At 39.5% G+C, this 144,179-nt stretch overlaps 1 protein-coding gene across 4 annotated transcripts; it reads left to right on the top strand.

Moving 5' to 3' along the window:
- Window positions 1–33,575: 33,575 nt before the first annotated feature.
- On the top strand, window positions 33,576–117,589 carry LOC126470582 (DNA damage-regulated autophagy modulator protein 2). 4 transcript variants are annotated; one of them, XM_050098537.1, is made up of 7 exons: window positions 33,576–33,714; window positions 34,134–34,218; window positions 34,305–34,426; window positions 55,208–55,434; window positions 77,311–77,449; window positions 100,241–100,389; window positions 116,018–117,589. In XM_050098537.1, the coding sequence occupies exons 2-7, from the start codon at window positions 34,148–34,150 to the stop codon at window positions 116,144–116,146; spliced, it is 837 nt and encodes a 278-aa protein (XP_049954494.1). In that variant the 5' UTR covers window positions 33,576–33,714; window positions 34,134–34,147; the 3' UTR covers window positions 116,147–117,589. The 4 variants fall into 4 exon arrangements, with proteins under 4 accessions (XP_049954494.1, XP_049954497.1, XP_049954496.1 ...); XM_050098540.1 differs by lacking the exon at window positions 116,018–117,589 and adding an exon at window positions 80,942–81,059 and having other exon boundaries at window positions 100,241–100,386; XM_050098539.1 differs by lacking the exons at window positions 100,241–100,389; window positions 116,018–117,589 and adding exons at window positions 80,942–81,059; window positions 84,744–84,933.
- The last annotated feature ends 26,590 nt before the right edge of the window (window positions 117,590–144,179 follow it).

The following is a 144,179-nucleotide window of genomic DNA, read 5'->3' as shown; positions in this document are numbered from 1 at the left end:
AGTCATCAGATGATCAAACGACTTGCAAAATGATTTAGATAAGGTATCTGTATGGTGCGAAAAGTGGTAGTTGACCCTGAATAAAGAAAAGTGCGAAGTTATTCACATGAGTACTAAAAGAAATCAGCTAAATTTCGATTATGCGATAAGTCACACAAATCTCAGGGCTGTAAATTCAACTAAATACTTAGAGATTACAATTACAAATAACCTAAATTGTAACGATCACATAGATAATTATGTGCGTAGAGCAAACCAAAGACTGCGATTCATTGGCAGAACACTTAGAAGGTGCAACAGGTCTACAAAAGAGACTGCTTATACTACGCTTGTCCGCCCTATTCTGGAGTACTGCTGTACGGTGTGGGATCCGCATCAGGTGGTACTGACGGATGACATCGAGAAAGTACAAAGAAGGGCAGTGTATTATCGCGAAAGAGGAGATAGTGTCACAGACATCATACGTAAACTGGAATGGCAATCATTAAAACAAAGGCGTTTTTCGTTGCGACGGGATCTTCTCATGAAATTTCAATCACCAGTTTTCTCCTCCGATTGCGAAAAGATATTATTGCCGCCCATCTACATAGGGAGAAATGACCATCACGATATAATAAATCAGGGCTCGCACCGAAAAATTTAATTGCTGGTTTTTCCCGCGTGCCGTTCGGGAGTGGAACGGTAGAGAGACAGCATTGAAGGTGGTTCATTGAACCCTCTGCCAGGCACTTTATTGTGCATAGCAGAGTAATCACGTAGATGTAGATGAATGGCGCCTTGGCAAAAACAATACTTGAAGAGATTCTTTCATTAGGTATAGTGTGTGATTAACTTCGGACTTTTTACATATGAGCATGGCGCGCACCATGCCTACAAATAGCCACGTGGACATGAATCTGCTGCCAGTGCAGCTTTGATAGAAGATAAAGCTACAACACTATTGACTAGGGTACTCGCATCAAGAAATCTCTTATAAAAACTCACGTTTAAGTTTTAAGCAGAGCAGCATCGCTGTCATCCTCTGAACTCTAACCAAAGTTGGTAAAAATGACTCTTCGAAGGTCCTTCAAGAATACGTGTGTCCTGGACTACGTTCTCATCAAGACATAGAACTCTAAACCACTACTATGGATGTTACACTTGCAAGAGCTAATTTAGTCAGTGTTTTAACCTTGATGGGAGTCAACATATAATTTTCCTAGCGTATTATATCTCTTTTAACACTATTTATTTCCCGTCTATGTAAAATAGATGAGGTATGTATGAAAACCAAATTCTATATAGCGTGGGATTTTTTGGCTTGAACATAGCTGCAAATTCCGTAATCCCGTCGTACTGAAGCGAGACCTGATCTTCGTCTCAGACATTTTCCTCTGTTCAGAGCGAAATATCTGCTTCATTTATGTAAGAATGGTTCGTTGGCTTCAAAGAGGGGGGAAGGAACCAAACTGCGAGGTCATCAGTCCCTTGTTCCAAATAAAATAATTCCATAAGGATGAGAATAAAACAAGCGCAACTGGCAACGCAAAACAGAGAGAAAGGAAAACCACAAGAACGACAGAAGGGCAACAAACACTAAAATGGACAAAAGGGGAGAAGCAAACCACAGAAACACAAGAGAAAGGTAGAAGAGATTAAAACGACGAAACATTACCATTCTTGGCTGACCACGAGAATAAAAAGGAGAAGCCAGCCACTCTGCAACACATTAAAACCTCCACCCTAAAAGTACTAGGGTGGACGACACAGAGGGACAAGGGACATGCGCTAAAACTTAGATCAAGTGATAAAACCCACCCTCACGAATAAAACTTAAAATTAAATCACCCGATGAGGCGTTGTCAGATAAAATTAGCGGCAATGAGTCTGGTAACAGAAGATTTCGCCGCAGGGCATTCACAGTGGGCCAGGACGATGGTCACCGGACTCGTCCTAAAACCTCCCATCACTAATCTAACGCCACAGTGGAGCGCTGGGTCGAGTAAACTCAACGCTGAGAGCGCCGTCGAACCATAAACCACACTCCCATAGTCACGATGGGATTGAACAAGGACTTTAGAGCTGGATCAGCGTAGAGCGATCCGCACCCCAGTTGGTGTTGCTCAGACAGCGGAGGGCACTGAGTCACTACCAGCACTTCCGCTTAAGCTGACGAAGCTGAGGAAGCCAAGTCAATCAGGCGTCTAAAACCAGTCCTAAAAATCGATATGTCTCCACTACAGTGAGGGGATCGTCAGTAAGGTAAAGTTCTGGTTCCGGATGAACGGTACAACGCCGACAGAAGTGCATGACACACGACTTTGCGGCTGAAAACTGGAAGCCGTGTGCAAGAGCCCATGACTTTTTTTTGTTTTTGTTTGTGGTTTTAGGGCGCAAAACTTCTATGGACATTAGCGCCCAGCCCGTGACGTAGGAAACAGGAAAAAAACGAAATTTAAAATCAGCAGCAATGAAAACAAAGTCATAAAATTTGAGAAACTAAAGGCAGAAGGAATGCTTAAAAATCCACAATAAAAAGGGGTTGGTTGTCCCCAAAAAAGCTTCACATGACTGACGTCATTTCACTGTCACTAATAAACTGTAGAACGCGGTCAGCTGAGCGCGTGTCATCTGCTAAAATCGACGATAGATCAGGCGATAGCTGTAGACGGGAGAGCCCATGACTGCGCCTTGTGGATGGCTCCCTGGAGGCGCCACTCAGCAACAACAGTACTGGAGAAGCAGCACGAAATGCAGAAGTCATCTGCATAAAGAGAGGGTAAGGCAAACAGCCCTACAGCTGCTGCTAGACCGTTAATGGCCACTAAAAAGAGAGATACACTCAATACAGAGCCCTGCAGGACCCATTCTCCTGGATATGGGGAAAATATGCGAGGCACTAACTTGTACACGGAAAGTACGAAGCAACCGGGAATTCTGGATAAAAATCGGGATCGCACCTCAGAGACCCCACTCGTATAATGTGGCAAGGACATGTCGCCAGGTGGTATCATACACTTTTCGTAAATCAAGAAAGACGGCAACAAGGTGTTTGCGTCTCGAAAAGGGTGTTCGGATGGCAGACTCAAGGGGCAAGATTATCAGTGGTAGATCGACCCAGTCGGAAACCACACTGGCACAGAGCCAACCGCCAGCACACCATACGTTCCAGCAGCTTACAAAGGGACCCTTTCCTCACGAGAGGAGCCGGAGGAGGCTCTTACTTCTCCGGCACTGGGAGGGGACTGATGTCCCCTGCATATGGGGGAGGGCGGCCTTGCTTCCAAAGTATGTGCTTTCGGAGCAATGGAGGAAGATTTGCCCCCCTACCAATAAGGGAGCAGATGTATTCTGATATCCCAGAGGTCCCACTATTGGTGACACATAGTGAGAAACCATTGGCACTTGAGACGGCAATGGTGACATAGCTGCAGCGTATGTCGACGTCAACCGAGTGGGGTGTATTTTTTCAAATTTATGTTTAGCCTCCGTGTAAGTGAACTGGTCCAGGGTCTTGTACTGCGTGATTTTCTGCTCCTTTTGTAGTACTGGGCAGTCTGGCGAGCGGGGGGAGTGGTTCTCCCCACAGTTGATGCAAGTGGGAGGTGGCACACATGGAGTATCTGGGTGCAGTGGACGTCCTCAGTCGCGATATGTGGCCCTGGAAGTGCAGCAGGAAGACATGTGCCCGAACTTCCAGCACTTAAAGCACCGCATAGGGGGAGGAATGTATGGTATAATGTCACAGCAGTAAACCATAACCTTGACCTTTTCAGGCAATAAATCACTCAAAGGCCAAGATGAAGGCACCAGTAGCATCCCAGTTGCCTTTGTGTCCCCTCTAAACGCGAAGGATGAAATTAACACCAGGCCGTTCTAAATTGGCATGGAGCTCGTCATCAAAATGCAAGAGGATATCGTGATGGAAAATGATCCCCTGGATCACGCTGAGGCTTTTATGGCGAGTGACAAACAGGAATATCACCCAACTTGTCACAGATGAGTAACACTCGAGATTGGGCTGGGGATGATGTCTGAATCAAGACTGTGCCGTTTCGCATCTTGGACATCGCTGTCACTTCTCCAAACGTATCCTCAAGGTGTTCAACGAAAAATTGAGATTTCGTAGGTAGAAAGGAGTCATCAGTTCTGCTACAGACTAAGAACCAAGGCGGATATGGCTCTCTCCATTCTGTAGCCCTTCATTCCTCCCATGGTGTAGCGAGGGAGAGAAACCATTTACAATCATACATGTCGCCATTGTATTCGATCTTGCCCTTCTTAGAGACTGCTGGTGCCATACTGTCACCAGCAAGATATAACTTAGTCAGCTTCATTGTGGGTCATCTGCCCTGATGCCACCCACTCCCACCAGCGGCTCTCCTCATGGGCGCCACCCAGCCACAGCAAACGCCAACTGGCATGATGCCCATTGCTGGGAGTCCTGATGCCCTAGGAAGACAGACATCTACTCCTTGGAATATGTAGGGAATTTGCAGCGCAAACATCAGCAGTGTGATTCCTGTGTTGTAAGAGGGCTACCACCAGATGGGTACATGACAGCCACACCCAACAGACTGGCTACCATGTTGGATACTGGACGCAGAGAAATCCAATATTGTCACGAGGGCGAAAGAGGATAGGAGATTGGTTGTTTGGGGTTTAAGGGACCATACAGCAAGGCCATCAGTCCCTTGTTTCAAATGTGGTCCATTCCGCTAGTGTGACATCTCAGGAAAGTCAGAAGAATAAAAGGGAAAAGGCGAAAAATGTAAAAGGGCAGTCATGTTGTCATTGGTAAAAACAAAATGAGGGAAGTCAGCAAGAGAATGAACCCAACACTATGCTGAAGCAGCAAAGGCAAGACCACCTGCGACTGAAAAGGTGCAACCGCTAGAATGTAGAAGTACATATGGGAAAAGGAGACTAACCAATCCTTAAAAAAAGGGTACAAACAGAGTAAAAGGGGAAGAAAAGAGGATCTCAGTCAGGGAGGTGAGTCAGGGATCTCCAAACACGGCCTACAGTGGGAGATACCCGAACACTCACCGCCCTGCCCCAACACCAGAGAGAGCTTAAAAACCTTAAAACTGAGAATAAAAACCACTTTCCTGGAGGAAACCGAGAACCAGAGAAACCATCTGGGAATCGTCAGCCAACATCAAAGGTAAAGTGCAGGAGAGAGTGTACTTAGCACGCAGAGCCAAAAGAAGGGGGCATTCAACCAAAATGTGGGCTACTGACTGGAAGGCTCCACAACCACAAAGTGGGGGTGGCTCATCACGCAAAAGAAAACCATGGGTCAGCCGGGTATGGCCAATACAGATACAGCACAATGTGGTCGAGTCCTTTCAGGAGAGGTGAAAGGAAGAATGCCATGGGCCTGGTGTCACACTAATTGCACGAAGTTTATTAGACAGGGGAGTAGCCTCCCAAGAGTTGGCCCATGACTGTGCGAAGTGGGATTTGATGTGAAGCCGTAAATTCGCTGCAGGAGGGGCTACAGAAAATGGGGGGGGGGGGGGGAGTGACTGCTCCCCCAGCCAAACGATCAGCGAGCTCATTACCCAGGATATCCACATGGCCAGGGACCTAAAGGAAGTCGATGGAACAAGCAGCACAGTGAATATCAGCGAGATGGTCATGCATGGCAGAGACCAAGGGATGGCGCGAAAAACACCGGACAGTAGCCAGAAGGCCACTCATTGAGTCCATACATAACAAAACGCGGTTGTGTTGGGACTGTTTTATAAAGGTAAGGGCCTGGGAAATTGCCATCAATTCCACAGTAAACACACCACATGTAGGTGGCAGCAGATCATTTTCTGTTCCAACCGAGGATGTGAAGGTATACCCCACATGATCAGCAGATTTAGAGCCACCAGCGTAAAAAACAACAGCATCCCGAAACTCCCATACAATTTGGCGGAAAAAGGAACGGAACACCATCGGAGGGATGGAATCTTTCGGACCTCGGCGGAGATCCATCCGAATCCGAGGCCGAGGAACTAACCAAAGGGGGGGGGGTAGAGGGGAGGGAGCGAGGAAGACAGGACAAAGAAGGAAGCTGAAATTCATGGCAAAGAGACGCAAGGCGGAGCCCAACCGGGAAAACCCGCCCAAGGGCGGGAATCGGGTGGGCGACGTCCATGGCCTGGGAACAGGATAGAATAGGGAGGATGAGTGGGAGAGGAACAGATAGCGGGTGCATAATACACCAGAAGCTGGGACCGCCGAACAGAAACGGGGGGGGGGGGGTCCCACCTTCAACCAGGAGACCATCAACAGGGCTAGTAGGGAAGGCATCAGTGGCCAAACGGATACCACGATGGTGCACTGGATCCAGTACGTGCAGTGTGGAAGGAGCAGCTGAATCAAACTTGACAACCATAGTCCAAGCGAGACAACTAGAGCATGATAAAGACATAGAAGGAGGGAACGGTCTGCAACCCAAGAGGAGTGGGCACGGAAGTGAAGGACCGAGTTGACGGAAACATCGTACCTTCAGAAGTCTGATATGGGGCAGCCAAGTGAGCTTGTTGTCGAAAAGAAGACCCAGGAAACGAAACTGTGGGACCACAGGCAATCGTTGTGCATCGAGATAGAGCTCTGGATCAGGGTGGATCGTAGTACGGCGACGGAAGTGGACCACCCGCGATTTTGGAGGAGAGAATTGAATCCCGTGTGAGAGGGTCCATGCAGAGGCACGCCGTATAGCTCCTTGGAGCCGTCGCTTTGCAGAGGCCATCAAAGAGGAACTAACCCAAATGCAGAAATCATCCACATACAGGGCAGGGGCGACCAAAGGACCGACAGAGGCCACAAGTCCATCGATAGCAATGAGGAAAAGAAGGACACTCAATACAGAACCCTGTGGGATGCCCGTCTCCTGAGTCCATGGAGAACTAAAAACAGTACCAACCCGAACCCTGCATGACCGATGGAACAGGAACTGGCAGATAAAAATCGGGAGTGGGCCCTGAAGACCCCACTGATGAAGAGTAAGTAAGATGTGATGACGCCAGGCCATGTCATAGGCCTTGCGAAAGTCAAAAAATACTGCACCCAAATGGTGGCGCTGGGAAAAAGCCTGCCGAACTGCGAAGTAAATGATTGATTGGAGACCATCCCTCTGGGAAGCCACACTGGTAAGGGGACAATAGATCCCGAGATTCGAGGACCCAACTGAGCCAACGGGCTACCATCCATTCAAGTAACTTACAAACAACATTGGTCAGACTAATTGGCCGATAGCTGTCAACAAATAAGGGGTTCTTACGAGGCTTATGGACATTAACCACGATGCTATCCCTCCACTGAGAAGGAAGTCACCCTGGAGCCAGATACGGTTAAACACCCGAAGAAGATTTTGCCATTGTGGAGCACTGAGATGTTGAAGCAGTTGTTTATGAATGGAGTCTTGGCCAGGGGCCGTATCAGGAGGAGGAGGAGGAGGAGGAGGAGGAGGAGGAGGAGGAGGAGGAGGAGGAGAAAGTGCAGAAAGAAATTCCCATTCAGTAAAAGGTCCGTTGTAAGATTCTGACTCACAAGGAGTAAAATATAAGGTGGAAGCTTCGGCCTGCTGATTCCAGTGAAGGAAAGCAGCCGGATAGGAGGCTGATGCTGATGGCATTGCAAAATGGGTCACAAGATGTTCCGCAAGAACTAATGGGTCAGTACAAAGGCCATCTGGGATGTGAAGAACTGGGAGGGTGGACTGCCAATGGCAGCCTCGGAGAGAGCGAAATGTAGCCCATACCTGTGATATGGGGACAGTAGAACCGAGGGAACAAACAAATCGCTCCCAACATATCCGCTTCCTCTGTTTCATTAAATAACGGGCTTTAGTGCGAAGGCGTTTAAAGGTAGTAAGGCTGGTTACGGATGGGTGCCTCTTAAAGTGTTGCAAAGCTCGATGGCGATCATGGATGGCTATGGCAATGGCTGTACTCCACCATGGGACTGGCCGGCGACGAAATGGTCCAGATGAGCGCGGGACAGCAAGGCTAGCAGCGTGAACAATCGCATCAGACACGTCACATAGGACGTCATCAATACAACCCTACGAAGAGGGAGAAAACACGACCTGTGCAGTGTATAGAGGCCAATCGGCGTGTTGGAAAGACCAACGAGGTAACCTGTCCATCGCGAAGTGGGAGGGGAGAGAGAGAGAGAATCAACAGGAAATGGTCACTATCACAAAGGTGGCCGTGTGGCGACCAGTGTAATGAAGAGAGGAGAGAGGGAGAAGAAAGAGAAAGATCAATGGCAGAAAAGGTACCATGACCAGCACTGAAATGAGTAGGGGAGCCATCATTAACAAGGCACAAGTCGTGGTCTGCAATAAACTGGTCTATGAAAAGACCTCGTCTAGATGGAAATGCACTGCCCCACAAGGAATGATGAGCATTAAAATCCCCAAGGAGGAGGAAGGCAGGAGAAAGTTTCTGAAGAAGGGCAGTTAAGGCAGCAGGTGTAAGTGTCCTGTCAGGAGGGAGATAAAGATTGCAAACCGTGACCTCGGAGTCCAGGTGGACCCTAACAGCAACCCCTTCCAATGTAGTTTGAAGGGGAATACACATGTTAGCAATGTCTGTACAGACCAACTTACAAACGCCACCAGAAGCCCACAGCGGTCCGACCTGAATTCGACAGAAAACATGGAACACACAGAGGGTCGGTGAGTGGGCATCAGTAGAATGAGGTAACTGTAGAACCACACAAGCTCCAGAGTAAGACGAAATAAGGGATTTCAATTCCGAAAGGTGACGATAGTATCCATTAGAATTCCATTGGATAACCACAGAACGATGATTTAAACGGCGTCTGAACAGGCTAAAGCCAGTCATACCACTGGGTCACCACCCATCACCGACAAGGAGGGGGCGACATCCATGAACGACAGGTCAGAATCTGATTGTGAAGCCGGGGAAGGGACCTCTGGCGACACCAGAGGCTCTTTGTCCCGGGACTTATGTTTCTTCTTCTTTTCAGGCTGAGATCGAAGAGGGCTGTGTGGCATAAAGGAGCCAGCTGCAGCAAGATCGGGAACAGAAAGAGACCGGGCGACCTGGGGGCCGACAGATCGTGGCTCTCGCAGTCGTTGCGTATCAGCGGACCTTTGCCTGGAAGGTGCCAGGAAGGGGCATCCCGGGAGGGGCGCCCTTGACCGGCAGACGCAGAAGGAGTGGGACACTTCTCCGGCTGGGGAGGGGGAGCTGTGCCCAGAGGAGAAGGTGTGGGAGCCGCAGGGGAGGGGGGGGGGAGGAGAGGGGTCCGGGATTGGGGTAAGGAAGGAGGAGGAAGGGGTGAAGATGTAACTAAAGCGTAACTAGATATCATGGACACAGGGTGAAGAGCCTCTGTAGGTCAAGGGACTTATACTCCTGTATCTTCTTTTCCTTCTTATATACTGGGCAATCTGGTGAATGTGGAGAATAATTGCCGTGACAATTAACACACACAGGAGGGGGAACACAGGTACTCCCCTCATGGAGTGGACGTCCACGGTCACCACAGAGAGGGACCTGTGAACAGCGGGAAGACGTGTCCAAAATGCAAGCACTTAAAACACCTCATAGGAGGTGGGATGTACGGCTTCACATCACATCGATAAACCATAATCTTAACTTTCTCAGGAAGGGTATCCCCTTCAAAGGCCAGGATAAAGGCACCAGTATCAAGGCGATTGACCTTAGGACCCTTCTGAACACGCTGAACAAAGTGAACACCCCGCCGTCCGAGATTGTCCCAAAGGTCCTCATCAGTTTGAAAGATGAAGTCCCTGTGAAAAATCACACCTTGAACCATATCTAGAGACTGGTGGGGGGGGGGGGGTAATGGACACAGGAATTGTGCCAAGATGGGTACAGGCACAAAGGGCCACAGATTGGGCAGCTGAAGCAGTTTTGATCAGCAACGAACCCGACCGCATCTTGTTCAGGGAATCCACTTCGCCAAACTTGTCTTCAATGTGTTCCATAAAGAATAAAGGTTTGGTATTCGTGTAAGTATCCCCATCAGTCCTGGTGCAAACCAGATAGCGGGGGAAAGGTTTCGCCCCAGGCTGACGGGCCTGACCCTCTTCCTTGGGGGTAGCCATGGAAGGGAAGGCCGAAAGGGCAAGAGAAGCAGCACTCAAAGAATAAGTTCCATGCAGAGAGACAGCCGCAGAAGAACTGCCAGAGTTCTGGACTCATATGCGTTTCATTTGCATAGCGTCCGCCCTGACACCACCCACTCCGATCAGGGGCTCTCCTCAATGGCGCTACCCAGCCAGCCAGCCACAGCCCAGCCATCTGGCACGGCGGCCATTGCCGGGAGTTCCGATGCTCCAGGATGATGAGCAACCATTCCAAGGCTTGCATGAGGTTGTCACAGCTCAGGTATCGGGAGTGTGACCCCTGTGTGTTCAGGGGGCTCAACCAAAAGGGTACATAGCGACCCCACCACACGGGCTGGATACCATGCTGGCTATGCACCCTAGCATCAGACAACGACATGAAAGAAAAGGTGGAATGTACTAGGAGGGCACACATCGGAGACACTAGGTAAGCTGCTCTTCCCCAAATAGCTCACACTACGGGAGAGAAATTTAGTAATGGAGGTCGAACCCCAGAGGGGGACCAGGGAGTGCCAAGAGGAGGAGTTGATTACGCAACAAAGCCAAATTATAAAACCAACATAACCAGGAGGATAGCTGGGGCCAACATAAGCAAGGACACCAAGAGAGGGAGAGGAGACGGGGAGGGGAATGGAGTAAGGAGGGGGAGAGGAAAAGGAGGGGAAGGGGAAGGAAATGCAGCCCTGGAAAGAAGGAAGGCTGCAATAGCTCGGGGCCCTGTGCTCGCCACACACGTATCCACAAAAGAGTTCTGCGAGATGCTAAGCCATGACAGGAGATTCACGAGATCGAATCTAAGGGCACTATGGATAACCCTTGCCCCACGTAAGGCATCCTTTCCCATATGGCCTGTACTTCTTTAGAATTTTGGAAGTGGCAGGTCAAACCTCAGAATGAGACCTGAACTCCTAGGGTCTAATAGTGTGACTCCTTTTAGTCGCCTCTTACGACAAGCAGCAACACCTCAGGCCTATTCCAACCCCAGGACCAGTAGGGGGGGGGGGGGGGAGATTTAAGAGTGATACGACTAGTTGTTTAGTCCTATAATTCGATTTCAAGGAATACGTTCCAGCAGAAAATAAAAATTGCCTTTGTGGACACTGTAGTATTTGTTCTCTCTTTCTGGAACAAACTACGTGCTCTGATGCCATGAGCAGAGCTAGCTTAAACGACGATCACACTGCTACCGTTTCCTACCTTTTTATTCTTGCTTGTGCTGTGCATTCTGCTCTGTCTTCGTCAACACATGACCCGCATTAAACGATGTGTTGTCAAGCCTCACGATTTCCACGTCATTCTATTCATTTCTATTACAAACGGTCGAAGAATACTCTCACCCACGCACACTCCGCACCCCCCCCCCCCCCACACACACACACACACACACACACACACACACACACACACACACACACACACACACCTTTTTTCATTGCATTCGCAGTGTTCTGTATCCGTAACATAAAAAATATTTACCGACATATACCATTCATTGACTTTTGAACCATTATCTTTTAAGATGGCAGCTTGCTGCCATCTTAAAAGCTGCTGCCCCCCCAATTGCTTTGATTTATCAAGCGACTTTCATCTTATTAGATTTAATTCACGAATACTTAGGAGTGGTTGTGCGATCATATGGCAACTTGCTTTCATTGCACTGTCCTAATTTCTTATTCTGTTGTGTAATTGCAGTGCATGTTTTCAATAAGCCAAATGCAAGCAGGTTTCACGTTTTCCGAGCGAGCTAAGGAGAACCCTGGTTGGAGGAAGGGAAAGAGTTTACTCATCTCAAGGAGAGAATCCGTGAACAAAATGAGGTCTGCTAGCTGAATAGCCAGTGCGTGTTCCAAAAGGCGGCTTTATGGTGTGCGCCACATGTGTGTCAACAGCTCGTACAGCCAGACAGTGTGTTGTGTCCTCGCCGATCGTTTTGTCTTTCGGGGGGGGGGGGGGGGGGGGTTGAGCTGGGCAACCGAAACATGGCGGCGTTTATGCCAAAATGCCGCCGTTCCTGAAGAGCTGGCAGCAGGGGGGGGCGGGGGGGGGGGGGGGGGGAATTGATATTTTTCTGAACGTAGCGTGTCGCACGTGCCGCCCTGGGGATATTGTTTTCCTGCTGTGGACAGGAGGAAGGCGCCGATCTGGATTCCAAGCCTGTACTCAGAAACGCCAGCAGTTGGTGGTCAATGGATACCTGTGTAAGCGGGAGTGGTTGTTTTTAATAGCATGTCCGATCGAATGGGAGGGTTTGCTTTTGCGCGTCGGGTCTCTGACGCTTCAGTATATTGCCTTCCTGGAAGTCGGGATAAATAGGGACTAACATTTTCGGCGACGCGAAAAGTGAGGCACGGTTAGCTCATGGCGTTTTTATTTCCACCTGTCACTTCCTTCCTCTTTCAGTTGTTCACGAAGCTCACCTCCGACTAAGGGTTAGATATGGTACATGGGATAAGCCACGCTTTTTTTTTTAAATAGATGCTGACAGAGTTCCATTGAGCCAAAGCAGATGTATTATGTTAGTATCTGTCAGTTTTAGCCATATAAGGAATGGTCTTGCCAACCACATACTGTACTTGTTAATTGCATATAAGTTCATGTGTAATTTTCGATATCCGTGTTGATATTGCGTTCATCACTTTAGTGATGACCTTTTAATCCTTGTCAGTGAATGTCCTATCAATAAATTGGTAATGTCTGCTGGGCCTTGAATGATTTTGTATTTGGAGAACCCTTTCCATAGCTTACGGGGAGGTTTCATATGCTTATCCCAACACCGTAACCAGTTACTTGGGTCCCTCTTTGGTATCATTTTAATATCAGATTCATTCAGAGTTTAACAGCAATCCGATGCGTCGAAGTTTGATAGGTAACTGTTCACGGGAGCCGTCCGTCACACACAGGTCCAGCCAGGCTGGACACTTTCCAAACTCAGGTTCAAGAATGATTCGGTTGGCACCTTGCCATCTTAACATGATAAACGTTAGCCACGACACTAAAACTCTTCACAGTTTAATTTTAGCTCAATTTACGTAGTAAAAAACTGCGGTTTATACTATAAAAATCTTAATGCCAGTCTATGTCATGTGCTGCTTCCTACCGAGAAAATTATTAACACGCTAAGGTGGTTATGTAGTAACTTATCGTGAGTTATCAGCTAGTGGACTGTCTCTATTATATTTTGAGGCCAAGATCGTGCTGAAAAGGTTACACTGGTCACCCTAATTGTAGTTTAGTATTGAGGCACAACACTATACCACAGTGGTAACGCGCCGAATATTTATATGGATGTGAATGCTTAACAATGAATTATGTAAGCTGGACAGAATCGAGGTAAAACCGACTATCCGAAAAATAAGGGGTGCAGTACAGATAGTTGAAAAACGAGAAGTTATGAGGAGATCTACAAAAATAGGGAAAACATCAGAAGTAATGGCTAAGACAAGATTAATTTTTTTTAAGACAGTCCGCCAAATGAATGAGAATTGGCTAACGAAGCAAATATTCCTGTATTTCTGTACGAAGAAATCTATCATAGCATTACAAAAGTAAGGAAAGAATAAGAAAGCAACAACATCAAATAATCGGAAATAACAGAACCTTTTGAAGAATAAAATACTAAATTTAGAAGGCTTTCAAAGCAGAAGAAATAAAATCGGGAGCAACAGACAGAAAAAGGTAAAACAATATGGAGAGAGTTGAGGGAGTATTGGTAAAATAAGAAATTAAGAGGAACTGAGGTGGTTACATAATCCTAGTTGAGCAATACGAAAATAAAATAAGTAAATGTTCACTTCAGTTTTATAATAATGACGACGGTGGCCACTTAGAGTGTTGGTATTATACCCTTGGTTCTTAAATCAGTAGCATGGACATGTGGAAATTTCAATTTTACATACGAATTGTTTTCTAACCATGTATTTCTCTAACTTGCGATTTTTTTATAAGTCACGTTGAACCGATGTAATAAGCAGTGATCCAAACACTGCCAACAATAATCAAATGCGGTCACGCAAGTAGTACATGGAGAGGGAAAGGGTAATCAGGAGCAGCAGCAGCTAGTTTACATAAAAAGAATAGGAAATAACACATCTCCATTACAGCACACACAAGGAGGCATTTGGCGCTCATGCATCCACCTGTGGATTTAAGCATTAGTATCCTGTGAGCAGGAACGTTTATCCACAAGTTTTACAGGAACCATACTGCAGTTCTATGACTAAGGACATGAAATGAAAGCAGTAAATGAGACACACGGGTGTTAATAGAAAAATAGTTCATTGTGCCTTGACGAAGGCAGAGTTTAAAAACCCCAAATATTTTACACACTGTCTTGAAATTGGTAATAAATTACTACAGGTCATGTTAAAAAGTACACTGAAATATTATAAACAACGTTTCAACCTTCAGACACAGCGAAATTTCACTTAACACCAAAGAATTATCGCATAGTAAAACATCGCGACATATCGATTGGGAAAGTGATCTACATTAGGCTTAGCGGTGGAAGTTAGAAACTATCTGAATGTCATGTATGCATGAAACTGAACGTAAATGCGTTGAAACATGGTGAATAATGTAAAGGCACACTAGGTGTGAAAAGTTAGTGGAAGTAACGTAAAATACGAGAGCAGAAACAGTACTGAGTTAATATTTCTAACCACATCTCAGATGAATGCGTTAGTCGCTGGGAGTATTCTAGTTAAACTGTTTCTCTTAGCGGGCTGCGTCGTTTACTGTAACAACAAACGAACTTTAGGAAAACTTTGTTAACAATTTGAAACAAACGTTAAGTAGACAAACACGTAATAACGCACAGAAGACCATTGTGGATATAACATGTAAATACTACTCTTGCGCTGTTTGTCATAAATAAAATTTGCTTTAAAGAAGTCTAATTACAGCAAATTAGTCAAACTTTACGAAATACAATATTTCGTGTCAATAAGATGTGTCTAGTGCTTTTAAAATCCCGCACAATCCTAAATCGAATCATCAGTACATAAGTATTTTAATGGTTCATCCTCCAGTCCGCCTGACAGCGAAGGGTCGTGCAGCACATGTTGCTATAGAGAAACGTCCTCTGTAGATATTAGCGATCAATAAACTAACTACAAATAATGTAGGACTACAAGAATTTGAAAAGGCGTTACCATGCGTGGAATTCTGCTCTACATCGTCTAGTTTTATAGGCGAGTATTAGTATTCAGTTTTCACGTGTTCGCTAGGAAGAGGCCATATCAGAGCGAGCAGCCACTAACTGGCTGTAGATCATTAACGAAGCTATAGACGTGGCGAGGTCAAATTTAAGCCAGTAAATTAGACCTTTTTTCGCGAAAACTAAGTCTGGTGTTGGCTTTGAAATATTGTTTTTATGATTATCGTTAAAAGTTGTTAGAAGCCAATTGGGGTGGAGAATTACCTGTTAGCGGAGTACTCCTTGTCCAGTGGCCGGACGTGGAATCTTTTCTGCGTGCAATCCGCCACAGGAAATGACCAATTAGTTTTGAGAGCAGTGACAAGTTTAATCTTGCCTCGCTGTTCAAAGAAAGGATAGCGATCTTTATTAAGACACTTTCCTGAGGTTCAGCAGTGATGAGAATCGAGTCTGCTGACAAACGCTTCTTACAAGAAGAGGACGCCTACTCGTCATCGCAGAGTTCGGCCAAATTCATGGTACATGGTGAGACAAGAAAGTGCCCCAAGTGGAAACTCCAGACGGCCAAGCGTTAAAGAAATCAAAGTTTTTTGATAAGCATCTATCACCATGTGCACCTTATCAATTGTCCCTATTACTGTGTTTAGCAAGCGGTGTTTGGCTTAGCCGTAAGAGATCGGATTCTCAATGAACAGGTCGCAGGTTCGACTCCGCCCGGGGGGCAAATATTTTGTGCTCCTTGGCAATGCGTTCACTACTGACATCACAATTAACCGCAACATCATGTAGGTTAATTTATATAAGCACAAAAGTATAGGCATAGGATGAAATGCGGGGATGCAAACATTTAAAACGGGATTGTAGTTAACGCGTACACGGGAACGGTAAATCGACGTTCCCGTGTACGCGTTAACTACAACCCCCTTTTAAATGTTTGCAGAACCGCATTTCATCCTATGCCTATACTTTTTGTGCTTATATAAATTAATAAAATAACCTATATGATGATGCGGTTAATTGTGATGTCTGTAGTGTACGCATTGCCAAGGAGCACAAAAATATTTGCCACCAGGCGGAGTCGAACTTGCCACCTTTTGAATGTGAATCCCATTTCTTACCGCTTTTTTTAAATCATTTTGTTCGAAATTGATCGTTGTATTTGTTCGGGACGGACGTCCTATGACACTTAGTGAAGTTCATCGTTGGTACATTAACTCAGTTTTCTCTATTACAGAGGGCAGCTAACCCTCTGACCGAACACGCTGAGCTACCTTGCCGGAGTTACCGCTGAGCCAAACACCGCTTCCTAAACGCACTGTCAAAGGGGCAACTGATAATGTGCACATGGTGATAGATCCGTATCAAAATTCATTTTATTTCCTAAACGCTTGGTGATCTGGAGCTTCCAGTTAGGGCCGTTTCTTGTCCCATCACGCCCTAAATGTGCCATAAATTTGGACGAATTCGGCGATGGCGAGTAGGCGTCCTCTCCTTGTTAGTGAATACTACACAGTTAACGATGTTAGAGAACTCAGATTGTGAGTTAACGAAAGTGGACATAACCACCTTGTCATATTACGGTAACACATTTTTACAAAAAAAATCCTGTGCCGGTAAATATAGTGAATGATACTAATGTTTTGTCATTTCCCTGAGCTCAACGTATCGCTCATCATGGGGATGCTGACAGTTTCCCAGGCGGACTGAAAGGAGGACATTGAGACTTGCATCGGACACAGTAGCATGATTATGAGCCTGGAATGTTTTCCAAACAGACTGAAGGGCATAGCAACACATTCGTAGTACTGGAGTCACCATTGTTAAGTCCGCTGAATGAGTGGGGACGGGGGCAAACAGTACACAACTATCAATTTCTCCAATATTTTTCACTTAAGCTCATGCACGTATCTAACAGAACATTTCTGCACACAGAAAACTACCTTTCTACTTTACAAGAACTGACAAGGGCACAGGTAATTTCGGAAAATTTCAGGAGCCAAAATTATTAGTGTTCATTGTTTTCCGGGCGGTATAGAATCCGGTCTCTGTGCTTTGTTACCGACAGTGGAAAGTGTTGCCTTGTCGACCGACTTTTAATACAAACTCCGGAAACAATTAGTTAAGTGATGCATTTTTGCCGTATTTTACGCCAGCTCTACCGAACAACGTCCTGCTCACAACTCCTTAAACGGTTCACTTCTAAAATGGTAACTGATATACTAACAGTAAATTTCATATTGCGCTAACTTCAGAGGAGACTGCGGGGAATGGGTAAGGATGGGTGAGAGAAGCGATGCGAAGGGAAATATTTTTTACAGTCCTGGCGACGTACCTTTCGTGCCCCATAGATCAAGTACAATAAATAACACCATAGCTCACAATAATTCGTACCATTCACCGCAGTTATCAAGGATTGGCAGCAGTGAAAGAAGCACGAAGTGTACTGACTTCCACCAACGTCTACCGAGCAGAACTAATGTGCTTCAGTTCACTATCAGAATTGGCGAAATTTCTCGTATTCCACACTTTCGGCATAATTCATATTAAAAAACATCAGTGAAACGCGCTATCATACAAGCCATTGTAGTATATACACAGAAACCTGAAAAGTATTATATGCTTTATAGATGTTTAAATTCATACTATAATATCGAACAAATCTTGCAAGTGTGGATTTACTCCCAAATGGCGGCTCTAATTATTAGTTATCTTGCGCAAATTTCGTATAATCAGAAGATGGTTGCACAGCTGGGACTACCCGAATGAGGCAGTGCAATTAGAACTTGCATCATATTCGAAGGGATGGCGTTTACTGCGGTCGGTCATCGTGATTTAGATTTTTCCATGGTCTTTCTAAATCATTTTAGGTAAATGCTGCGAGACATTCTTCACCAAGGGCGCAGGCGCCCACCTCTCCCATTCTCGCAAAAACATCGGTTTGTGTGGCGGGGGCGAGCGCGCTCGTGTGTGCGTGTGCCATTTTATTACAACGAAACCTGTATCATTGAGAAATGATCCCTGCATTAACTAATAAAAAATGTATTCAACTAAGCGTTCAGTCAAGTAATTCGTCTCTGGCGCGCCAAAGTGGTCGTGGATTACAGCCGGGCAGAGGTTTATTTGGTGCTATTCTGCCACATGACGTGACGAAGCAACGTTTCAGTTGCAGGAAAGAAAAGTTTTTGGATAAGATCTTATATGGACAAGAGAATTTCTAACCAAACACCTTTCTGCCGTCTAAATTCCAAAAATTTCATTGGGCTACCAGGGCGGCGATTATTATGCCATCTTCAGCCTCTTTACCGACGTGTAGGAAGATTCCAACTTCGACTCCGGTCGAAATAAGGGCCAGCGTTCAAAGACTGGTATCCGTAGATATCTGCCGGCAAATGTTTGAAGTGATGAAACACAACTAATACAACAGTTTTGAAATTAAACGGCTGAAAGGTGTTTGACATTCTGTACTTAACGGCCGAGTCCCACAACCATCACTGAATAGCTGGACATACAGATATTTGTATGAATAAGGCTGTGGGATAGGTATGGTGGAACTAATGGATAGATGCGATGTACGAAAAGGAGAAGATTAGGTGAGCAATCACTATAATCAATATAAGTATGTGGAAAGTTGTGAGTAGAACAGACTGTGGGATGTTTTTGTATAGCGGCGGTAGAAATCAATTCTGAAGGATGGTGGATACAGAATTCTAGGTATCTAAAGAGGTGTGTGAAGTTTGTGAGCCCATGCAGAGTGCAGATCGGACAAGGTAATCGGATATGGAAAGCGAGGGAGCTTGCTTACCATTAACATGTTAAAGCTGTTGAGACACCCGTCACCGCTATATTTGCAAAAACAATTATTTTATATGAGTTCCGTATATATTTTTGTTTTACTGGTTACAGCCACATCATGTGGCTATCAAGTGTGCAGAACAGCAGTAAGCGCCGTTGAGGATCATACAAAAATCTAAATGTTAATGCATCAGCAATAATAAGAGTGGGTGACATTCAAGGATTTAGAGAGTGGCAGAACTCGGGAGGAGCGAAAGTCCGTGATACATTTGAGTGTGCGAGTATGGGTGGGGTGATGGCCGTGGAATTTCGACTATTAGCTTTAGTATATTGTAGGTATTTTACGTGATTAGTACGTAGGTTGCAAGATAGTTATTTTATCGCGTTTTGGTCCTAAGCACTTTAAATGTTTTATGTAAGTGGACAGTACAGTCGTGGATTGCTAGATAGGCGATAGCGTTCTCCGACAGCCTCCCTTGCGGCCAAACGGGTTCCAGACGAGTCTTAAGTTACAAATGCAACAATAAAACAGAGCACTAGTTCACAAAAGCTAACGTAGAACGCTCTAGTTTGAGGACACTTTCACAAATAGGACTGCAGTTGCTCGATAATACGTGCTACCGTGTATTCACGCACGCAACGTGGTGTGTTGAATCTGCTCATTTGTTAGTAGAGTGAGACAGCGAGCACCCATGACACTAATGTTACCAGAGCAACGACATCTTGTCTCCTCTTGCGAGTTGGACGTCTAAAGTCGCTAATTATTCCATCCACACTATACACAGATCAAGATTTTTGAACGATTTTAGCCACATTAATTCTTCCGTCATTTCTCGGTAGAGCAATTTTATATTGAAGATTAAAAGCAAACTGCGTTTTGTTACACAAATACAGTAAAACAAAACTTTTGCTGTTCAACCTTAAATTTTAGTAGAACGCGTGCTGAGATTATTCGCTCTACGAAGCGAGACCCACAGGGTAAAGATTTCATTGTTCTTCCAGCAAGGGCAAACCAAATGCAGCTCTTTGTCTAACGCGTTACAGGTCACTTATAATCTTTTCAGCACCCAGCTTCTATGTATTATCTCCAAAGACATGCATTTTCGATTTAGTAGAAGAACTGTACCGTCTAACGAATTCACTGATTTTGTATCAATTTTATTCGGAACTATAAGGATAATATTCAGGTCAAGAACTATTAATTTGAACAACCACAGCGGTAACCAAAGGATCGGATTTAGAAGCAGATAAGTTAGATGAGTATTTCTAATGGGACGAAAACTGCGGAAAAAAGGCCAACCCTCGAGGCGGCTCTGCACTACTCTTCCGTCCACTGCTTTAACACTAAAACTTTTAGCAATACACATTTTTGTTTACTTCACTACCTCCACGCTCTTCAGGTAAGTTTAACGGAACGATTTTAAAGCTAATTCAATCCTATCACTTTTTTTTACTACTGAAGTAAATCTTGTTTCCATTGTCTCCCCTCGGAAGGTTTCATATGTGGTGGACGTAGATTTTTTAAGACTGATGAGGGGGCACATCCGATGGTTATGTATCGGAAACGTGGTACTTCGTATTTGGATGGTACACGACTTAAGTATCCTCTTTCATGTCTACTTTTTTTTCACTCCGGACGCTGGGTCCAGAGCCAAACAAAAACATGTTAATGCAGCGTCACTGAAATACCAAAATCAAGACCACCTTCCTTCACTATTGTACAGACCCTACCCCTACACCCCGCTCTCATCCGCCCTCTTAACAGTTCAAACAATTTCAGATTAAAATCAGAGGGTTAAACTTTTCGCCGCTTATGGAACGCTCCTTGTAGAACTAGAACCATTATCCACAGCGCTGAAATGGAAATCTATCCATGGTCACTATTAGAGTTTAAAAGGATCTCAAATGTCAGCTGTTACAACACTAGAAGAAAAAAACCATCATCACTAAATCGAGGTACAGTAATCTGATCCTACTTCCAGCATAAAATATCTGCTGACCGGTAGACCATATTTTAAATCTAAACGGAACAGTTATTCTGTAAAAAAACTAATAACAATAGTAGTAATGAAAATATTTTTACTTTTGTCGTTAAATTTATTACTCCGGGAGCTTGAGTCGCGTGAAACTCTTTCATCTGTTAACATTAAGGCCTCTGCGTTCTTTAACTATCGCTAAAGGATCAGTATATGGCTACAAGCACAAATAATACATTCGAAGGCTAAACTGAGAACATGGAACCGACATTTAATGAAATTTGGCATTTGATGGACATCTTCCTATGACAAACACGTATAGCAGTTAAGCAGGACTTAGTGAAGTATTCAAAACGTTAATACTGACTCCCATAAACTAGGAAATTACCTGTCGGCTGCCAAGACGAACATTATTAAGAACCAGCACTCAATTTTCCAAACAACTACTGACACAAACTAAGAGTTTTCTGGTTGGCCTACAAGGGCTACTAACGTAATGCGTTTCTTACTGTTTCACTGAAATCACGAAATTTTCTGTTTACTATTCCCATCGCATGGATACGTATACCGCATATCAGTAAATTACAGCACTGGTAAAGCATAGCGTTGGTGCATGACCTATCCAGGGGCTTTATGAACACTCAGTTCAGTGGTATGCAAATAGAATTAGACTTAAAGCCTCACACAGATACTTATAATCAAACACTCTTTCCACTCTTCATCTGTGAAAGTGAGAACATATAAACCCTACTCGATGATACAATAAAAATTACCCTCTGCCACTCACTTTTTAACATTTAGAACTATTTAGTAAAAATTGTAGGATAACTTAACATATCAATGCAGCAAGCATATTACCTCGATGTTATTTCGGTATCAAAACATACAAGAAGCCTGGACCTTAAGGGTAAGAGATAATAGCCAGATATGCAAACGCATCTGCACTAACGTATCGAGACTGGTAGTAACTCTTGTCTACGCTCACTCACCAACACCAGCAACAGGGCTACAAATAAACAACCCTTCTCACTCGGACCGTTGGGCCTCTCCAGGAAAGTAAATACGGGGTGATTAATACTTCCACTCCTCATGTTCGACGAGTGTCTTTCTCCAGCCTCGCTAGAAAAAGGTGTGGCCAGAGAGTAGGCTTCTAGTGGTCATAAACTTTGTGTTGTATATAATCTGGTTTCTGAAAAATAATTTAATATTGCGTGAAGTCTTTGGATCGAGATGTGTCGTCCACGGTTAAAAGCCTTTCTTCACGACGAAGTAAAAATTTGATAATTTGAAAGTTTCGCTTTGAAATATGGCACAGCAAAACGCATCTGTAGTTTGTTTTGCTCTATCTCACTGTCAAAGTACTGAGGCTCGTATTACTGTGTAGAAAGTCTTTGACAAATCTCTTTTATGAAAGTCATTTTAAGAACGGTGTACTGAGGTACTTTTACCACAATTTTTTTATAAAAGTTAGAATATGGTCCTAGCTTTTATAAAAGATTTGTCAAAGGACATAGACTGCAAAAGGTCAAGTTGCTTCAACTCGTAATAATATGACTGTCTAATGTAAATCCATTCGAAACGGCAAATTTCATATCATTAACAGCATTTTTTTTAAATTGTGTACGTGATAGACGATCCAGTACTGTGGCGTTAGCTTCAAGTACATATTTAACTTCCAGTGAGTTATAAAACCAACGAGCACGGCACTTGCATCGGCATACAATTGAAAAAACTCGAATTTTTTGTCATATTTACCTCACTACTGTTACATGATGTGTGGACATCCTTTCTTTACCTCTTAAACTGTCAAAGCAGTGTACTTAAGGTATTTGTGATCCGCCGCGTGGGATTAGCCGAGCGGTCTTAGGCGCTGCAGTCATGGACTGTGCTGCTGGTCTCGGCGGAGGTTCCAGTCCTCCCTCGGGCATGAGTGTGTGTGTGTTTGTCCTTAGGATAATTTAAGTAGCGTGTAAGCTTAGCGACTGATAACCTTAGCAGTTAAGTCACATAAGATTTCACACACATTTGAACTTTTTTGTGGTCCAGGTGTCAGATACGATGCTCGTAGTAGGAGTGCACAACCTGTTTGTAAATCTTTTAAGACTTCAATATCACGATGGCAAAAAAGGTTTGAGTAGGAACGCAAGTGTTACCAAAACAATCATAGCTTGGGGAAGTATTGTTAAAAAGGCAGAATGCTTCGACTCAAAACGAGATATTGGCTTTATCATTATATCAACTAAATCCACTGAAATGGAGTTAGTGGGGATTTTATCACTGTATCATAACGACATGACATGATATGATTGGGAACTGATTAGAAATGCTGAATCTGCAACCTAGTGATTACGTTGTGCTAAATGAAAATTTGTGCCAGACTGATATTCGTATCTGGATGACCTGTCATCCTAACAATTGTGGACTTTTTCCCCTTGAACTCGCTAAAGAATATTGTCTTCGGTATGACCTATTGTTCGTTACGTCGAGCGCCTTGTCAGGCAGAGGGCGCGGAGGTAATGTACAACAAACGCTGATTGTTCCTTTGATGTTACGCTGTCCTACATAAAATTTCACATTTAATTAAAAAACTTTCTGCTTAACATAAATTCTTTAGTTATTCTACATCTTTCTTAAAAAACTAAAATCTTCGCTCATCGGAAAATTCTTCTTGTCAAGATAAAAACTCTGATATAGATCCTGAGTTTTTGAGTGTTCGCTGTTCTTTCTCTCTCACCTATTGAGTGGATGAGGTCTTTAAATGGATGCTTTAACTAAATAAATGAATCTGGCCCTGCAGTAATTGATACAAGTAAATTTACACTCATCAAATCAGTCATTAAAGAATGCATCTAACTATTAAATCAAATAATGATCACAATGAATCAGTTTATTATTCTTAAGTAATCAAATGTCACAAGAAATTAAAATCAATAAACTAATGCCTTGGCAAGCTTGTATAAAGGAACTGTGATGGTAATCCAAGGATATCGTGTATCTGGGAAAAAAATTTATGTCCGCAGAGGTCGTACCACGATTTCCACAGATTAGTAAATATTATTCGAAAACACTGCAGAAGGATATGGACGTGTGTACATCAATTGCAGGAGTTGAAAGAATGTTGATATTCTAACTACAAATAAGTCTTCTAAATGAGGACTGGAATTACCCAACATCTTTAAGTAAACTTCCAGTCATGAAAACTATCAGCGGCAGAGAGAGTGGTGTGCTGACCACATGACTCTGATTATCTTCATTCAGTGATGCCTACGTCGTGAGGATGACACGGCGGTCGGTCGGTACGCTTGGGCCTTCAAGGCCTATTCAGACGGAGTTTTATTACACAAACTTCACCTTTCCGTACAGTTTGATTCGCTGTTGCTACTGTGTCTCACCATAATTAGAATCTGAAAGTGGCTACTGCAGTGGCTGCTAAACCAGTCATTGGCTCTATAGCGACATCTCTTCTATGCCTGCCTCGAAGATCAACTCAGACGATTGAGTGCCTCTCTTCCTGGATGTGGAGAAGTTTCAAAGAACCCTAGAGATGGAGGTGAAGTCTGGAAGTGCAGGTCTGGAAGAGAAGCTGTGTTTCTTACGATTTTGCAGTGCCTGTGTTATTCTGATTACGATGCAAAGTTCCTTTGGACATGCATGCATGTCCAAAGGGACAGGCACTGTTTTTTGGCTTTGCATAATTTTGATTGGCGGAATACTGATTCTTGTGAGTGCCTACCAGCGAGATGTTGGCTTACAAGAGGTTAGCCTCCGTTCCTTCCTGTTTTTTCGGGTGGGGTTAACCAATTAAAAGAGTTGTTAGTCTTTGGGCTCCAAAGGGTGTACGATTTACTACCTCTCTCTGCCTTCCTTCGTGCAATGGCCAGTACCGTTTGATCGCTGTACACACAGCTGTAGTCTCGTCCCTCTCTCCTAGATCATTTATATGAACCAATAGAAGCTGTGTTTAAGTTTCTTTGAACATTCATGCAGTTTAGCGTCACCTGATCGAGTGCCAGCGACTCATTTACTACAAAGAAGCCCCAAACCATTGTTACCATTCCACTTTCTACGATGTTATCTTAACAGCCTGTGTATTTTGGATAAGTTTGACTTCCCAATGCTTCCTCTTACTAAGGCAGTTCTTCCACGACTTTGGCCGTTAGGTGGTGCTCATCCCATGGACACGACTTGTTAAAAACAAACTCGTCCTGCACATTCTTGAGATGTACTCTGCATTGCCTGACAGCAAGCACTGCGCCACCTGTGCCGGTGTGGCATTTCTTTTTCTCCCGCTCAGCAGAAACACTGCTCTGCTCGATTTCATCTGCCTCGTGTTTCCCTTCACACAAGGAGGCGAGCGGCAGTTCTACGACTATTGTTTTGCGTGGACTCCCTGGATTTTTATGGTCTGCAACATGTCCCTCGCCCTCATCAGCGCTCAACTTGTTTTCACAGTGGCCTCTCATTTAGTTATGCACGTAATTTAAAACAGGAATTCGAAATATCTACGTAGTTGTGTGTAGGCAGTCATTAGTACTAATTCATATTTCATTATCCGGAGGGGATTAATTTATTCCATTTTAATTTGACTACCTCTTGCAGGTTTTACACAAGTTACAGGACAGTTTGGTTATAACAGTCCTGTAACAAGTTCTTCTGTTTTAAGAAAAAAAGCATTCTTATTTATACATGTGCTTGTTGATCCATCTTGGACTCATCCAAAGCCAACCTCAGTTGTTATTGTCACTGATGTTTCCCTGCTATTGTGTTCAAACAGTTCAATGAGTGGGATATTTGGGAATCGAATCACGGAGAAAACGAACCTGTTGAAGGGGTCGTCCTTTACATGGGAGAACTTGTGATTGTATGCTTCAGAAGGAATAAGAGAGAAACATCAGTAACAAATAAAAAATTTAGTCAGTCTTAGAGACAGGCTTAAACAACCGCAATAGATAAGATGACTGCCCAAAATAAGCGGGAGAGTTAGGTTTGTATAGTGGTCTGGCAAAAATTTTCCTTTATCATTGTACATGAATTACATTATAGGTTCGGCATTTCTGTGCAGTTTTTACTGATGTCATTCCATGCCATTATGTTTAACTGACTTCATCGCTATTAATTTCATTCATTACTTTTTAGTGAATTTAAGGCAGAGTAAAATAGACCCATACACCAAATCCGTTACTATAGAAGTGGGGAGAGCCGTCACGACAGTTGTACAGCATCTGAGAGAATGAATAGTAGGATATAACAAGGACAAAACCTCGAAACAAACTGACAAATTTATTAAAACGAAGAAAAATATATGCAATTGCATATCTAATACGCCCTTTACTCGGTTTTGAATACAACACCATAAAGATGGTCGCCATCACTGTCCGTGCATTCTCCCATGCGGAGAATGACAATTTCCATAATGTTCGGTGGGATCTCCTCCACAGCTGTAGATATTCTTTCCTTGAGTTCAGCCACGATATGAAGATGCATGGCGTGCACGTGATCCTTCAACAAGCCCACAAGAAGAAATCACGGAGTATTCAGGAGGCAAAAGGCTACGTTTCGTCGGGCAACCTTATCCTGTTCGTTCAGTTTCTGTATGGCCTGCGTTTTGTGTGGGTGGAAGCACAGGTTATTACGGATGATGGACCCAGGAAACGATCTATCACTGTTTGTGCCAAGACAAGTATGGAAGCAACATTTGACATTTGGTAAGGACGTCGGTTGAGTGCTTGACACGCCGCCTTCACTCGTTCCGTGGACCGCTGCGTCCATTTTCGCCCTGGACTTTCTTATTCGCACAAGATTCAGTATTCGTGAACTGTTGCACCCATCGTACAATCGTTCTATGATTCGAAACGTTATTATGTCGTTTCAGTTCTAAACGGCGACAAAAAAAAAGTCAGTGTGCTGTGATGAGAAACTTGTCATTTTTTAAATCCGCCTCGCCGACGAATGATCGATGCTCTGAACTCCAAAAGGCCTCATGCAGGACGTGTATAAATATTTCTAGCAGGTGCAACAGCGACACTGTTCTAGATGATCCAAATCCTGCTATTCATTTTGCCGGCCCCTGTACAAGGGGTAGTGCTAAAGCTTTAATTATTACTTCGAAAATATCTAGCTGCTACCAAGAAACTAGATGATGAAGTTAGATCATCTCTAGACATTCACCCTTCAGTGCGACACATTTTCCCAGCGATTGATGACCTGAAGGAGGCCTAAGTTGTAGAAGTCTGCATTTCGGTTGTGCAGGAATCGCTCTACCACGAAAATCACCTCGTCGTTATTCTGGAAATGCCTGCCACGCAGTGGTTTCTTCATCTGATGAAAGAGGAAGAAATCAGTTTGTGCCACGTCAGGAGAGTGAGGGGGTGAGGCAGAACTTGATAGCCCAAGGAAACGGTATGTGTGACTGTGTCCTCAGCAGAAGGAGCTGTGCTTTTTTCATGGAGCACGGCATCTCACTGGAAAGCTTCCAACGACAAATCGTCTTGATATCCTACCATAACCTCGTCAGGTGATTTCGGTAGCACGCTTCTGTGACTGTTTGCCCCTTACGAGAATATTCTGTAAGCTCCACACTATGGCAACCCCAGAAACACTCAGCACTTGCCTATCTAAGCCGTTTTCGGCTACGTTGAATTAAAGCGTTTCCACTGCTTGCTTTGGTTAAGAAATCGTCTTGGCTACTTTAACACAGCTGCAACATTCCGCTACTACCTCGGTTGGACAGGCTTTTTGAATGCGTGTGAATAGCTGTGAAAAGCAGCAGGCAACGACCTTTGTCACTGTCAAAACATAATGCAAAATGTTAAAAACTGATCCATCACTGATTTTCACTTTTTCTACTATCACCTCGATTTTGATAAGATTGTCTTCGAGCACCACGTCCTCCGCTTCTCGTGCGACACCCAGTTCCCAATAGAGAGATGGTCTGCCACTTCGTTCTTCGTTCCGCATACTTCTTTCTAAACCTACATACATACTCCGTAAGCCACCGTACGGTGCGTGGCGGAGGGTACCCTGTACCATTACTAGTCATTTACTTTCCTGTTCCACTGGCAAATAGAGCGAGGGAAAAATGACTATCTACATGCCTCCGTATGAGCCGTAATTTCTCGTATCTTATCTTCGTGGTCCTTACGCGCATTGTATGTTGGTGACAGTGGGATCTCTAGGCAATCAGCCTCAAATGCCGGTTCTTTAAATTTTCTCAACAGTGTGTCTCGAAAAGATCGTCGCCTTCCCTCCAGGGATTCCCATTTGAGTTCCCGAAACATCTCCGCAACACTTACGTGTTGTTCAAACCTACCGGTAACAAATCTAGCAGCCCGCCTCTGATTTGCTTTGATGTCCTCCTTCAATCCGATCTGGTACGGATCCCAAGCACTCGAGCAGAATCAAGGACAAGTCGCACCAGCGTCCTACATGCGGTCTCCTTTAAGGTGAACCACTCTTTACTAAAATTCTCCCAGTAAACCGAAGTCGACCATTCGTCTTCCCTATCATAGTTCTCACATCAGTTCCATCTCATATCACTTCGCAGTGTTACGCCCAGATATTTGAACGACTTAACTATGTCAAGCAGGACACTAATAAAACTGTATCCAAACATTACAGGTTTGTTCTTCCTACCGACCCTCACCAACTTACTTTTTCCACATTCAGGGAATACATCGCGCCAACTGGAAATTTTGTCTACGTCGTCCTTTATCTTTCTAGAGTCACTCAAGTTCGACGCCTTACCGTACACGCGGCATCGTCAGCAAACAGCCACAGATTGCTATCTACCCCGCCCACCAAATCATTCATGTATACAGAAAACAAAAGAGGTCGTTTCACCCTTCCCGGGACACTCCTGACCATGTCCTTGTCTCCTATGAACACTCGCGGTCGAGGACAACATACTGGGTTCTATTATTTAAGAAGTCTTCGAGACACTCACATATCTGCGCACTTATTCCATACGCTCGCACCTTCGTTAACAGCTTGCAATGGGGCACTGTGTCAAATGCTTTCCGGAAATCTAGAAATATGGAATCTGCTTGTTGACCTTCGCCCATAGTTCGCAGTACATCATGTGAGAAAAATGCTAGTTGGGTCTCGTACGAGCGATGTCTTCTGAAACCATGCTGATTCGTGGACATAAGCTTCTCTGTCTCAGGAAAGTTTATTGAACTGAGAATATGTCCAAGGATTCTGCAGCAAACAGAAGTTACTGATATTGGTCTGTAATTTTGCGAGTCTGTTCGTTTAACCCATCTTGTATACTGAAGTCACCTGCCGCCTTTTTCCAGTTGCTTGGCAGTTTATGCTGGGCGAGAGATTCGCAATAAATGCAAGCTAGGTGAGGAGCCAACTCCGTAGAGTACTCTTTGTAAAATCGAACTGGGATTCGATCTGGACCTGGTGATTTATTTACTTACAAATCTTTCAGTTGTTTCCCTATACCAGGGATGCTTATTACTATGTCATCCATATGGAAGTCTGTGAGATGGTCAAATGAGGTATGTTTGTACCATTCTGTGTGAACGATTTCTTGAACGTGACATTTAAAACCTCAGCTTTCAGTTTGCTATCTTCAACTGCCAACCCAGACTGGTCAACAAGGGATTGAATGGAAGCCCTACGCCCGCTTAGCGATTTTACATAAGACCAAAATTTCCTCGTGTTCTCTGCCAGATCTTTTGTTTAAGTGTGACGGTTGTAGTTGTATACTTCGGGCATTGATCTTTTCACAGACACACGAATCCCTACTAACCTTCTTTGCCGTCATTTATGCGTTCTCTTTTGAACCGCGAGTGTGACAGCCTCTGCTTCCTCAGTATCCTGTGAATTTCATTATTAAGCCATGTTGGGTCTTTTCCAGCCCTTATCCGCTTACTAGGCACCTAACTCTCCAGACCACGATTAAAATCTGCGTAAACTTTGTCCATAATTCCACTACAACCATGTTACTGGAACTAAGTGATGCCTGTATACTGTCTAAGTGAGACGCTAATAACTGCTTATCTGCTCGTCTGCCGGCCGGTGTGGCCGAGCGGTTCTAGGCGCTTCAGTCTGGAACCGCACGACCGCTACGATCGCAGGTTCGAATCCTGCCTCGGGCATGGATGTGTGTAATGTCCTTAGGTTAGTTAGGTTAAAGTAGTTCTAAGTTCTAGGGGACTGATGACCTCAGACGTTAAGTCCCATAGTGATCAGAGCCACTTTTTTATCTGCTGTTCTAGCAGAAACACTCTCCTAGCCTTCTTTACGGATTTATTAACTTTCGTAACCATTGCTGCTATAATGACATCATAATCGATAATCCTCTTTTCTATACTGACATTGTCGATACGGTCCGGCCTATTTGTAACAACAAGGATTAAGATGTTTCCATTGCGCGTGGGTTGCCCAGCTAGCTGCTCAAGACAGTTTTCAGAAAACGTACTCAAAAGCATTTCGCATGAGTGTCTGTCTGTACTCACCGCAATGAAACCATATATATCCCAGTATACTCTCGGTAGGTTAAAACCGCCTTCAACTAGTATTGAATGATGCGGGTTTTTAATCGCTATTGACCGCAGACTTTCTTTGAATGACTCTAGAACTGTCACAGCAGAATCGGGTGGCCGGTAAAAACATCCAACAGTTTCCGAGCCCTAGCTTTGACCAAAGTGCAAGCGTCTTCACCGCCTAACTACTGCCATATGATAGTGCATTCCTTCCACCAACTCAGCATAAACTGTAGCAGCGTTTTTCTCCTTCAACTGCGAGAAACAAATTACCGCACAATATTTTACTTTATCATTCGGTTATGCCGTTTTGTTTTAGGTCCTCTAGCAGCGTGCTACTGTTCATAGCGCAGGGATTCCAGTGCATACCATGACTGCAGACATATACCTGCAAAGAAACAAAAATGTCGTTCAGGATGGCAATGCATTCTGGGGAAGGGTAAGGAAGTGTTTGCGCATGGGGTCGATTCCTCGAAGTCGATAAGGTCATTATCCATATCACCGGTAACGCATTTATCAAGGTTCAGTAAGATTCCATACTTGACGAAATAGCAGAAGACTTATCAGAGAAGAACTTCGTGCTCTTCCGGTGAAGATGACACCATTACACGTCGTCAATACAGGCAAAACACGATTGACATTAACAATAATCCTTGGGAAACTCGGTACAGCATTGTCCACTCCATGCAACATATAGCGGAATTCAAACACTCCAAATGGTGTTGTAACAGCTGTTTATTGTATATTTTTAGGGACCAGTAGGATCTGGTTGTAGATCGTGGCGAGATTCAGGACGGAAAAAAATACGAAAATACGTAGAAATCTCCAGTGTGTCACTGTTGGCAGCGGTCGGGGATTGTCCAATTTGCCCCCCCCCCTCCCCCGAATCCCTCTCCTGTGCCAACCTCATCATCCCAGAGTAGCTCTTGCACCCATCGTCCTCAATTATTTGTTGAACCTATTCCAATCCCTGCCTTCCTCTATAGTTTTTACCCTGACAGTTATTCTCTGGTGTCTTAACGCATGTCCTATCATCCTGTCCCTTCTTCTTGTCAGTGTTTTCCATGCATTCCTCTCTTCACAGTTTCTGCAGAGAACCTCTTTATACCGTATCTTATTAGTCTACCTAATTTTCAACATTCTTCTGTAGCACCACATCTCAATCTCTTCTATTCTGCTCCGTTCCGGTTTTGCCTCTATTCACGATTTTCTACCATACACTGTTGTGCTACAAACGTACATTCTCAGCAATTTCTTCTTCAAACTGAGCTCTATCTTTGATATTAATAGACTTATTTTGAAACGTGTTTAGTCTCTATAATCGCGACACAATCGCTAACCACCTTGCAATGTCAATAACTTTTGTGACGGTAGTGCTGTGCCTGCCTGTACCACGGCATTGATTTCCACCTTGGCAATACGAAGCTTATAGGAAACAAGGGATTGCCGGCAATTCCCTTATGGTGCAATGTTCTATGTCTTTGACAGATACGCTGGACGTAAAATGAGCGAGAATTCAATTAAAATGTGTTTCAGCAATTGTACCCAAAAGGAAGGAAGATTAGAGTTTAACGTCATGTCGACGAAGCAGTCATTACAGATCGCATACATGTTTTCTTATGGGAAGTGCGAGGAAGGAAGTCGGCACTGTCTTTCCGAAAGGAATCTTTCTGGTATTTACTTGAAACGATTTAAGGAAACAAATGAGAACTTAAATCCGGATAGCATCTTTTCGAATGCAAATCCAGTGTCTTACCAATGTGGCACCTTGCTTAATGGTGGGAGCACTTTGCAAAAAAATTGTAGTCTGGGCAACCACATCTATAATATACCATGTTGAGAAAAAAAATGATTTGACTTTGAATCACAAAACTATTTTAAGTAAATTATCATTTATTGGAATTATTGCTGCAAAATACTCCAAATCAAATCGTTCTAGGATGTTTGGTGTCCATAATGGTTCCATCTCAGTCCAGTTGCTTTTCTAGTGTATATTAATGACCTACCATCACTTGCACTGTGAGATGCTAAATTTGTTTTATTTTAAATTACACAAATAATGCAATAAATAGCAAATACGTTTTTGGAAATGATACTGGTAAATTTCCATGGGTATAAGTAAATGCTTTTTAGCCATTGTCATCATACTTCGGAAGGATAATATATATATATATATATATATATATATATATATATATATATTTTTTTCAATAGATTTCCACCAAGGATATGCATAAATATAAGTACGTGGAGACAGAACAGGTCAACTGCGTCACATTGTTTTTTCTACAGTTTTATAGTCGATTCAGGTGAGAGGAGGCTACAGTAGTACACACTGAAACTTCAAAACAATTAATTACATACACTTGCCAGATGTAAGATAAATAAAAATTTAAGAAACTGACAGATCTTTTTATTTCACAAAGTCGCATGTTATCATGATTCGGAGAAGCTCTTCAAATCAAGGCAATACTTTCCGAGCCCAAAAAGTTCTCCAGAAACCAATTCAAACTACTGATTATCAGCTACAGACTACTCTTTCTCTGTATATTTATTTCTCAGTCATAAATGATATATTCTTTTTTCGACTAACAGCTCACTTGAATGGGAACATGAAAAATCTACACAAGTCACATAGTCTAGGCGCTTGCTTTGCCCCAGAAATGTGTCTTTTATTCAGCAACACATATTTTCAATAACTTTTCAACAGCTATAAGAATCATGTTTCTTCTGATATGTTCAATATCCGTCAACATCTGCTGATTATAGATAACATGAATGAACAAAAACATCTAATCTCATACACTTTTAATTCTCTTAGATGGGGTATTGCTTAAACTACTTTCCTTACAGTATCACGTCTTCCGTGTTTCCTGAAGATAGCGCACGAAAAAATTGTTAATTTCTATTGGTCTTGCACGTAAACAAGACTTTTCTGTGTGCACTTAACGTAATAACTCCCTGGTACATGCCATTTCTTGCAGTTAGTTGCTAATTTGATTTGTCACTGAAGCTACATCTCTGATGAGTCTTAGTATCTTTGATTTAAAGTTTTTCCTTGTTAGGTTTGTTGCAGTTGTTGTCAAACGTGTTTATTTTTATTGCTCGTATGGAGCTATGTGATAGAATTGTGATATTATATTTATAGGAACTTTTAATAGAAAACAGACTGAAAGTTTGTTTGACTGCCGAGACGTAAGTTCGAAACATTGTGACACTGTAATTATAATGAAAAGCTTTACTGCCGGTTTTATGAGAACGAAATTATTAGACACTCGTGTATTTCGAGAAGATTTCTGAGAATATTTCCAAAAGTCAACGCTTTTAACTTGTAGCCCCTGTCTGTGCCAATGACAGCACTGTCTCATATGGAAATGACGTTCATTTTTACGTCTGAATCGTGTGTTGACGTTGCCGGATATTACTTGCAGTTATTGATGGTTCACCTTATTTTTTGGTGCAGGTGATCCAAAATGTATGTTTAAACAAAGAAGTCACCCTGGCATTACTTCATGACGTCTTACGGTTTTAACAATCCCTCATAATGAATTATCTGTTCAATTATATTTCTTGGATGAGGAAGTTCTCTATGAGTGCATTTATTATGTTTACAGTGTTTGGTGTACAAATGGCGTTTGAACGACTGGATGTTTTGCCTTTGGCCGTCTTCATTCTTTTCCCAGCAACTTTTTTAGCGACGTATGTATTTGCCCCTTGCTTCTGATGATACACATCAACTGATATTAGCAAATAAATATCGGCATGTTTTTCTCTATTCTTTACAGTTATATTATAGCCGTTCTTCTTGGACATGTAGAGCCAGACTTTCCGTACATTAGTGATACAGGGACATATTCTCCAGAGAGCTGCATATTTGGCCAGCTGCTTAACGTTGGGACACTTCTATGTGAGTATGATAAGTTGTCACGGAATACTTCTCTAGATCATTGATAAATGCCAGTAACCGATTTCCTTGCTTTGTCTAAATTACACAACTCTGATTCTAATACTATCTGACTATCCACGTTAAAATCATCGATTAAAAGTTTTTGTGCTTTTCAAAGTAACTGTCATAAAATAGTGTTATCAGGATAAAAAGATATCGTCTTATTTTAAAATTGCCAACTTCTGTTCCATTCGTCAGTTTCATCACACTGCCATCTGTTTGTCAGTAAGCCTCATTTCCATCAGCACCATCTCTGGACATGAACATGTCCTGTGGATGGCATAAATCAGCTGCTGTGGCAACAAGTGAGCGTGGTTGAAGGAACAGATTAGCCGAAGGGTAATTCCATGTCAGTTCAAGGCAGTAAAGTAAGGTTTTCAAAATAACCATCACAGATTTCTTTAAAATTTGGTGTAAAGAGCGAGCCAGACAAGACAGACTACTAATTTGCGTTGGTCTATGACAATTGTGAAGAAAGTTACAGGTCTGAACTGTTTGGTAATTGTGCAAAATTTACACGCATCTGTCTCTACTATCTGGTTCTAATCCAGATACTGCAATGAAGCCATATCACTGAAAAGCTAACGAGCAGAGCTTTAGTTTGATATGCAACTTGGAAGGTTTCTGAGATTTTCACATTCAAGGTCAATAATCTTAACCTTTGATGTTGATTATCTCAAACACCCCCCTTCAGTTTTTTTAAGTTTAATATATTGCTCCAGTATGCGCTATAAATATGGTAAATATCAAGATGACACACCAAAGTTGTCTTGCCTAAAAATTAATTTCTTTGGCATCAGTACACTATCAAAATGGAGAAGGTAGCACACAAATATGAACTACAAATTATTAAAAGATACATTTCATAAATAATGTAGGACACATATGTTGTTTATATTATTGTAATTGTATTATGAATCATTTACCATGTAGTTTCTACGAAAAGACAATAAAAAATGTTAACATCTTGTTTCACAAGTCTCCTATAATTAAATTGTTAATGTTCACCAGATCTGATGGGGGGGGGGGGGGGGGAGAGTATATCCTTCCAGTTTGTACCACTGGATCCAGTCTTGCAAGATGGTCACATCTTTTGATAACACAAGTGTCTGGTATGGTAGGAATTAAAAATGATGGGGATGGTCCATGTGGATGCAAGAGGCTGATCTGTACTTCACTTGTTTCCTCATAAGATTGTAAGAGGTATGCAACCCCCTGTGACTACTACACAGAACAGCAACAAATCCCTGTATGTCTGTTGACAGCATTTCTTTTTGGACAGTGATCACTCACCCTTCGCTGGCCACTAACGTATTCAGCACTTATATATGGGTTCTATATGTTTGAAATATCTATACAATTCCTTAATATTGTGCAACTCTAGCTGCTTCTGCTTATGTACTCTACTTTCATTTTCTTTCACATACACATAGTCTTTCTTTCTGGCATCACACTGCTCCTCACATTATGATTATTCGAAAGTCATGTAGTTCAACAGTTTTTTCACAATACATCTTAGTGGGGTTTGGATGTGGTGTCACTGTTGTACCATGTTCTGCTACTAACTGTTTTGCGTCTCACACCTTGTAACCTGAAGCAGAAGAGTCTTCCATTGTTTTTCTTATACTCCATCTCATTGTAAGTACTGTCAAAATTTGTATTTTGTCACAAATACATACTGTCTTGTGAAACTTATCTTTCAGCTGGGCTATGATTTCTCTTTCTTCAATTTTTTCACACTTTTCTTTTTTCGGTTCTCCCACATATGTATGCTCCAATACTAAGGCAGACTTTCTCAGTTTTTGCTTAGAAGTATTTAAAAGATCCAGTGCCAGATACAACGATATTTCACCTACACTTAACATCTTCTGTGGAAGTACCTAGCACAGCTGATGTAACACCTGCGGGACACCATCTGACAATATATTAAGACACTTGTTTACCACCCACTCCTGAACACATCTCAAATTCTTCTGTAGTCTTGCATGACCCACTTCTTCAAATGGATGGCAACAGTTTTGACTTGAAATACATTTTTTTACAAAGTATTTCTAAACACTACTTCACAGTTCTGCAGTTTCTGTAAATAATCTACACCTATGGAAAAAGCTAATGATGACTGGTTTAAAATAGCGGCTGCTATTGTCTTCTGTTCTGAAATACCAAAGCGAAATAAATTTTTGTTCATGATGGCTTTGGTGCACTGACTTGATATTTACCATGTTTATAGTAACATACTGGGGCAGTACCTTTTTTTTTTTTTTTTTTTTTTTTTTTTTTTTTTTTTTTTTTTTTTATAAGACGGGTTGTTTTTCGATATTTGAGGTCAAGGCCAATGACCCTGAATGTGAAAATTCTTAGAAACCCACCAAGTCACATATCAGAGCAAAGCACTGCTCATTAGCTTTTCAGTGATAAAAGCTTTATACCTATAAATATCGTACAATTGCCAAACTTTGCAGAGATGTGACTTCGTTCACAATTTGTCACATACCTCTGCAGATTGGTGTTTTCTCACTTATCTGCATCACTGAGTGCAATACATCTGAAATAAATCTGATTGGGTCAGGTTGAATGCTATATTGAATTGGCATGGAAGTACTTTAAGTGTTCAATACTGCTTTGTCAACTCACAACTAAGCTGTCACCTTTCAGCGAAATAGACCTCAAGCTTCTCTAAAGATCAGTATGTCACCACTTCTAAGATTTCATATTAACATTCGATGGCTTTGCCAACTTGCAACTTAAAACACCTCATATGGACCCAAAAGAAATGTTGTCAGTGTTGTGTTCTCTCTTTGTTCGTGCATCACGTGCCCATTTCACGTAATCATTACCTTAAAAGGTGAAACCAGCATCCTGTGTTGATAGGTTCAGTTTACTCGGGAAACAGCTGAAGAAAATGAGGTTCACTGATGAATGAGCAGTAGTATGATGAGACAGAACAGTAAAATTCACACTGGAAAGGCGTACTTTTTAAACAGATACCTTATCTTATGGTTGCTAGTGAAGAATTCAGTTGCGTCTCATTGCTGTCTTAAACATGATAGCCAGATGATGAGTGTGTGTTTGTTTTCACATTGCTTTACTATGTGTTGTAAGCTGAGAAAATATAACTTAAATTTTAATATTTTATGAAAATGACATGTGACTTTTAATACTTGGGTCATAGTATGGGCAACAGCAGTATTGTTCTGGTAGTGTCCATGTTCAGTAAGCTGCCCCTCCAGCACCACCACCAGTTTCATTGGTATGCTGCACCCTGATGTGTCACCACCATTAAATATTAGAGTGTGCAATCAAGCCTCTGTTGCTTCTTTGCAGCCCACCGTGTGTTCTGGCAACAATGCCCATCTCCACATTCTTTGTGCCAAGCTGTCAAAAATTGCAAGTCATTTAAACATACAACAGCAACCAACATGGACTTTCAGACTATATATAAAAAAAATTATAAACCAGAAAGTAGAAAGTTATGGGAAAGGGAAATGTACCAACACCAGTACTGGAGTCTGTGGGCATTTTCAGGATTTTAAAAATTAAATTTGCCCTATTTCATTTGTCATTTCTACCACAGGTTACAGTGTCTGTCTGATTAATATTATCTGATATTTGCTGATTTCAGAGACAGTAATCATTATTGTAGCCTGAAGTCATTGACTGTATTACAAGAGTCATTAGACAACATTTTAGGTCACCACGTCAGTCCTCATAGCTATACAGATTTAGGCATTACAGTGATTTGCGTAAATTAGTGAAGGACACGACTGACTTCCTGCCCCTAATGATCTGATTATCAATAGCACATTATGCCCTGTTGTCTTCCTTCCAAAATCTGTTTACTGCTTCCTAATATCTCACAAATTTCTGGTTATTCATGCAATTCTTGCAGTAATTGGGTTATTCGATATGTTTAGTGTAGTCATGTAAAAAATGATGTATTATGTTTCAGATTTCTTGTGGATGAACAGTACAAAACAATTCACATGCTGTCTTTCCACTGATGACTCTTCAGTTACATAAAATTTCATTTGTTTGCATTGCAGTGTTCACTGGATCTTGCAAGTTTCTGTCCTCTTGGGTAATGCACTCCTTTGAACAGGATTCTGTGCAGTTTCAGTGGGAAATTTCAAGTAGTTTATGTTTTTAAAAAGAAATGTTTGCGGAACTAGCTAAATGTAGTTCTCCTATTTGTATTTCCTTTATGACAGCAAAACTGTTTTATTTAGCCATTTGCATATCATCTTCCATTGCAATATTACCATTCTGCTTTGACCAGTGATGTCACCGTAAGCACAGATTAGGTTGTAAGGCTGAAGTTTGGTTGTAGCTTTGGGAGGGCAACAAATGTGTCATTACAATAGCACATCCCGTGGTTACATCTACAGTCTCAATAAAAACCTCTATTGTCCCACTGTTCTCTAATTTTTCTAGTGGTTAATTTATTTGGAGGTGTTAATAACAAAAGCAGCCTTGCCCAAAACCCTCTATTCCTGTGGAGGTCTCATCAGTCATGTGGCTTCTGTGTAGGTAATTCGTACAGGTTGTTAGTGACATCATCCATTGGTCACTACTTGAATCTCATATCTCCATGTTGTTGATCCCAAATTTCTGTTTTGTTTCACAGCAGATTTTGATCTGTAGTCATAGCTATAAAGTTCCTGTATTGGTGTTTCGTGGTGTTAGCCTGGGGTAATGCTAACTATGAGTGCATTTTTTGTAGAATGTACTGTATGTCTGAAAATATGGAAGTGTCCAATTCCACCCGTCTGCTTTGACCCATGACGTCACAAATATAGCGGAAACGACCATCCACTACGACTGTAATATGGCACCTGTGACGTCATTACGTAAACATGAAAATACATCGAAAAATTGACACGCACACACCTTCCACAAAAAACCTAATCAAACAAACGAGACAAGCATGGGATACTGGGGGGTTTTGGCTGGGGACAAACTAAATATAAACAAATTTAGACACACACCACCATACCAAAAAACACAAAATGACAAAAAAGAAAAAAAAAAACTGACAACACAAAACTCCCCAAATTCTACTAAACACAATGTCCTCTGGAATCAGACACTTCCTTTGACCTATATAGCTCAACAGCAGCTCCCAATACCACAACACCCACAGCTACAACCACCCATTGGAATCGAATACTTCCCGTCACCTATATAGGTCAGCAGCAGCTCCCGATACCAAACCACCCACAACAACGACCACACCTTTGAATTGAACAGTTCGCTTCACCTACGTACGTCAACAGTGGCTCCCGAAACCAAAACACCCACAGATACAACCACACATTGGAATCGAAAACTTCCCTTCAACTACATACCTACAAACCAACACATGATACCAAATCAGCAATACCATATATATATATATATATATATATATATATATATATATATATATATATATATAGACACACACACACACACACACCCTGAACCCAAAAATACCCACCCTCAATTACACACAACAATTCAACAAAAACTGCAACAAAATAGATCCTCCACAACTAAATCACAAATCAACATCCCCCCCTCCTCACACACACAAACACTCTCACCTCCCCCCCCTGTCCCCCCCCCTCCACACAGACCACCCTAACCAACCACCTTTGGCCTGTATACCTTACTGATAGGCCTTAAAAAAAAAACGAAAAAAACAATGGCCCTCAGGAATGCTCTTCCACCAACAGTACTCATCTAAATGGGGCCGAAGAACTGACTTAACAGCCCTCCACATCCCCCCCCCCCCCCTTTATGGCATTTGTACAACCCCCTGTCTCATAATTTTTAAACTCTAAAACTATGGTTCGCTACTAAATGATTGTACACCCTCTCACCCAACCCCATACAATAAGAAAAATCATCAGAAACTAAAATAGAAACCGGTTATATAAACTCCTCAATTAACCCAACTAATTCCTTCTTAGTCCACCCCTCCAAAACCCTAAAAACACATTCCCAACACCTATCCCCCTATACAACGGCCCACCACACCCAGATGCCAACCACAAACTTACCCCTCCCACACTTCCTTTTCCCAAACTGCAAATCGTCCACCTCCACCACAACCCCAGGCCCACCCAACTTACCCCTGTACTTAATAAACTCCAAACACACTTCACGACAAAACGAAAACCAGTCAAGCACACTCCTCTCACTCACACCAGTCTCATGTGCACAAAAACTGTGAGAGGATTTATAACAAAAGTAGTACATCAACAACACAATTTCGCGCATGCGCAACGGAGACTTCTGGAACTAGGAAACGCGACGTATGGAGTGCCGTAGGTTATCCCTATGACACCGCCACATATAATGTCCCTGGTCCAAGATGCCGGAACTTTTGCTAATTTCATGTCATGACCACAAACAGCACACTTCACGACCTCCGCCAACAAGCCAAACAGCTGCAGAAACTTAATCAGCTCCATCAGACTCGCCCCCATCTCAGCATGCAAACCCACACTGTTAATTTTGTCAGTCGTATCCATACCTAACAACAGCATCAACAAATTAATTTACTTAAATTAACACATGACCTACAGCGAACAGCACTACAATAACTTTTACACAACAAACACTAAATCGTTAACTCACTGAAAACAATTCCTCTCTATACACAGCCAAAACCAGAACCACCCAGAACATGTGGTAACACCAAACTGAACCCAATACACCACACAACATGAAATCCCTATACATACCGCCAGAGGTCACTATGAACAGCAGCACAACAACATCTACAAACTCGCCACACTCACAAACCAAACTCTGCGCTGTCATGACGTCACACCCCTCAACAGCCTTACGCCATGGGTCAAAGTCGACAGGTGGGATCGGACACTTCTGTTGACCCGTACGTCTTACATTCTGTAATAGTTGAATGTGTGATTCATTGATAACATGCTGTAAAATCCAATCGAAATAAGTATTATATTTCTCTGAGTCTTCTGCTGTGAACGCCAACTGAATACTAATTGAACATACTGTACTATATGTAAATATTGTCTTCTGAGTATGAAGTTTCATTGTATATTAATGTCTTTTAATCAGTTCCATGCTCCTTGTGACTGTTTTGGGATTCAGATTTGCCTGCCCTCTTATCATGTCATCAGTTAGACAGGTGATAATAGTTTTACTATACTGTATGTCATTCCAAGTTTGGGATCTTAGGATAAAATTATTCTAGATATACTAAAGCGTTCATAAAATGAAACATAAGTGATATTTTGACTCACTTATACTGAAACAGACATTCAGTGGAAAGTCATGTAAGATGATAGTATGTTTCAATTAAAACTTCCAGCCTGAGAGACTGTGGGTGATACTTAAAACCATTCCCTGATGTTGTGTCAGCGACACTGAGAGACAAAATTTCATGGAATACTTTCAGGTATCAGACACAGACTCTTAGCCCAGAAGTTTTAACTAAAATAAATACTAATTGTGAAAGTCCACATTGTAAGACAGCAATTTTGTTGTTTGGCTTTGGATTAATTTCATTACACAAATGATATAGTGAAGTAGTAAGTGAATGGTTTACAGTCTGATTACACATGTTAAGAAATCTAGCATTCACAAGAAATGACATAATGTGACCCACACATAGTTCCTCAGATGAAAACCAGACACCAATAAACAGAATACAGTGTGTAAATACCATCTAAAATACAAGAATAATAAAGCTGACAACCAGAAATCATAGATAAGACTTGAAAAATAATTTGAAAAAAAAAATTCTTTTATTTTTTAATTACGAAATGTTCTACAAGTTAGTGTGCAAATGTGTTCTGTTGCCAATGATACCCAGGCAATTTTGTACCTACACATAATAAGAAGCGTGTAATGTAAAAGCTGGTTGCTATTCATCTTTGGTTCCTGCACAGTATTAAAGATATTTAATCTTGAACAGGTCACAGAGACTTGGACATTGCACCCAGTTTCCAAAATTGTGCCCATTGCCAATAACACGAACAGTGGAGTACTAGATGTATTCAGATGTGATTAATCTAATGTGGATTCAGAGAACATAGTTTTGGAGGAACAAATCCTCCACATCTAATAAAAACATTTATATTCATTCAGAGAAAGTTACTTACCAGCCAATGCATGGTAACTGGGGGAAAACTGGATAAGATGAGGTGACTGTTACATATGTTCCTGTTATCCAGATTGTTCTTGGTACTGACACTGTGTAAATACAGTAATTTGCATGTTAACATGCATTCATTGTATATCCATAGGGGATTTTTTGTCTGTTGTACACAGTGTAATGATCTCCTTGGAGACAGACCACTGCCCTGCCAAACACTGGTTTTGATCAGAAATGGTTTTGACATCTCACCCATGAACTTTACTTTGGAGGTTGTGTTGGTGACTGTTTGTTTGATGAGATTTAGAGCTTTGGGCTAGAGTCCCTGTTCTTCAAGGATAATGGAAAGGGATTTCTGATCAACTGAGTCATACACCTTCGGGAAGTCTACAAAGGAGCATAAAATCAGGTTTTTCCTGAGTGCTTTGTATTTTAATGTTGTTTTTAAATTGAAGATGTGCTCTGTATGATTTCGATCAGTGTGGAAGCTAGCTAAATATTCACCAGTTTTGTGGTTGAGTTGCTTGTGAACTCTTTGGAGGAGGCATCCTGACAGTGTTTTGTATGTAACTTGTGGAAATGAGGTTTGTTAATAGTTATTTAAATCTGTTGTGTTGCCTTTTTGCATAGCAGGTGAATTAGGATGCATTTCCAATGTTTGGAAAGTTTTTCTGTCTGTCTAATCTCTGTCATGATTTGTGCAGATCTTTGAGATTTTTCAATAGTTCTGCACTGTTACCATCTTCTCCGAGAGCTCTGTTATTTTTTTGTTTTAGGATATGCCCATGAATCTTTTCTTGTAAAGAAGAGAGGGATTCAGTGTGGGTGTAAGTGGAGATTTCGTCACAGAATCTTACAGGTTTTTGGGGCAAAAGTCCTACAGAAATCTCGTGTGTTGTATTTGCAAAAATCATCTTTGATGGCATCCAGTTGTTCCATGATTTATTTTCTCTTGGTTTGTTTAGTGGTTTTTGTCACATTCATGATTTCATAGATGTGTTTTCTTACTCTTATACTTAAGAGAAGCTTGTCTGTGTTCTTCCACTGCTTTTTTTATGTTCTGAACTTCACCAGGGGTATCTGGAGTCCATCTTAAGTGGGATTAATTCTTTTACCTTTTATATGATTTTGGTGTGGTACTTTTGCCAGGTGTTTGCATGTTCTTTTTTCATAATTTATTAATAAAGTTGGTTTATCCAATTTTGCTTGTATTGAATTTTTGTAGCTATGCTTTTCCGTAGCATATTTTCTTTGAGGCAAATTCCAATTTGATTCTCGTTAAATAGTGGCCTGAGTCGATGTTCACCGCCCTGCAGACTTTGATCGTTGTCAATTTTGCTGTGTAGAAAGTAGGAAAAGTTTTCCTGTAGGAGGTAGGAAATGCTTACGTGATTGATCTTACATCTTACATTCACCAATTCCTTGTATGGAGGGTCTCAAATTCTTTGTTTTTGCAGAACTTTTCTCAAAGGTGTTGACATGATATTTAAGCCTTTGTTGGCATAGTTTGACAAATCTTGTGCCATTTTTGTCCATGAATCTGTGAGCTGGATATTGGCCTACAGTTTCCTGTTATTCTGTTTCATTGCCGATTTGGGTATGTAAGTCACCCAGCAGAATCTTCACATCTTTTGTAGTGGTTTTTGCTGTGAGTTTCTTAAATTTGGCCCAGAAAATTTTCAATGTCATGTGGGTTTTTTCTGTAGTTTGTTAGTGGATGCAGGGACATTGATTAATATGTAATTTTGTTGGCACATTGTACGCACAGGTTCTTGAGGCAATTGTTCATGGGAGGGACTTCTTTGATTCAGTTGATTATAATTTTGTGTATCACAAAGGCAATGCCCAGAAGCAGAGTGCCATTAGTCATTTTTCTGTTTTATTCTTGAAGATCTAGTAGTTACCATAGTCTGTTGTGTCTTCATCGGTGAATAATGTTTCTTCGAGAGTTTGTATCAGGATTTTTTGTCGATCTGGCTCTGAGACTAGGGTGTGTAATTGTCCACGTGGAGTTAGTGTGGTGATGTTGAAGGTACCTATGTATGTTTGAATTCTAGGTGACAGTGTGTTAGAGAATTCTGACTTTCTCTGTATCTAAATTACCCGGGTCCCCCTGAATCTGAGTGCACAGTTGCCGTCTGTCGATGTGAGGAAGTGATCTAAATGATATCATTAAAAAGAAAAATACTTGGTGTGTAGTTGGTAGAAAACAGGATCTGCTGCCAGTCAGCAACCTCACATGCATTTCCCAACTTCCTCCAAATCACTTTCAGACTAGCTTGAGGTCTCAAAGTTTGTTACTTGTATATTTATGAGAACATCTAAAATCATAAAGAAATTTTGACACAAAGTATGTTGTATAAAAACATTAAAAATTTTGATTACTGAATCATTAGTAACTCCAAAATGTAAATCTATTTCAAGTAACTGGATGTAATTATATTCAGAAGTAATGTGTAAAAAAGACTTCTGCTTGTTGTCATTAGAAAGAGAGTGTTTAGAAAATGAGTGAGTTCCAGTGGGGCACGATTGTAGAGGTCAATAAGCTTGCACATTCAATCATAGAATTTTACTCAGGTCTGTTGTGATTCATGTTTCTGTGAAGTTGATATCATTAAAGCATTAGTAAGTTAAATGTTCCCGTGGTAGGCCAAATGCAGGAACTGCCAAGGACTCTGAACTTGGAAGTATTCTCTACTAACAAAATATCTGGGAACCTCATCATCTGTTGCAAAGGAAAATGCAAAATATCTTTCCCAGTAGTAGTAGACAATGAGTCATAACTCAAAGCCTAAGTTGTGGTGAAAATGAATAAATATGGAAACAATTGCCAAAAGAGTTTTTTTCCCCTTCTATGACATAGTTTAAGAGCATAAAATCCATTTTAGTCTGAGCTACAACTTCAAGAGACAGCAAAGACCCTTGTGATGTAGCCTTGTGATTCCTAGGTTTCTGCAACTACTAGACAGCTGGCAATGTCTGAAAATCTGATAGGTGATCTTCACACAGTTTCCCTCTGTGCTTAAAAACTTGTGTATGCCACAGTGCTATTTCATACACATCCTTCAGAAACAAATTATATGCCAATTTATTTCCCATGTTCAAATTCCTTTTTCTAATGCTTCATGTGAGCATTCCATGCACGAAAATTTACCTGTTTTACACTTTGGTCAGATTGTGCCTTAGTGACATCATTTCTTCCAAACCTATTGCATGCCCCCTGGTTGCTTCTCTTTTCTCAATAATGTCTGCAGAGAGACTCATTCATCCTAAAATGTTGAGTCCCTAGATTTGGCATTTGACTTTCACCAATTCACAATTACTTTTTTTTATATAACAAATATGTGATGTTATTTGGTGATTTTTAGCAATAATTACACTTGCATTGTCAGGTCACGGGCAAACGGTATAGTCCTCATGACATACTTTCAATGTGATGTGATTTCTAAGTTTCTTCATAGCTTGATTGATTGATGGCATGCTTTAGGGTTAGAATATTTTGATAACTGACTGAATTGCCTTCAGGTGCTTCTGCATGGACTCAAACCAGAATATAAGGTATTGTTGGTATTGTACCCCTGTTCATAACAGTTTGACTCCCAGTCCCCTGTGTCCTTTGATACACATTTTTCCTTTAGTGGTGCCTTTATCCATACAATGCATATCTTCTTGGCGTTTTCCGCCTCTGACAGATGCAGTGACTGGAAAGATCTTAATACACTGGGTGCTGGGTCATAACCCTTACTTAAATTGAAAACTATATCCTTGTGTATAAGCTTTTCTGACTTTCATTTCAATAGATACCATAACTGCATTGCACCAGAAACTTGTAACTTTCACCATGGTACTGGTTTTGGTGTATCTCATGTCATGGTAACATTACCATCATTGTTCAACAGCAGCAGACGTGCTTGACTGTTTCAGTAGATTGTGTCCTTATCATACACTATTCTGATGGTCTGTCCTGCAAGTGAAATGTTACATTTGCACAAAATGCTGATGTACACTGTTTTCAGGGATCTAAATTGTCTTTAACAGTGCAGAGCAAACATTTTACCTTTATTTGTGGTAGTGAACTGTGCTTTGCATGCCATGTTTTCAAAGGAATCTACCAATTTTTCCAGTGAAGTGGCCAGTACAATGCAGGAAAGTGCTCCTTGGGTTTTCATTACGAATTTTCATGCTCTTCCACAAGTATTGTTGATTTTTTTCTGCAATAATTTGAGGCACAGTCACTAGACACCTCTAAATACAAGCCACTGTATTTCTGTTGATACTTTGATAATACTATTGTGTATGGCGGGGTTGCAAAGAACCAATTCTGTGCAGCAGGTACCAAGTTTCTGGGACATATAATTAAGGAGTCTGTTGAAATACGGATGTCTGAAATATTATTAATGGGAGTGGGGGTTTCAGTCTAAGCAAGTCTTGGATTCAGGCCATCAGTTTATTAAAATTTTGCTGCTCATCCCATCCATCAGAGCTGGAAAACACCAAAGAGTACAGTAAAACAGACATGTATTAAAGGATATAACATACCCCAATTGTCAGACGGCTATAACTAGGTACTGAGACCTTCAGTAGTTCACAGTTTTGTTGGAGGTCAGGCAATGAGCACATGTAGGATCACTTGAATTAGAGGGCTATATTGCTCATTGGGTAAACACACCATCAAACTTGGCATGTTCAGTGCTATATATGGAAACAGCTGTATAGAATACTCTAACTTGTATTAATTGTTGTTATGCACTAGTATAATATGTGACAGAAGAATTCACAGATTTGAAAGTGTTAGGAATGAGTGATACTGGTTAGAAAAAATTCACAGGTTTGTATTTTTGGAGATCGGAATACTCAGTGTTTGTTTTACAATTTCTAATTTCTGTGTGAACGTGTTGTAGCCAACATTTACTCCATATTTAAAGTACTTTTCACATCTTAAGCTTCCAATGTGTATTTTGGTTCATACTATGTATGTACAGTGTACAGAAACTATGGAAAATTCAGAGGGGGTGGGGGTGTCAGCATTCTATAACCGTTACCAACTGTTGTGTTCGTATTACTGCGTTTATATGTCAATGTTATGAAGCCGATACAGCTAAGGAGCTTGTGAAAATACTCAGTTAGATGATAAAAGACTGAAACTATGTACTTTTATTACTGATTGCTGGGAAACTGAGCCTCATTTAGTTTTTGTTTGTTAAAAGCATTATTGTTCCACTGACTCATTTCTCCTTCTGTGTGCATGTATGTAGAAGTGCATCTGCATGACAGGAGTATTACTTACAATGCTCTCCTTATCTTTTGTTGGCTCTTTAGCTTCTCTTTCCTGCATTTTCATTTCGGTTGTCCGTACTTCGCTCGCAGAAATGACAATGATCCTGGTGCTAACAGATGTCAGAATAACAAAGATGGAATATGCCTTATACATCTACTCCATGTGACTCATGATCTAGCTGTGCTACACATTAATTGCAATCAGTTGCTGTTCTCCCATACATTAAATTAACTCCCGTGTGTTTTTGAGGTGTTTTCTTGAAAATTGTGCTTAATAGTACTTGACAGATTTTGTAGAAAATTCTGCACGTAATCATGATTTTTTTTTAAAGAACATGTATTGTCACCATTTTCGGTTTTCGTAGAATCATTTTTGATCCTCAGGTTGTAAGTTTACTCCTTAAAAGTTTGTCATTAATGAGCCATGTACTAAAAATATTTCTCCAAGCTAGATTATTTTTTTAAGTTTGTATGTTTTCGGGTACTTACTAATAATATACTTCTTTCACATCATGTGTAGTATTGTCGAAGATTAAACCACATATGTCTTGTATTATATCTTTCAAGTAGATCAGAATATTTTTAAAAAAAGATATTGTTGCCGTGTGCAAACTGTATTTTAGAAAGTCTTCAAATGATATTCCAAGTTGAAATAAACACTTTAGTTATTTTTTGATAAAACAAATGTAACTTGTTATTACTCTAGGCAACATTCCCTTACAGTTTAATTACATTCACAAATTTATTTCTGTTATACTATAATGTGATGTGTGTAAAATGCATCTGATACTTGCCTGTTTGCTTGTTTCAGATTTACATTTCCAAAAGTCACATTAAAGCTGTGTTTAAAGATCATGTCAATGTTGTATCGATTGTGCATGAACTGCAGTTTGTAAGACAGTGTGTTAAGTTATTTGGTTGAGTGTTCTGCATGAATTTTGTGAGCTGACATGGAGTCCTTGTTTTGTTGTTTATGTACTATACTCTACAATAAAACATACTTCTTGAAGTGCAGTACTTTATGAAGTTTTGTCCACAACACAGCTTTTGGAGTATTGCCTCTTATTTTATTTTATTATTTTTTCTTGAATTCTGAGTGGTACATAATTTGCATGTCATGTTATTTCAAATGGTCTGCATTGTAGACTGGTTGTGAAGTAAATAACGATTTGTGGAGACTTGTGTTGCAATTAAATACGGAATGGGTGGGATATTGTCCCTACTGTTGTTGGCTGAGAGAGCAGCTTAATTACCAGTGTTAAGTGTTACTACTGCGATTCAGCGTAATCTAATTTATGTGCCCCCAAAATAGACATCATATATCCATTTTCATATAAATTATTCTGACAGTTTCTAAGAACTTCTTTTTACCACATGGGAGCTATGATCTGATGTTATTTTTTAGTTTGTCAGTAATGTAGAGGTCAGTCTTCACCAGTCTTGAGTTTCCTCCCTTAATTGCAAGTAACAGCCTTATATGCCTGACTGTCGGTGTGCACCCTTTAGTGATGAATTTACCATACAAATAATGTGAAATGTACCTACAGTTTTATATTTACTACACACATCAAAAAAAGTTTTGCATCACCTCGGTTCTAAGAGTTCTGGAGCCTGTACAGAAAACTGGAATAGAGATCAACATAAACATCATTTCCGCCCTTTTTGTTGCTCATGAAAACCACACATTGCATGTTGTACCATCATACAGCTAGACCTTCAGAGGTGGTGGTCCAGATTGCTGTACACACTGGTACCTCTAATACCCAGTAGCATGTCCTCTTTCATTGATGCATGCCTGTATTCATTGTGGCATACTATCCACAAGTATATCAAGGCACTGGTGGCCCATATTGTCCCACTCCTCAATGGCGATTCGGTGTAGATCCCTCAGTGGTTGGTGGGTCACGTCGTCCATGAACAGCCCTTCTATCCCAGGCATGTCGATAGGGTTCATGTCTGGAGAACATGCTGGCCACTCTAGTGTAGCGATGTCATTGTCCTGAAGGAAGCACATTCACAAGATGTGCACGATGGGGGCGCAGATTGTAATCCACGAAGATGAATACCTCACCAATATGCTGCCGATATGGTTGAACTATCAGTCGGAGGATGGCATTCACGTATCGTACAGCCGTTACAGCGCCTTCCATGGCCACCAGCAGCATACATTGGCCGCACATAATGCCACCCAAAAACAGCAGGGAACCTCCACCTTGCTGCACTTGCTGGACAGTGTTGAAGGCATTTGCAACACTCATCGGTGAAGAGAACATGTTGCCAAACCTGAGCGGTCCATTCAGTATGTTGTGGGGCCTATGTGTACCGCACTGCATGGTGTCGTGGTTGCAAAGATGGACCTCGCCATGGACGTTGGGAGTGAAGTTGCGCATCATGCCGCCTATTGTGCACAGTTTGAGTCATAACACGATGTCCTGTGGCTGCACGAAAAGCATTATTCAACATGGTGGCATTGCTGTCAGGGTTCCTCTGAGCCATAATCCATAGGTAGCGGTCATCCACTGCAGTATTAGCCCTTAGGCGGCCTGAGCGAGGCATGTCATTGACAGTTCTTGTCTCTCTGTACCTCCTCCATGTCTGAAAAACATCGCTTTGGTTCATTCCGAGACTCCTAGACACGTGCCTTGTTGAGAGCCCTTCCTGGCACAAAGTAACAATGTGGACACGATTGAACCGTGGTATTGACCATCAAGGCACAGTTGAACTACAGACAACATGAGCTGTGTACCTCCTTCCTGGTGGAATGACTAGAACTGATGGGCTGTCGGACCCCCTTCGTCTAATAGGTGCTGCTCATGCATGGTTCTTTACATCTTTGGGCATGTTTTGTGACATCTCTGAACAGTCAAAGGGACTGTGTCTGTGATACAGTATCCACAGTCAATGTCTGTCTTCAGGAGTTCTGGGAACCAGGATGATGCAAAACTTTTTTTGATGTGTGTATAAGTGACCTTACTTCATATCGAAATTAAGGTATTATGTTAGGCAGTTACTTAATTTGTTGTTGTTGTTAAATATACAGATGTGAGTCAGTAATTCCTACCCACCATCTTTTACACATTTCAATAATAGAAATTCTTTTATGGAATAAAAACAACTTTAATGTGGACTAATGAATGTCATTTCTCTTTCTGGCATTAAAATTATGTGCAGTTATCTGCAACAAACTTCATGATGGAATAAATATACTTTGAAGTCAGAATGTCCAACTCCTAAAACAGATGTCTACAAGATGGTTGTGGGTGGGCACCACATATAATTCTCACAGTACGTTTTTACACAATGAAGACTTTCTTTCTTAAAGATGAGTTACCTCAGAACGTTTATCCCGTATGGCATTACTGACTGAAAGTACACTACGTGATCAAAAGTATCCGAACACCCCCAAAACACGTTTTTCATATTAGGTACATTGTGCTGCCACCTACTGCCAGGTACTTCATATCAGTGACCTCAGTAGTCGTTAGACATTGTGAGAGAGCAAAATGGGGTGCTCCGCAGAACTCACGAACTTCCAAAGTGGTCGGGTGAATGGGTGTCACTTCTGTCATACGTCTGTATGTGAGATTTCCACACTCCTGAACATCCCAATGTCCACTGTTTCTGATGTGATATTGAATGGAAACATGAAGGGACACATACAGCACAAAAGTGTACAGCCCAACCTCGTCTGTTGACTGACAGAGACCGCCAGCAATTGAATAGGGTTCTCATGTGTAATAGGCAGATGTCTATCCAGACCAACACACAGGAATTCCAAACTGCATCAGGATCCACTGCAAGTACTATAACAGTTAGGCAGGAGGTGAGAAAACTTGGATTTCATGGTTGAGCGGCTGCTTATAAGCCACATATCATGCCAGTAAATGCCAACCGACATGTCTCTTGGTGTAAGGAGTGTAAACATTGGACGATTGAACAGTGGAAAAACATTGTATGGAGTGATGAATCACGATACACTATGTGGCGATCCGATGACAGGGTGTGGGTATGGCTAATGCCCGGTGAGTGTCATTTGCCAGCGTGTGTAGTGCCAACAGTAAAATTCGGGGGTGGTGGTGTTATATGGTGTGGATGTGTTTTTCATGGAGGGGGCTTGCACGCCTTGTTTTTTTGTGCAGCACAGGCCTACATTGATGTTTTAAGCACCTTTTTGCTTCCCACTGTTGAAGAGCAATTCAGGGATGGCGGTTGCATCTTTCAACATGATCGAGCACTTGTTCATAATGCATGGCCTGTGGCAGAGTGACTGAATGACAATAACATCCCTGTAATAAACTGGTCTGCACAGAGTTCTGACCTGAATCATATAGAACACCTTTGGGATGTTTTGGAATGCCAGCTTCGTGCCAGGCCTTACCGACCGACATCGATACCTCTCCTCTGTGCAGCACTCCGTGAAGAATGGGGTACCATTCCCGAAGAAACCTTGCAGCACCTGATTGAATGTATGCCTGTGAGAGTGGAAGCTGTCATCAAAGCTAAGGGTGGGCTAACACCATACTGAATTCCAGCATTACCGATGGAGGGCGCCACGAACTTGTAAGTCATTTTCAGTCAGGTGTCCAGATACTTTTGATCACATAGTGTATGTCAGATGACTGATTTCTCACTCCCCAAGATTTACGATGATTCTAAGTACAAATATGGCTGCACTAAGTTGTTTCAAGAGTTCCAGAATGTGATATTTCCAGGCTAAATTCTCATCAGTATCGACACCTAAGAATTTGGAAGTTTCCACTCTAATTATTACTTCATTAACATGTGGTGCAGTTATTATTTGTGTAGTACTTCTACATTGCTTGACAGTTGCGAAGGAGCAACTGCCAGTTGCTACAGAACATTCGACCAATGATAGCAAAAGGGAATGCAGAGGGTGGGATGTCTTGATTCCAGCAAATCATGTGCATGAATGCTCTGTATACACTCAACAGTTCATGCAGTACACTGTTTCACAAAGGTTATTGTGGAACTGATTAGTGCGACATTCCATGTGGTATGGCAGCATGTCTGCAAGGCATCATTTGAGTGCTTGTGATAGTGGATGAGAAGTTGGACAGCTTGTAGCCCATCAGTGTCACTGCTATGGCCACAGTAATGGATGTGTCAAAGTGTCATCTTGTGATTTTAAAAAAGGCCAATCAAGGTGGAAATGCTATGCATAAGCGTGCTGGTGCACACTGCAAAAGGATTGATATGTAGCCCTAGTGGTAAAAAGAAACAGTCATATCACTCCGCGGCAGATCACTGCGGATATTACAGCTACTACCAACACGTGTCTGCCAAAACCATTTTACTCCAATTAAATCAGGCTGGTTTGTATACTCGGTAGCCTGTGAAATGCATCGCACTACAACCTTGCCATCATTGAGAAAGAGTTCATTGGTTTAGGGAGCATGTTGGTTGGGGTCAGCAATAGTGGTCTAGAGTGACGTTCTCCAGCAAATCCCGCTTCACTGTGGAAAGTGGTTCTGGCCTCCAGTTAGTGTGAAGAGAGAGAGGCGAACTTGTTATACACCCTAGAACATTCATGTATGTTATTGATATGGCTTAAGCATTATGTTGTGGGCAGGCATTGTGCACAATGGCCAAACACCGCTTCATATCATTACAGCACAGTGGTAATGCAGGGAGATTGTTCTGGATCACATCCATTTGTTTAGACATGTGATAGGTCCCGAATTTCTGTTTATGGATGACAGTGCCTGCCGACACAAGCCTGCTGTGACATGAGACACACTGGAAAGTGAAGATATTGAATGTATGGAATGGCCTGTGTACTTCCCAGACCTAAACCTATTGTTTCTCAATGAACACCCCCTCCCCAAACTGTACAAGAACTGAAAACCGCCTTCTGTATGTATGGTTTGATTGTTTACAGTGCTAGTGTCATCTGCGAAAAGAACTAATTCTGCTCATTGTATGTTAGATAAAAGATGGTTTATGTACAATAGGAACAACACCAGACCTAAAATTAATCCTTAGGAAGTCTTTATTTCTCCCCAGTCAGAATAATTTCCCAGGACTATGTTGGTTGAATTACTAAGTACAACTTTCTGCATTTGTTTGCTAAGATAAGACATTACACATTGTTCGCCTATATCATCAGTCCCATAAAACTTTAGGTTATCTAGGAGAAATTGTGATTCACAGAGCTAAATGCCTTAGTGTCAGCTGATATTTTCTGTGACCTTTTTATTATGTTATTTAATGCTTGTAGAATTTGATGAGTGAACATGTACATGGCATTCTCAATAGAGCAACTCTTCTGAAATCCAAACTATGATTTCCTGAGGATATTATTGTTGCTCGAGTGAGATACTAGTTTAGAATACATATCTTTATCAAAAATTATGGAAAATGGTGTCAGCAGTGAAACAAGTCGGTAGCTACTGACATATCTCCTATCAACTTTCTTAACAGGGGATGTAACAGTGGCATATTACAGTCTTTCTGAAAAAAATGTCGTGGGTTAGTCTTGCGTTACACATTTTAGATAAGACAGGGATTATTAGAGAGGAACAAATTTTTAGTAATGTATTGGAAACACTATTAAAACGAGATGAGCTTTTATTTTTGAGAGAATATATAATTTTCTTAATTTCAGAAGGAGAAGTAGGTGATATATTCATGTGATTGAATTTTATGGGAGTTACTTTTTAAACATACTGCTATGAGTTTGCTCTTGAATTGTTTGTCCTTATATTTTATACTTTATATAAGGAATGATTATTAAATATATTTGCTACCTGTGGCTCATCATTTGTAACTCTTCTATTCAGTTCAGTAGTGATCTTATCTCATTCTGAAATGTTCTGAGATTGAGTTAATGATATGGATGGACATCACTTCAGATAAAAATGTGGACTTTAATATTCACTATTCAATTAAAGTATAATTTAATTAAGGATGTTTGTGTGAATATTACTACAAAAAGAATAATGCTTCAGTTTTCAGTGTAGACATGCACATTATTTACCATTCATTACTGCATTTGCTGGCATTTATTGTGCACTGCACTTTGGACTGTCTGTCAGAATAAAGTAAAATTCAAAGACCTGTCATTCCATTGCTGTGTTGATCTCAGATTGTATGTGAATACAGCTGTATACTCAAAAGTACACTTAAAACATACACTTAACATGTTGGTATACAGGAAACCTTATATACGCTGCCTAGTGTGTTAAAACTTGTATTTTTTAATTATGCAGCATAGAATACAAGATATCAGAACTCAGAAAAAGACCTGTAGTTGGCCATATCTTTTCATTACTCCAGTCTAATGCTGATATGTTTTTGTATTGACAACTAATTCCTGTTCTTGTCTGCAGTGGGCTTGGTGATATATGTTCGTTACCGGCAAGTTGCAGAATATTACAGTAGTTACTCATTGTCACCTGCTGTACTCAGTCTGAACAAAATGGGGGTATGGTTTGGCCTGCTGTCATGTCTTGGCCTCAGCTTTGTAGCTAACTTCCAAGAAACTAATGTTATAACTGTTCACCTTACTGGAGCTTTCTTATGTTTTGGGTTTGGAACCGTGTACTTCTGGATTCATGTAAGTTCATTGTGAAATTCATTGCTGTGTGTAGTGATTCACGTCTATGGGTTTTAATTTTAGTTATTTGTATTGGATGGTGTACTTCTACGTAGACATTAGTGTATTGTGAAAGTCCTGCTTATGTGTAGAGGTTGCACATGTTGGGTTTTAATTTTTTGTCTGCAATAAATTGTATTTTATTGACCATTGCCACATGCTAGAATAATGGGTGAATGCAAAAGATTTATGGGCTCTCATATTTCAAGGAAAAAGGGAACCATTTTAATTGGCCTGTTAAGGTATGGTAAATCCTATGAAGTTAATTCAGCTTGCTATTTCAGATTTTAACACTATTGCAATGACACTTCTGATCCTTTTGAATATAGTGAATATTCTAGATTATTATTTTTATGTATATACATGTACATTACTTCAATTAATTCTTCGGTTAATGACTTAGGTTGTTGAAGTTATTTGCTGGTCACATGCGATTTTCTTCAGACATCACAAGTTATCATTTCTTTAATGTAAGTTGTACCTTTGTGTCTCACCTTATCATTTAAATAACTCTGTTTACTATTTAAAATTAACCTCTATGGCAGAGAGTGGAAAGAAATTCCCCACCTCTCATATATGTATCTGCATATAAGAAGCTCTCTTTCCGCTCTGATCAGAGTTATTGAAATTCTATGGACATTGCATATTTTCATTATGAGTTACATGTAAACAGTTAGATCTCAATATATCCTCATGCTGTGCTATTACCATATTAACCAGGAAAATGTGAAGTCTTTATGTTGCTATCAGTTGTTGGCAGAATTGCATTTATGTTTGTTTCAGAACTTTGAAAACAGCTGAAATACCTCTTAATTATCTGACTGTATCTGCAATCCATCACCAAATTATTAGAATCAATTACTTTCAGGAAATGAAATTCTTTTTTTTTTATGTAGATGTCATTTTGAAATGACTTTTCAAACCAAAAACTCTTCAGTAAATTACCGGACCAGAACATTTCAAGTTCTCCGTAACATTTCACAAGCTTTAGTTTTATAAACTGAACTGTATATGCAATACAATATAACTGTTTTTTGGATAGCAACAGTTGTTTGGCATATAGTTGGTAGCACTTGCATGACGATAGAAGAGTCAGCTGCATGATCAATAGTTTGAAACCAGTTCGCACATATGTGCTTTTGAAGGGTATGGTTGAGGGTTGTTATTCTTATTTCAGATATTGACAGGCTCATGTAGTTATTTGTCACTTCGACATTTTACTTTTGTATGCTGAAATACTTGATCTGATACCAGTGCAACATAGCGTTTGATGTTTATAGTATGCCTTCTTACTTTTGTCTATGTCTGTAAGTGGTATCTCTCGATATTGTAACATTTTCTGTAGATTTCATCTCTCTTGCATCTTATTTAGAATCCACTGATGCAAAATAACTCTTAATTTCTGTATTTCATGAGGTATTTAGGATGCAGAAATTCATGTAATACTGACTTGATGTTTTATGTCAGCAGCCTAGTCCCCATGTGAACTCTTTTAATATTCATATCTACACTGCTTCATCAGATGTCTACAGAAATATCTCGCTGCCGACTCCAAATACTTGAGATAATCAGGTAGTAGTGTATAGGATCTTTTGCTGCAGTTACTGCATCTGAATTTCAGGGAAGCCTTTCCAGTAACTTCCAAAGCTGAATGGGTTTCCTGGCAAACTGCGCTGACATACAAGTGATGATCCTGTTCATCGGAAAGAAGTTCAGCCTAATATGCATCTAATCATGATGCAGTGGTCTTTGCATTTTCGGTGGAAATATTATCATCCCAATTCAGAATTAACTATATTCCAAACTGTTGCCACCGTGTGGGAAGCATACTGTTGTCAAAAATGTTTTAATAAACATCTACATTCATTTTGCCCTCACCAAAGCTAATGGCTTACACCCAAAGCAAGAACAACCACCTCTGCTAAATTTCACTGTCACAAAACACACTAAGATAAATACAATTTGCCAAACATCTGCCATTTATCGACAAACCTATCTCGGTGCCATACCGTATACGATGTTTGATCACTAGAGACCTGAAAATGTAACATTTATTTTTAGCAAAATTAGAATCTATGTTTTGTTAATGATTAGATGTATAAATTTAAGGTTGCCATGCTATGTGCCTGTAGGCAACATTGATAGGAAAAAAGAAAAAACCCTTTGATTGGAAATAATAAAAGATAAAAAAATATTTTTTATTCATTTTCATGAGAGCTTTTTTAGGGGAGTGTTTTCTTTTGCAAAAATTTCATCTGTTTTTTTTTTTCTGAATTGGTCTTCACTAATTTTTTCTTTTGGTTCTGTTTAAACTTTCAACTTTTTTTTTTTTTCCTGTTACGGAAAAGTAGAATTTTCTCATTAGGGAAAAGAAGGCTTCTTTGATTAAAGTTGTTTCTTGACACTACCATTTCTTTCCCACCCAGTATGATTACAAAATCTGCAAAACACTGATTTTGAATTTTTAACATACAAGCACTGATTAGTATATCATAGAAGCCTTTCATGGGCAACCATTCTTGACAACACTACAAACAGAATTGGCAAGCTACTTAGACTGGAAGGAACCAAAGGTAATTTTACTCACACCTTACAGGAATACTCGGCAGGGTTGAAGTACCATACATAACTGTTCCTTCACCCCCCCCCCCTCCTCCTCCTCTCCAGTGGCTATATTGCAGACACTATAAGAGTAAATGTGGCATTTGGCCATTGACCTCTGCCTGTACCGTATGAAGCCATAGTTCAAAACACCTCTCACTTAAATCGTATCACACTAAAGTGTCTGCATAATATTAACTTTAGCTAATGGACAAACATGTATGTTTCTTTGATCTGAGATAATAGGTCCTGTGGCTGTGTCCTGCATTTCCATATGTGGCTACGGTCATTCAACTGCTTACAGTTGACACGGAAGAGAGTGTAACTTACAAACACACCGATATTCGATTGTGTATAGGTGTGCTCTTTGTTTTGCAGACATGTTCTTAGGCATGTTTTCTTTCGTAACTGGGTTTCACCAGATGTGAAATGCCAGTAATGGAAAATCAGTTAATTTTTCAGTATTTATATGGAGAAAATAAAGCTATTTCGAACTATCTCTGGAAAAATATTTCACCTGGATACATTTCCCTACAAAATAGTAATTATAAAGTATATTTGCATCTTCACACTTTTAGACAGAATTGACATTTCTATATCAGGCTGTTTCCACATTTGTAAGTGATGTATCACATCCATTCTTGTGGTCAATGTCTTCTAGGCAGCAAACTTGCTGTTTGAGTCTTACGTCTACCAGAGCACTGATTGAGCTTAGGGCTTCCCTGGTGTGTATCCAATTCATTATAATGTCACTGAAAGAAGACCTCAGTAGATGTAAATCCTGTGAAATATCAGATGAAGTGCACAAATGTATGACCCCTAAGATAATTTCCCATTTGAACTCACACAGTTCTTTGTTGTCTCACTTGACAAAAAATAGGTTATTGATGTCAGTGCATTGTGCCAGCATTTATAAACCTGTTGATGCATAAGTTATGTCTTGAGATCTTCTGTTGCATACTGCATGGTTATATTTTATGAAGAACAAAATTTATTTGTATTTTATACTTCAATTCCTCACTGTGTCCACGTTTACTCAGTTACTATTTTAATTTTTATATTTTGATTTTTCTAATAATTATCCTTGTATCCCAAAAATATGTCATTAACTCATTTTAATTTTGTTGTAAGTCTCCCAAGTGCTTTAACTGCATGGTCAATCTAGAGTACAGACAAGAGTTGTTAACTTGCAGTATCATCCCAATTATTTTTTAAAAGCTTCATTATTCTATTTTTTAGATGTGGCTAATTTATTATCTGCAGTCTCTAAAGGATTCATGATATCCAATCTTACTTCACAGTATGACTGTCAACTCCTTAATATTTAACTTTATATTATTTTGAATGCTTGTTTATTTCACTGTGGAAATGCATGAAATGTGAACTGTTCTTTTGGCAGTGTAAATGTAATGCTTTTGTGGAAGTCTTGTCTTTCTATTCCTGTCTGTCAGATTTTGCTAATCAGATTTAATTGACTTCTAGTTTCAGAATTCCTAAATAATTTGGATATGCTCATATCTCAGCTGGTTATTGTATCTCGTTTGACCTTATATTTTGGGAGTAGTTGTCAAACTGTGTTTAAGAACTAGACACCTTTCCTCCCACATATCAATGTCTTCCCTTACTGCTACAGATTGAGCTAGACCATCGGTATCCTCTTTGACATTTGCTCAATACAGTTACAGTACATATCCCAGCCAATTTATCTTAATTGTGTGTCCTGTTACGTCCCATAATCAGAACACTTAAATGATGACATGTATATGTATATTCTGAAAAACACTAAAATTAGAATGGGAAATTGTATATTTCATTTGTACTATATATTATTGTTTCTTTCCATTCCATTCATGCTTGGGGAGTACGGAAAATGTTTCTACATCATGTATATACTCTGTAAGCCAACATGTGGTGGATGATAGAGAGTACCTTGTTCCACTAATAGTCATTAACTTCTTGTTCTGCTCGCAACTGGTTGAAGGGAAAAGCAAGACACCCTGTACAACCCTTCGCAGTTTGTCACAATGCAACAGCAATGCGATTTGCATTATGGTTTCCCAGACCTGTAGCATGGCCTGCACTGTAATAGTATAACTGTTTGATAATGTCAAGCAAACATTGTATCGGCAATGTCACTTTGGCTTGATCACATCAGGATAATGTAAGGATTTTTCTGTTTTATTCAGGGGTATGCTTCATACATTTTTAAACTTGCACTTTTCTGTGAATATGAAATTAGTACCTTTTCATTATTTTACAATTTATTGTTTAAAAGATGTATATTGTCCAGCCTTTTCCTGACAGATCTGAAGATGTTCCTTATGAAACAAAATCTGTAGTGTGATAACAATTTGTTTGTGATCATTAACTGAAGTCAGAGAAATTCTATTCTTCCTAGATCACTGTCTTTATTTGTGACTATTTCGTAACTTGTAAGACTGAAAACGTTCTTAAGCTTTTAGACAATGTCCTTCACAATTAACTCAGAGATAACTAGCAGTGAAAACACAGGCATGTGCGCAAGCGCGCGCGCGCGCGCGCGCGCGCGCGCGCGCACACACACACACACACACACACACACACACTGCATTGCTAGCAATGCAAGTCAAGTGGAGTAAGAGGTTGAATTTAGTGGAGTGGTGGAGGGGTGAAAGATGAGGGAGAGGGAGGAGGAGGAAAGGGTGGCTGATGGCTCAAATAGAGATAGCAAAGTACAGGGAAGGAATGACACACCTGTGAGCCAAAACTGGCACAGACAATGTGAGTTTTGTGTGTTGCACAAAGGCATGGAGGAGTGGACTGAGAGATAGAGATAGAACAGAGAAAGAGGGAAACTACAGAGAAGAGAGTGTGAGTAGAATGAATATAGTGGAGTCATAGGGACAAGGATGAAGATAGGTGTGGAGCAGAGGCTAGTGGAGATTGAAACCAATAGGATTGTGAGATCATGGAATGTGTTGTAAAGAAACTTTCTGTTTGTGTGCTTCAGAGAAGCAAGTATGGGGCACTCTGAGGGAGGAAGGGGGGAATCTACATACTTAAGCAGCCATTGAGGTTCTGAAGTTGAGCGTTTTGTGCTCAGGAACGTGTTCCACATTTAGTGATGAACTCTACTATTCTCAACAGTTTGGTGGTGGCCATACATTATGGTGTACAACTTGTTGGTGGCCATTCTCACATAATAGATGGGTGCAGAAACAACAGCTGCTGGTATGCGATACGAATGTTTTCTCAGGTGGTCCTGCTTGTGGTAGTACAGGATATGCTGTGATGAAGCTGGAATAGTGTGTTCTGGCTGGGTGCATAAGCTAGAAATTGCACCTAGGTGGGCAGGCGCATGTAGAGGACATGTGGCTCAAGTTTAGAAAAATTATTGACTGAGCACTGTGTATGTAGTACAATGGGAGGGACCCTCCATAGTGGATGTAGTTTAGTAAAACTTTTCCCAGTATGTGTCATGTTGTTTTGTAAACGAATGTTTCAGCCGTTGCTATTAGTGGCCCTCATAATGGTGGTGTATTATGCATGAAATTTGTAGGACGTGGCTATCGCAAACTTTAAATGGTTGCAGTGGATACTGATCAGAAATATTAGAATATGACAACACTATCAATGTCATCATGACTGGCAGATGAACTCTTTATAGTGCCAGTAGTTGCCACAATGTAACAGTCCATCACTTGACAAAGACAGGGAAGAACACTGTCAGAAACTTGCACATTGTAAATGATCTTCAGTTTGAAACTTCAGAATGCTTTATTGTTTCATGATTCATATATGTTTCAAAAGTTATTAGCTATAGTATGTATAGTTTAGATAGTTTTTTCTATTCATTTAGCCCGTAATTGCCTCAAAATCAAATTTCAGGAACGTGTCAGTTACACTTGCTACACAGTTAAAATGCGTAAAAGTCACATATGGCAATATCAGCTGACATAATGTGAGCCCTGTGGAGGGAGTAAACCACCAGGTGGTAAAACTCAGGTGTACCTGGTTGTAGGCTTGGTAAAATTTCTGACCATTTCTGACCATGTCAGAAATTGAAAAAAGATGCTCGTGTGACCATTGTACTCCAACAGGCTGGAAATTATCAACATATAAATTAAAATAAACCATGAGACACTATTGTTTCCAGAATAATGTACAAAAGGGAAACCAACAAAATTGCACATTTCAGTTAAGCTTCTGTGACTAAAATTAATTTATGTATTAGTAAAGGTAAAATAAGTGACACTGGCTCATAAACTGCATTTATCATTGTCAAGTGTAGCTGGGTGATGTGCAACTATATTTTGTATTCAGAAATGAATGAGGTGGAAAGTTTGCTGTAGTTTGTATTTGGGAGAAGCTGTGTCTTAAGTCTGGACCAAACATTCTGATGTAAGTTTCCCCAAGTTATACTTAATTAACATCAGATGATTGACATGACACCTTTTAGTGTCCCCATCAGTGGACATGACGATGGGGGCAGATGAACTGGCCGGGGGGGGGGGGGGGGGGGGGGGGGTAGCGCCACTGAATAGTATGCAAACCTGCCATGGAGGGCGCACAAAGTGCTTTGGGACTTCCCAGTTTAATCACTTGCCTTTTGGAATCTCATCTGCACCTGGAATTTATCAACAGTATTAAGAACAGTTGATGCGGGATATTCCCTGTTGCATCAATTACCCTATGACTATAGTTAACAGGCCCTACCAGAGAGGAGCACTCACAAAATCTTCAGTTAGTCTTCCAGTGCATCCTGGAGAATAGCCTTTGTTGCAAGCTGAAAAAGTGCAGTTTTTTCTCCCCAAAAGTGCAATTTTTGTGACGTGCTTAACAAAGATGGCCTTGTCATGACAGACAATCACATCAAATTTATTGCCAGCCTGCCCCCACCCAAAACTTGAAGGGTAAGATTTTGTATTATGCTCAATTCATCCACTGGGCCATGCACATCAGCCATCCTTTTAACCAGCTTCGCCAAAAGGGTGTTAATTTTGTCTGGTATGCAGTTGTCAATGGACTTTTCAATCGCTCAAGCAGTGTTTATGCTCTGCTCCCAATCTGGCTTCTTTTACGCTAGGTAAACCTTTAAACCTGGCCTCTGACGCATTCCAGTGTGCTATTGGTGCAGTCATATCCTATCAGAATGTAGATGGCACCAAACAGCCCATCATTGCCTATGGATTGAAGATGCCTTGTGCTGCACAGTGTAGTTATTAACAAGTGGGAAAGGAAGCATAGTTGTTATTTTTAGAGTAAAGTTTCATGTTTTCGGGTCTGGGGCTTGGTTTCTCCTCATCACCAACCACAAGCTGCTGGTTTCCCTATTTGGCCCTCGTTCCAAGCTGCCTGATAGGACTGCCCACTGCTTGCAAAGGTGGATCCTCTTTCTCAGTAACTGTTGCTATGACATTTGTTACTGCCCAGCATATGAGTTTGATTGGCAGGAGGCTCTTGTGTTGGAAGATGCCTTGCAACAATCCCTGTCAGAATTTTCATTGACAACACAAGAGGTTGCAACAACCACAACTGTTGACCCGCTTTTCCATAAAATTGTTTCAGCAGTCCTGATGGGTTGGCTGGGATGAATCTCTTCAGGTGCATATCCAGCATGGTACGGTCCTCGCTCTTGCCACAGAGGAGCAATGCTGTCAAGTAGTCGTCCTCTTGGCGTTGTGCCCTCACGTACCCTAGTTGGTGCATGCATCATACTGGGGTATGACTCATATGAAGGTGTTGGCATGAGGTCATTTCAGTTGGTGTGCAACCAACCATGGGGATAATGTGGACATTAGTTTGGCAGGTCCACTTTTAGGCAGCATGTGATTTTTGGTGGTTGATGCATTGTCCATTTTCCCAAATGTAGCCAAGATAACCTCCGTATCATCGACTACCACTTTTCATGCATTGTTGGGTATTGTTGCCATTGAGGGATGCCCTGGGGCTCTTGTATCCAATAATGGTAGACAATTTTTGTCGAAGGAGTTTGAAGACTTTTGCATTCATATCAATATTCAGCATCTGACAATCGCCCCATTTCACACAGCCTCTAACTCAAAGGCGGAGCACTTTGTGCATCCATTTAAGACCGAAATGAAGAAGTCTGTGTCTACCTCTTTCTTTGACAATGTGTTGTTGAGTTTCCTGGCTATGTACCAAATGACGCTTGTTCATAGGTGCAGTCTAGTGGAACATTTGCATGGATGGCAGCTGCAGCATCTCCTAGGTTTGATGCACTCTTAGTCGCGTGCCACAGACAACCATGGCCCATCACATTTTCCTCCAGGGGCTGCCAGTTGGGCCCAGTCCTTCAGCAAGGAGCAGGGGTGGCTGCCGCGTGCTGGGATAGGTGACAAAGGTTGGCAGTTGTTTCTGGTGGATGTCAGTAGGTAGCAGCTGACCATTATGCAGATCTTTTGCACATGCATTCTTATGGGGCATCACCATCTTGGTCTTCTGGTCTTCCAGATGACAAGGTTGACCACAACATTGTTCGAAGTGTGCGCTCCCCCTTTCACCGGCTTGCTCCCCAGTTGCGAAGTCCTCTGCTGGTCTCCCGTTTCCTGCAGCCTTGGGCTGCAGTGAGGCTCATGCCTGTATCTGTCGATATGGAGCTGATTGACTTTGACCTATCCTCCTCCCCCTCCCCTTCTGCCCCTCCTCTTCCCCCTCCTTCCCCCAACTGCCCAATCACTAACCACTCGTGTTGGAACTTGCGGTGTTAGTGTCACCTTATTTGATGGTGGATCTGCCGCCGAGTTCTCAGGCAGACACTCTGATTTTGCACCGAAGGTCGCAGCCCAAGCCTGGCCATTTTTGGTCATACGTGGCCTTTCTCAGAGGGGAGGAATTTGATGTCCCCACCAGTGGACATCATGATTGAGGCAGATGAGCTGGTGCGGGTAGTGCTGCTGAATAGTGTGGGACCCTGCCATGGAGGACCCATGCAGTGTGTATTATGGGTAGACCTGTTTATTGATATGTTTGCCTGCGGTTGGCTGTAAGCTGAGCAGGCCAGTGCTTGCAGTGAGTTCAGCTACTGCAAACCTCACCTTACACAGTGTGCTGAGTGTTGTTGTCTAATGTTCAGTTGACAGCGACCCGCACCAGCCGCATGCTGAGTTTTCCTCATGCACATCTCTACAAGGGTTTTGACTTTCTGCTTGCCGTAGATTGACTCTCATGGCAGGTATTCGTATCCTCTCACGAACTGTTTTCCCCCAATCATTACTGAATCACTGTCAGTCCTTGAAGGACCTGTACTGACAGTGTAGTGTGGCAGTATTGTCACACCAATGAAGATACAGAATCCTTCCTCAACCCTGAACCAACTGAACTAGTTATATAATCACATTATCTCACTGTAAACAGGATATTAAAATCTAATATTCCTTCTAATATCTGAAGTATTACGAGGGCAATTCAGATATAAATTATAATTGTACCAGTTTGACACATAACCAGTTCAGAGTGAAATGATGGAGTGGGATGGGGGGGGGGGGGAGTTGAAGGTCAGTGTATTAGGGAGGGGGAACCAGCTTGGTTTGATGCTGCATCCTGTTCTGACCTCAGTATAGTCATGAGTTAACAAGAAGTTCCTTCGTCTGCTGTGCAGTGCATTATCATAAAGTTTTCAACTGATGAAAGGGTTAAACCCACACAAATTTTATCTCCATTTCAAACACAGTTTGTGAGGACATTTCACTCCCAGAATGGAGTGTTTACTTGGACCATACAATTTAAGAGTGGCTGAGAAAGTGTAGAGTCACGCTCAATGCCCAAGGTCAAGTCTAAAAGACATCTGTGCTGTTTGAGATCTTATTGGAGATGATTGCCTGTTCACTGTTGAATTAATCAGGAGTGTTCATACCATTAACATTGAACAGCTTTGCTTTCAAAAAGTTACATTCCAAAATCCAAAATGGCAAGTAAAGAGTGGTAAAGAAAGGATGAAGCCTATCTAGTTAAGGCCAAAACCTGCCTCTCAGCTGGAAGAGTTATTGTGATTGTATTTTTTGACTACAGAAGAGTGTTACTCATTGACTTTCTTCATAATCAAATGCATGGGTAACGCAGTTGTTAACATCACCAAAAGCTATCTACAAAAACAAATTACAAGGAATGCACATTAGAGATGGAATCCTTCTCCATGACAATTTTAAACTCCGCACTGCAAATTCAACATTGGAGAAATGGGAGGACATTCACTGGGAAACCCTTGACCACCCTCCCTACATTCCAGATGTGCCCCCCCCCCCCCCCCCAATATTTTTTATTTGCATTCATGAGAGGATCACTTGCTGGGGAACAGTTCAAAAACAATGAAGATGTCGAGGAGCATGTGAAATTGGTTGATGACACACCCTCAAACTTTTCATGAACAAGTAATGTTCAAGTTTCCAGATCACTGGTAAAAGTGTATAGAGCGTGTAGAAGGTTATGGAAAGAAAAACTGGAGGTTTTAATTGTGTAAATGATCAATCAATAAATGTATAAATACTGTTACCATTAAATTTGAATCGCCCTTGTAATTTTCTTAACCAGATGCCGATGTACTCCCTGTGATAGCTTCCAGTACACCAGTGCTGATGAACGCACTGTCAGCATAGTTTTTTTACGCCTTAAAACTGCATGCCTCATGACTTCAATCACTCCTGTCATGTTTTTAATTCACTTGAACTGTTCACGTTATATCAGTGTGCTACTGTATCTTACATCTGAGTTGAAACTTGCACATCATGCCTACTGAGAGGTGACAAAGAAGGAGCACTTTGGGCTGTGAGTTTTGAGAACTGTCTCATTTATGAGAATTTGAGGCATATAAATCTCTTTTTTGCAGTGCATACAAAAATCTTTGCGAAATGTGTGGCTTATATAATGTTGGAGTTACAGGCCATCAGGTACCAACAAAGGTTTACTAAATAACATCTGTTCCACTCTGATGTACCACCAAGATCTGTTAATTAAATGCATAGTGTCCTTTCTCAATTACTTTTTTGTGGAAGGAAGATTAGGGTTTAATGTTCTGTTAACATCAAGGCCATTAGAGACGGAGTACGAGCTCGTATTATTTCAAGGATAGAGCAGAAAATTGACAGTGCCCTTTCAAAGGAACAATCCCATCATTTTTCTGGAACAATGTATGGAAATAAAAAAAAAAATAAAAAATATCAGAATGGACGGATGCAGATTTGAACTGTTGTCCTCCTGAATGCGAGTCAGTGTGCAATCCACTGTGTCACCTCTCTCCTTTTTTTAAGCAACTGCTCATTTCAGTTCTGTTATTTATGTTCTCACAGTTTACATCAGAAATCAGTTTGGCATATTTTACAGGATGCTACATGTGATACTGTAGGTATAAACTGAGGAGGTGCTGCAGTGGTCAGTACTATTTTCTCATTCAGAAGGAGTAGCATTTAAACCTGTGTGCAGGCACCCAGACTTACATTGTTGGTGGTTACCTTAACTCAATTAAAGCAAATGCCTGGATGTTTCCTTTGAAAAGATCACCACACATTTCTTTCTCTACACCTGTCCTATCCAAGCTTGTGTGTCATTTCTAAGGACATTGACTTCAACAAGACATTAAACTCTAGCTTTCTTTCCTTCCTTGCTCGTGAAGACATGGACCAATTACGTAACTGCTATGCAACACTGTGTTACATTAAAAGGTAGGATGATTTTGTAGTTAGGTTGTATGCCTGAGTAGAATAATTATGTGACTGGCAGTGTAATTTTGGGAGCATGTAGAACTGACAGCTTACTGAGGGCACTGCAGTCAGAATGTAGCCAGTTTTTATAGTGGATGTTGTTTGTCATTCAGTAAACATTTGACTCCAACCAAATTCTATACTGTTTTTGTAATGAATGGCACAGTTATTTTGATTAAAATTTGAGGAAAGCCACTGTGGAATGAATGCTGTTTGTTTCGTGTTAAAAGAGCAAGTTTGAAATAAACATTTTTTAGTGTCATAAATATGTAGGCTAATGAATAACAAGCATTACAATATAAATCTTTTGCTTTAATATGCAGTATTTGTTAAAAAGAATCAAAGGCCTATAAACTGAAAATTAATTTGTTATAAATTCGTTAGTTCCTAAATACTTATGTAACAGTGAAACACGATGAAAAATGCTGACAATTAACATTTTCATTATCAAAATACATGATGGATGTGACTAACAATGATAAAAAATTGCCTCTTGAGTGAAAAAGGGAAAGGGTGCTATTGACAGTAGAGAGCAGTCAGCATATTCTGTCTGTAGGTGATTATCAGTGTAAACAAAAGGAGCTGTGCTGTATCAAATAATTTATTAACACCTGAGGATTTTGGAACTTTGTTACCCATTAAAAGACACTACCTAGTTACATACAGTTGTCAGTAAATTATAGACAAACAGCATGTTTTTAAACTGCAGGGTGAAGAGGCTATGTGAGTGGGAACATGGAACCTGGGAACAGAGTTAATCATACATGAAACATCGCCAGAGGTAAGTAGAAGCAGCAGAATGTACGTACAGTGGTTGAGAAGAGGACAAGGTCATGTTGGTAGATAGGAAAGACCAGTGTAACAAGATTAGGAAAAAAGGAGTGGTGCAAGTAGCAAAGGCTTATGTAGGTTTGCTCACACGATGTAGCAAACATGTATGATCTGAGATGACTTTTGTGTAAACTAGATTCCACAGAAAATATTGAGGACACTAAAATTACAAGAGTGCATTAATGAATAAGTCACAAAATTGAATAGTGACATCAGTGCCACAATTAACACTGTGAAATGCAATTTTGCTGTTTCATCTACTCGCACTGCAAGTTTAAACTCTTGTCCCATCATTCGACAAGGCCTTGAATTCCTGTTCTTATTCCAGCCATTGCATCCAGTGAGTAACCTCTTAAGCTATGGCCTTATTGTCCTCAAAGTGCTACCTTTCTAGATGACTTTTAAAGGGCCCAGTTGAGGTTAAGTCCGGGCTGAATGGTGAATGTTACATGCATTCTCAATTAACTTCACCGTAACTCCTGTGTATGTCGTGCTGTGTGAGGATGGGTATTGTCATCCAAAAAAATTGCTCCTACTACCAGGAGTCCAGTTTACTAACTGTTTAATACGTAATACAGTGTATCAGCTATATGAGGCATATGGTCTATCGCAGTTCTTTCTGGATAGGAGAGTCACCATTACTTTGCATGCTGATTCTATCTCTTAAAAATAATCTTGTACATATTTTCATGAGAACAACCCTTGAGAAAGTACAATGATTCTCATAAATCACATAGCAATGTGGCATCAGTGGGCATCTCCATGAGACAACCTGGACGCTCCTTGTTAGTGATTCTTCCATCCTTTGTTGTATGTGTGTATCCAGTTGAACAGAGTTTCCTCTGCGGTACAGTTTTTGCAGTGTATGGGATGCATTTCAGGGTAACCCTCCTGACTGCACAGTCCCTTGACCCACAAACATACATCACACATTGCACTAGCAGCTGTTCACTAACAGTTAAATGTGTAATACTGTGTACCAGCTATCTTCTGCCTGGCTTGTACTACCACCATCTGGAAACATTCAGGCAGAAAATCTAGAATTGTATGCAGTATTCTAACATCTGTGGCTTATTTATTCGCTCACCCCATAAAAAGATTGAAATATTAGATGGTGTAATGAGAGTACCGTAGAATTTAAATCTGTAGCTACCTTTGGCGGTTTCTCGTTATCTACTATAAATATATCATCTGATTTCTGAATTATTGTCAGTTCTAAAAATACATTGGAAACACAGTTTGTGCTGATAGCTTCATAGGTGCTCTATAAATACCTGAAATTTCGGTCCCCAGGAAGTACTTAGTTCTGTACCACAAATGTGCTTATTATAGAGGGAAAATACACTGAATATGTGGATTTTTGTGCTATTGTGGCCATTTGAATGGTGTGTCGCCTAGAAGTTCACTCCACTCTCTACGGGAATTAAGATCACTGAGTCAAGCAATACACAATGTTCACATCACTGTACATTGTTGTGTAAAAGACCTTTTTTGGTTAGATAACTTTTTTTACTTTATCTGATTAAAGCTTTGTAAAGATACCTTTGTATCTTAGCCTGGGAATGCAGATTTTCATTGAGAGTAGTGTAAATACTGCATATTGCCTGCATCACCAAATCTTGTCACTATTCATGTAGGTGAAAAGAGATTCATTACAAATATCCTTTATGAATGAAATGGTATTTGACACAAAAAAGTTGGGTGCCTCATCCTGTATATGCCTCAACATGCAGTCCCATTCAAATGTCAAGTGTTCTCACTTTCTACCTTAAAGAATGAGCATTGTTGGCATAAAACGCCATGTGCCTGACTCACTGCCTTACTGATTGAGCTGGTACAGTGGTATATCTTAGCACTTTTGTTGCATGGTAAATCACTTCAACATCAAGTGCCCAACTACTACTTTCTGACGGGCCACGTCTTTCCAGTGAAGTGTGAAAAACTTTGCTTTTTGATGGAAAGCAAAGGTCTCAGGCCATCACTTACTGTGGAGCCCATATCATGCACAACTACAATATTTATCACTATACAGTTTTGGCCGTCACTATACCCCCTGTAAGTGTAATTGCACAAATTTAGACTTTTAATTCATATGTCTCACAGTATGGAATGCAGGCTACAGTCTCCAGTAAAGTAACTGGAATGTTGATAGCAAGTATATTAAACATGATGGTCAGATTATTGACTCTCCCATATTCTACTTTGGTGGCGTAGTGGTTAGCACGCTGGACTCATATTCAGGTAGCACAGGGTTCAAATCTGCATTGCACCACCCTGATTTAAATTTCCCTTGGTTTTGACTAAATCACTTAGGGTGAGGTAATGATTCCTTACAGGTGCACCATGGCCATTTTCCTTGCCTAGTCTCAACAACTCTCTGCTTGTGCTCTTTGTCTAACAACCTCATTGTTAATGAGATGTTCAACACTAGTCTTCCTCCCTCCCTCCCTTCCTTCCTTCCTTCCTTCATTTTCCTCATGCCCTACATCATTAGTAGATGTAGTCACATAATATCTCTGTGTGGTAAATACGATTTTTGAATGCTGTGATTTTTTTTTTTTTTTTTTTTCATTAGTGTAATACTCCTTTGTCGTTTAATGCAATCTAGAGAATAACTGCTACACTCTTCGACCGGCCATACAAATTTAAGTTTTCCCTACATCACTTACGGCGGAAGCCAGAATAGTTCAATTTTTTTGTATCCGACAGTGATCGGATTCCCCGCCCAGCCCAAGTATTGATGTGGAGAATAGGTCAGACATACTCAAGCTACATACTCCAGTCACAGTTTGCTCCTGCAAGAGGTACCACTACAGCTGCAAGCATGTCAATGGAGCCATCTGTGCCAGTCAGTGAAGCCTTAAGTACACACCATTGATTATTAGAGTTTTAACCTGAACTGTATTATGTTTTTGGATTCAGATTGCTTCATAAGCTGTTTGTATATGCTTCAGATGACATGCTATGCTCTGGACTTGTTTTTAGTTAACCATTCACTTCATTAGCACTGCCATCGTTAACCTCAGGAACCGCTTGTTTGTTCCAATGGTCTCTCACCAGTATGAGCAATAATAAAGTGTGTTCTATGTGTGCAGAGTAGAACAGAAAGCATTTGAAAAGGGTGTGGCTGACTTTCTTCCCCAATCCAAGTTTGTGCTTCATCTCTAACGAACACTTCATCGATGAGACATAGAAAAAAGAAAAATAGTAAAAATGTATCCACAAAGGTGGCTGACGTAAACAGGTTATGAAGGCTGATAAGTATCTTCACATACATTCGTGGTGAAACACTTATGAAATCATAACAATCTCTTTTATAATTAAAGAACTCAAATACTGCTATTGCAACTAAGACTGTCACAGTATCTTGGATTGTAAAAAGTTTTTGTGCAGGGGCTTCAAGTAAGAAAATCACACTACCACAGTCAGTAACTAAGAAACGTATCCTTTGTTGAAGACCTGACAGGGCGAGCAACAGTCAGTGTTCAGTAGGCATGGCAAATGTCCAAGTCTAGCATAACGTCACTAGTTAGCAAGAGGAAATATTATGGAATCTGATGGCCGGTCACAGTTGTAGTGCCCATGTGTTCTACCGGAAGGCCACATCAGAGGTTCCAAGTTGCGGAGACTGGTACAGGCAGCAGTGACAGCATAGTGCTGACTCTGAATGAGTTCCTGATAGATGAAATGTGAGTGCATTCGATGCCTAGTCAAGGAAGCTCACTCAGAGTGAATTGGCCTCCCAGTGCAAAATACAGCCCTGGGTGCGAGAGTACAGTTGGTCACATGGCCAGCATAAGAAAGAGGTCACTCAGGTTGGTGACCTCTGACGGTGCTTAGGTTACAGTGTGGTGGCCATGTATAGCATGGCAGCCCTTGTGGTTCATCTGCAAGGAAGCCGGTTGTTTTTGTAACTTGGGTGTAATGTGTGTTGCTGCAGATTAGACATAAGCCTATGATACAACAAATAATCTTCCATTGTTCTGCCTGCTTGAATTTAAATATTTCTTGCTCTGGCGTAACATTCAGTGAAATTCTTGACAACTGTACGAGTATGAGTGTGATGGCAGCTGTTGCTATGCTGTCTGTGCAGTCTCACCATCTGTGATCTGCAGTCAAACTTTTGAAATGTCCAAGAGGTCATTTAAGCCCTTCTCTCTGTTCATTGAAGTCTTCCTCCCTAAGACACGATAATGAGAAGTTGGAGGACTGAAGCAGTCACCAGGTCATTGACAAAATAAGATGAGGAAGGGAAATGTGCTGTCCTCCGAAAATGAGTTTCAAAGGTTGTTGTGAATATATTTACAATACTTACAATCATAATGATGAACTTTTTAAAGAACATGTATGTCCTGTCATTCATGATCATAGGTGTCTGCTGCAAGAGGGGGCACTTACTTACTCCTTCATGGAACCTGGACTGCAGACATTTTATTCATTACAGAATTCTCATGCATTTCTATAACTGATTACCTATGGTTTCAGTAAGCAGCAGATTTAACATTGCTGAGTGCAAGGGAAAATGCTGTGATTTAATGACATTTTTGGTTGTCGGGCTGTTCATAGGAAACTATACTATTTTTTTGTGATGGCAGTTTTGGCATTGTTACGCATTCTGGACACTTGTGGATCTTTACAAAACATTGGTGAAGTAGGGTATCTGATCTTTTCTCTGCCACTGTCTTGTACATAAACGAGCAGTTCCAACACCTAGCACAGTACGGACATGGACGCAGTATACCTGCTCGACACCTATCACCAGTTTTCCAAGACTAACCTCTTCATCTGCTTCACAACTTAATCTCAACAGTAAGCTAGCATTTGTCTTAAGAAAAGTTTTACAAGATTGAGCAATAGTAGTAGAGTTTGGACAACACAGTAATGCTATACTGTGGGTGTATTTATTTATTTATTTATTGTTCCGTGGGACCAAATTAAGGAGAAGTCTCCATGGTCATGGAACGAGTCAATACATGAAATTATAACACGATATTAGAAACAGATAAAATGAAATATAAAAAAACATATTCAGGTGACAAGTCGTAATTTTAAATGAAGAAAATCAACAATGTAACACTGGAATTTGCTTAATTTTTTAGCTCTTCCAGGAGCTCCTCGACAGAATAGAAGGGGTGAGCCATGAGGAAACTCTTCAGTTTAGACTTAAAAGAGTTTGGGCTACTGCTAAGATTTTTTAGTTCTTGTGGTAGCTTATTGAAAATGGATGCAGCAGAATACTGCACTCCTTCCTGCACAAGAGTCAAGGAAGTGCATTCTACATGCAGATTTGATTTCTGCCTAGTATTAACTGAGTGAGAGCTGCTAACTCTTGGGAATAGGCTAATATTGCTAACAACAAACGACATTAAAGAAAATATATACTGTGAGGGCAATGTCAGAATTCCCAGATTTTTGAATAAGGGTCGACAAGAGGTTCTCGAACTTACACCACATATAGCTCGAACAGCCCATTTTTGAGCCAAAAATACCCTTTTTGAATCAGAAGAATTACCCCAAAAAATAATACTATACGTCATAAGTGTATGAAAATATGCGAAGTAGACTACTTTTCGTGTTGAAGTGTCACTTATTTCAGATACTGTTCTAATGGTAAATAAAGCAGCATTTAGCTTCTGAACAAGATCCTGAACATGGGCTTTCCACAACAGCTTACTATCTATCCGAACGCCTAGGAACTTGAACTGTTCTGTCTCGCTTATAATATGCCTATTCTGTCTGATCAAAATATCGGTTCTTGTTGAATTGTGAGTTAGAAACTGTAAAAACTGAGTCTTACTGTGATTTAGCATCAAATTATTTTCCACAAGCCATGAACTTATTTCATGAACTACATTATTTGTTACTGTTTCAATATTACACACAAGATCCTTCACTATCAAGCTGGTGTCATCAGCAAACAGAAATATTTTTGAATCACCTGTAATACTAGAAGGCATATCATTTATATAAATAAGAAACAGCAGTGGCCCCAGCACCGACCCTTGGGGAACGCCCCATTTAACAGTGCCCCATTGGGACTGAACATCACTACCACTCTCAATATTGCGGAGAATTACCCTCTGCTTTCTGTTCTTAAAGTAAGAGGCGAACCAATTGTAAGCTACTCCCCTTACTCCATAATGGTCCAACTTCTGCAGTAATATTTTGTGGTCAACACAGTCATAAGCCTTCGTTAAATCAAAGAAAACACCTAGCGTTCGCAACCTTTTATTTAATCCATCCAAAACCTCACAGAGAAAAGAGAATATAGCATTTTCAGTTGTTAAACCATTTCTAAAACCAAACTGAACATTTGACAGCAAATTATGTGAATTTAAATGCTCCAGTAACCTTGTATATACAACCTTCTCGATAACTTTAGCAAACACCGATGGCATAGAAATAGGTCTAAAATTGTCAACATTATCAATGTCTCCCTTTTTATAAAGTGGCTTTACTACCGAGTACTTTAATCGGTCAGGAAACTGACCACTCCTAAAAGTTACAGATATGGCTGAGAACTGGTCTAACATACATAGAACAATACTTCAGTATTCTGCTAGATACCCCGTCATATCCATGAGAGTTCTTGGTCTTTAGTGATTTAATTATTAACTCAATCTCCCTCTTGTCAGTATCATGGAGGAGCATTTCAGGTAACAGTCTCGGAACACTTTTTTCTAAGAGCGCTATATGATTCCCTGTTGGGGCTAGGTTTCTATTTAGTTCACCTGCTATATTCAGAAAGCAATTATTAAATACTGTACATATATGCGACTTATCAGTAACACGGACATTCCCACTACGCACTGATTCTATATCCTCGACCTCACTCTGCAGACCAGCAACTTCCTTTACGACTGACCATATGGTTTTAATTTTATCCTGAGACTTAGCTATTATATCTGCATACCACATACTTTTTGCCTTCCTAATAACATTTTTAAGCACCTTACAATACTGTTTGTAATGGGCTGCTGCATTTAGATTTTGACTGTTTCTAACGTTTTGATATAATTGCCACTTTGTTCTACAAGATATTCTTATCCCTCTAGTCAGCCACCCAGGCTGCCTGTTTGTGCTAGTACCCTGTTTTAAACGTTCTAACGGAAAGCAACTTTCAAAGAGCATGAGAAAAGTCTTGAGAAAAGCATTATATTTATTGTCTACTGTATCAGCGCTATAAACATCTTGCCACTCTTGTTCCTTTATAAGGTTTACAAAGGTCTCTACAGCAACTGGATCAGCTTTCCTGAACAGCTGATGACTATATTTAACATGTGTTGCAGCACAAAAATCTTTTAAAGTTAAAATTTGTGCATCATGATCTGAAAGGCCATTCACCTTTTTGCTAATTCGCCTGTATTTCATCTGAGGACCCAAATGGAGAAGAAATGTTGTATTGTATGTGAGAAGAGAGGAAAAAATTATGAAATTTCAGGATTGAAAAGGTGTTGGGACATTCTTACACTATACTGGGCACAACACAGAGTAACCGGCAGCCATAGAGGTATGAGTTACTAATGAAATATACTTCCCTTCACTGTGTAACTGGAATATATCTTCAAAAAATATTGACTGTGTAACCTTCAAACATTTCAGATACAGTAACATTTCTGCTTGACACATTGTCAAATTCAATAGAACTAAAGGTATATAAAAAAGGCACTTTTTGTATCTTACCCCCCACCCCCCTTTCCTTGGATAAATTTCTGCAGATACCCATGATTGCGAGGAGTCACATTATAGAAAATACTGTATGTTGAATGCCTTTAAATGTCACAACTACCTAGCTGGTGCTTTACTTCTGGTTATTTACATCTCTGTATGGTCAGAAAGTTACTCTGTGTTTGTTGGCCATGCAGAATGAAAGTTGATGCAAGGTGGCACAGGAACACTGGATTTGTATTTGGGAGGAGGCATTTCAGATCCATGTGTTACTATCCAGATTTAGGTTTTCCATGATTACTGTAAATTGCTTAAGGTGAATGCCAGGATTATGACAGATTGTCTTCCTCATTAGAATAATCATTTGTAAATGCACCTTAATTAAATTGATTTTGTGTCACATTGCCCAAGATTTCTGCTATGTACAATTCAAATACATATATCTTTCATTCTGAACCAATTTGCATTTTCTCCCAATGGTGCTAGGCTTCGAAAGCTAGTAAGAGAGCCATTAAAAATTGAGATGTTGGGATAAATGTAAATACCTAGTCAAACATAGCAACACTAGGTATTGCCATGTTTTGAGTGCCCAATTGGCATCGAAATGCTTACAAAAGGCTAATATCCCGCCTCAGGACACAGCTTTTATCTCTAGAGCAATTCCTTTTTGGTGCACATTGATGCAAAACGAGAAGTTTCGTACAGGCTAGATTGGTGCCTGTTGGATCCAGTTGATAAGGTTCAAACTTTGAGACATTCGAGCAACTGAAGTGTAGTTTTGACATTCTTTCCTTGAAATTGTGCCTAAATATTAGTCAGTGGTAACCACCCCAGCCCTACAGTTAACACAAGTACCTTTTTTTTAAATATGTAATTTGTGTTAATTGTGTGAGTAATATATGAAATGTGTAAAGAGCTTAATAAGATGGTACAGATCTTTGAACTTGTCTGACAAAAGTTAAATTCATTGTAATTTATTTTTGCAATTTCAAAACAATCTCATGATTCTGCTCTCTGATTTTGGTTTTTCATTGTTTTGCAGGCAGTGTGTTCTTACCATATGCAGCCATTAGCAAATAGTCTTCAGCTGGCCCATCTTAGACTAGCACTGGCTGTCATATGCACTGTATTTTTTATTTTACTTAGCATAACTGGAGTTCTGTCACACATTCAGTTCAGAGGTAAGTTAAAAAAAGTGCATGTTGCTTGGCTGTTTGAATACTTTTCTTTTGTGGAACATCTAGAATTTTTGGCTTGTTGTCACATAATGTTATTTTTGTCCATTGACTTCCTGGTTACAGTAGTTTTCGTATTTGTTTAATAGGTAATATTTAATTTTTCTTTCTTGTGGGTCACACTCACTACTCCAATTCATAAATATTTTGTAATACATATGGAATCACTAACACTGTTAAGAACATAATGCTCCTAAGTCTCTGTGCACTTTACCAACTCCACTAATCACTATTAGTGCCCAATGTTGACTCGAAATGATTCCTCCCTTCTGTTAAGTGAGCATACAAACAGTGCTTATCAGGAAGTTAGTGACACCACGACACATTTTCTAAATCGTACTCATCAGGGCCATATGGAATCTTCTCATCAACACTGGGTACTACAGTGTTCTTACTCCTTCTAGAACTTAATCTTCCTCACCCTCCCCACTCCCCCTTCCGAACCCCACCCTATCAAGTCACCTTTACAACCTTTCATACTGTGAGTGTTCTCTTACTGGACTTCAAAATACTGTGTCCAGGACTTAAAAATACTGTGTCCACATTAAGTGGGTAATCACTTGAACAATCAACCTTAGTATGAGTCTAACTTTAGTAGCATTCAGTATGTGCACCTCATGTGTTTGTATGCTTATAGGTTTTGTATGAAAGTTTCGACAATCATCTGCAGTGAGCCATGTATCCACAATTAAGGTTATTCATGTATCATTAAATGATCTGAAGTAGACAGGATTCTGATTTGGCGCTGTTCAAAACAGAAATCAGTATAATGCTCAGGAATGCTTAAGACCAAAGATTGAAAATTATGTGGTTGCATCAGACAGAAAATAAAATAAATTATGATCATTTGCAATCATAAAGATTTTGGCATTATAGCTTTTGTTTGAACATCTCCAGTGCTCTTCTTGAGTAGTTATTACAAAGTAAAACACCATCTAAGAGCCCTCAGCTCCTCTACATTCCAGGAGTTTGGACAGGGGGATTAGTGGATCTTCCTTAACATTTTCTGCCCATAAATTTCATATCTATAAAATGCTAATATTACTAGAGCTTGCTTGACTGACACCAAAATGAGGATGCTTATGTTTTATCTTTTTTTGTATCACAAACATTCGCTAATTTTTTCTTACTTGTGAGGTAAACATGTTGATCACAGAGCACAAAATATGTTCATCCCATTTCCCTTGAGCCTTTGATGTGTGTTCACGTATCTGTGATGTAGCAATCAGTTTTCCTTTCAACTACACCATGTGAACACACACACACACACACACACACACACACACACACACACACACACACACACTTGCACTTTTTTCCCTCCATTACAAACAAATTGAAAATTCCATTATGCTTCCCAAGATACATCCTGTCAACCAATCACTTCATTCAGCCAAGTTGTGCAATAAATATATTTTCCTCCCATCTGCTCTACTGCATTCTTATGTAGCAACACAATTAAAAAGCTTTTGTTCTTTTCTATGCCTATAAATGTTCATTTGGTTTCCAATCAGAACTCTGAACATGCCATTCTGTGTGCAGCCTATCTTTTGTCAGAAGTAATTGTTGTACAAGCCATGCCTTATGGATGAGTAAGCTACTGTGTTTGACATACAAGTATATTCTTCAATGGTAAACAACAACAAAATTATTAGATTGTCCTTGTGAACCTCTACTGTGGCATTGGTACACAGAATGGTGAGGAGGATGAACCTTTTGCTTGAGAAAGAAAGGTACCCCGAGTCTCACCCTATTGTGAATTTCACCATAGACACTGTGCAAGGTATTGTGTTTACCAGGCACCTGCAGTCTTCCGTTGGATTAGCATATTATATATTGTGTTCCACCACTGTGCAAAATGAATTTCATCCTTACATGGATTTTTTCCCATTATTCCACTGCAAAATTTGCAGTGCCTTGCCTTTTTAACAGTCTCAGTGTATTCAAAAGTGTACTATTGTGTTGCCAGTTTATTATGTAATTGTGAACAGTTGATCTGGATACATTTAACAGGACTGAAAACTTCTGTATTGATTCGTTGCATTAGGGCTCCCAATTATTTAATTATGTTGGAGGCCCATAAGAACTGATGAATGACCCATTCAGTTTGTTAGCAATCACCTACCAAATGACATAAGTCACTTTGATCACTTGTCCCAAGCATAGCATCAGTTTCATCTCATTGCCCAAAGTGGATTTTTGAAAGCTTCCTGAGAGTTGTACTGACCACAATAATATTGTGAAAGGCTCTTATTTGGGCAGACCAATGCAATTTTTCTGTGCGCTATTACATGTTTATTCATTACCGTATAATACAGTGTTTGATTTTCATTCTTAAAAACAATTACTAAACCTGCTATATGCAGACATTTTCTGCCATTAACTACAACTATTATAGAATTTGCTTTATATTATTCTGATATGTTAGACATTTGTGTAGCACCTCCCTTGAAAATCCTATATCATTGGTGATGGTGTTTTCATAATTTAGATTTGAATTTCAAAGGTTTTTTCCTATACTGTTAATCTAGAAGTAATTTGTTCATTTTTAACAGATGTTTCATCAGTCACAACTTGAAAATCCTAGTCCAATGTGTGTTACTTCATGGCAGACTTCTCAGAACAGATTTCTCAGAAACACCCTTTATGTTCCCTATAACGCACTCTGTCTTCTGAAGCTTGAAGCTCTCCTGGCATATGAAATTTTCAAATAACTTTGGGGAATGCAGCCAAATAGTGGTCTCAGCAACTGGTTGCTGGGAAAGTTACCTGATTGCATTGCCATTAAGTTACTGCAACACACTTTCTTATCAATATAGTTGTGTTCAATTTAAATGCTGAGCATTTAAAGCTCTGTATCATTCGTAAACAAGTAATATTTGCCAGAAGTGCTCAGAATGTAGTGTGTAGTAGAAGATTTAGACTGTTTCCTACACACTGTATTCTTAACCAGCTTCGAGAGTATTAAAATTTACACAGAGGCCTGAAGACTGGTTAAAATGTGTGTCTCTTAAAATGCATGGCAGTCACTTGCTCTTGGATCCACAAAGGAAAAGAAATATGAGCGCGACCTGTCTTCAGGCACATTTTCATGCATATTACTTCTACAGTGACTTGAGGTGACTGTAGATGGTTATTTCTTCTGAATGTTTTGTATAGGTGGACCACTTCGTGTTAGAGATTTATGGCTCAGATATGCCTCTTGTACAATGTGCTACAGTTCTCTGAATAACGAAATTTTTCTGCTGGAATTTAGTACCTGTTTGGCAACAGGTACTCCTTATGGAGGTTCTGTATGTGATGTTCTTTTTTTGATTTTTGCAAAGAGCATGGTGCCGTCCTTAACCACTTGATAAACTTGTTTAGGTGTTCATTTGTTGTTTAATTTCTCTCTTCAGTTTTATTTTCCCACATAATGTAAATACTTCTGTAACACAGGAATTATCAGCTGTCAGATGATCGGTTCCTTACTTTCTGCCGCAAAATTGGTCTTTTATGAAATACTACAGCCGGCCAAGACACTATGGCCGGCCAAGACACAAGCAGCAACAGAGAAGTAACCAATTTTGTGACATTTTACGAGTTTCTAACCAGGAGCAAATTATATTGTTTCATCTGTATTCTTTGGTAGTTTAGTTTTTGGATTTGTGTGTGTTCTTGCATTTTTGTTTGTGTTGGAAAGTAAATTGATTCTGTGACTTTTACGAGTTCCTAACCAGTGTGCTAACCTGTGTGCTTTCGAAACTTAGGTTTTAAATCTCTGCGTGTTACTCTAATGTACTAGACACAGTTCTTGCATTTTTGTCAGTTATTACCATAGAGCTTTGTAGCATGTGTCGATACTCGTTTCTTTGTCTGTGCAGTGTAGTTTACCACAGTCTTTAGCATAGAAAGGGACTGTGATTGCTTTGTGCAAATGTGAGCTGAATTGGTGACACTTTTCTCTCAGCTCCAGACTGTGTTGGCTTTGGTTACACAGCTTGAGGCTACAGTGGGTAGGTATCACTGTTGTGGACTGGCCTTGGGGACCCAATGGATGTCCAGCATGACCTATGAATCGACCAATAGGTCTGCACCAGTAGCCAGTCCAGTTGGTTGGTGGTGACTTCAATTTACCCTCGATATGTTGGTGACAATACACGTTTAGATCCGGAGGTACGCATAAAACATCATTTGAAACTGTGCTAAATGCATTCTCTGAAAATTATGTCGAGCAATTAGTTCACGAGTCCAATCAGATAGTGAATGGTCGTGACAACACAGTTGATCTTGTAGCAACAAATAATCCTGAGCTAATAACGAGCATCAAAACAGACACAGGGTTGTCAAAGCAAGACTGAATATCGTAACTCCCAAATACTCTAAAACTAAGAGAGATTTGTACCAAATAAAATAACAATTATGGAACTGGCCCCCATGGTACACAAAACAGGTCAGGACACTGCTGCAAAAGCAATGAAAATGCATGTCAGATTTAAACTAATCCAAAATCCCCAAGATCAGTGGTCTTTTACAGAAGCTCAAAATTTAGCACAAACTTCAAAGCAAAATGCTTATGATAATTTCCACTACAGAACTTTGTCTCGAAACCTGGCAGAAAGAGTGGTTGTATGTAAAGTATGCTAGCGGTAAGACACAATCAGTGTATTCTCTGTGTGATAGCAATGAAAATACTATCAGTGACAGTGCTGATAAAGCAGAGTTGCTAAACACAGCCTTCCAAAATTCTTTGACCAAAGACGACGAAGTAATTATTCAGAATTCAAACTGACAACTGTTGCCAATATGAGCAACTTAGGAGTAGATATCCTCAGAGTAATGAAGCAACTTAAATCACTTAATAAAAGCACATCTTCCAGTCCAGATTAATAAAAGAAAGTCTTCCGGTCCAGATTGTATACTAGTTAGGTTCCTTTCAGAATATGTTGATACAATAGCTCCATACTTAACGATAATATACAATCACTCACTCAATGAAAAGTCCATACCCAAAGACTGCCCAGGTGAAATCAGTATTCAAAAAAGGCAGTAAGAGTAATCCACTAAATTACAGGCCCATATCATTAATGTCAATATGCAGCAGGATTTTGGAACACGTATTGCATTGCAACATTATGAATTACCTTGATCAGAACACACAGTCAACATGGATTTGCAAAACATACTTCTTGTGAAACACAACTGGTTCTTTATGTACATGAAGTGTTGAGTGCTATTGACAAGGTATTCAAATTGATTCCGTATTTCTATATTTCCAGAAGGCTTTCGACAGTGTACCTCATATGCAGCTTGTAATCAAATTGCATGCTTATGGAATATCATCTCAGTGGTGCAACTGGACTTCTGATCCCTGTCAGAGAGGTCATGGTTTGTAGTAATTGACAGGAAGTCATCGAATGAAACAGAAGCGATTTCTAGCATTCCCCAAGATAGTGATATAGACCTTTTGCTGTTCCTTATCTAGATAAATGATTAAAGAGACAATCTGAGCAGCAGTCTAAGGTTGTTTGTAGGTGATGGTGTCATTCACCACCTAGTAAAGCCACAAGAAGATCAAAACAAGTTGCAAAATGATTTAGAAAAGATATCTGTGTGGTGCGAATATTGGCAATTGACCCTAAATAATGAAAAGTGTGAGGTCAGCCACATGAATGCTAAAAGGAATCTGTTTAACGTCACTTACATGATGAATCAGTCAAATACAAAGGCCATAAATTCAGCTGAATACCTAGGAATTACTGTTGCCAACAACTTAAATTGGAAAGAACACAGAGAGAATGTTGTGGGGAAGGCGAACCAAAGACTGCATTTTTTTTGGCAGAACTCTTAGAAGATTCAGCAGATCTAATAAACAGACTGCCTACACTATGCTTGTCCGTCCTCTTTTGGAGTAGTGCTGTGTGGTGTGCGACCCTCATTAGATAGGGTTAACAGAGTACATTAAGAAAGTTCAAAGAAGAGCGGCACCTTTTGTGTTATGAGGAAATAGAGGAGATAGTGTGACGGACAGGATACAGGATTTGGGGTTGACGTTATTAAAACAAAGACATTTCTCTTTTTGGTGGGATCTTCTCACAATATTTCATTCACCAGCTTTCTCCTCTGAATGCAAAAACATTTTGTTGACACAAACCTACCTAGGGAGAAATAATCATCATAATAAGATGGGGAAATCGGAGCTCGCACAGAAAAAATATAGGTGTTTGTTTTTTCCGTGTGCTGTTTGAGAGTGGAATAATGGAGAATTGTTGTGAAGGTGATTCATAGAAACCTCTGCCAGCCATTAAGTGTGATTTGCAGAGTATACATGTAGAAATAAATGTTGGTTTAGATTGCAATAATAGAAATTCTTCTACAGAATAAGGAGTTGTCAAGGTGAAACATTTTCATTTTCCTTTCAAATTTTACTTTGCTGGCTGTCAGACGTTTTATATCACTGGGTTAGTGATCAGAAATTTTGGTTGCAGCGTTGTTTACCCCTTTTTGTGCTAAAGACACCCTCAATGTGCAGTAATGAGTGTCATTTTTCCTTGTAGTATTGTAATTAAGTACCTCATTGTTCCTCTTGAACTGTTGTGGATTATTTACAACAAACTTCGTGAAAGAATAAACATACTGTGAAGCAGTAATCAGAATGCCCAACTCCTTAAATAGATGTCTACAAGATGATCGTGGGTGAGCAGCACCACTGATTGTTCTAACAGCACATTTTTGCGCAGTGAATACTTTCTTTCTTAAAGGTGAATTACTCCAGAATGTTATTCCTTATGACATTATTGAATGGAAATATGCGAAATTTCACAGTCAAAAACCTTTGAAAAGTTGCAGAAAATACCAAATGACATCATTTTGTTATTTACTGTTTGTAAAATTTGGCAAGTGAATGTGTAAATGGTGTTCTCAGTAGAGCAACTCTTCTGAAATGCAACCTGTGATTGTTGTTACTCAAATGACGTACTGATCTAGAATACATCACTTTCTCAAAAATTTTCGAAAATTGTGTCAGTGGTGAAACAGTTCAGTAGTTATTGACATCTCTACTATCACCTTTCTTATGATGGGGTTTACATTGCATATTTCAATCTGTCTAGATAGATGCATTCAGTTAGTGGTACATTATGTATTTTAGATAAAATTGAGCTTATTATAAGGGAACAAATCTTCAGTACTGTACTGGAAACACCATCAAATACATATGAGCTTTTATTGTTGAGAGGATATATATCTTTCTTAATTTCAGATGGAGAAGTTGGTACTTTTGGAACAAGTTCATGGTGAAATAACCCATTCATGTCAGAAAAAAATGACATTGTTTTCTAGTTTGTTCTCACATGTTAGATTTTCAATTTTTTTAAAATTATGTTTATTGATGCTGCAGAAGTCACACCATGTTTTGTACCATTAGTAGTCACTGCAGACAGTCAGTCCACATGGAGATAAATGTAAATTTATAGGTAAAAATCAGTAAAGTAATTGTGAATACATAATTTACTGTGTTTAAATTTTCTTTTTACTAATTTACAATGTTTACATTTTTTCTTTGCCTGTCTCTTCATCAACACTGTTATCATGGTGGCAACTGGATATAAGTACAACACTTTTGCCTTTCCTAGGAATAAATGGTGCTAAAGTACAAGATTTTGGAAGGCAAATTTAATCCTCTTGGTTTTGCGAATCCAAGTGCAATTCCATTCCACAAACATCTATTAATAGAACAGTTAACTGGCTTGTACTTAGCAAAACAATGTAACTAAGGAAAAGTAACACCACAACAATAAGAAACATTTTGAGAATAAAGTATAACATGGCTATAATAGCTTCCCTTTTACTGTGTCTCCTCAAGGCAACAGTGCAAATTGTATCAAACACCACTGCTCACATGGGGCTGTCAGTCCACAGTTCTTAACTGTTCCACCACTGCTCCTTTAGTCAAAATGAAACAAAGGAGTAACATACTACCGCTGATAAGTGAAAGGTACTCGGGTCATGTGATTTCTGGGTCTGAAGAGATGAAAAGGAAAGGAATTTTTATACATCGGTGTGGACTGTCAGTCCGCGTGCAACTGTTGCGGGGTTTATGTCACATGGATATTAAGTGTGTGATACAGCAAGAGTTTTTCATAGAATTCACATGCCAGAGAACATGAACATGTTTTTACAGAACTTTGTCAACATGTTGCTCTGCAATGTCTCCCAGTGCAAAATCACCTATCACACAAAACAGTCATTATGAAAACAAGTACATCTGTACAGCTGATATCTCCCCATAGATTATGGTTGTTCACGTGCTTTGAAGGCTAATGATTAAAAACAGAATGTTGTAGAGTCACCTTGCAGGGTAAACTCTCACAGTCACTATCTCCCAGCAGGAAAGGAATTCTAGTTATGTGTGCGTCCACAATCATATATGTATGATCTTACACCTTATGTGTATGATCTAAGTGTGAGAGAACAATAGTGGAAAGAACAAGATAAAAAAGCCTATTTAAAAGTTGTGAGGAAAGAGAAAAGAAGGAGAAGCAAAGCAGAGATTTAGTGGTATTAGTAGGTTATCAGTGAGCATTCTAGATGTAGTGGATGTCGCTGATATGATAAGGACTTCTGGTGATGTCGAGTTACACACTTAGACGACTTTTATTCAAATCACCCTCCCCCTTCCCGGGATAACCGCCAGTAATTGATCGAGGCCATCCAGGGGAACTGCATCCTCTATGCCTCCTCCAATTTCTCCCTCCCCTCCACTCCCCTGCCCCTCTCCCCTGCCCCTGCCCCTTCTTCTCCTTCTCCTCTCTCCTAGACGAATGAATTTGAAACATACCCTCCCCTTCTTCACCTTTTATAACTGAGGCACTTCATTGGGTGGTTTCACTCTGGAGGAGGGCGGCGTAGGTAGAGAATCAGGCTGTGTCTATTTGTTAATAACAAATTACATTAAGCCATGTAATTCAAGTTCTATATGTTAATAACAATTTAATATTACATCATTCAAAGTACCAGCAGAGACCTCACAATGGCAAATATATAAGCCCACTCATTCTTCCCCAATTATCCATATTTGTCAGTGTGTTACGTATGTTTCCAGATCTTTTTTTTATATTTTTCTAAAATTTTATGTATTTTATCCACTTATGCGAGTTCCATCTCATTGTCACGTCAACATCACATTGCGTCATATTGACATCAAGTAATAGCAAAACTCTGATGCTTCCAACCAAAGATATTGTGTGTATAACAATCAGCACAGCACTACAAAAGACACATGTAGAGAGCATGACTTTGTTTCTATTTCAATTCTTGCTAGTTACCGGATGTTTTGCAAAATGTTAGTCTATCTGTGCAGCTAGGAAAATTGCATGTGTCCATCACCTCAGTGAGGTTAGCCTGGGGGGAACACCTAGCAGAAATTTCATAACTTGATGTATGAGCTCTTGCAAAGCTTTCAGTGAGACAATTCCTTGTGTTCCTGCAACAGATATGGCGAATACACTATTCGTTTGTGAATATTTTTATGAGCTTCAAACAGGAGCAACATATCTTCAATTATCTATGTGGCTACTGTCTAGAGTGTACTTCCATCGACTTTTTATGGATATGAACTGCAATTGCTGTGTTCAGATCTGAGCTGAGTTTGTGATCATTCGTGCACAGCTCCAGAAAGTGTTGGCTTTGATCATACAGCTTGAAGCTGTTGCCGTGGACATCACCGTGTGCGGGAGGGGGGGGGGGGGAGGGGTGTTAGGATCTGAGGTATGCCAAGTACTTCCCATGTGTCCCCTGATCTCTCTACTAATATGGCTGCGCTGGGTACCAATTTGCACTGAGGTTGACCCTTCACCCGTAGTCAAGTGGAAGGTCGTTCCGAGGTGTGGCAGGCAGCAAAAGACTTAGATGACTTTATTCAAGGTCACCACATGATTTCCAGAAGAAGCCTTTTGGCTCACAAGGCCTGAGCATTCACAGAGGGTGGAATTACTGTTAGTTGGAAACTCCAATATTTGGCAGGTAATGGGGCCCATTAGGGATATGACCGCTTAAGAGGGGAAGGAATCCAGTGTGCACTCTGTGTACATATCGGGAGGGTCATTCCAGATGTGGAAAGGCTGCTTCTAAATACCATGATGAGCAAAGGGTGCAGCCAACTGCAGGTGGTGGCTAATGTAGATACTAAACATGTGCATTGCTTGGGACCTGAAGAGATTTTCTCTGGTTTTGGGCAGCTGGATGAAGTGGTAAAGAAGGCTAGTCTTGCTTGCAAGATGAAGGTGGAACTCACCATCTGTAGCATAGTCGACAGAACTGACTGTGGTCCTTTGGTACAGAGCAAAGTGGAGATTCTGAATCAGAGGTCCAGACAGTTCTGCAGCCGTGTAGGCTGCAGATTTCTCAACTTGCACCATAGAGTGCCGAGTTTCTGGGTTCTATTTAATAGGTCAGGTGTCCACTAGACTCAGGAACTGTTTATACATGTAGTGAGGGCTGTGTTAAGGGGGCTACGAAGTTTCTTAGGGTAGAGGGGTATTGGAAAACAACAGAAAAGGGGTCAGTCTGAGAAGGTGCTGGGCAAACACAGTAAGGTATACCTAGCAACAATCAGTACCTTAATAGTAAATTGTCCTAGCTGTGTCGGAAAACAAACCAGAGCTCCAAGCACTAATAGGTAGTACTGAAGCTCAGACCATTAAAGATATAGAAAGCTGGCTACAACCAGACAAAAGTTGACTCTGAATTTTTGCAAAGGACTTAACTGTGGTCAGAAGAAGCCTTTTGGCCCACAAGGTCTGAGCATTCATGGAGGGTGGAATTACTGTTAGTTGGAAACTCCAATATTAGTCAGTGTCAGAATTATTGTACCTTGTAGTGAAACTGAAGCAGATAGTTCCCATGAGTTAGTATGGGTAGAGGTTATACTTGGCAACTGGAATAAATTAATAACTTGTTCCTTTCACCAACTCCCTCAGTTGCTGAACAGTTCAAAAAAAACTTGAGTCTCATTTCAGGTAGGTACTCTACTCATACAATTACAGTTGGTGCTGACTTCAGTCTCCCCACAATACATTAGCAAAAATACATGTTTAAAATCAGTGGTAGGCATAAAATGCCATTGGAAATCATACTGCATATGTTGTCAGAAAATTATTTTGAGCAATTAGTTCAGGAGCCCCCTCACAGTGTAAACAGTTGCGAAAACATACTTGACCTCTTAGGAACAAATAATCCTGAGCAAATTGAGAGCATTATGACAGAGAAAGGGTTAGTGACCACAAGATTGTGGTAGCGAGACTGAATACTATAACATCCATACCCACCAAAAATAAACACAAAATACATCCATTTTTTAAAAAAGCAGATAAAAATTTGCTTGATGCTTTTTGAACATACAGTCTCCACTCCTTCTAGTCCAACAATGTAAGCATAGACCAGATGTGGTTTAAAGTCAAAGAAATAGTACTGACAGAAGTCTAGAGATATGTGCCAAATAAGTTAATAAGAGATCGTACTGATCCACCACGTTACACAGAATAGGTCAAAACACTGTTGCAGAAGCTACGATAAAAAGTATGCCAAATTTAAAAGAGCACATAACCCCCAAGATTGGCAAAGTTTTAGAGAAGCTTGAAATTTAGCGCAAAATTCAATGTGAGATGCTTTTAATAGTTTTCACGATGATATCCTATCTTGAAACCTGACAGAAAACCCAAAGATATTCTGATCGTGTGTAAAGTACACAAGCAGCAAGACACAATCAATACCTTCACTGCACAATATCAGTGGTGATGTTACTCATAACATTGCCATTAAAGCAGAATTAATTAACACAGTTTTCCCAGTTCCTTCACCAGAGAAGACAAAGTAAATATTTCAGAATTGTAGCCGGCCCCGGTGGCCGAGTGTTTCTAGGCGCTACAGTCCGGAACTGCATGACTGCTACGGTTGCAGGTTCGAATCTTGCCTTAGGCATGGATGTGTGTGATATCCGTAGGTTAGTTAGGTTTAAGTAGTTCTAAGTTCTAGGGGACTGATGACTTCAGATGTTAAGTCCCATAGTGCTCAGAGCCATTTGAACCATCAGAATTGAATTGTAATCAACAACTACTGGCAACATAAGTAACTTAGAAGTAGATATCTTCATTACAGCAAAGCAGCTTAAATCACTTGATAAAGGCAAGGCCTCTGTACCAGACTGTGTATCCACCAGGTCCCTTTTGGAGTATATTGATGCCATAGCTCCATACTTAACATTCATATACAGTTGGCTTACACGTCACTGTCTGCTACTCCTGTGGCACCCTGGCTGCAACAATGTTCGCTGTTGTGAGTGACGTAAGACAGATGTGTGTGGTGGATAACTTTGTATGTAATAGGTTTAATTTTGATGTGACACTGCATCATTCATCTAGCCCATTATTTACCTTCCAGTTCATGAGAAAGAGTACCTTTACTGTTATTTTGAGAAATATGTGATAACCTGTCTGTTGAGGTACTGTGTATTTCTGGTTTTCTTTTGTATTGTACCTGATACTGTATATTACAATTGTTTTGTACATACTCACGCTGTATAAATGTTCTCCAGATCTGAAAATGATAACACTGATTACCGAAACCTGTTATCAAGAATAAAGGTTATTATTAGCGATCTTGGCAAAGAAGTTTATATTCTCTAATTTATTAATTTAGATTGCCCTAGTGGCTCCAACAAATGGGTAAACTAACATATTGAATTACTTTGAAGAGAATAATTTATTGACAACCAACCAACACGGATTCAGAAAATACATTCTTGTGAGACCCAAGTAGCTTTTTATGCTCATTAAATAATGAGTGCTATTGACAAGGTATGTCAAATTGATTCCATATTTTGAGATTTCAAAAGACTTTTGACGTCATTCCTCACAAGCAAATTCTAATCAAATTGTGTGCCTGTGGAGTATCATCTCAGCTGTGTGACTGTTCTCATGATTTCCTGTCAGAAAGGCCACAGTTCATACTGACAGAAAATTATGGAGTAAAACAGTAGTAATATCTGTCATTCCTCAATGAAGTGGCATATGCACTCTGCTGTTCCTGATCCACAGAAACAATTTAGGAGACCATCTGAGCAGCACTCTAATATTGTTTGCAGGTGATACTGTCATTTACTTACTTGTAAAGTCATCATGTGATTGCAGAATTATTTTGACACAGTAAATGTATGGTGCAAAAAGTGCCAGTTGACTCTAAATAATGAAAAGTGTGAAGTCATCCACATGAGTACTAAAATGAAAATATTAAATTTTGGTTACACAATAAATCACACAAATCCAAAGACTGTAAATTCAACTAAATACTTAGAGATTACTGATAGGAATAAATTAAATTGGAAGAATCACATAGATAATGTTGTGGGGAAGGGGAAAACAAACCAGAGACTGCGTTTCAGTGACAAAAGACTTAAAAAATGAGACAGGTTTAGTAAAGAGACTGCTTACCCTATGCTTGTCTGCCCTCTTCTGGTGTATTGCTGTTTGTTGTGGGTTTCGCATCAGGTAGGGGTGATGGAGGGTAACGAAAAAGTTCAAAGGAGGGCAGCTTGTTCTGTATTATCATGAAATATGGAGTGTGTCCCATGGATATGATAAGCAAATTGAGGTGGGAATCATTAAAACAAAGGCATTTTTTGTTGTGGCTGGATCTTCTCATGAAATTTCAATCACCATCTTCCTCCTCAGAATGTGAAAATATTTGATTGGTGCCTAATTACATAGGGAAAAGAGATTGTCATAATAAAATAAGAGAAATCAGAGCTCGCATAGAAAGATTTAAGTGTTTGTTTTTCATACACACTGTTCGAGGGTGGGAGGTTAGAAAAACAGCTTGAAGGTGATTCAGTGAACCTTCTTCCAGGCACGTAATTCACAATTGCAGAGTAATCATGTAGATGTAGGTGTTAAAATAAGCTTTTCTCATATTGGTGGAAATAATCTTGTCATACCAAAGTTCTGATGCTTCCAACCAAACACATTTTGCGTATAAGAATTTGCACAGTGCTACAAAATAAGCAGCCTAGAGAGATGAACAGTATCTGGCACCACTGTGGGTCATTTGAGGCAGGTATATCTAAGCAATAGAAGGACATTGTGATGGGTGCAGGGTAGTCCTCCTCTCCAACGCTGATGTGTGGGGTATAGCTGCGAACACAGCACTAGTAGTAGCTAAGAAGGTTCCATTATTTCAGGTGTAATCTTCTCCGACCTGGTTGCTGGAGCAAAAGACACTGCTGATGTGTCAAGTGAGGGGCCTTACAACCATGGTAATAATGGCAAAATAGGTACCATCACATCGGTGGAAATAAGTGGGCATGCTGATAATTTTTATTTTGGCTGGAGCCACAGTCATGTTAAATTTTTTGAATAATGCTACCGCCACTTGACTGTAATCATTTTTGTTTTGTTGTTACAAAACACAGATTTCTGCCTTAAACCATTTTCAAGTACAAAAACTTGTTTATCTATCAAAATACATCTGACTAGTATGAAATACAAGTCTGTCTCAGAAAAGAGCATATCTGGTCATATGGGCCAGATCTGTCATAAGTAAAAGTGAGAGCATCTCCAAAATTCTGAAATATATTGCAGACTTTCATTTCTGGACCCTACAGCACAGCTGTTATATGAAACTGCTAACCAGTAAACAAGTATGTGCCACACTGTTGTTCAGACAGAATAGTGTGGCGTATACCTGGTTAGCAGTTTCAAGAAATGAAAGTCTGCAATATATTTTGACATTTCAGAGAGATTATCACTTTTACTAATGACAGATCTGGCCTATATGACCAGATATGCTTTTTCATCAATGACTTGTATTTCATACCAGTCTGATGTCTTTTGATATATAAATAAGTTTTTGTACTAGAAAATAGCCTAAGGCTGAAATGTGGATCTTATAACAGTAAAATAAAAATTGCCACATTCAAATTGCAGTAGCAGCATAAAAAAGAAGAAGAAGAAGAAGAAGTGGGCCTGAACTGCAAATAAACAGATGTAAATGTCATGTGACTAGGGCCTCCTGTCTGGTAGACCGTTCGCCAGGTGCAAGTCTTTCGATTCGACGCCACTTTGGTGACTTGCACACTGATGGGGATGAAATGAAATAAACAGATAAATGCAAGACACACCCCTTCTTCCTTTCTATTTCTCTGGACCAGTCATAGTCCAGCTTTCAGAACTAGTGCTTATGTGCAGTTGATGTCTTGTTCTGCTCACCATAGGGTGGATCATCAGGAAACAAAAGCAACAGCAGGGATCGGCCCGGCCAGACCAGAGCTCTCAGGCAGAATAAACAACCATGTAACACGAGATATTTTATTGAGAGAGAGAGAGAGAGAGAGAGAGAGAGAGAGAGAGAGAGAGAGAGAGAGAGAGAATGTCCCCGTCACCCGAAATGTTACCAAGCACGGACACAGTGCAGCAAAAATAAATTATATCTATGTACAACATCATCAACTCATAGAGGTCATGACAGCTCTCTCGCTATACAATAAAATGTGAACTTTGAGAGAGAGCTGTTGACAGGTTGATTCTCCAAAGACACATCACTAATGTTATTCAGTTTAACAAACACAATAACTGCTGGAAAACACATTGCACATACCTGCTAACAGTAGAATCACTGCCATTTCTTCTTGATTCCCATAAATGCCTTAAGTAAGCACTGTGTCCACCACCGCAAGACTTCAGGTAGCTCAGAGCAATACATTTCTCATTGCAATGGCATTCATCATGGGGGATGGGGTGGGGACATGATCCCTGACCTTTGTGTCCATCTAGCTAATGCTCCAGAATTCTTTTCAGTGGCTCATAACATGTGCAACTGCTTTTGCCAGATAACTCGCACCACCTCTTAAGACGGATGCCAGATAGAGGGGCCCAGACACTTTAGAGGCACTTGCGGTCTCTGTGAACACACTGTGAAGACCACCTTAAAATGTTCTAAATTTATTTTTATAGCATGGCTCATGTATGTTGTTGAACACATCTGTGAGCTGATGGATTTTCCTGTACAGTCTTATTAACAAAAATATATCGATATCCTGTGTTAAACAAAAATGCATTATTTAGTAGCAAAAACACACCTATGTATACTCAATACAATAAACTCATCAGCTGTGAAGTGTTGGACATTAAGATTTTACCACAAATCCTTCTTTCTGGTTCTCATATATCATTAGAGCTCGGACAACACCCCATCTATGACATTGTAACTGATGACAAAACACAAACCAGCTGATATTGGAATCAAGTTCAAAGCTGGATGCAGCTGAGAGGAGAAGGCTGTAGAAGTGATATTACTATTTTTTTATGTTTTTTATGCTCTTAGAAGGTGGTAAATGCAACAGTCCATTTCTAAAATTCCTGTAATCCCTGCATGTTATGATTTCTTCTTGTAGCACTCTACTAGGTAATTTATTTAGGGAACAATCATTTAAGATAGGTTGCATGATAATTATATTCCACATCTAATCGTCCAACCTGGTGTGGGTCTCAGAATGATGAGCAAATCCTCTATATTTTCATAACGTACCACAAAAATCCTAAATTTGTTATGGATGTAATAAATATGTACAGGTTCGATGGGTAATCACAGGTTTTTATTTACAATACCCTACTGACTTTAGTGCTGTGAGGTGGAACCATAACACATCTGGGAAGGCTATGTTTCTGCCAGCCATAGATGTGAATGCATAATAAAACATCTTTCCTCATTGTGATTCTGTAGGAAGTAACGGACTCCAGTAATATGGAAATAGAGTTGATTTCAGTCATCCAGCACAGTAACTATGAATTCCAACATTAGCTCATCTATGAAACAGCTGACAATATTGCTGTTTTGTGTAATTGATTTCCATGTTAAAAAACCAAAGGCACACAGCACAAGGTTTTATAAACCATGATAGGTCCTGACAGTTTTTTTTAAAGTAGAGTATCGACGTATGGTATTGCATCCTGCAATTACCAAATAATCCATTAAAACTACAATCTTCCACAATATGTACACATCCAGCTAAAATATAACGCTTGTATATTATAATTTTAGAAGTCATAACAGTAAAACATGTCATGTGATCAACATATAAGCTAGTATTAAATCTCAGTAGACTAAATTGCAGAACAACCTTAGGACTACATATACAAAAATTTTGATAGGTAGTGGTCTAAGTCCACTCAACACGAGTTGCCTCTATTATGTATGAGGAAGGCTTAATTTGTTCTATATCTCTGCCAGAAAGACTTTCAGGCCTTATAGATATATACAGTTGTTCTTTGCATTCTCTGATTTACTGTTACTAGAATTTTCTATATTCTTTGTACTAGCAAAACACCTATGGGAAGGTATTGTATCCCACACTGATTTGCTTATGATGAATAGATGCCATCCACCTATAGACAGTCCACAGTAAAGCTGTCAGAATCACTGTTTCGTAGCTCATGTTATCGATTTACATTTAAATAATTAAAACTATAGTCATATGGTGCATAGTTTTATAACCAGTTCTCAGTCCTGATTACCTGGATTGTAAAAAGTGCCATCAAAAAGTTTCCATTTGAGGGTGTCACTGCAGCATATATACAACATAGTGCAACTCCACTGTGGCTATATAACCACCAACATGTTGGCAGCGTATTAGTGAGTTGTCCATGTCTTTCTTGCTTGTGTGTGGTAAATGGAGAAACATGAACTATGGTGACGCTATTATCAAATGCATCCAGAAAGGACCGACGAGCTGTTACTCTTTTCTCGACTGCTGAGGGACAAACACTGGTAGACATCAATTGGACAGTGAAGAACATGTAAGGGGCAGCATGACTGTCGAAAACCACCGTTGTGGAATGGTGCTCCAAGGAGTGCTGCTCCCTCATAGTAACACACGTCCCCATATTGCAAATGTCATAATGCAGAAGGTACCCCAACTCCAGTGGAAGACAGTCAAGCACCCGCCCTATAGTCCTGATCTCTTCCCATACAATTATTACCCCTTCAGTTCCTTAAAAAAGGCCTTTAAGAGTCAACGATTCCTGTAAGACGAGGATGTGGCAGGCAGTTATGGACTTCTTCATGCAGCAGGACACACTGTTTTACCAAACGGATATTTTCAACCAGGTACAGTGGTGGGATGATTGTCTCAGTTCTCACACTAATTTTGCCTGATTGGCATACTGATTCTGGACTGTACAGCCATCGAACGGAAACTTTTTAATCACCCCTTATATGTACATCCATACAAGTCAGCAGTATTTATTCCAGAAGATGTTGGTTTTTCCCCTGTCAGTTGGTCATAGTAAACGTAAATGTTTAGGACAAAAACTGGAGTGTGTCTTAGCATAGCAATAGGATCACAATGACCACCAACACCAAATGCTTTTTTTACTGATGTTAATTGTTCATACTAGTAGCAAACCCTTTGCTTTAAGGTCACGGTGAAACCAAGTTCAGTCATGGGATCTTCTAGTGATACTTTCTAAATGTGATTGGATATGCAATTCAATTACACCAATTTGTGTGTGTTGCAACATGGATATCCCAGGACCATGGGGTTTAATTTCAGGTCCAGCAGTGACAAGCAACATGCATTGTGCTACTGTGAACACTAAAAACACATATTTAGTTGTGTATATTTGTAAGTGTAAGCCCTGACGTCTATAAAAAATACAAAAAAGCTCGACAACCAAATATTAGAATGCAATAATGGTACCCTAGCATTGAGGTCATCATAATGTATGGATGACTTTTATGTCATTTTAAGTAGAATTAAGACATGTATTTTGATAATATAAGATGCACTGTCTAGAGTTTGGTCCACAGTCCAGCACTGAAGAACCCTCTGTTGTAGTAGTAGTAGTAGTAGTAGTAGTAGTAGTAGTAGTATATGTCTTATAGTACATTATTTTATATGAGCACAAACCAACAGCATGAGTTTGTGTAATTGTTATCCTCATTAAATAATTAAAATTGTAAACCGATAGATAATATTTTTCATTAGAGCCACACAGGTCAAACCCAGTATAGTCGATCATTTGTATTAGTAGCAAAAAAAAAACTGGGTCAAAGCTCAAGATGACGACACTTTTAGTCGTACCCCTTAAATGTGGATGTAGTTACATTCTTTTATGTGTGTGCTGTGACATGAATACTCCATGGCCAGGGGAGGGTGGATGTGTATTTTTTCTAAATGCATAGTGTTACCCAAAATGCATACTAATGGAGGAAATTGAAGTCCTCTGGGCTAATTTACAGCAAAAGGATAATTGCTTATTTAAATAATAATAATGTGTGATTGTCAAATGTTAAACAGGGAATGAGCGACAGGAAGTCACAGGCTGGCCAATAGCACCATCACATAATCCTGACAATTCAGCTATGAAAGAGACTTAATGAACCACACCATTCCAAAATGATATGGACACACTCTGCAATGACCACATCTTCGACCATCTCCCTGTAACATATGTTCACTCACATCCAAAACGCTCAGTTTTATATGTGTTGAAAGCAGTAAATTTCCCACAAATAGTACTGCCAGAGAGAACAATCAAAAAATGGTTTAATCCAAGACAAATGATTTTAAAAATTAGACAAATTCCTAGCTGTAGTATTTGTCATGTAGACAGAATGTATGCTATCGATGTTAGGCAGGGGGCTCCATTCATCCTCCACCAACAAAATTATTCTTGTTTCATCTGTACTGACATCAATATATGATGCCTTTATCCCTTTTTTTTCAGTTTTAGAATCATACCACTTTACATTGCATCCAAATATTTTACTATTCCATATACTGTGCATATGATGTGCAGCTCACATGTAGTAGAAGAGAATACCACAGCATTCATAATAACATAACGTAATTGTTTCCTCGCATGCGTGGCACACACACACACACACACACACACACACACACACACACACACACACACACACACACACACACCACAGCTATTTTGTTTTGCAGTTTCCGGAGGGGGGAGGGGGTGGTGTCGCATTCTGTCTCCCGCTAGAGGCACGAACAGTTGTGCTGCTGGACCTACTGCAGATGGATCTATTTCTGTACGCTACTCTGAATCATATGTGGGTGGATTCATACCAGACATTATCCCAGAATTCTTGCTCGGACAGAGCCACTCCAAACATTATCCCAGACTCTCTGCAGATAGATCTACCCTGAACAATATTCTAAGGCTTAGTGCATGGTGGATCTACGACAAATAATAGACCTAATGTGCTGTGGATGCAACATGAAGAATATCCCATACCTAATGCAAGTGGAGTAACATCTCAGACACTCCCCCCCCCTCAATCCCTTTGGGATGCTGCTGCTCCCACCCATAACACTGCCTTCAGCATTGGCAGCATTGGCAATTTTATGCTTGTAAAATATATTTATTACCTGTGTGCCACGCATTTTGATAATTTTGGACTTACCTACATGCTTGAACACCCAGTTCAGTCGATCTTGATGGTGGCTTCATTTAACATTCTAATTATATCCAACATTGTTGTACTTGATAATGGCTTAAGATCAGAGTCATAAAAGTAATATAAAATGAGGAAATATGTACAGTCAAATGGTGAAAATATCATTCAAACTTTATTACCTGATTGTAGCCCTAAAATATGATGAGATTACCATAGAAGTTACTCTTCTAAGTCTTAAGACGTATCCTCTCATCCTATCCCCTCTTGTTGCCAGTATTTTCCACACATTCCTCTTCTCACTGATTCTTTGTAGCACCTGTCATTTCTTATCTGATATCACTCCACCTAATTTCAAATGGTGTCCTACAAAAAGAAAAGAAAGCTGAGGGGGAGGAGACTCTGAGAGTAAATGTGCAGTAGTAGGCCAGAAAAAGAACATTATATTCTCATATTTAACTATTGCAGATGTCTTCTTTACCTTTTCCCTCTCAGATTCAATTTTGTAAATTGGGGATCCTATACTGTCCTAGTATTAAGCATGCTGTGGAAAGTTTATGCATAATTTCTTCAAATTATATTCATTAGGTTTCACATATATCTTAAGGTCTCTGGGATTTGTGTTTATTAACATGTTGAGTCTTGTACATTATTTTCACTTTCAAAACCAAATTGAATTTGAAACATTTTCTGTGAAATGTATGATGAGCTAACCTTGCTACATTTTCTACAGTTATAGCAGTATACTAATGTGTATTTGTAATTCAATAGATAGATAAATGTTGAATAGTAATAAGTAGGTACTAATATGCCAATAAGAAATTTTTTGCATATCAATAGATATTGTTTAAATTATATTTATTATGTACTAGAATTATCACATTTTCATTGCTATTCCCTAACTGGAGTGCAGTTACATTTACTCTTATTCACAAAACTTGTCAGTTTTACCTTTCAGTTGTGGGTCACAAGTCATAATATCACTAACCCATAGGAGGTCATGTCATTTATCTTGTATCAGAACAAAAACTCATTAACTTCACATGCAAGAGAAAATGCTGAAGCACTGCACTGTTAGGTATCAAATTAAGTTCTGTAACCCACTGTGTGTGAGAAGAGTACAGTTCTAAAAATTGCTACAGGTACAGTTCTACAAATTACTTCATACATAGTGGAGGAAACAGAAAGTCATGATACACTGCTGAAATCCAAGAAAATTTTATTGCCTGCAAAATAAGTACTGCAGTAAATACCACAGATAGAATGAATTCTGGAAGTGTATTCATAAATATGACTGTTGTTTGCCAATATTCAGCTGGGTAAACTGCAGTGAAATGACCACTTTTTAAAAATATATTAAACTCCCAATTTTCAGTGAATTATCATGCATTAGCTAGAAATCAAAGACTTACTTCAACAGCTTAGGCTTATTTTCAAGCAGCCATTGGAAGAAGAGTGCTGAGGAGATCTTACATAATTGTATGAGGATGTAGATCAATGTTCTAAGACCTCCTCAAGACCCTTAACCATTTGGTGCACATTAATTTGCAATTTCCATGTAGTTAAATGCACTTACTTGTGATTAGTCATATCTGGCACCAAAATTGGTCATGTTGATTAACAGATAGGTACGATAATCTTCATATTTTGAACTTCATTGTGGAAGAACCATTGCTCCATATTAAACTGCTGGATTATAGTTCTTAAGTGGCAGGCAACTGTTTTTCCTTTCACCGTAAGACTTTTTTGTGTAGTTTAGATGATTCAGATGCAGTTGTATTCTCAATGTGAGAACATCTATCAAATCAAAATTTCATCAAGAATGACATTAAAGTCACATGTCATAGGATAATGCACTGTTCACTGTTCTTATTTAATTCCTAGTTCTTTGAACTAAGCAGATTTTTTTTTCTTTCTTTATATTCTATTGGGAACCACTGTACCACCTGATATGTGGCTTTTTGCTCTTTGATGCAAATGCAGTATTAGAACCAATGTTTCACTACCTTGCTTTCACTATTGAGGAAGGCACATAACCCCTCAGCATTTCTTATAGTTATTCCGTTATTTTTCTCTAATAATTTGAAATAGAACAAGTAAGAAGTAAATATGATATTTCAGATAATTTTCAGTGCACTAGTTTTACAGTTTTATTAAACTTGTAGGGATAAAAGAAGAGGGTTTTAAAAATGGATTGTGAAGATTGAAAGATTTTAGTAGCTAGTATTCAGAAGTAGCTGATTACTGTATGTTCAATCTTTGTAAAAGTTATCTCTTTCTTAATTTTTAAAGGAAGCAATCCACGTAAGTGGTATCCTAATGATGGCGGCTGGCAGCTACATGTGATAAGTACGGCATCTGAATGGGTTGTTGCAGTGGCCTTCTGTATATATATCTTGTCATTCGCAAGAGAATTCCGTAACATTAGCCTAGAATCAAGGGTAAGTTTAATTCCTATAGTATTCTTGCTTAAAATGTAGAGAAATGTGTAACTTTATGTCCAAAACAAGAATTTTGAATGTCCTAAAATTTGATTGTCCCATTCCATGTTATTTTACAGCAGTATAAGTTGTTTGTAAATGTTATTTATAAAATAATGCAGCTAACATCATGAACAAACACACAGTTATAATCATGGCCCTTCAAGAAATTGGGAGCTGTCATCAAGTCCCTATGGAATCACAAGGATACTGTCTATAAAGGGATACCGGGAAAGCAGGTCATGAAAACTTGCCAATAATTTCGTAATGGATTTCTAATAAATCTCAAAATTATTGACTGAATAATAGAAACACTAAGGGACAGGGAAGAAACACAAAAATTCTGCGATCACCTAGACAAAACCTTAATCAGCATTCCTCTATCAAATATTTAAATTCTACCTGGTAATTTCTATGCACGAACTGGGACAAGATGAAAAATTCCAAGATATCATTGGAAAATGGCGAGTTCATAAAGAACCAACGAAAACATCCAACGAATGATTGAAATTTGCAGGAACCACAAACTTATCTCAGAATCAACATACTTTAATGGGGAACCTCAGTAATTAAAAACTTGCAAACATCCCTACTTCAGAAAAGGAAAACTGCAACTAGACCATGTCTGCATGGATAAATTTCTTCATTGTGAACTCCTTTAGTGTGAAAGTCCTATGGCCAATAGATACATAGTCTAACCACTACACTGTAAAGATCAAAATAAAATTAACCAGTACAGTAAAGATGAAACCTACAAATAAAAATAAGAGAAATTTCAACCAAATCAAATTAATAAAAAAAGAAAGATTACTACAGGAAATCTGAGGAAGAGTCTGTCAACACCAAAACATGACAAGAAATAACCGTCAGATTAAAATTAATAGTAGAAGAATTATCTCCAATAAATCTCAATAATAAACATGATTGGTGGAATGAAGATTTCAACCAATTCAAAACTTCAATAAACCATCAAGCCCAAGAGACCAGAACTCCATCTATAACATCATCACACAAACAAAATGTAAGTATCATGAAAAGACCCTAGAAATAATGGAAGAAACTGTCAAGAAAAAGCAGCCGTGAGATTATTATAAAACTTTTGGCAGATGTCTTAAAAAATATGAACCCGCGACATTACATGTGAACTGATAAATCATAAAAATAAAAGAACATACAACCAAGAAAATGCAGAGATCCTCCCAGAGACATTCAACAAATTATTAAATTGTGATAACTCACTGAAACAATAAAAGTAAATATGGACACATCCATTTTAACAACCCCTGATCCTAATCATCGTCAAGGTAGAACTTGCAATCAGTGAACTAAAAAGTTACAAGACATGCAGCAAAGATCTAATCTGAGCAGAAATAAAGAAAAGGGTGGGAAATACCTGTAATCATAAATTTCTGCCAACTTTTAGTCGAAATGTGAATCACAGAAAAAATTCCACAGTAGTGATCCACAGGAATAATACATGCATTATTTGGAAAAGGAGATGAAACCAACTCAGATAATTACAGAGGGGCAACCCTTCTAAACTGCAAATACAAAATGTTTTCTTCTATAACATAAACAAGATCAAAAACACTATGTAACTAAAACTTGGGGAAGACCAAGGAGGACTTTACCCATACAGGAGCTGCCCAGATCAAATTCTCAGCCAGAACTAATAATAGAATATTACACGTACAGGATTAAACAGCTGTTCAATTCATTCATAGACACCAAAAAAGCATATGATAAATATCTATAGATCTACACTTTTCAAAATCCTCGGGTCATGTGGTATTCATCAACCAACATTAATCAACACAAATTGCAAGATAAAGTTCAGGGAAGAAATTTCAAAAGCATTCACAGTAAAACCAGTCATAGGCAAGATGAGGGATTAGCATCACTGATTTTCAATGGAGCCCTGGATTACATCAGAAGACTTGGCAAAAGGAAAACCCACCTAAAATCAAAATTGTAGCAAAACTCGTAACAGGGAAAAACTGCCTGGGGGTTGTGGATTATTTAGCTCTCTTAGCTCCTGAAATAGACAAAGTTTGTGCCCAGATAACCAATCACCAAAAAAGAAATCATGTTAAAAATAGGATTTCAAGTACTGCTATCCTCCAAAAAAAAACCCGTCTGTAAGTAAAGTTTTCATATACAATCAAAAAATTATCATAGTTCTGTAGTTTAAATATCTTGGCGAAATCCTTGAACATGGTGTAATTGAGAAAGAAACTTGAATAAATAGAACCAACAACATGAAAAAGTCTCAATTTCTAACCTTGTTGATGTATACAATATTATGAAAAGGATAGTTGCTACTCACCATATAGCAGAGTTGCTGATTTGTAGATAGGCACAAGAAGAAGACTGTCAGCATGTGAGCTTCCAGTCAACAAAGCCTTCATGGTCACGTGAGAATGAGTTGCATTTCCGTGTGTGTGCTCGTGTGTGTGTGTGTGTGTGTGTGTGTGTGTGTGTGTGTCGTCTATTTTCGACGAAGGCCTTGTTGACTGTATGCATACTTTTTGACAGTCTTTTCGTTGTGCCTATCTGTGACTCAGCATCTCTGCTATATGTTGAGTAGCGACTATCCTTCTTATAATATTGTCACATTCCATCCTGGATATTCCCTTGTTGTTGTATAATAAGAAATACTTGTCAATAGACACTAACGTCCAACTTTAACCTTCATGGAAGCCACTTACGCTTGCAGAACTGTATTCCAAATTAAAAATGAATAAAGAATCATCAGAACTTGCATAAATAAAAAAATATCAGGACAAAGGAGTCTCAAGAATCCTCCCCAAAGAAACTGTCTATCAAAGTAATTTACCTGCAATCTTAACCACATATTGAATAAAACATTCTTAGCTTTCGAGCCATGTCAACTGCTTAAAATGCTACAAGCTTTCCACCAGGCACACTCTGGCCATTGTCCTTTGGAATGACTGCTGATGGGCTATTCAAAAGCTCATGGCATTTTAACAACTCAACATGACTGGAAACCCGAGAAAGTTTTATTCAGTGTTGGGACTGTTAGATTCTGCATTCTTACAATAATCACTTATTGATGGTACACTATGCTTTACATATTCAGAATTTGAATTTCTTTAATGTCAGTCTTTCTGGATGTTGCAATTTTCATAATCATTTATTTATACCACTGAGAACTCGTAGAAACCTGAACAGTGGCTGTCTCACATAATGGGGTGAGCCAATCATTTGTTCATTTTCTCTACCTGTTGGTGTGGTTAAATCATTGACTGCTATTATGCAGAATTTCTTTGTTGATGAGTAAACTCAAATGTTTGCTTTGTCCATTGTGGTATTAATCTTGCTTGTATGCAGTAGTGCTAGCTGCTGAGATACAGGTTAAGTCCTGCAGAATGAGTCAGAATTATAGTGTATAGCCGAATGTACTCTTAACATCATACAAATAAATAATCATTTTGGATAATAGTGACAGATCAGCTGTTTTGTAGTGAGTTACAGTAAGAACCTGCTGCAGGCAATTAAAATGATAGCATGTGAAGTAGTACTAAGGGAAATGATTCTCTTCACAAAGATTTAAAATAACTTACTTTGCTTCAGAAAGGTGTCCACTATTCAGCAATACACATTTTCAATAACATGCCAGCATCCTAAAAAGCTTAACTAATAATAAAGTTCAGTTTGAGAAGAGTCTAAAGGATTTTATTTGTGGCCAACCCCTCCTACTGATTGATGAATTTATTAGCAGAACTGATTGATGTGTGTATGTTGTTATTAATATCACATAATGTGAATATTGTGTACAGTCTGACTTCTGTACAAATTAATTTTGTGCAGTAATGTGATCATTGTAAATAAGTGCTGTAATTTTATTTTATTATTTATTTGTTTGTTTATTTTTTAATGATGTGTGGCTACAATAGCCTAAGAATTACAATATGTACCTAAGTGTATTGAACATTTAACATTTGGTGACAAGTATTACATACTTTTAAGTGTAAATATGATTAAGCTTTCTTTTTTTTTTTTTTTTTTTTTTTCTTTCTTTTCTTTTTTGCCCCCTGATTCTACATCCATAAGGGTAATTTCTTTTGGGATCAGTGGAAGGTATATCAGCATATCTGTTTTTATTTTGTAAATATTTATTGTGTATTCTTGTTTTCTGACATGTTCCACATCCCAGAGGATCTCATCACTATGGATCAATTGGAATGAAAAGTACATCTAATGTAATCTCTAATCTGTGATGAATAATGTGGAAAGGAAATAGACAAATTTTTCAGTTTGCACTGGCATTACATAATTGATTCATATTTTGCAGATCTGGATTGAGGTCAATTGTTTGTGACAGATGAAAATTTGTATTGGACCAGGACTCAAAACCCATGTTTCCCACTTACGCTGAGCAGTCACATTAACAACTTTGGCTATCCAAGCATGCCTCCAGGCTTGACTCAAACTTCCACATGTCAAGAAGTCCACAACCCGTATACTCATACATTTCATGATTCCTGCAGAGGGAAAGACAAATACAGTAGAGTCCCGTTAATACGAACTAACTGGGACCAGACCTTGTTCGGATAACCGATTTGTTCAGATTAGCCATAATTACAGTGATGAGTTTCTAGAATGAAGTATAGCAAACAGATAAGTAGGTACACCATGTTAACAACTGGGAACAAGTGTGAGAACAATGGCTCACTCTCACTCCCTGCCCTTGTTGTTGGGCGTTGTTGAGACCTTTGTAGTGTCTGGGTCAGTGCACTGCCAGTTGACTCACATAGCACTTGATCATGTTAGTTATCAATCGCTGGCATGCGTAACAGTTGTATTGTATTTGTTCAGGTGTAATGGTGCACATATTTTCGTCATGAGTAAACAGAAACATACAACGTTAACTCTCAAAGAGAAACTGAATGCTTTGAAGCAGATAGAGAATTGTGAGAATGTATCTAAACTGGCATCAGAACTGGGTGTTGGTAAAGCAACCATTTGTGATTGGAAGAAGAACTGAGTGAAGCACGAACAGTCCTGTGCAACATCTTCGGGAAAAACACTCAAAATTCGGCAGACTTTGAAACGGTCCCAGTACAATAAAGTGGATGAAGCTCTTTTCCTTTGATTTATGCAGGAAAGAGAAAGGGGAGCTCCTTTGAGTGGAGCACTGGTTCAGGAGCATCTGAACAAGTTAATGAATGGTGATGAGACTTTTAGTGTGAGTATGGGTTGGTTGGGCAGATTCAAAACACTTTATGGAATCCATCAGCTAACAATTACTGGAGAGCAGCTTTCTTCTGAAGGTGATGCAGTGAAGGAATATTTGGGTGAGTTTGAAGATAATGATAAGAGAGAGAAAGTATCTTCCCCAACAAATTTATAATGCTGACAAGACTGGCCTTAATTTTAGAGCATTGCCAACAAAAAGCCTGGCATCAAAAGCAAAAGACCGTACTCCTGGTTTTAAAATGTGCAAAGATTGTGTGACTTTATTAGTGTGCAGCAATGCTGCTGGTAATCACAAGCTACCTTTAATGCTGATCAGCAAATCTGCTAGGCCCAGAGGTTTTAAAAACTGCAACATGAAGTCCCTGCCCGTATATTATAGCAACCAGAAAAAAAGCATACATGGATGGTAAGCTGTTCAAAGAATGGTTTCACGGCCAGTTTGTTCCCTCTGACAGTTTTCTAAGGAAAATCATTTGTCTCCCCATGCAATCCTTTTGACTGATGACTCGCCATCTCACCCCAGCACTGAGGAATTAGTGATGGAGAAATTGTGGCAAAGTTTTTGCCGCCAAATGTTACACCACTTCTACAGCCGTTGGACCTGGCATACTGCAAACATTAAAACTGATTTACAGAAAACAGTTTTTAAGAATGCTGATTCAAGATGGTAGCATTCCTTTAGTGGACAAAATAAAAAAGACCAGTGTGAGGGATGTTGTTTATTGGGCCGCTGAGGCATGGCAGAATATTTCAGAAAATACTCTGTGAAAATCATGGAGAAAACTGTGGACATCTCTTGAATTTCAGGACAACCTAGTTAAAAATGAAGAGGAAAATCTACTACAAATGATACAGACAATACCTGGATGTGAAGAAGCTAGTGAAGGATGGCAGCAGATGGGGCATGTGTGGAGAACCTTACTGGCGCTGATTAAGTTGCTGCTGTGACTCAAGACCAGGAAGAAATGGACTGCTGTGACGGAAGTGACAATGAGCCTGAAAGTGACAAAGGAGAGCTGGTGCCACACAGTGACGCAGCAGAAGCCCTTGAACTGGCACTATGTTATTTGGAGCAAAACCCCACTGTTACACCTGCTGATTTGATGTTTATGAGATGATGACACAACTATTCGTCATATAACAGACTGTCTTCATTACGCCGAAAAAAGTAGGGATAAAATGTCCACTGTATTTTAGTAAGATTGACAGCTTTTCTTTCATTGTTAGGCATTGTTTAAACATAATGTTATCTTGCCAATTTTTCTAATACTGTACTGTGTAAATTAAAATAGTGTGTGTGTACAGCAGTTTACCGCACAGTTTCCCATACGTAGACTAACATTTTTCATGTTCGGATTACCGGGGTTTGGATTAGTGGGACTCTGCTGTACTCTGCTGTACTGTATTGTAATTTTAGTCCATCGAGGCATGGGTACATCATTGATGATTACATCATCTTTGTTTATAAATTGTATGTGCGGGAATCATGAAATGTGCAAACATAAAGGTTGTGAACTTCGGGACGTAAGGAAGTTTGAGTCAGTCCTGGAGGTGTGCTAGAATAGCTGAAATTGTTAAGGTGACTGCTCATGATAAGCAGGAAATCTGAGTTTGAGTCCCAGTCCAACATAAATTTTCATCTGTCTCAAACAGCTGATGTCAATCTGGATTCACAAAATGTGAATCAATTTCATAATACTTACCACAGCTCTAATCGTCAGAACAGTGACTGTTCCTTCAAATGTGCATGCATTTCTGAAGGACATTGTGATGTGAAGGTACAGACACTTTATAAAGACAGACATTGTAACTAGCAATTATGTTTCCACAAACATGGCATTGCTTGCAGAAGTCCATGTTACAGTGGGTTGAAGAATCTGAGAAGTCAAAAAAAAAAAAAAAAAAAAAAAAAAAAAAAAAAAAAAAAAAAAAAAAAAAGTTCCACACAGTAGATGTGTTCAGTCTACTCGAAAAGGTTTCATTAATGGTCAGTAGTTTTAAATGGCATGTACATAATTCATTGATGCCAAAGAAATGAATTCCTCAATGAGAATACAATGACCTTTTTGCTTCCAAATGGATACATTTTCCAGTCTGCTTTTGTTCCTAACCAGGCAGCATGTCTCTACTGGGTTTGATACCTGGTACTGCTCAGTATTTTTTTCTTTTCTTGGGTGGAAGGTCTGCATTAGGGTGCAGTCCATCCTGTAAGGCCAGTTGGAGAGGTACTTGAATGAACAGTAGTGGCTGCAAGGTTCAGAAAGCTGACAACAGCTCTGTCGACATTATACTAACCATGTGCTCCTCCATATTGCATCCAGTGATGCTGTAAGGCAAAGGGTGGTACAACAGACAGTCAGGATTTCATGGTCCTCATGACTAGTTAATTTTAGGTAGATAATTACATTTTATATGACAACAAAAGAAGAGATAAGAGACGCCTGAAGACAAGGAGGGAAGATATTATTATCTTGTTACATCCTTCGAAAAGAGTCAGAGGGTGGTTGGTAACATACTGGAGCAAGCACACAGTGGGAGAACAACCTTCCATTGGTACTATACTTTCCTTCTTGATTGAATGCAGCAGTGCTGCTGAGACTACATTATCATATTGTATTTTTTTCATTTCAAGATGATAGTCAATATTTCAAACATATTTGAGTATTCTCATAATAGAGCACTTACCTTCAGTGACTGAACTATCAGTCACATGTTACAGCTAACAAAAAAAGAAATTGAATTGAGAAGTACAACCAAACACAATGGCAGAGTGATTAAGACACTGCCTGTAAATTTGACGGCACAAAATCTAGCTTGTGGAAATCACAGCTAGAGTTAGTCAGGTGCAACACTGAAGTGCATGAAATTCAATGTGCCATATTTTACTGTTTACCTTGGGAACATGCAGACAAGGAAATATTAGTTCAAAAATTACAGGAAACTGATCATGTCAGTATTCCAGTTCTCAGTATTCCATTTCTGTTCGAAGAAGGCACAAAATCTTTTGTGCAAATATAATATGCTGCTGTTATCTATAGATATAGTGCATGTTAACTGGAAAGGTGTAAGTTCATAAATGGACACGGCACATGAATAAAAAACATGCATACTTATGTTTAAAGTGTCTCTTGTTCAAATCAGTGTAATTATTATTATTATTATTATTATTATTATTATTCCATTGTACACTACTTTGAAGTATGTTAAATCAGTTAATTTTTAATGTTCTGTGCCTTTTATTAGCCCAGTATTGTTTCATTCTTTCTGATCTTGTTTCCCTTTCTTCTTCATAGATTTGAATTGTGTGTTTGGTTTTCATTTTAACCTCTCTCTCTCTCTCTCTCTCTCTCTCTCTCTCTCTCTATGATCTGGAGTTCTTTTAAGTCCTTCTCCATTTCCTTAAACCAGTCTGGCTGCTTAGCTGAGTGGTTACATGTTTGCCTACCATGCAGTGGGACCAGGTTTGATTCCCGGCTGGGTTGGAGATTTTCTCTGCTTGTGGACTGGGTGTTGAGTTGTCCTCCTCATCACCGACATGCAAGTCAGCCAATGTGGTGTCGCCTGAAATAAGACTAGCAACCCGGCGGCTGAACTTCTCCGAATGGGGCCTCTCAGCCAACAATGTCACATGATCATTTCATTTCCTTACACTGATTTGGTTGGTTTTTTTGTTGCAAAAGTAGTCAACAACCTTTTTTTGTTAATCTGTTTGGGTTCGTTCTGAGGCTGTCTGTAAAAATTGGTTCTTCTTTTCCTTATTATGTCTGAGAGTTTTTCAGTAGCTTTGTAAAGGGTTTCATTTCTTATGTGAATTAGGTTGTTGTTGTGGACTCTGAGACCAAGGATTTTTCTTAATATCTTCCTTTCTTTGATCTCCAGCCTTTCAACCAGACCATGGTTGGTGATGAACAACGTTTTGGTTGCCTACAGGGCTTCTGGTTTGATAACTGCATGGTAATGTCTTACTTTTGCATTCCACGAGAGGAACGTTTTGTTATGTGTGTTTTTGGTGAGTTGGAAAGCCAGTTCAACTTTACTTCCTCTAGATTCCATTGCCTTTTTCTCGAGGGCATTCCAACTTATCCATTCTCCAACATATTTGTATTCTTTGACTATCTCTCTTTTTTTGTTCTCCCACTTTAAAACATTTTGGTTGGTTTTTTATGTTTGTCATTATCTTAGACTTTCCAAAGAAGATTTTGAGATTTATTTATTTATTTATATTCAGCTTGTTTTTGTAGTTCAATGGCCTGTTCTTTGGCCTCTTTCCAGGTCTCGGCTAATAGGGCCATATCATCTGCAAAGGCTGTACAATTTAATTTGATGCCTTTGTTTTTTATTTCTAGTCAAATTCCATTATGAATCTTCATGTTCCACACACTGACTACTTTTTCTTTGGTGCAATTAAGTAGTAATGGGAAGAGTTCCTCTCCTTGCCGTATTCCAGTTTTTATCTCGAAAGGATCAGAGAATTGTCCCATGAATTTGACTTTGGAGTATCTGTTCATAATGGTTTGTCTGATTAGATTTGTGATTTTGTTGTCTATGTTTAATTCTTTTAGTATGGTGATGCTTTCTGAAAGTCCATGAAAGTGATAATGTATGATTTTACTCTTGGTTTTTGATAGACCATGAGGTTTTTGAGGTTTAGGGTTTGGTATTTTCTAAGTTGATGGTCTAATAGGTGTTCTGCCCTGTTTAGTAGGACTTGTATGTTACATCTGGGAGTGAAATACCTCTGTAGTTGTTGGGGTTGTTTTGAATGCTTCCTCTTGGAGTGAGTGGATAAGAGCCATCTTCCATTCATCTGGGATTTTTCATTTATCGAGATTTCTTCAAAGATGTTTTGGAGAGAGTCTATAGCATTTTTGTTGATATCTTTCCAAAGTTCAGCTGTGATATGGTTTTCTCTCGAGGCTTTATAGTTTTTGAAAATTGAAATGACTATCTTAAAGTCCATTTTTTTCCATGGGTTCTTCACATTTGAGAAGGTTTCTGAAATAGTCTACCAATATTTTGCAGTTACCTGTTTTTGTTCAAAAGTCGTATAAAATGTCCTTGTGTTGATTCAAAGTTGGTTATGGAGTCTGAAATATTTTTGTCTATTATGAAGCTAGTTCCAAGATGCAGGGTGTTTTTCATATTTTTTTTGCCTACTTTTCCTTTGTGTACTTCGAAGGGTCCAGAATCAAAATGGTTTTCGTCCATGAATCTAGTTTCTTGTAAGGCTGCTATGAGAATTTTGTGGTTCTTGAGGATGTCTGTTAGAGGTCTTAATTTTCCAGTTTTTAGAAGAAAATTTACATTGAAAGTAGCTATGTAACTTGATTTTCTGTATTTCATCTTGCGTGAAGTTCCAGGATGCTCCAACTCGTCTCTGTGGAATGCTGCAGACTGACCCAGAATCCAAATGTCTGCTTGTTCACTTTGGTGCAGTTGGTTGTCCACGTGGAATTTGTTTCACAACACACTCTTTCACGACTGATAATACTGTGTGTGGGGTGGCTCTTATTGTTAGAACCAGTGGTTTATAACCACGGTTGTTAGCCTTGGAGGTTTTTCTCAGCTGCTTCTAACGTGGGGAACAGATGCTGACCAAAGGCTGCCCAGTCTGGTGACACCCGCCTTTGGAATTTAATTCCTGTGTTGGTCCATGGGCGGTAGTTTATTTACCACCTACCCAGCATATCTGCAGAGTCTTCCCTATCCGCCACCTGGGGTGACACCCAATAGGGTAAGAGAAATCCCCATTATTATTATTAATTATTGTTATTATTATTATTGTATAATTCTTTCTTCCCATAAGAGATGCATTCTTTTGGTTCAACAATTTGTTGTTCAAGAAGCCCTACAGTGCATTATGTGAAACACATTTTGATGATATGCAGCTAATTTCCCACAGAACACTCAACAGACTTTTGGCTATAAATCAGTAAGAGTCACTTCTGCTGGATAATGACCTCCCTGGAGTCAAAAACTTAAAATTCACTACTTCTGTTTGACATAGTATGTGAGAGTCATTCACACAGTTTCATGATATTACACTGTAACAGACAGACAGTCAGTTGCAACGAGTTGGTCTGCAAGTGCACTATACGTTCTATAATAGCCAATGACAGAAAATGAGCAAGGTCAAATACCTACACCATATCACCTTCAGATGAGTCGCATATTCATGCACCATGCCTAATCATCAACAGGCTAGTTCTGACTGCATCATTGCTCTAGTGAAATAAGAGAATTTTATGATATCAGAGACCAGGGCACACAGTGTGGCATTCCTGAACACAATGCATGACACTGAATTAAACATTATTGATGCACTGGGAATCCAGTAGGCATGTGGTAACTGGATTTTGATGTGTAACAACACCTGTCCAGCATAATGAACTTGTCAATATGTCATGGAAAAATCCTTTTCCAAAGACAGAGCAGTTTAAATGTATTACTGCATTTTCCAAGTAAGTGGCTATGTTTTTATTTATGGATTCTTCTGTCGCTTCTTGATAGAACAATTCCATATTGAGGGTTGAATAACACTTATGCGGTTTTTTGTTCTACTGATTTTTATTTGTATGAACTAGTTTTCGACTTATTAGGCCATCGTCAGATAACTACTGGCTGTTATTTACAACACAAGTTCCTTGTAAACAATAGCCAGTAGTTATCTGAAGATGGCTTAATAAACCGAAAACTAGTTCACACAAATAAAAATCAGTAGAACAAAAAACCGTGTAAGTGGTATTCAACCCTCAATAAGTGGATATGGTTCAGCCCTGGCTTTGAGAGGCTTGACTACTTAGCAAATGTACAGCCATCAAGGAGAGGCTCCATGGTGATCATAGACTCTACCATTTAACATTTGTCGAGGACAGTGTCAGTTAAGACTGATGTAATGTGATATTTTGTGATGAATCAGTGTTTGTCCTCACAATTGATGGTGCAGTATGATTATACAGGCAGGTAGGTGCATGTTCCGACCCCAGATACATCCATGAGTCATCTCACAATGGCCGTGTGTCTGGCTGTGCGGGGCTGGATGCATTTCTGTGGCCTCAAAATACTTCACAGGAACTTCAACATTGCAGCACGTCAGCAATCGTTGGTTGGTATATTAAAAAACTAAAAACCCGCCTCGATTGCGAAAAAGCACCTAGTGTTAAGTGTTAACTCAGGTTTCAGCGTAGATAATGACACCTTCTTCAGTACAACAATAAAACCCACAAGTGACTAAGAAGACCTTTGTCAATGATTAAAAGAACACCATAGCTATACATTTATAAATGAAAAGGAAAGGAAAACGCAAAGAGTACATATGTAGAAACTCAAAACCACTACTTAACTTAATGGTGTACGCTCCACCTCACACCGGCCTATGTTCGATAGGCCATGACCCGCCATAAACTGCAGCTACAAACGGTTGCTCACTTACAAGCCTGAACTGCTATGTATGCACATGCGCAAGACCAGGGAAGTTACTTGAACGCGCATGTGCATTTGAATCCGAGAAAGTTTATCCATGGGTCAGGGCTAAATAGCCCATATATTCCCAACCGTGGATCAACGTATATCAAAAAATGAAATGGGTAGAGCAAGAGACAAGCTAAATAGGAGATGAAACCTAAAAATAACTGCACACGGTTGCTTATGCTAGTAAAGAAACTTATATATGAAGCTACCTATGACAACAGGAGGAACTCTTAGAAACTATACCTAAAGGCAGTAGTTAGCCTGGGGGGAGGGGAGAGGGGACGTAATCTAAAGACGTCGTGATAATAAAGATGTAGGGATAAAACATGAGGTGTTCAATGGGCTAAGATCACCTTCATCGTTAAAGGAAAATGAGGATAAAAAGAACGAAGATGAACAGCTTGACCAACCGCACTCGTCAATCAGAACGCACATGTGATAATCCCCAGATCATCAGATTTACAAGTATGAAGAACAAAGTAAAGGCGCGAAATAGAAAATTTTTTGAAGGTTTTGCGCCTTTACTTTGTTCTTCATACTTGTAAATCTGATGATCTGGGGATTATCACATGCGCGCACTGATTGGCGAGCACGGTTGGTCAAGCTGTTCATCTTCGTTCTTTTTATCCTCATTTTCCTTTTACGATGAAGGTGATTTTAGCCCGATGAACACCTCACATTTTATCCCTATATCTTTATTACCGCGACGTCTTTAGATTACGTCCCCTCTGCCCCTCCCCTCCCACCCCTGCCCCCCCTCTCCCCCTGCCCCTCCCTCCCCCAGCTAACTACTGCCTTTAGGTATAGTTTTTAAGAGTTCCTCCTGTTGTCATAGGTAGCTTCATATATAGGTTTCTTTACTAGCATAAGCAACTGTGTGTGGTTATTTTTAGGTTTCATCTCCTATTTAGCTCGTCTCTTGCTCTATCCATTTCATTTTTTTATATATGTTGATCCATGGTTGGGAATATATGGGCTATTTAGCCCCGACCCATGGATAAACTTTCTCGGATTCATATGCGCATTTGCATACATAGCGGTTCAGGCTTGTAAGTGAGCGACCGTTTGGAGCTGCAGTTTATGGCGGGTCATGGCCTATCGAACATAGGCCGGTGTGAGGTGGAGCGTACACCATTAAGTTAAGTAGTGGTTTTGACTTTCTACATATGTACTCTTTGAGTTTTCCTTTCTTTTTCATTTATAAATGTATAGCTATGGTGTTCTTTTAATCATTGACAAAGGTCTTCTTAGTCACTTGTGGGTTTTATTGTTGTTCTGAAGAAGGTGTAGTTATCTACGCCGAAACCTGGGTTAACACTTAACACTAGGTGCTTTTTTTGCAATCGAGGCGGGTTTTTAGTTTTTTAATATACTTCACAGGACAGATGGTTGACTTGCTGCTGCCCTGCATATCCATATTATGAGTGCTATTATAGTTCCACTAATGTGACAACTACATCCTGAGCAAATAATCTGTTGCCAGCAGGACCAGTCTTCTGTACATGTCACGAGGGTGACGGAGTGGTTTGCGGAAAAGACTGAAATATCTGTTCTCAATTGGCCTCCTCCTTCACCAGACCTAAACCCTATTGAAAACTTATGGGCAGAGATGAAATGACCCATGCAAGAAACTGGCCTGACCCTATGCCAAAACCTGTGATGACCTTTAGAATGTCACACTAGCTGCCTGGGAGGAGGTGCCATAAAATGAGAGATTCATCACCCACCTCATAGAGTCCCTTCCTCACAGTGTGAACAGTCATTGAAGTTGAAGGCCTTTGGAGGTGATGTTAAGTGGTAAACAAGCCACACGCTGTCCATTTTGGGGGTCATATATACCTTAATAAGAACTATGGACCATTTATTAGATTAACTTCATGGTTGTTAAAAATTAAATAAATTAACGAAATAACCACAAGAAGTTGCACTAAGCCAGATAAGAGCAAAACCTTGTCACCAGGCCATTGTCTACTTGACCGGCGACTATGCCATTGAACTACAAATGCATTACGCTGCAACTACCAGCATTTAAATACTTCTCACAGCTCATCTCCACATCATGGAATGAAGTGCCTTTACTGCATCTGTAATGCTGTGAATGATGCGATGCAATTTTCTTGCATGTTTTTATATGGTGTGTCCTGATGCTAAGTGTGAAAAAGGTGTCAATCCTTCTACTACATCCATATTTACTTCTACTACACCTATATTTACAAGTTTTCTGTACGTTTATTAGCAAATCTATATACCCCACAATGTGATTGGCTCATGTGAAACATGGTGGGTACTTAAAATTTCACTGGTGGCAGTTTTTTGTGGTGTCAAGTGTTCATTTGTGATAAATGGGGTCAAATCCTCTATTGATGATCCTGATTTATGGTTTCCTTAAATCATTTCAGGTAAATGCCAAAATGGTTCCCCCAACAAAATCACAATTCTTGGCCAACGAAACACTCCAATTAATCTTAAGGATGCCTTCTTTTGATGAGAAAAACAAGCACAGACTTGTATTAGACATGAGTTGTTGATGACAGAAGCAGAAAAGAAGAAATTCATGAAATGTTCCCCCACCACTGCCCCCTCTTTCCCCACCCCAATACCACCAGTTTCTTCTGGGGCAGAACGGTGACGTTGTTACATGTTTCATGTTTGACCTGGGAAAATCTTGAAAACCAGTAGGATTATGTAAATGGCTATGCTGATATGCTACACACAATATGTGAATCCCTGATTGTTCGTAAAAAGAATGTTTGTAGGCCATAATGAATAGTGTACACTGAAATAACTTGTTATTATATCTGTATTTTTCTTTTAGTCACTAAAAAGGTGAGTAATAAAAAATATAACATCTTCAGTTTTCTGTGAGTATAATAAGAAAGTTTTTCTCTTTTTTTTCCAGGTATATTTGAATGTGGAAAGTGGAGGCTTTAGCGTAGTAGACAGTGAGTGTTCACCAGTTCTTCCACATGCTGCTGTTCCTGAAGGTGTTGTTATTGTGCGACAAGGTGGAAACAGTATTATCACTTGATTAGAGATACATGCAAGATGCAATTCTTCAGGTTCACATGCCAGTACTGTTTGGTGTGATGAATCTGGAAGTCAGCATTCTGTTGTGATTATTGCGTCTAGCCAAACAAATTGTGATTCTGTCCAACGAGAGAATGAAGTGTTAGAATTTAATCACCAAAATATACATTTCTCTGAAGATGATGTGTGTGAACATGTGAACAGTGAATCTCAAGAAAACTTTCAGGTCTCTGAAACCAGCAATGAGTGTGCACAGCACTCAGTTGTGATATTCTCATCGTCATCTCCAAGATCTCGTTGCAGTGATATTCCCGAAAACAATCCAGTTCTTTCCTCCGAGACTGAAGATGATGGAGAGTTAGTTCCTAGCAAGTTGCTGTCACTTTCTCTCTCCCTATTGGTGGCTGCATTCTTCCAAGCCATTCGCTGCCTTCAGGAACTAATAGAAGACACATTTAGAACACTACACTGTGATTTAGATGTAGAGTAAGTTCATAAAGCCTTACACCTGAAATTATTTTTTAAAATTTCAGATTTAACAGTTTTAATCAATAAAAACTAAATTCAGGAAAGAGAGAACACCTGCAAATATTAAGTATGGTATTTTTACAACGAATAGTCTCTATAATCAATTACACGCTTAATGTAGGCCTATGTAGGCTTTGTTTTGTACTACTGTTTGTGAATTTTACATGACATTATAAACTTTTATATAAGACTCTTAAGAAAATATATATAACACATTGGAGAAATGCCCTTTTGCAAGTCCAAGACATTAAAAACCTTATAACGGTGCTTACATTTGCTTAAAGAGGTGATTGAGACTGAAGAGATTTTTTTTTTTTTTTCTTTTTTTTAATCTAGGTGAAAGTAATGTAAAATTTTGATATGGAAGAGCCTGGTACACTGTTATTAACTTTCCACTGCATTCATTTGTGCAGCCTCCCTATCCTAATTTCAGTCTAATTTCTTCATTATTTCATACAACTTACTGAGTTGTATCAGAGTAATTATTTCTTTTAGGCAATCTGCCTAAAGATTAAACGAAAATTTAGAATTGATGACAATCTGAGACGTAACTTTGATTTGAAGAAACTTTTTCCAGTATTATCTTTTCATTGATTTTCGTTTGTTTATCTTAGAAATTTCTCATAGAAAATCCTGTATTTTTTCCCAGTATTATATTGTGAATTATTAAATGTTATGTTATTTTAGAGAAATCCCATTAGAGCTATTCATTGAAATCTGAATACACTACTTAAAATGGCTCTGTATGCATAAGACAAGATTGTAACACATGAAACAAAAGATAAATTGTAATATTGTGTTCAAATAAACAATTGAACTTAATTTATAAGAAAATATTGTGTCATTGGTTATGAGCCAGATAATAACTGGTGTATGGAAATTAGTTTGTGTTTATTAAATATTTATTACCTTCAGAGTATGTGCCATCATTGGTTGAAAGTGCACCTGAGTCCATCATATTTATCTTGTTAGAAAGTTGCAGAGGAATGTCGTAGTGATGCATGTGCTACATTAGACAGGGTGTTTCGATAATACTTTTACAAACTTTACGGACAGGTTCCTTACACCAAAACAACAAAATGCCTAATAAACGTAGTCTCTAAAATGCATTCCATAGGAACTTTGTGGACTTGTTCACTTTCATTACTGTGAAACATATCTTTTCTATTGAACAAGTGCTCTTAAGGTATGCATTGTAGATCCCATATTTACTAGATCTTTTTTCTTTTTCTGTGTGAGGAACTTGTCCCAAAAGCTTGTAAAAGTATTTTTGAAATACACTGCATATGGGGTGATCAAAAATTCAAGCATTCAGATCACCTCAAGATTCCTTGGAATATTTGGATGCAAAAGTGTTTCTATCAGACATTAGCCAAGAGCTCATTGTAATAGAAGATTTTCATAGAGGGGATGATTTGGCAATATTTAATGCAACAACATATGGCTCTTTTAAGTAGGCACATAGTTCTTTGTATGTTGAGAGTTTGTGGTGGAGTACCTTTAATTTTCAGTGCTATGAAGTAATTTTGATGATGTTAGCAGTGATCCTATTCCATGTTATTACTAAAAGCTTTGTCACATTTTTCTCCCCTATCCACTTGAATGTTTTTATCTATTTGACTTTATTTTTTTGTTTATTGGAACTCTGAAGATGCTGTAAGATTTTACTTGATTTCGTAGTAGGTGTTAGAGAAACTACAGCATCTTTCAAAAAACTTTGAATAGAATGTATTGTACACATAAGAATAGTACAATCATTAATTACAAACACTGAAGTGCCTAACAATATATTGTCCATAGTCTTATGACATTTGCGTCCATTTTAGCATTTGTGAGATTTATTTTTTCAGTGGCTGTGGCATGCCCTCTACTTCTTTGAAACACAGCAGTATTCATTTTTGGAAGTGCAGCTGGGACTCAAGTTGTCAGCTGTTCTGGATTTGGATGTTGGAATACCAAAAGCTTGCTCTGTCAAAGACACTCAAAGAAGGGACAGAGGGGGTTGAGGGTGGGAGGTGAGGGGGTTGGGGTTGAAGAGACTTAGATTAAGTTAACATTTGAACCTTAAAGTAGATTAAAGTAGACACTAACATCAACCCAAAGGATGGTTTTGAACACCATAGTGCTTTAGTAGGCATGGTTGTATTGGAAATGGTATTCTCTTTCATTCCTCAAACCTTCAAACTTACTTACCCAGCCAGTTTTATGAAGGCCTACAGTTTAAATGTAGACCTCTAACCAAGGTGCGGTTTGACACTTTTCATGTACACAAATCAGTGCTAGAGGTGAAAGAAGCAGTAAGTGATACATAAAATCCTAGAGCTAACTGAAGATTAAACAAGAAGCTTCAGATTTTTTGTCTAACACCTATTTAGCCACTGAGCTACAATGGAATTAGACATTGATTCATTTCTGTGAAAGCCCTTGTTAAACAGTGTGACGTGTCTTCCAAAATGTTATGGTGCATCATCTTGTTGAAACAAGAGGCTCTGTCAAACAAAAAGTGGATTGTCTTCCAGAATTTCAAAAAAATTATTGATGAGAAGTACATAATACCAATCTGTACGCAAAAAAATCTGACAAACACAAAGAACCAAAAAGCCAGTTTCTCATGATAGCAACACCCAATCTGATTTTTAAGTATGCTTTACCTGTGGGTTAGGTCTAACATTGGACCAGTTGTTGCTAATGTGCATATTGAAGACACACTCTTAAGAAAATCATTCATCAGCTTGGGCTATGAAACTTTCTTTGTCTTCCTAGTCAGACTGAAATAAACCACAGATATGTACTTGGTGAAGTCAGTTTTGAGTTAGATATCATTGAATAGTGATTCAGGAAACTATTCAAGCACATTGATCTTTATATAGTCTCTATTGTGTCAATGAATAGTGGTTGAAATGCAATCATTCATAGCAAAATCACTAAGTTGCATGTTTTCATTGGCAATTTTTAAAGTAGTGCCTTTTAGTGTGCTCTTCACTGTCTAGAGTACACTGAATCCACAATTGATGTCCAGTTAAGAACAATGGAAGAAAAGAATCTATCTCCAGGAGATCAAGTTCCAAATTATGAAGATTGCTGTTACCTGGACGGTATCCATCATCATACCTCCATTATGCTCACAATGTACCACGTTGGTGTGGATAAATGAGTTCTTGCAAAGCCCTGTCATTTGATTGTTTATAGCTTATGGATGAATTGTGAGGAAGCTTTTGTACTAAAGGTTATTCCTATACATGCTTTAATATTATTGCCAAATCCTCCACTGGAAAATAAAAGAAATTATGCATATTTTGCCTCTACATTTAGCTTCTCATATGTTCCATGAAATCACTTGATGTGCTCAGAATACATGAATTTTCAGTTACCCTTTGTATGCTAGATAATGTGTATACAAATTTAGCATTGAAGACAGGTTTTTATTTGAACTAATCTCTCAGTATGTTATTGATATTGGTGATTGTGCGGACTGGGGTATCTTTTTGATCTACCTCACTTTTATTCATGTAAATAGCCAAATTGTCCTCATACTACTTATAGTATATTTGAAATTCAATGTGGAGTGAGTCATAGTTTCTGGTTAAAAGAGAATAGTTATTTCCCACATAACTTGATTGTTACAGAACATCAACTGACCAGTATTTAGAAGCATTATAATTTTGCTTTATACTAAATTTAAGTGCACTGTTCTAGCAGAAGCATTATGTCTCAGATAATAAGACTAGCACATGATATCAGTGGTATGACTGAAAGTTTCCTCTGAAGTCTTTTTAAATGAAATTCCTTGTAAAAATTCTTGTTTGTTTTGAGTCAAAGAAAATTTAAGTATGTATTCTCAGCACCATAAACTAATTAGTTAAAATTGTACCAATACTTCAGTTCTTACAAGAGTGGATTGTAAGTTTGGTAAAAATGTAGTAAATAACTTATTACTGAAACAAAGATTTATTTCTCAACATAATCTAAATTCTGCTTGATGACTTTTACGCAGCGACCCTTTTTTTTCTTTTTTTTTCTCTTTTTCCCATGAGAAAAAAGTTATATTGAATTCTCATTAAGACTTGTTTACAGTACAGGTGTACTACCTGATGACAATATAATTTAACTTGGTCTCGCATGATTGTTACGGGTATCACACAGTGACATTACAGTAAACAAATACAGTAGTGACTAATGAAAATGCATCACACTGTGAAAGATCACAAGACAGTTGTGCATATACTGTCATGGGTTTCAGCATGCCCTCATGAAATATCACAATAAAAACTCACAATAAGCCAACTGAATGATCCTCACTCCCAGGTACGAGAACATTGTGGTCAACTTAATACTTTTCATCTATCATTATTTTCTTCAATGTAAGACATTTTCAGTGTGTAAGAAGCAGAAAAATTCGACATCAGATTAAGGTCTGTGGACTAGCTTGTGCGGAAAGCCACTGCTAAACTTGGTTTGTGCACTTTCCTTTACATTGACCGATGTATATTTAGCCGCTTTGTTCAGCTGCAAGAGTACTAACATTACTCACTAATATACTTGCAGTATGTTCATCAAACACCCATATGATGATCAATAATAGCCACTCATTGTTCTTTTCCGTGTGATCAACGATGATAAAGGGGGAGTATCTCCTCACTTTTTCCACCAACAAAACGTTTTATATTTTTATCGGTGTACTTTTACCTTCACCAAACTACAATTTTTACTTCATTTTTCTCCGTAGTGTGCAATGGTAAGACTTACGTTCCTTCTACAGTAAAAGTTCTGTGCATTGTGCTCAAGCTTTTAAAAAAAAAAAAAAAAAAAAAAAAAAAAAAAAAAAAAAAAAAAAAAAAAAAAAACCACACACACACACACACACACACACACACACACACACAATTTTGAAATTTCTTACTCAACATCTTAATATGTGCAACATAATTCAGGATATTATGTATCTGTTCTTATGAAGTGCCTACCATTTTAACAACCACAGTATCATAATGATAGTTTTCTATATCAGTAACATGAATTTCGTCAATCATTTCTTCATCAGGAGGTACACTACACCCATAAGTTTGGTAGCGATCATGCTGTGTACTACAACAGAGCAATATGGGCATGATCTGTGAAAGGTATTGGGTACAATACAGAATAGTATGCTCTGTACAGCATTGTACAGATAATTATTGTACATATACATACATACTAGTATTGCTGTCATGTTCACTTGTAGTTCCGTTTGTATGAAGGCAGAACACATCGCAAACAAAGGTAGTACATGCAGTGAAAGGAATTGAAAAAACCCCAAAGCTCCAGTTTCCTTATGATTCATGAGTAAAAATCATCATTTTGCACCAAGAAGGCAATAGTGTCCAACAAGTATCAAAGAAATTGAAGATTTCCATCAGCAGAGCTGTCAAGACAGTACACCAGCATCAACATCAAAGCTCATAGGCTGATTGTTCTTGCTCAGGAGCACCCAGAAAAATATCAAAATGTCAGGAAAAGTATTTGGCTGTGAGCAGTAAATGTACACTACTGGCCATTAAAATTGCTACACCACGAAGATGACGTGCTACAGACGCGAAATTTAACCTACAGGAAGAAGATGCTGTGATATGCAAATGATTAGCTTTTCAGAGCATTTACACAAGGTTGGCGCCAGTGGCGACACCTACAACATGCTGACATGAGGAAAGTTACCAACCGATTTCTCATACACAAACAGCAGTTGACAGGTGTTGCCTGGTGAAACGTTGTTGTGATGCCTCGTGTAAGGAAGAGAAATGCGTACCATCATGTTTCCGACTTTGATAAAGGTCGGATTGTAGCCTATCACGATTGCAGTTTATCGTATCGCGACATTGCAGCTAGCGTTGGTCAAGATTCAAAGACTATTGGCAGAATATGGAATCGGTGGGTTCAGGAAGGTAATAAGGAACACTGTGCTGGATCCCAATAGCCTCGTATCACTAGCAGTCGAACTGACAGGCATCTTATCCACATGGCTGTAACGGATCGTGCAGCCACGTCTTGATCCCTGCGTCAACAGATGGGAATGTTTGCAAGACATCAACCATTTGCACGAACAGTTCAATGATGTTTGCAGCAGCATGGACTATCAGCTTGGAGACCATGGCTGCGGTTACCCGTGACACTGCATCACAGACAGGAACGCCTGTGATGGTGTACTCAACGATGAACCTGGGTGCACGAATGGCAAAACGTCATTTTTTTGGATGAATCCAGGTTCTGTTTACAGCATCATGATGGTTGCGTCCGTGTTTGGCGACATCGCAGTGAACTCACATTGGAAGCGTGTATTCGTTATCGCCATACTGGTGTATCGCCCGGCGTGATGGTATGGGGTGCCATTGGTTACACATCTCGGTCATCTCTTGTTTGCATTGACGACTCTTTCAACAGTAGACGTTACATTTCAGATGTGTTACGACCCGTGGCACTACCCTTCATTCTATCCCTGCAAAACCCTACATTTCAGCAGGATAATGCACGACCGCATGTTGCAGGTCCTGTACAGGCCTTTCTGGATACAGAAAATGTTCGAGTGCTGCCTTGGCCAGCACATTCTCCAGATCTCTCACCAACTGAAAACGTCTGGTCAATGGTGGCCGAGCAACTGGCTCGTCACAATACGCCAGTCACTACTTTTGATGAACTGTGGTATCATGTTGAAGCTGCATGGGCAGCTGTACCTGTACACACCATCCAAGCTCTGTTTGAACTAATGCCCAGGAGTATCAAGGCCCTTATTACAGCCAGAGGTGGTTGTTCTGGGTACTGCTTTCTCAGGATCTATGTACCCAAATTGCGTGAAAATGTAATCACATGTCAGTTTTAGTATAATATATTTGTCCAATGAATACCCGTTTATCATCTGCATTTCTTATTGGTGTAGTGATTTTAATGGCCAGTAGAATAATAGATTCAGAACAGTCTGTGAATTGGCTGGTGAACTATACATAACTAGGGATACATCAGGGAGCAAGTCAACAGTGGGATGGGGCCTGGCAGAAAATAACCTCCAGGGTTATGTAGCAGCAAGGAAACCATTGTTGTGCCCTGTTAACAATAAGAAGAGGCGCCAGTGGGCTATGACACCACCAGCAGGGGATTGGGAAAGAGTCTCATTCACTGGTGAATGCAAGTTCAAACTATTTGAAAGTAAACAGCACCAATTTTTGTACTGTTTACCCCATAAATGCCTGAATCCTCAGTGTGTAATTCCAAATCTGAAGCATGGAGTGGGGGTTCTGTGGTGATATGGGGATCTTTTGGAAGGAATGAAGTCAGAGATTTGGTGAAAGTAGATGCAAAGATGAACTAAAAGGATTGTCATGCCATCTACGATGACATGCCAAGACATCGGATTTGCATATAACTGGGAAAGCGCTTGTGTTACAGCAAGACAACCCAAAACATACATCCTGCTTGTGTTAGAACTATGTGAGTTCTCTAGAGGTTCAAAAAAGTTTGAAAAACATAAATGGATTCCCCAGTATCCAGATGGTAATCCAATGAAGACAGTACGAGTTGGGTTGGATAGGAGACAAAAAATGGGGACTCATGAGTGGGACATGCATGTGAGAGGTCCTACAGCAAGAATGAAGTCTAAAATTGACCCATCACATGCTGACAGTATGCAAGGGAGAGATTAAAGCAAAGGGTGGCTATTCTGAGGAATCTAAAATTTAATAGTTGCAGTTACCTATGTATTGTCTGAGCTTAATAAACAGTTAGATGACATTATAAAATGCAATTTTATAAAGTATTTCCTTTCCATTGCCCATAATCACCTGGTATTTCCAAACTTATAGAAGATAGTGTAGCACAGTCACTCACATATCCAGGGCATTACAGATCAACAGTACTTTATTTGTTACAACTTAAAATAGCTGCCAACATACAACAGCTCTTTTTGTTTTCATCTGTTTGAAAGTGCGAAATAATACATAAAAGCATCATATGTGACAACAGTTATGCCACTTAACAACACTTCCGATTTTCACAGAAATTTGTCAGGCTAATCTGTCCACCCTCATATATAGAAAAGAGCACACATGTAAAATAAGGTAAAAGCAACAGCTCACTTATGGTGGACTGATGCATGGAACACAGACACACATAAAAGGAAATGGCATTTGCATTAGCTGTCATGTTCTTGCTCTTTTTCTAGAAAAAGTATAGTCATACAGACACCCAAACATGCACTCCCGTGGCCACAGCATGAGTGGGATTGCACATTTGGGCGTCTGTGCAGCTGTTTGTGTGAATGTATTACTTTTCTACAAAAAGAACAAGAGCGTGGAAGCTGTGTAAAGTTACACATGTACAAATTTGTAGAAGTTTATTGTTAAATTAAAACAGTGGTTGTTTATGGTGATTGTTTAATGTGTGCTACAAGATGGGGTTCAGAGTACATAAATTTCCTCTAAGGGGTAATGAAACTGTATCAATAGGCTATGTTTTCTGTAGGGTCAGTTTCTTTGTCATATTTTGGTGAATATAGAGGGTACATGGAATATGTCATTAAATGTACTTGATACGATCTTCATGAATATTTGAAGCAGGTTTTATGGTGAATCTTCTTCTGAATGGGGACAAATTAGTATTGATGTTGCACTGGGTTCACTATTGATCCAGTTGATCTTCTTACTATAAGTAAATAACTTCCCATTTTATATTGATAATGTACAAATAGTTATCTCTGCTGATTATGCAAGCATAATAATCAAACCCAGCAGAGGTGCAGCAGCAGAAGGAAAAATAAATATTCAGAAAAATTGTTGATTGTATTCTAGTAAGTTGTCCACCAACTTAAAAAACAAAAAGTTAATTCAGTTCTGTTCAAGGTAGAATATAGCATGATTAATAACAACAGAGCATGGAGGAGAGTGCATATGAACAACTGAATGTTCAAAATTATGGGTTGTAGATACTGATCAGAAGTGTAATTGGAAATCAGTTGTGATAGATTTTCTCAAATGGTCCAGCTCAGAAACATTTGCTCATATTGTAATAGCTGCTTTTGATAATGAAATTGTAAGAAAGTTCGCTTACTTCATCCATTTCTTTTAATGTCATAGAAAATAATTTTCTGAGGCAATTTCAAACTTAGGCGAGGAATTCATTGTACAGAAACATGCAGTAAAGGTGATGTCTAGCATCCATCCTCAATCCTCATGTAGGTAACTGTTAAAAAATGTGATCTACTAGCATCAGTCTTACAATACATTTACTCTCCTATGAAGTTTGTTGTGAAGAATAATTTACAGTTTGAAAATAATAATAGCATTCATAAAAATGACAGCAATAAGATTAAAATCAGCCTCCACTACCCACAACTTGATCATACTCTTACACCAAAAACAGCAAAATATGCTGCCATAAAAATATTGGATCAACTACCTTGTGAATTAAAGGTACTGGCAGACAATGAAAACAGGTTAAAAAAATGAAATGATTTCTGCTTCATAATTTCTACTACACAGATGAGTTTCTGAATAGGTAATGTGTTTGGGTTACATTTGTTAAATGTTAATATAGATTAAGATAAAGTAAAAATCCAGTTCTGGAAATGGCCAACATGTAGCAATGTATCCATATTATAAAAATGGTTGTTCACTTATTGTCTGGGGAGAACCACTGTGGGGGGTAACAACCACCTATCTCTCAAAGGGGTGGATGTGATAAAGAAGCATTGCTCACGATGCACAAAGAACCAAACTATATTCTTCCAGTATTTAAGAATGACAGAAATTAGGGACTTGCAACCAACTTGACACACAATGTCACACACTTGCAAGACTTTTCCTCACTGACATCTCCCACAAAATGATGAAAGGAAAGAAGTTTATTGCTTACCACATTTTCACTGTTTATGCAGTTAAACTGCTGCATGAGGAATGATCTCTTAATGTACTACTTCTTTACTACTAACTCTGTTTGCAATGCATTTTGCAGGCAGTATTCCCATTGACCACTGAATGTACTTGCAGGAATATATAATTATGACACACAGTACAGGAGATATGACATCATCAACACCGAGATGCATGAAAAACTGCCGCATCAAGCATGATGTTATAATTTACTACTTCTATGTGCAACAGATTTTGCAAATAGTATCTGCATATACCACTGAATGTACCTGCAAAATTATATAATTGTACAACACATAGTGCAGAAGATATGGCATCATAAACATTAAGCTACATGAAAATGAAACTGCATGGAGAAATTCACTAGATACACAGGTGAAAATATATATGACATATGTATGTGGGCAAAGTTGTGGGTAAAAGTTCCTCCTAAACCTCACGATTGATTTCAACCAAACTTGGAACACATATTATGCAATATCTGGAAATAAATATGGTGGAACTAAGAGCCTGCAACCTCTTATGGGGATGAGGAAGATAACAAAGATAGAGAAGAGGAGAGGAGGAGATGGAGAGAGAGAGAGAGAGAGGGAGAGAGGAGGAGATGGACTAACAGATTGGGATAAATACATACCTAGACAATGCCAGTTACTCAGCTAGTAATATGTATATAAATGTATATCTTTTGTAAACTAAGAGTTATCACAAATATGATCCATGGAATGTGACACAAACAAACTGGATAAAAGGCTAGCTACACTAACTTACCATCTAATTGTAATTTCTGATTAAATCCACCTGCATTGTAGGTGCACATATTTGCTCTCATCTCTGTTCTCCATGTTCATAATTTTAGTAGCATCTCTGTATGGAATAACGGTGTGAAGTCTTCCAGGCTTTGCTTCAGCACAAGGCGATTTCTACGAAATTGTGGTATTCTTAGTTCTTACATAAAAGCAGTATAGTATTGTTGGAATTACAAAAATGTGAACAAAACAGCTGTCATCCAAAAGAATTATTACTATACCTATTTCTAATGATTTATGTTGGAACTCTCTTCATAAGCTCTTCATTTCTGACATTCGGGAGGACGACGGTTCAATCCCGTCTCCGGCCATCCTGATTTAGGTTTTCCGTGATTTCCCTAAATCGCTACAGGCAAATGACGGGATGGTTCCTTTGAAAGGGCACGGCCGATTTCCTTCCACATCCTTCCCTCACCCGAGCTTGCGCTCCGTCTCTAATGACCTCGTTGTCGACGGGACGTTAAACACTAATCTCCTCCTCCTCCTCTCATTTATGAATCCCATTCCAACTTCTCACTGTTTGACATGTATAAATACCAAGTTCCTTGAAATGTTTCATCAGAAACATTTGTCAGATCCAGTTTCATTGCTACTGCCAGAGATCATTGACCACTGACCACTTTATTGCTTGCCCAAAACATACTTCAGCATGCTGTTAGTTGTTTCCAACACAAAAATTTTCCTGTTGAAATGGATGAGGTAGGGGGTGATGTGAACCATTAATAACCAGCAATTAAGTTTACAAAATATCAGTTGATTTTTGTGCCTTCTGTAAAATTTTAGACATTATGATGACTTTTGGCAGTATGCAGGTAACTAGAATGCCATAGCTATAATTACCTTAAGGGAAAAATACAGTTGTTTTGAGCTATATATTCACAAATAATAAACACATTATGAGCAGCATCATTGAAATGGAAAATAAGGGACAATAGACTTCTTAGATCCTGGAATGCAGTGAAACCTGAACTGCACACTAATTGTTAGTAGCTTCCAGCAAAAATTGTGATTCTGTTTGGAGCCCATTGATTGTCCACTTAGGTTTGCTGGGCAACCACTGGTAAAGAAAGAGTCAGTACAGCTTATATTCCACCAAGAGCCTAGAATTTTATCTCGTTAAACTTATTGCTTGACACTTAATACCAAATTAGGAGAAGGGAAATAATCCACACATTTCCTGACAATACGATGTACAAAATTCCAATACCTTACTAACCAATGACTGAGAACACACACATTGGAGTCGCCACTTCAGACTTGAGAGACAATATTTGTTGAAAATTGAGTAAACTGTGTTGTCCTCAGGCACCGTACCTGCAAAAACAGTGATTTTGTCCAAAAACTGGCAGATTGCTTGAACATCTTTAATGTAACTGTGGCCTTCAAGTGATTCTCACTTTTAAAGGAACAAATATTGAAAATTTCTAAGAAAACACAAGGAGAGTATAAAGGATTTCCTATTTGTAAGACTGTTCGAAAACTACATCATCTCTCACAAAATAGTTACAAGTCATATCTGAGAGGCACTTTTTAGACTACAGTCAGGATTCAGGCCAGCAGTTTTAAAGGAAATTACAATGGTGAAAGACTCCTTCAAATTGTGTAAGTCAAATTATGTAAGAAATCTTTGAAAAGAAGCATTATCTTATTTCATCAGAATATTAGAATAGTAAGAAAAAGGTAGATGAGTTATTAGTTTGTTTGGAAGGTTTACACAGTCATGAGAAGACAGATGTCCTGTGCCTGTCTGAACACCATGTAACCATGGGGATAGAGATAGAAATTAGGTGTAAGTGGTTATATATTAGCATCTTTCTTTTGCTAAGTAAATGTGGAAAGCAGAGACTTAACATATATACAGGGTGTTCCAGGCAGAATGGTCAATATTCAGGGATATGACAAGAATGATCATTTGAAGCAAAAATTCTAGTGAACATAGTTTCTAAAACACATACCTTAAGAGCTTTAAGCACTTCTTCATCTCTGATACAGTGAAACAACTCTCATCTGCAGCAAGCTCTATGCTCTCCATATTTTACGAGAAGGTATTGTGGACAAAATCAAGGGAAAAAAAAGGCCCTCTAAATGTGGACTCTAAAATGCATATCTTAAGAGATATGAGTACTTGTGTGTCATCTCTACTGTGAAACACATGTCTCCCACTGAACAAGTACTCATAGCACAAAAATGTAAAAAGTAAATTTTGCAGGGATCACGACACTGAAACATGTACTTGTGAGCTGATGCTAAACTATGTGTTGTTTATAATTGTAACTGTATAAAGGCCTCCTCTGGGAAACTTATAACTGTTTATTAGGCATCTTAATTCTTTATTATGCTATTTTCTTGTTCTTGTGCCTTTGTCCTGCATCTGTATAGGGTCAGCATTGTTATTAACAGATTTGGCATGGTTACTTTTAAGGGGTGGCCAGATGCCCTTCCTGTCACCCCACCCCCTCCCTGGGATGGAATATGTGCACTCCAACTATCTGCATATAGTGTTATTCATATGAAAGTGAGAAAAAGTTTCTCTAAATGCCTATGAATTGTGTAACAGTGGCAGGACTTGGGTACCAGTGTGGTGTTCACCCAGCAGGATGTAGGAAGCTGCCTAAAAACCACATCAAGGCTTGCGTGCACACCAATCCTCATCATTAATCTATTAGGCAAATTCAATTTGGGGCTGATGCACCTCCCTATCCCAGAAGCGGCACTTTAACAAGCATGGCTATCAAGTCACGTATTTGTTATGCTATCTTTCACAAACAAAGCAATGCAGGAAACTGTAACCCTCCTCAGCATACAATTGCAGATGATTTTCAGTGAAGCAATCATTTGCTTGCCTTTCATCATGTCATCCAACTGCTTAGACACTCACCCGCATGGAATCTTCCAGTACCTTGAGGACCCATGAAGAATGTCGTAAACATTTCCATACAAAATGCCAAGCTCCCAGGCAATGTCCTTGAGGTACACATGCCGATCCTATTTCACCATTGCATCCACATGGTAAATGTTGTCATCAGTCAGCAGCCACCACCTCGCACTTCACAAAGCAAAACACTTTTTTCCATAAACGGGCTGCATTTTCCTGTGGATTCTGATGGACATTCATCCCTTGCTCTATAGAAAATGAATCACATTTCACTGCTCATATGCTGTGGATGTGTGAAGTACAACTGCCATCTTCAACTACTCACAGCAGCACCAGGTCATGGAGCTACAGCAGAAAAGGCTGAGCCTGTTAAAAAAAGGTCCACCACTGGAAATGGATATGTTGACTTCACATTTATAGCCATAATTTGGCAGAAAAAAAATAGTGGCAAAGGCTTTCTAATTCACCTTTCTATGAGGGCAAGCTGAAAAATAATGCCTCTGAATTTTTTATGTGAAAACTCTTAAAGCTTTTTACATAAAACAAACCTTACCAACATTCCACATCTTTATTGTTCATGTCTATATATTCATATGGTGATGACTGTAGGCATTAATTCCAAATGTACCATACCTCGAACATCTCAGAACACTGTGAGAATGATTTTTCCCACTGATGGCATGGTCTTGAACTTCTTTGGTGTCAGTGATTCTTTGCAGCAGAACTCCATTGATAATCTCTTGTTTTGGGGTTCAAAATGGTGAACCCAGAATTCATCACCTGTCACATTGTCATTAAGGAACTCGTCATCCTCATGCTCAAGTTGCAAAAAAAAAATAGTTTTGACAGATGTCCAGTCTCCTCTGTTTCAAATCAGGAGTGAGCATTAGTGGTGCCCACTCCACACACAGTTTTCTGTACCACAGTTTTGCAGTGATGGCCTGTACACACTCTTGTGATATAGCTGCATCTGTGTTATCCCTCAATTTTCCCTCATGAGTTTGTCAACCCGATTCTGATGAGTTTCTTCAGTTGCTGTATGCAGTCGTTCACATGCTAAGGTAGGCACCACTGCTTCTTTCATTATGAACATGAACAACCCAATGTCAACAACACTAATTTTGGTACATCATCAATGTACGCAGCTTTCATTCTTTTATGGAGTTTGATTGGATGCATGTTTTCTGTGGTTAGAAACTTGATTACAGCACAGTGTTTCTCACACACTGACCTAGTTGCATTGCACGCCCCCACGTTACACACTGCAATTCAGAGCCCTCTAGTGGCAGAGAGTTGCATCTTGCATTAGTAAAGCATAACAGTCGACTGAGTAATATGCGTGACATGTAATACGTCAACCAATACTGAGAAAAGAATAAAAAATTCAAAAGTATTACTTTTCAGCGTGCCCTTATACAAATTGCTGTACAGTAGTGAGACACCACTATGCCAACTAGTTAGCATAATTAATTACTCTTTCACAGAAGATTTTAAAAATAACCTGATAAGGATGGACTGGGATGATTATTAATAAGGAAAAATGCCAATGTCAAATATAACATTCTCCATGAGAAGTTTGCGACATTACTTGAAAACAGTTTTCCCAGTAAACTAATTAGGATATTAATAAGACATGCAAAAACATGGATCACTGGTGGTATAAGAATATCATGTAAATGGTCAAGGGTAATTTACGCAATAAGAGGACCAAACAAAGATCCTGCTTTAATTACTTAGTACATAATACTCCATATTATTAACAAAAGCTATTAAAAATCTAGAATTATTTGCTTTATGTCTGAAATTAATGATTCTGATAACAGCATTAAATATCTAGGGAAGAGAAAGCATTTAGTTGTATGGTACTCTCATCCAGTTCCCCATGTGTAATTAAGGAAGTAATAAAGTATCTCAAAAATAAAAGTTCATATAGAATTGATACCATTTTCAATACAATTCTAAACAGTTGTCATGTTATAAGTAGAATCCTCTCTGAAATGTGTAATGCATTATTAAGTCCAGGCTTTCTACAGAGAGTGTGAAATATGCTAATGTTAAATCCCTTCATAAGAAAGGTGATAAGAGTGATATCAATAATTATTAACCTATTTTACTGCTGGCATAATTGCCTAAAATTTTTGAGGAAGTTATGTGCTCTAAAATAGTGATCTGTCTAAATAACAGAAATACAGTGAAGGGCCAAAGAAACTGGTACACCTGCCTAATATCATCTCGGGCCCCTGTTAGCACATAAAAGTGCACAACATGACATGGCATCGACTCAACTAACGTCTGAAGTATTGCTGGAGGAATTAACACCATGAATCCTACAGGGCTGTCCATAAATCTGTAAGAGTAAGAGGGTGTGGAGATCTCTTCCGAACAGCATGTTGGAAGGCTTCCCAGACATGCTCAGTAATGTTCATGTCTGGGGAGTCTGGTGGCCAGCGCAAGTGTTTTAACTCAGAATTTCTTGATGCAATAATTTACCAACAGCCGTATGTATTGTAGAAATTTATTTTATGAACTTCTTATGTGCTACCAGTTTTGGCATTAATTTAATTTAATGCTGAAACTGGTAGCACATAAGAAGGTCATAAAATAAATTTCTACAATACATGTGGCTGTTGGTAAATTATTGCATCAAGAAATGAATGGATGCAGGTGATCAGACAGGATGCTTACATACGTGTCACCTGCCAGAGTCATATTTAGACGTATCAGGGGTCCCATATCACTCCCACTGCACATGCCCCACACCATTACAGTGCCTCCACCAGCTTGAACAGTCCCCTGCTGACATGCAGAGTCCATGGATTCATGAGGTTTTCTCCATACCCATACACATCCATTGCTTGACACAATTTGAAATGAGACTCGTACGACCAGGCAACATGTTTACTATTATCAACAGTCCGATGTCAATGTCGATGGGCCCAGGCAAGGCATAAAGCTTTGCACCATGCAGTCATCAAGGGTACAGGAGTGAGCCTTTGGCTTCAAAAGCCCATATCAATGATGTTTCATTGAATGGTTCATACGCTGACACTTTTTGATGGCGCAACATTGAAATCTGCAGCAATTTGCAGAAGTGTTGCACTTCTGTCACATTGAATGATTCTCTTCAGTCATCATTTGTCCCACTCTTGCAGGCTCTTTTTTCAGCTGCTGCAATGTCAGAGATTTGATGTTTTACTGGATTCCTTATATCCACGGTACACTCGTGAAAAGGTCGTATGGGAAAATCCCCGCTTCATCACTACCTCAGACATGCTGTGTCCCATCACTCATGTACCAGCTATAACACCACATTCAAACTCACTTAAATCTTGATAACCTGCCATAGTAGCAGCAGTAACCGATCTAACGACTGCACCAGATACTTGTTGTATTATGTAGGTGTTGCCAACCGCAGTGCCATATCCTGCTTGTTCACATACCTCTGTATTTGAATATGCATGATTATACCAGTATCTTTGGCGCTTCAGTGTATACAGAAAATCACAATTTGTACTTGAGAAGGTGTGCTCAACTAATAATATTATCTCTACATTTACTTACCATATTTTACAAGGATTAAATAACAAAATAGCACCAGTCAGTATTTTCGCAAAAAACAGATATTTTATGTACGTAAAGTATGGCAAAAGATGGCTTACAAAGACTCAACAAAGAGAAAACAGAAAGTTGTACTTCATAATTCATCAACTGTAAACAGGTTTTCTTCTGCCCTTAGAGTCTTTTGTGGCAGCATGTCTGAATAAAATCTTCTTAGTTTTCAAACTGTGTCAATTCAAATAAAATTCTTGAGCTTTTGATGGCTATCCCCACCATTGTCATCAAAGCAGAAACCAATGATTGCAGGGCTGGCATGGTTTCTGCTTATATAGGCACATTTGCCCCCTCTGACACCAGTCAGAGAAGGCCAAAATTATGCGTATGTGGAAGATGAGTTGGGCAGCTCATAGCACCTCCTGCCAACTGCAAGACCAAGTGACATTAGGTGGCACAAGGAGCCATGTTTGAAACTGTCACTCCTGTCTCTCTACAAGCATCAAGCATCCACATTTTTGTGATTTATGAAGAGGCGGCAGTCATTGTGTCCTCTGTTGTTCTGAATATATGTTAATAGTCTTCCATGATTTTAATGAACTTTCCATCAAATGGAATTAGTTTTTTTTTGCAGATGAAAAGTGTTGTAATCAACCCAAACAGACGTGCTCCAACAGAGAAAATTGCAAATAATTTATGGTTTTCTGTAAATGATCTCTCTTTTTACTTTCAGAAAACAGCGAGAGTTAGCAGACAAGGCAAAATCTTCAGAATTTTAGGGTGTACATTCTGATGAGAATTTAGAATGGAAAAAGTGAATTTTAAAGCTTCTTTCACATCTTGGTTCAACCACACTTGCAGTTTGCATTATTGCAACCCTTGGCAAGAGCCAAATCAATAAATTCACATACTTTACTTATTTTCTTTCAATGATATCACATGGAATTATTTTCTGAGGTAACTCATGTTTAAAAAAGAAAGTCTTCATGGCACAAAAGTGTGCTGTATTTTACTTGTGAAATTTGTTGTAAATAATGAATTGGAGTTCATAAGAAATAGTGACACCCATAATCACAACACTGGAACAAAATATTTCCTTAATTACTCTTCATTAAAAGTGACTTAAGCCTGGAATGGGTTGCATAATGCTGCTACCAAAATCTTTGATCACTTATCCAAAGATGTTAAATGCCTGACAGATAGCAAAGCTAAATTTAAAAATAAGCTGAAATAGTTCCTTCTAGTCAACTCCTCCTGCCTCATAAAAGAACTTTTATTTGGAAATTCACAGCTTATTTAGTGCAAACCACTGCCAAATGCATGACAGAGGGTAAATGGGGTTTCATTGTATTCCATTTTCATATGGAGCAGAAGAATAACACTTGTTTAAATCCCCCTGTATACTATCAATCTTGTCTTCATGGTTCCTATGCAGCAATATTTAGGGGGTTGAGTATATTTCTAGATTACGCATGCAGTATTGTTTCTTGAAACATTGTCAGTAGGCTTTAATGAGATAGCTGGCATCTATCTTCAAGAGTCTATCAGTTGGGGTCTTTTAGCATCACTTTGGTGCTGTCTCATGGATCAAACAAACATATAATTATCTGGGCTGTCTGTCTTTGTGTATGTTCAATATCCCTTGTTGGCCCTATCTCACACATCTGTTTTGTATGTAATCTCCTTTGTAGACTGACTGTACTTTCACAGTATCCTACCACTGAATTGAAGTTTACCAATAGCTTTACCTACAACTGAGCCTAAATGACCATTCCATTTAATATCCCCACAAATTGTTACATCTAAGCATTTACATGATTTGACTGATTCAGATAGTGGCTCCCTGAGGTTGTAGTCTAGGACAAGGCTTTTTTGTCTCGTGAAGTGCACAATTTTACATTTTGGAAAATGCAGAGCAAGATGCCAACCTTTGCACCACTTTGAAATCTTATCAAGATCTTACTGAGTATTTTTACGCCCTGTTTAGACATTGCTTCATTATAAATAACTACATAATCTGTGAAAAGTCTAAGCTTACTATTAACTTTTACACTCTGTCATCAACATACAGCATGGACAAGGATTCACACTTCCCTGGAGCATCACTGAAGTTGTTCACATTCTTAAACTAAATATTATTTTATGTTATGTGAACTCATCTGTGACACATTTACATAACATTTAAATTAATATTTTGTAAACTGACTCATTTTGTGTCTCCATGATATAGCGTGCAAAGTGGCCAAAGGAATGTGTATCTAATGGTACAGACTTGCCTGCACCTAAATAACAGAAAATCTATGGGCTTAGTATTCCAAATACAGTAAGAGGAGCTGCTTGGTTAATTAGTTCATAAACCATTTGGGTGATGATCAGTATTAATTAATTCAGTGGAGAGGTTTTGTGATGCAAAAATTGCAGTCATTAAGTTTTAATTATTGCCTAAAAAGTTACTTAATTACGCATGTAAATGTCTGCGCTCCCAATGCACATTGAAATCTTTACATCACAGTACTGCAGCATGAAACTAGAAGGGCCAAAACAAGTTGGTGCAGTCCAGCAATAAATTGGAATATTGTGCAGTAATTTGTTTTTGGCAGGAATGGAAAAGTTGCAGTTGTGTCAGGGCACTCTAGATGACTTCTTTAGCTGTCTGGATTGACCTGACACAACCACAGTATTTCTACTCCTTCTGAAAATGAATTACTACAAGGTTGTGCACTTTATCACTGAACATGATGTTGTTATGGATATTGTTGTTGTGGGTCAAGAATTCTCCCAGCTTTTCAGGTCAATGAGATCAGTCAACAAACATGTTCTTGACATAACAGTAAAAGCAACTAGGTGCTATGCAGGAGCCATGTCCAGGGCAATGTCTTCAAAGTGCTCCATAAACAGGTTGACTATAACTGGAGCTAATGGGATCCCCATCATGATGCCATCTGTCTGATTAAAATATTCCCCATCATACAAAAAACATGGTGATATCAGAGTGCTTAAATAAATACACAACATTGTCATCACATAACTGGGAGAGCAGATCTTTGGAATCCTGGACTGGAACATGTGTGAAAAACCAGATAACATCAAGAGCAAGTCAGGGCTGGGCATCTGTGTCGGTATGCTGGCTAGTGAGACAAAGTGGATTTTATAGTGGTATCCACATAAGTGGTATCCATGTTGTACATACTGTTCCATTTTACCTCAAAGCTTAGAATGATGCCTGGACAAGGAAATCAAGGTTTTATGGCCAGTCAACATGTTGAATTTGCTACCATACAAATACACATGAAATTACTTAACCCCATCAATGATCACTAAAGCCTCCTTCTCAACTTGGCAATAGTTGAGCTGTTCATTGTTTAACATTTTGGAGGTGCAGGAAATTGGGTTCTCTGAACCATCCAAAAACTTGTGAGGCAAAACTGCCATAATGCCATTCAGGGATGTGTCCATTTCCAGTGTCAACAGTAGGCCTGGTATATTTGGCATCAGACATGAAGCCACCTTGAGACTGCCCATAAGGTGTGAAAAGCCTATTGACAGGTGGCTGAGCACACAAATTTAATACCCTTCTCATGCAGGTTATTTAGAGAGTGCACTGTCTGTGCCACTTGGGGAGTAAACTGGGTATAGTACATGAGGTTACCCAGAAATGACTGCATCTGTTTAATATTAGTATCAGCTGTCATTCTTTTGAGCACACCGACATTGTCACACGTGTGTGACTAAGAATGTGCCCCAAGTATTTTATGCTGGGGACAAAGAAACTGCACTTTTCCAACTGACAGTGTAAACCACTTTTCTAGAGCCATTTACAAAGAGATTCAAGATTCCTGTGGAGTTCCATATTCATCAATCTCATAGCAATAATGTCATAAAATAATTTACACAGTGTGGGACACCTTATATTAGTTGCTGTAAATTCACTCACAACTCCGAACTGTAAGTGATCATACCTATATAAACTGGACAACATACACTACTGGCCATTAAAATTGCTACACCATGAAGATGGCATGCGACAGAGACAAAATTTAACTGACGGGAAGATGATGCTGTGATATGCAAATGATTAACACTTAAGAGCATTAACACAAGGTGGCACGAGTGGTGACACCTACTACGTGCTGACATGAGGAAAGTTTCCAACCGATTTCTCATACACAAACAACAGTTGACTGGCATTGCCTGGTGAAACATTGTTTTGATGCCTCGTGTAAGGAGGACAAATGCGTACCATCACGTTTCCGACTTTGGTAAAGGTTGGATTGTAGCCTATTGCGATTGAGGTTTATCATATCGCGATGTTGCTGCTCGCATTGGTTGAGATCCAATGACTGTTAGCAGAATATGGAATCGGTGGGTTCAGGAGGGTAATACAGAATGCCATGCTGGATCCCAATGGCCTCGTATCACTAGCAGTCGAACCGACAGGCATCTTATCCGCATGGCTGTAACGGATCGTGCAGCCACGTCTCGATCCCTAAGTCAACAGATGGGGATGTTTGCAAGACATCAACCATTTGCACGAACAGTTCAATGATGTTTGCAGCAGCATGGACTATCAGCTCGGAGACCATGGCTGCAGTTACCCTTGACGCTGCAGCATGGACAGGAGTGCCTGCGATGGTGTACTCAACGATGAACCTGGGTGCACGAATGGCAAAACGTCATTTTTTCGGATGAATCTAGGTTCTGTTTACAGCATCATGATGGTCACATCCGTGTTTGGCGAGATCGCAGTGAATGCACATTGGAAGCGTGTATTCGTCATCGCCATACTGGCGTATCACTCGGTGTGATGGTATGGGGTGCCATTGGTTACACATCTCGATCACCTCTTGTTCGCATTGATGGCACTTTGAACAGTGGACATTACATTTCAGATGTGTTACAACCTGTGGCTCTATCCTTCTTTTGATCCCTGCGAAACCCTACATTTCAGCAGGACAATGCACAACTGAATGTTGCAGGTCCTGTACGGGCCTTTCTGGATACAGAAGATGTTCAAGTGCTGCCCTGGCCAGCACATTCTTCAGATCTCTCACCAATTGAAAACATCTGGTCAATGGTGGCCGAGCAGCTGGCTCATCACAATACGCCAGTCACTAGTCTTGATGAACTATGGTATCGTGTTGAAGCTGCATGGACAGCTGTGCCTGTACACACCATCCAAGCTCTGTTTGAACTAATGCCCAAGAGTATCAAGGCCATTATTACAGCCAGAGGTGGTTGTTCTGGGTACTGATTTCTCAGGATCTATGCACCCAAATTGCGTGAAAATGTAATCACATATCATTTCTAGTATAATGTATTTGTCCAATGAATACCCGTTTGTCATCTGCATTTATTCTTGGTGTAGCAATTTCAATGGCCAGTAGTGTATTTAAAACTAGCAACTGATGTGTGGCATCTTCAAGCAGCAATTGGAGAGATCTTTGAATAATAGTGGCCCCTAGCCAGTTTAGTCAACAACTCCTCTGGGCAAAGATGAATGTTACAATCAGAATTAACTGAAGACTTACAATCACCACAATTACATAATGATCTATTCAGTTTTTTATTGACCACCATAGGTGACTGGTGGAAACTGGGAAAATAACATGTTTGTCCTGAGCCTACGCTAGTCCTGCCTGAACAGCCACACACACCACAAATTGATGCAGGTGAACTCAGAAAAATTCAGACGCTGCAGGCAGCACAAAGAAATGTGAGCCATAAAATTACACGCACATCCAAGTGCTGGTCCAAAAATCTCCTTATACAACCCATAACTGGTAAAGGCAGATTAGCCAAAAATGATAGTGGCACTAGGAGAGCATACAACTAAGTTGGTTAATATGCATTCAAAATTTTTCTGTGCTGCCAGTGCCAGTTCTCCAAGGAGAGGAGTGGTCCTGCAGCAGTAAGAGAGGACCTTTCACTGGGCCCTGTGGCAGCAAAGGTGAGCCAAGTTGGTAATACACGTCCTCATTGATTAGAGACATGGCAATGCCTGTGTATAGCAGAAATTCTGTGGACTGGTTGAACAGTATCAAGTCCAATGTGAGCTCTTGTGGTGCCTGCTGCTCCATTGCTGGAACTGTGTGGACCACACTGTTGTCCTCACACTGCAGCTGAGCACATGGCTGTTGGGCCACTTACAGAGACATGATACTGAGGTCACTGCACTTACCACAGAATGATGCACAATGCAGGCATCTGCTTCTTGTACACCCACTGCCATAGTCAGGACAAGACTGGAGTTTCTTTGATGTTTGGGATGTACATCACAATGCCAAGGAGAGAGGGTGTTTCTGAGCCATCCAATAAACATTTAAAAGGTCATTTGAAGCCGAGGAGAGCGAATAATGATTTATGGACATAATTCCCTCCAGAGATGCTGGCAGTCATGACACCCTTGGACTTGGATGAGACTTAGAGGCAGAATTAGAGGATAATGAGTAAGAATCATGTTGACTGTGGCTTGCATTGGTGACTAACAACTTGGGAAACTAGAATTTCATTTGTAAAGACATAATGAGCTGCTGAAGCAACCTTGGAAAATTTATCAGTTTTAAGTAATTAATCATAATTAGGACCAGATTTGGCCAAAGTGACCTCCCTGTCAGGTGCAAGGTGCACAATTACATCTTGAATCAATGACTCCACGTACAAAACTGTACAGTCCTGGCATGTGAAATAGCACTTGCATGCAAGACCCTGAAAGTCCGCAGCCCATGCTGCATATGCCTGCCCATGTTGGTTATGACACAGATTAAACTGGAGCCTAGCCACAACGAGGTGCATCTGCTGGCCATAGTATTCAGTTAATAGAGCAGTCAGTTTCTGCTGAGCCTGTGGTAAGTGCAGTGACCTGACCATCGTGTCTCTGTAAGCAGCAGCTGCAGCGTGAGGACAACAATGTGGTCCACACAGTCATAGCCATGGAGCAGGCACTTCCCTGCCACCACAAAAGCTCACATTGGACTTGATACTGACAGTGGTTGCAATTTATGCATCCCCTCATCAAAATGACTACTAGAAGATGAAAGCAAAGCACTTTGCTGTCTACCAGGAACACCATAAGCAAAACAGTACAGTTCAAAATGGCAGAGGTAGATTTCCGAGCTTTCCAAAGAATCATTGAAGGTGGCAAATGGTAGTGATGGCATAGCCATGGCCACTGACTGACACTGAGATTGTTCTACATCTAGATCTACATCAGTAATCCGCAACTCACCTTAAGGCATGTGGCAGAGTGTACTCTATACCACTATTAGTCATTTCCTTTCCTGTTCCACTTGCAAATAGATTGAGGGAAAAACAACTGTATATATGTCTCCATATGAGCCCTAATTTGTTGTATCTTATATTTGTGGTCCTTACATACAATGTATGTTGGAAGGAACAGAATTTTTCTGCAGTCTGTTTCAAATGCCAGTTCTCTAAATTTTCTCAGTGGTGTTCCTCAAAAAGAATATCACCTTCCATGCAGGGATTCCCATTTGAGTTCCCAAAGCATCTCTGTAACATGCATGTTGTTCGAACCTACCAGAAAAAAATCTAGCAGCCTGCCTCTGAATTACTTTGTCTTCCTTTTATCTGACCTGGTACGGATCCCAAACCCTTGAGCAGTACTCAAGAATAGGTTGTACTAGTTTTCTATATGCAGTCTCCATAGCATATATGAACCACACTTTTCTAGAATTGTCCCAATAAACTGAAGTCAACTATTCACCTTTCCTACCATGATACTCACATGCTTGCTCCATTTCATATCACTTTGTAATGTTACATAAAGATGTTCAAACAATGTGACTGTGTCAAGCAGGACACTACTAATGCTGTATCTGCACATTATGGGTTTGTTTTTCCCATTCATCTGCACTGACTTACATTTTTCTAAATCTAGAGCTAGCTGACATTTATCACACCAACTAGAAATTTCGTCTGAGTCATCTTGTATCCTCCTACAGTCACTCAACTATGATATCTTACCATACACCACAGCATCAACAACAAACAACTGTGAATTGATACCTGCCCTGTCTGTCAAATCATTTATGTATACAGAGAATAATGGCAGTCCTGTCACAGTTCTCTGATGATACCCTTGCCTCTGATGAACACTCGTCATCAGGACAACATACTGGGTTCTGTAACTTAAGAAGTTTTCAAGCCACCCATGTATCTGTGAACATATTCCATATGCACATACCTTCTTTAACAACCTGCAGTGGGGCACCGTGTCAAACGATTTCCAGAAATCTAGAAATATGACAATTGCCTGTAACAAAGGCACTGGGTGCTAAAATGTAGCTGCAGACATGATAGGATAAGTACTCATTGCCACTTTTATGTCTGCTCTTGATGCAGATGTGTAAATGCAACACAAAGCCATGTTTATTATGAGCTGAACATTGAATAAATGCTGACAACAAAAGCCAGGTTATCAAAGTCCACAACTAGGCTGGAATCCAGAAAACTATGAGACATGATACACAATTACTCAGCCAAAGTACTATTTACAACTGAGTCATGGCTGGTTGTTAAGCCCTTTACTGTGAGTGACTCCACCCATGTGACATGTCTTTCATGCTTCTGGTCATGCTCTTCACTCATGAGCTGTAATGCCTCTGAACCATTAACATCCGCCCATGGGCATATTAAAGTAACCACTAAACTCCTTGGGATGTCGATAGAGTAAACAGTTTGTCCTATGCCTTTAATGCCCTGAGTAAAGTCTGTCGTATCAAAAAACTAAAATGTACTTACTTTGCATTTTTAATCTCTGTACTCATATATTGTACTCCATTTTGGGGCACCTCATGCAGAGAGATAATACTCAAGACAATGAGACACGTGTCTCCCTTCTTCAACACTGCACATCGCTTCCTGAAGCTCAGTAACCAACCCGTATCTTGTAATTATGTTCACAGAGCAGTGTCTATAATTCCTGGAACTTTACATATCTTTAAAGAAAATAAAGACATTCACCATTATCAAACCCATCATTATAATGATGTATTTGTAATTAGTCAATGGCTATGTAAAGGACACAGCAGTCTAAGGCATAAGGGACATCTTCCATATGATACCTGGTAGCTTAAAGTCAAATGGAGAAGACTTCAGAGCAAAAGTAAAAACACGGCTTCACATGTCTTCTATGCTGTAGAACAATTTATGAATGCCAGTGTAAATTAGCTCATTCTATAGAAATAAGTGCTATTTTTCTTATTATGAGTTAAAAAAAAAACAGATTAAATGTTTCCTTAAATTCCATTAGTTTTTAGCTGATCTACTTTCATTCTACAGATGTAACTGGTGTTTTTCTGATAATGATTTAGTTATAACACAAGATGTCAATAAACCTGGAAACTATTGTAAATAAAGCATCATGGTTTAGTGTACAGCATTTAATAGCTCTCATAACTCTTTTCTGTTATGCCATAATTTTAGTGTGTGCCCCACTCATCACCCATGACAGCGAGATTTGAGTTCTGCCCACGTACAAGTCAGCATTGCAGCATCAACAGTTGAGATTGCTTCATTGATTTTTGCGCAAAGTGTAGCAATGTAATTGAATGGTGTTGTGTACACATGATTCTTGACATTATCTAACAAAAAAAGTCTAATGGCTTAACACAGAAAGAGCATGTTATGCAATGAGGCCATCATGACCCATCCACCACTCAGGAAAAGTGCATGCAGCACATCCCACATGTTCAAACTACAGTGTGTGGGTGCACCATGATGCTGGAAGATGATGGACAGCTCCAAGTCTTTGATCTGTGGTAGCAGGAACCATTTGAGCATGTCTGTGTAAACATTTCCCAGTTTAGTTTTTTCTATGAATAAAAATGCATTTATAGCCCTATCATACATTAGGGCACACCAAAAATTATGCTTTGGGTTATCATGGATATGTTCACACATACAGCGTGGGTTTTCAAAGCCCTAAATCCTAATACTGTGGCGATTCACATGTCCAGAAATATGGAACATTGCTTCATTAGAACACAAGCTCTTTTAAGGGTAATCATTGTCAGCATCTATGAGGTCCAATGTGGAATACCAGAACGCATACTACAGAGGATGATCCTTTGGCTACAGCACTTGAACTATTTGCACTTTGTACACAAAAAGACATAAACACTTACATAACACTTTATGGACAGTTGATCTTGTTTCCTGCAATTCCCATGATGTGTGATGACTTCTGGCCTGCTGCACTGAAATGCAGCTTGCACTCTTTCAAACTGTGCTTGAGGCACAGGGTGAAATCCACTTCAAAGAAGGTATTTTGTCTGCCTGTCCCTATAAAGTTTTTGAACCACTTCATTATGCTTGTTTTTGTTGGTAGTGCCCTTCCATACTGACATCAACAATTCTTCTCTA

The sequence above is a fragment of the Schistocerca serialis genome, chromosome 3 (genome assembly GCF_023864345.2).
Source record: "Schistocerca serialis cubense isolate TAMUIC-IGC-003099 chromosome 3, iqSchSeri2.2, whole genome shotgun sequence".
NCBI lineage: Eukaryota > Metazoa > Arthropoda > Insecta > Orthoptera > Acrididae > Schistocerca > Schistocerca serialis.
The sequence above is the reverse complement of the archived record's forward strand: the minus strand, read 5'-3'. Positions and strand labels throughout refer to the sequence as shown.

Excerpts from the sequence above, each read along its gene's own strand:
- LOC126470582 (XM_050098537.1), top strand. The coding sequence starts at position 34,148 with ATGGCGTTTGAACGACTGGATGTTTTGCCTTTGGCCGTCTTCATTCTT. Across the intron at positions 34,219-34,304 it reads CCAGCAACTTTTTTAGCGAC|TTATATTATAGCCGTTCTTC; the intron begins GTATGTATTTGC and ends TATTCTTTACAG. Across the intron at positions 55,435-77,310 it reads CCGTGTACTTCTGGATTCAT|GCAGTGTGTTCTTACCATAT; the intron begins GTAAGTTCATTG and ends ATTGTTTTGCAG.